The 108,346-nt window shown below is 46.0% G+C and overlaps 1 protein-coding gene, 1 long non-coding RNA gene and 1 other non-coding gene across 11 annotated transcripts; all 3 read left to right on the top strand.

Moving 5' to 3' along the window:
• Positions 1-33,797: 33,797 nt before the first annotated feature.
• LOC120361892 (U4 spliceosomal RNA) lies at positions 33,798-33,943 on the top strand. The gene has a single exon (XR_005577938.1). It is a non-coding gene; the product is annotated as a U4 spliceosomal RNA (small nuclear RNA).
• Positions 33,944-36,881: 2,938 nt separating this feature from the next.
• ZFP90 (ZFP90 zinc finger protein) lies at positions 36,882-65,976 on the top strand. 9 transcript variants are annotated; one of them, XM_074401560.1, is made up of 5 exons: positions 36,882-36,938; positions 37,367-37,434; positions 56,214-56,340; positions 56,689-56,784; positions 61,819-65,976. In XM_074401560.1, exons 2-5 carry the CDS (start codon positions 37,402-37,404, stop codon positions 63,510-63,512), a joined length of 1,950 nt encoding a protein of 649 aa, XP_074257661.1. In that variant the 5' UTR covers positions 36,882-36,938; positions 37,367-37,401; the 3' UTR covers positions 63,513-65,976. The 9 variants fall into 9 exon arrangements, with proteins under 9 accessions (XP_074257661.1, XP_074257669.1, XP_074257665.1 ...); XM_074401568.1 differs by having other exon boundaries at positions 36,907-37,034; XM_074401564.1 differs by having other exon boundaries at positions 36,907-37,045.
• Positions 65,977-66,013: 37 nt separating this feature from the next.
• Positions 66,014-102,509, top strand: LOC141584895 (uncharacterized). The gene is made up of 3 exons (XR_012518178.1): positions 66,014-66,075; positions 79,990-80,183; positions 80,303-102,509. It is a non-coding gene; the product is annotated as an uncharacterized LOC141584895 (long non-coding RNA).
• Positions 102,510-108,346: the final 5,837 nt, after the last annotated feature.

Below are 108,346 nucleotides of genomic sequence, written 5' to 3'. Positions count from 1 at the left end.
AAGAGATGGTTCTTGAATCTCACACAAGAAAGAATTCAAGGCAAGTCTATAGAGTAAAGCGAAAGCAAGTTTTTAAGAAAGCAAATAATGGTCTGGTGTGGTGGCTCACGCCTGTAATCGTAGCACTTTGAGAAGCCGAGGCTGGTGGAACACCTGAGGTCAGGAGTTCGAGATCACCCTGACCAATATGGCAAAACCTCATCTCTACTAAAAATACAATAATTAGCCAGGCATGGGGGTACATGCCTGTAATCCCAGCTCCTCAGGAGGCTGAGACATGAGAATTACTTGAACCCAGGAGGCATAGGTTGTAGTGAGCCAAGATCACACCCTTGCACTCCATCAAAAATAAATAAATAAATAAAGTCAAGTAATAAAGTAATGGCTACTCCATAGAGCAGCCCTGAGGGCTGCTGGTTGCCCATTTTTATGGTTATTTTTTGATGATATGCTAAACAAGGGGTGGATTATTCATACCTTCCCTTTTTACATCATATAGGGTAACTTCCTGATGTTGCCGTGGCATTTGTCAACTGTTATGGCGCTGTTGGGATGTAGCAGTGAGGACAACCAGAGGCCACTCTCATTGCCATCTTGGTTTTGGTGGGTTTTGGCTAACTTCTTTACTGCAATCTGTTTTATCAGCAAGGTCCTTATGACCTGTATCTTGTGCTGACCTCCTATCTCACCCTATGTCTTAGAATAGCTTAACCATCTGGGAATTTAGCCCAGTAGGCCCCAGCCTCATTTTACCCAGCCCCTACTCAAGATGGAGTTGCTCTGGTTCAAACGCCTCTGACAAGACCACATCATTCTGTAAGCCAAGAGCCTCTCACACCAACACAGGGGCCCCGGTCGATGGCAAGAGTGTCTAGATTCCATGTGGAACCCTCCTCACTCTAACAGAGCCTCACTGCCCTTGGATACTGACCACAAACCCATTTATAACCACCGGGGTGGTTCTCTGGCCAGGGGAGTAGAAACTAGAAGGAGACATGGGCCAGGAGCCAGCGTCTGTGGCCCCAAGCACCCTCTACTCTGCGGCCAATAACCCTGGGGATCCTTTAATTTAGGAACCCTGGAGGCCCATGAACTTGAGGATCTGCAGCCCAAGGGATGTGTGGCTCAGGGTATTCTCAACACTGGGGACCCATAGTCCCCAACCCCTGCTGGCCCTGGGGACCTGTGACCCCCGGCCAGTTTCTGGTATGTTGGCTTTTCTAATCAACCCCCTTTGATGGGTACCAGTTGTGTGCACTGCTGCTGAGACACAGTGCAGCCTCCCCCATGTTGGATCCTGTTTCTGGGGACTAGTCCCAGCTGTCCCCATTTCCCCTAGGTATGCTGCATCGTAATGGATGTAATTTGTCACTTCTGCCAGGAGACTCCAAGGATCGTGAACATCATCCTCCACGTCAGCTGTCCCTCCTTCCTTCTCCCCCTATTGGCTTCCTGTCTTCCTCAAACATAGCCAGCCATTATTTCTCTCTTCCCTTATCCAGGGCCTGCCAAACCAGATGGGGCTGAGCCCATAGCCTGCTGGCTCCCTGCCGGAGCCATCCCTCTGTAGGTCTCTTCCCCAGCCCTCTGGGGGAAGTAGTGTAGTGTTGTGGTTACACCAACAGGCACAAGAGACAGGTTCCTAGGTTCAATAGGTCTCTGCCTCTTACCTGCTGCGTGGCCCTGGGCAAGTTGCTTAACCCCTCTGTGTGCCATCTGTACAATAAGGACAATCCTAATACTACCGCACATTGTTATTGACAGGATTAAATGGGACTACAGTATTTATGGAAAATGCTTAGCATTGGGCTGGCGTGCAGTAAGTAGCCAAGGAAGGTCAGCTGACAATAGTGCTGAACCGCCTGCCTCTGGATCTCCCAGAACACCCATCATCCATATGTAAGAATCTGTCCTAAGAGGGAAGCCAGGAATCTTGCCCAAGCCCAGGTGACCCCTGTCCACAACCTGCCCCCAGTCCTGCCCCCAGCCCTTCGCCCCTACAGAGGAAATGTGGCCCACAAAGGAAGGATGCTGAAACTCTCTCCCCAAAACTTTATGGGATGTGCCTGGAAGTGCTCCCCGCCCAGCCCTGCTAACAGCCTCACCCATGCCCATGCCCTGCCCAACTGCCTCCCAGGGCCCAAGGGAGGAGTGTGAGGCTGCTTAATGAGAGGGCGCAGGTCCTGCCTGAGCAGAACATCCCAGGGGCAGCTTGGAGAAGGCCAGCCTTCTTCTATCTATAGTTCAACTCCTCTGCCATTATGGTCCATCTGTCATTTGGGAGATCTCTTATTATGTTTTCTCTATGTTCTCATCATGTTGATCGGTGGGAAAACAAATGAAAGGGAAAATCATGGGTGCTGTGGTTAGGAAAAACTACCAAGGGGAAGAGTGGGCTTTGTGTGTTCTCTGCCTCGATGGCATGTCTGGGGTGTCTCAGGGCATCAGAACCAGAAACAGCTTTTCCTGGGCATATTATAAGGGTATCATGGGGCAGTACATTCATTGCTATAGGAATAGACTGAAGCTTGAATCCTGGCTTTGCCATTGGCTCTCTGGGTGCCCTTGAGCTGTTCATACCTCTCCAGACCTCAGCCGCCTTGCCTTTAAAGTGAGAATAATGGGGCTGGATGGGGTGACTCATGCCTGTAATCCCAGGACTTTTGGAGACCGAGGTGTGTGGATCACCTGAGACCAGGACTTTGTGGCCAGCCTGAGCAACATGGCAAAACTCCATCTCTACCAAAACAAAAAACCAAAATAAAACAAAACAATAACAAAAAATTAGGCAAGGGTGGTGGTGCATGCCTATAGTCCCAGCTACCCAGGGGGCTGAGGTGGGAGGATCACTTGAACCCAGGAGTTGGAGGCTGCAGTGAGCTATGGTCACGCCGCTGCACTCCAGCCTGGATGATAGAGCAAGACTCATCTCAAAATGAATAAAGAATAAAATAAAATGAGAAGAATGGGCTGGCTCAGCCTCCTGGTGGGCTGAGATGCAGAGTCCCATGGTGCTGACAGAGGATAGCTGAGCAGCAGGATTGGGAGAGGCTGAGGCCAAGTCTGGCCTGCCCTTTGCACCCAAGCCCCATCCTCATGCTTCTTGGGGCCCAGGGAAGAGCTGCTCCTCCCTCCATTTCTGTTCAGCAGTGACCACTGGTCTGGGAGGCAGGAGAGCCCAGAATGACAAGACCAAGATGAGAAAAGCAATGGTGTCTGAAATGGGGTACCCTGCAGCCTCCCATGGAGGCCGCCCTGAAGCCAGTTAACAGGAGACGTAGGGAGGGACCGCTGACGTGGGTCAATGTGGTCACCGTGGGTCACCAAGATGCATGCCTAGATCTTGCACATTTTAGGAGGGTGGCCTGACATTTTAAACTGGGAGGAACAAAGGGCTCCGTGTCTTTGTGGTCTGTGGTCTGTGGTCTGTGCACATGGCAAGGCTGTGGTGGGTGGGACTCGTGGGCCTAGCTCTTGGCTCTCATCTGACCCCCTGTAGGCCAGCCTGCCTTCAGGGTGCCCATTCTTCACCCCAGAGATCTGGCTTGACTCCCCTCAAGCCGGGTGGGCAGGGCGGAGCAGACACTAGGGGTAGGCGAGTAGCCAAGGTCATGCCCAGAAGCCATGGCTAGGTCAAGGTCACTCAGCCCTGGTCAATACTCAGGTCCTCAGGCCATAGGGATGGAAGCATCTTTGGAGATGGGCAAGGTGGGAAGGGGGTGCAGAGAGGGACAGGCTGAGGAGTGTAGGTGGGAGGAATGGGTGGGTGCAGGTGCACTGTGGTTATACTGGAGCCCGACACCTGGGTTCAAGCCCCAGTCTGGTCAGCGTCCAGGTATGGTATAACCTTGGGCAGGATGCTTAACCTCTGTTTCTCCATCTGTTCATCTGTAAAATGGGGATAATAATGGTCAGTTGTGCCAAGGATCATTGAGAGCGGTAAGTGAGTTACATGTGAAATACTTAACTCCATGTTTGCCACGTTGCCCAGGCTGGCCTCAAATTCTTGGGCTCAAGCGATCCACATGCATCAGCCTCCCAAAGTTCTGGGATTATAGGTATGAACCCCAGAACCATACCTGGCACCTCCCAGCTCCTTGTAGCCCAGCCTTAGCTGGCCCCTCTCTGTGCCTCAGTGAGTAGATGAAGGACAGTCAGTCACCTGCAACCCCACCGCAAAGGACAGGGAAGGGAGTCCCAGACTGGCAGTAAGACAGTGCAGGATGTCAGCTGCTGTGGCTCTGCCTGTTTAGGTGGTGGGCACTTGTAGGATTCAAGCCCCCCTCGCCTTCTACTGACATCTCTGCCCACTTTCCTCTGCTCAGGAAGGAGCTCTGGCCAAGTTCTCAGCCTTCCCCATGACCTTGCCCTCAGGGTCCTTGTCGATGTGCACCGTGTCTGGTGCCCTGCTGTGTTGGTTGGGACCCCAAGTGACCCTCTGGCACTTTGGCTGTTTTTCTGAATGTCCCTGGTGAGGGGGTACCTGGACATCCACAGAGCCACACACAGTGCCCTCGACACAGCTCTTGGCACCTGTGTTCATCTGCAGACTTAGGACTGTGCCTCTGCTCCAAGCAGAGTTGGATTCCAGTCCTGGCAGCATCACTGCCCAGAGGACTGGGGCCTCCAGCAAGTAACTCGGCTTCTCTGAGGCCTCTCCTCACTGACTGTGTGGGGATGACAATTCCTACCTCAAGGGTCATTTGAGGGTTATTTGGGAGAACAAGTGGGGAGACCCAGCATGGAGTCTGGTGTGCAGTAGGTGCTCAGCTCCTCCCACAGGCCTCAGTGACTCACTGGGGCATCAACGGGCCCTGAGACTAGTTTATAGCATGGCCTGCCAGTTTCACTTCCTTAATTTTGTACCAGTTCACCCCCGCTTTACCAACTCCATCACCTCTGTCCTAGTTCAGGCCTCTCCAGGCTGTCCTGGCATCTCCACCCCACTCTCCATACTTACAGCTGGTTGTTGACAGGAAAGCCTTTCCCTAGAAGGGAGACAAAGGTTGCTTCTCAATGGGGCAGGTGGAATTTAAGTTTTGTTTTGTTTTGAGGCAGAGTCTTGCTCTGCCGCCCAGGCTGGAGTGCAGTGGTGCAATTTTGGGTCACTGCAACCTCTGCCTCCTGGGTTTAAGCAATTTTCTGCCTCAGCCTCCCAAGTAGCTGGAATTATAGGTGCCTGCCACCATACCCAGCTAATTTTTGCATTTTTAGTAGAGATGAGGATTCACCTTCTTGGGCAGGCTGGTCTTGAACTTCTGACCTTGTGATTCATCCACCTCAGCCTCCCAAAGTACTAGGATTACAGGCGTGAACCACCATGCCTGGCCCGGAATTTAGGTTTTAACTCCCTTTGTAAGACCTACCCCGACATTCAGATTTCAAGTCAAGCCGGTTATCCCAGTAGGAAATAACCGGGACTCCCTCCCAAGAACTGGGGTTTGTAAGTCCTGAGGACACAAGTCATAGGTTAGCAGCCTCCCCTCCCCTGCAGTCTCTAGAACAGCACTGGAGACAGAGATGCTCAGTAATAGCTCTGCCTCGCCCTGTCTTTCCCAGGCACTTCACCAGCCTCTTCAGTTGCCATCAGTAGGCTCTATTAACAGGGGATGTTTTACATTAGCGCTAATGAGGGGTGATGCCCAGAGCGGGGTTCCCCAGATGCTGGGACATGGACTCCTCTCAGATTATTAGATGATTGAGGGGCAGTTGCCCCAGAAACAAATAATCTCCTTAGATAACTGTCTTAGAAGTGATTGCTCTTGGGGACAGAAGGAGGATACTGGTAGAGGGAGAGACTTCTTTTCTCTCTGCAGATGTTTGAGAGACGTCTGGATTCTGAGATGTGTAATCAATTACCCCATTGAAAGTTTTAGCACTGAAAATCTTGCATTCCAGGAAACCACTCAGACCCAGGCAAAGCAAGATGATTGGGCTACCCTATGAGGAGTTGCCTAGGTGATTCTAGTGTGGGGACCCAGCTGCCCACACGGAGGCAGAAGGAGCAGGGGACTAGATAATAGAGTGGGCTGCTGTTGACTGGGAGGGGTTGGTGGCAGCAACTCAGGGTGATCACGACAGTAGCTAAAGGCAAGCCATTTCTGGGGCTTTGACTTTGAAAAGCCCTGACATCTGCTAACAAGCCCTGTCAGGACTGATCTGTCGGCCCCAGGCAGAGAGAATGCCTTCTGGAAGCCAGAAAGGGGCCTCAGGGTGGTGGCTAGAGAGGCTGAGCATGCTGATCCCAGCAGCCACCTCAGTTGCAGGCAGCGGAGGCAGCGTGGTGGCTGGAGAAATGGCAGATGTGTCTGACACTCAGGTAAGGCCCCTGGAATGTCCCAGACACTGCTGGGAGGTTCGCCTGCATGGGGTGCTAAACACAGCCTGGCCCTAGTGGGGACTGCTGCCTCTGGAACTGGGCACAGAGGTTAAAGCAGAACATTCAACCAATTTTCAAAAAATTGGAGAAATAGATTTTTTTTTAGTGAAGAAAAAATTTACTCCACTTACTAAGAAGAATCCTCAAGGGAGAAGAACATTGTCTCCAAGGCACCAACTTCCTCAAAAAGAAAATTCAGAAGAGCCTCTTCCCTCTAAGCCCTGTTGTAATGGGAAGCTCATAATTTACATATTATCCTAGACATGGGGGCTCATAATTTACATATTATCATAGACATACCAAAGAAAGGGAACACTATGACTGATATAAGACTTAGCGGCAACCGGTCGGGCGCAGTGGGTCATGCCTGCAATCCCACTACTTTGGGAGGCTGAGGTAGGTGGATCACCTGAGGTCAGGAATTCAAGACCAGCTTGGCCAACATGGTGAAACCCTGTCTCTAATAAAAATACAAAAATTAGACAGGTGTGCTGGTGGGTGCCTGTAAACCCAGCTACTCAGGAGGCTGAGGCAGGGAATTGCTTGAGTCTGGGAGGCGGAGGTTGCAGTGAGACGAATCTGTGCCACTGCACTCCAACCTGGGCAACAGAGCGAGACTCCATTAAAAAAAAAAAAAAAAAAAAGACTTAGTAGCAATCAAGGAGAGATTATCTGGGCATTTCTGAATATTAAATTTGGGAAAAAGTCCCTCTAAGCCTTAGTGTCTCCTTATGCAAGTTAGGATTGATTTGTCATAAATCATAAGCATATAAAAGAAAAGTGTCTGGCACACCTCACTGCTATGTGAGGGCACCTGGGGGCTCATTCTGGCTGCTGAGAGAAAGGCTGGCAGAGGTGCCGGTGGGGCAGTGGGGTGGCTTTTCCCACCTCTGATGACAGGTTTTGTGGGGACCTGACTTTGCCAGATGTGACCCTAGAGGGCAGGGACTAGCTGTGCCTTGTCCACTTGTGCAGGGCCTGTGCCTGTGCCTGGCATGAATAGATGTCCCATGAATGCTTCTAGAATCTTACTGAATGATTCCTGCAGCCCTGTGCAGTGAAACACTTAAGTGACAGGCATCCACAGTTCTGTTAGTAATGGCTTTCTTCCTGGCCACCTTACAGTGAGGCCTGTGGAAGAAGACACATGCCACTCTGGGCCCTGGACCCCTCATCCAGCCAGCTCCATGGATCCCAGGGCTGTCTCAATCTATCCAGAGCCCCAAAGCCACCTGCGGGCAAGCATGTCTGTTTCTCCCTCCCTTTGGTTCCTTCTCTCTGCTCATCCTGGTGGAGCACTCATTGGCCGGTCAGTGTCCTTGGTGCTGGGGACACAGCAAGTCCACGAGACAGGCAAGGACCCTGCTTGGAAAGCTGCGTATTGAGGTGCACAGAGAGAGAAGTTGGTCTTTGCTTCTCAGAGAGAGAAGGTGAGGGGACTCAATTGCAAGTTACCCAGGGATGTGAACATTCACTTCCGGGATCTTCTGCTGTCCATTCCCACTTCCATTGGTCCAGTCTTCCACATTTGATTTGGGTGTCTGTCCCTCCCCCATGCAGCTCAGGGACTTTTCCCCCTCTCCCAGCTGCACAGACAGGCCTTGATAGACTGACACTCATCGGCAAGCCCCAGCCACCTGGCCACTGTGGTTGACTAAGGGAAGGGCGCCAGACCTAATTTGGACCAATCAGACTCACAGGACTTTTGATGGGACCCTGGGAAGATGCTTTCTTATTTATTTATTTAGAGACAGAGTCTCACTGTGTTGCCCAGGCTGCAGTGCAGCGGCACGATCTCGGCTCACTGCAATCTCCGCCTCCTAGGTTCAAGCAATTCTCCTGCCTCAGCCTCCCGAGTATCTGGGATTATAGGAGCCCGCCACCACATCTAGCTAATTTGTGTATGTTTAGTAGAGAAGGGGTTTTGCCATGTTAGCCAGGCGGGTCTCGAACTCCTGACCTTAAGCGATGCACCAGCCTCAGCTTCTCAAAGTGCTGGGATTACAGGTGTGAGCCATCAGACCCAGCAAGGGAAGATGCTTTCTTGATCATCTGTAGAATCCACCTGGAGAAGGAACTCCTGGCTCTCCTGGGCAGTCAAAGGGTGAACCAGGGTTTGGAGCACCTTTGACCCCTTTGCTGTGTTGGGCACGGCAGGCCTGGGGATAAAGCCCATAGCCCAAGGCAGGCAGGTGGAAAGAATTCCAGGGCAGCATCAACAGTGCCCTGCCTGAACCTCAGCTGGGGCTTCAAGACTCTTTGGTTCCATGGGATACCCCATTTCCTTTACCTTGTGCTATTTTGGGTCGAGCGTTCTGTAAGCTGCAACTGAGAAGATGCTGGCTGTTCTCACTAAAGAGGAATTTCCTTTCAGGTCACAGGGTCAGGACTGAGGCAACCGGGGTTTGGGAGAAGGAGGACCAGGCAGTTGATTGGTGACTCCCATTCAGGAACCAATATCCTTGTGCCCAGGGGCTGTGGGAAGGGGGATCTCAATGCAGGCAGAGGAGCAGCAGGTCTGGAGCAGAGAGGGACGATCATGTCCAGGGCCCTCGCTCCCAGCGCAGCTGGAGGCTCTCTTCATAGAATTCCACCTGCCTGTTAAATGCAGAATCCAGTCCACTTAAAGAAATCAGAGCAGCTGCCACGTCAAAGCAGAAAAGATGTGTGGAGGTGGGCGGAGAGGAGGTGGGTAATTATGCAGGAAAAATAGTTTTCTTGATATTCTTCTGGAAATATGCGTGGAACAGAGGGAACAGCGGGAGAGATGACAGGCAAGGAGAAAATATGAATAGAAGGCATGCATGGTGTCTCTCCAAAGGTAGACAGAGGCAGTGCTGCTTTAACTACAGCATCCTTTTGTGGGGAGCACCTGGGACTCCATGAGACACTTCTGCAGGTACTCAATGTGGGACTTTATCCACGGGTCCACTACAGGATTTGCTGAGAATGATTGAGCCTTTCTTCACTCTGTAATCCTAGCACTTAAGGAGACAGAGTGGGAGGATCACTTGAGGCCAGGAGTTCAATACTCGCCTAGGCAACAAAGTGAGAGCCGGTCTCTACAAAAAAAAAAAAAAAAAAAAATTTAGTCAGAAAAAAATGAATAGGAAAGGGCAAGGGATAAAAGACTACACATTGGGTACAGTGTAGACTGCTTGGGTGACGGGTGCATCAAAATCTCAGAAATCACCACTAAAGAACTGATCCCATAACCAACACCATTTGTTCCCCCAAAACCTATGGAAATTTTAGAAGAAAAGAGCCAGGTGTGGTGGCATGCGTCTGTGGTCCCATCTACTCTGGAGGCTGAGGTGGGAGGATCGCTTAAGCCCAGGAGTTCAAGGCTACAGTGAGCAATGATCATGCCACTGTACTCCAGCCTGCATCACAGAGCAGGACTCTGTTGACAGAGAGCACGCCAGGATCTCCCCAGGCCACCTCCATGCCCCCTTAGGAATTGGTGCACAGAACCCATGTACTCTGCATGCCCAAGTAGCGGAGAGGCACCCCAAACTCTGAGAAGCAGCTCCGAGGTTGTGAACATTGAATGCAGATAATTATCCAGCTGTGAGGAAGCTGAACATTTCTTAGGACTATTTCAGCATAATTATAAATATTTGAGAATATTAAACTCCCAGGTTACATATTGAGGGTATTGTTTGAGTAGCAGTTGGCTGCAGGGCTGGAAACACAAACATCTTTTCATTCCTCCCTCCTGGTGTACTCAGGATATGTTATGGGGTTCAAAAGAAAAAGCTGCAGTTGAAAAAAAAAAAAAAAAAAAAAAAGCACCAACAACCTGGAAGCAAAGTCAGTTGCTTCTAAATAGTTTTAAATCAAAGAGGAGGAATGTGACCACTTTAGTTAATTGTGCTGGGTTTGTGATGCATTTTCTTTATGGTTTAGGAAAGCAATTACCACGAAACAACCTACTTGTGCCTCCGATGTGATAAAATGTTTCCTCTAATAGGGCCGACAAGCCCAGCAGTAGGCCTTTACAAGCACTCAGTGCTTCAGGAGGCATTTTCACATGTGGGGCTCCTTGGGGTGCAGTAAGAGCCCATGACTCACTCCCTAGGAACCTGTCATGGTGCAGGAGTTTTTTTGGTTGTTTTTTTTTTTTTTTTTTTTTTTGAGATGGATTTTTGCTCTTGCCGAACAGGCTGGAGTACAAAAGTGCGATCTCGGCTCACTGCAACCTCCACCTCCCGAGTTCAAGCGATTCTCCTGCCTTAGCCTCCTGTGTAGCTGGGATTACAGGTGCCTGCAACCACACCTGGCTAATTTTTGTATTTTTAGTAGACACAGAGGATTTTGCCATGTTAGCCAGGCTGGTCTCGAACTCCTGACCTCAGGTGATCCACCTGCCTCTGCCTCCCAAAGTTCTGGGATTGAGGCATGAGCCACTGCCCAACGGGGTTCTTAACAGGAGATGGGTCTTTCTAAGCAGAAGCTGGTGTCTGGTCTGTGAGTGGAGGCTCTGCTGCCCTGGTTCTGTCCAGAGTCCCATGTGGTGAGCCTAGGGTCCTGTCCGGACTCCCACCCTCACACACTCTTGGTCACCCCATCTTGTCCTCCCACCCACTGAAGTCTCATATCTTCTCACCCACTCCCCATGTGCTGTCCTCCATACCCTGGAAAGCAGGGACCATCTGTTACAGACACAGCCTCTCCTTTCATCTCCTGCTTTGCAGGTGTCCCCTGCTGGCCACAGCTTCCCCACATCCCCTGGGAGTTGCTGTCCCTTCTCCAGACCCCTCAATATCCCTGGAAATCATTGCTCAATGGGTGCCTTTGAACAATCCTAGCCCCCTCTCATCCCCTCCCTGCTGCCCCAGTTTTTGAGGCTCCCGTTTGCTGTTCTCTCTTCCCAGCCCTTGCTCTGGGGCTTGGCTCATCTTTTCTCTCTCCACCTTTTTTCCCCAGACTGGAGTGCAATGGTGCAATCTTGGCTCACTGCAACCTCTGCCTCCCAGGCTTGAACCATCCTTCTGCCTCAGCTTCCCAAGTAGGTGGGACCACAGGTGTGCACCATGTTGCTTCATGCCTGGCTCATTTTTTGTAGAGACGGAGTCTCACTATGTTGCCCAGGCTAGTCTTGAACTCCTGGGCTCCAGCCGTCTGCCAGCTTCGGCCTCTGAAAGTGTTGGGAGTATAGGCATGAGCCACTGTGCCCAGTCTTTCCTGCCCACCACTCCTCGCCGCTTTTTTTTTTTTTTTTTTAAGAGACAGACTCTCACTCTGTGACTCAAGCTGGGGCACAGTGGAATGATCATGGCTTACTGCAGCGTTGAACTCCTGGCCTCCAGCAGTCCTCCCACCTTAACCCCCCAAAGCACTGGGATTACAAGCAGACACCCAGCCCCTTTCTCAATTCAAGGACCTCCCTTCATCTTGGGTAACTGTGATGGGTAAGAACGGCCCATGTCACTGTCCAGGTCACCAGCTTCCTTGGTCCCTCTCCATTCCCTGCCACATCCAAGCTGCCATGTCCAGCCCTGTACAGTCTTGGCCTTTAGGATGACACCTCTGCACACCTAGCACCCTGTGTCTCCCTCACCTTTGGCCACCACAAGAGGCCTCTAGTCTGCAGCCCCAAGGATTTTTTTGTCCCTCCATTTCTGGCTGGACCCTGTGGCCATCCCATTGCCTCCCTCTCAGGCTCCTGAACCCCATGGTCTCCATCCATCCGTCGTCCATGATGCTGCCGTCTAAGGGCTCTGCCTGGTGGGGATTTGCCACCTGGTGACCCCACCAACAGATCCTGGTGGGAATCCCTGCCCTACAGTCTCTGGCTCCCCAACTCCCAGCCCTAGCCTCCATCTCCAGTTCCTAGGTCACAGTGAGACGCCAGTGTAGACGAGTAAATGTGCAAAACCAGAACTTCATTTCCCACCCCAAACACCCATCCCTCTCCCCCCAGATGCTGGCAGCTGGCAGGGGGCGTCCTCCGATACCCTCCGGAGAGCGGCCCGGATTGGCTCTGCAGGTTTGCGGTGGGCGGTGAAAGTATCTGCTGACAAATCACCCAACGTCGGTTTGGAAGCCCAAGGTCCCATACAAACGTGGGACGAAAAAAGACCTGTCACGAATGCTGCGTTACGTGTTCAGCTGCCCGCGCCGAGCGCCGCTCCAGTTCACTATCCTTTGATAGGGGAGAGGGAGGAGGCTCGGGAACCAAGAGGACGAAACCAGATGGACCACTCGGATACGAAGTTCTCCGGCCCGGACGCCACGGGCCGCGGCGTCGAGGGAGCGCGGGCCCCGGGCGCCCCCTGGAGGTTGCACGGGCCTCGGCCGCGCAGCGCAGACCGAGGAGGGCGCTGGTGTTATTAAGAACTCCAGCTGGTCAACTGAAAACACACCTCCCCAAAAAACCGTCAAAGGGCAGGGACAGAAGCATTTGAAATGAAAAGGGCCAGGCGCGGTGGCTCACTCCTGTAATCCCAGCACTTTGGGAGGCCGAGGTGGGTGGATCACCTGAGGTCGAGAGTTTCAGACCAGCCTGGAAACATGGTGAAAGCCCGTCTGTACTAAAAATACAAAAATCAGCTGGGCATGGTGGCAGGCGCCTGTAATCCCAGCTACTCGGGAGGCTGAGGCAGGAGAATCGCTTGAACCCAAGAGGCAGAGGTTGCAGTGAGCTGAGATGTCGCCATTGCACTCCAGCCTGGGTGACAAGAGCAAAACTGTCTAAATAAATAAATAAATAAATAAAAAGGAAAAGAAAAAGAAACGAAAGTGTTTAATAAAACGTCAAGCTGATATTCACATGGACAGGATCTGTTGCAAGCCCTGGCACAGGACAGACAGCTCCTTTAATCTCATAAATAATGCTACTAGAGAGGGGCAGATTATTCCTGTTCTACAGATGAGTGAACTGAGGCACAGAGAGGCTAAGTGACTAGGTCAAGGCCACACAGTAAGTAGCAGGGCCAGAAGCCCAACCAACAGCCTGACACCAAGTTCTACGGCCTTACTCACTACATGAGACCAATTCTTAACATAATGAAAAACTTACACTGGCTAAAAACCAAAGTGTAAATGGAAACAATTCATTCAATAAACAGAGGGAATCCAGGACGGAGGATTCTGCACCTACCGATGGGCCAAGCCGGAGCCTGGGTATGTTTCCATCTGTGCTCCCTTCCAAAGTCCAGGGTCGTGCTGTCTTACCAGACCTTGGAGGTACTTGGAGTTTGAAGCAAGCTTCCCTTCTGTGAATCCCCTTGTCTGTTGGCCTGGGGTAGGAGGGCCAGGCTGTAGCATCCTTTCCTCCAGAGACAGAAGCATAGAGGGGAGGTTAGCGGGAGGTCACCCCAGGAAGGTAAGCCCCATCCTCCCCCAGTGCCTGCCACCCTCCTCCTTGCTTTGCCAAAGGGCCATTTTCTGCCCCACTGGTCTGGCCTCATCATTTCCCTTGTAGATCATACAACTCACTCTCTAAAAGCCACTTGTGTTTCATATGGTGGTGAACTGCTCTGTAGTTCCTGCTGAAAATCTGTTGATTCCCAGGTTCTCCTGGGTTCAGCTGGGCTCTTTTGAGTCCTGCTTAGGCCACCTTAAGAAGGGCTGCAGGCTGGGAGTGGTGGCTCATGCCTGTAATCCCAGCACTTTGGGAGGCCGAGGTGGGAGGATCACTTGAGACCAAGAGTTGAGATGAGCCTGGACAACTTGGCAAAACCTCATCTCTACTACAAATACAGACATTAGCCAGGCGCAGTCATGAGCGGCTGAAGTCCCAGTTACTCAGGAGGCACGAGAATTGCTGGATTCTGTCAGGCAGAGGTTGCAGTAAGCAGAGATGGCACCACTACACTCCAGCCTGGGTGACAGAGTGTGACCCTATCTCAGAAAAAAATAAAATAAAATTTAAAATAAGCAAATAAAAATCAGCTGTACATGTTGGTACGTGCCTGTGGTCCCAGATACTTGGGAGGCTGAGGTGGGAGGATCGCTTGAACCCAGGAAGTTGAGGCTGCAGTGAGCTGTGTTAGCACCACTACACTCCAGCCTGAGGGACAGAGCAAGACTTATCTCAAAAAAAATTTTTTTTAAAGAAGGGCTGAGCTTGCTTTCAAGATGAGTGCAACAAACTGGGACAGAGCCTGGACCAGAGGCAGTAGAGAGTGCGGCTCACAGCACTCTCCCAGAGTCACGTGGTCCCTCTCTTCTTTCAATTCCTGCACCAGCTGCTAGTCTCCTCATCGAGGGAGTTCCTCTTTCATGTTCCTGAGCCAGCCCATCTAGTTTTCTGCCAAGGCACATGATACATCTCTGGATTGGCTGCCTTGGGTCCTGGTTCCCTCAGGGTCTATCAGCAAGGCCAAGAAGGGAAGGCACTAAGGTGGCCGGCTCGAGACTGTCCCTTCAGCGGGTACTGTGGGTGAGGCACTGCACCATTAGACAGTCCACTGCAATCTTCAGACTCTTCTTCCTGTTTATTCATACTTGTGTTTCATTTGTTGACCTTTGTTATGGTTGCCTAGAGGTCGTTAAGGGTACTTAAAAATGTCTTAGGTACCCACCCTTGTTCACAGTAGAGGCTGGCTACCCAGAAACCTGGCAAGAGAGAATCATTCATAGTTAAACAGGAAATCATCTCTTCCTCCTTCTTTAGTCTCACCTTTCATTTAGAAAAAAAGTAGGGAGCCCATACTTAATAAACACCATCCATTAGATTAGATCAACGGGCTCCAAACAGTGCATTTCTTCTAGAAACAGTATCTCCTGGTCTCACAGGAGAGCATGTGGTCAGGAGGAAATTGAATAAAGCCTTTTAATCAGCTGCAGTAGTATTTGAATCATTTAATTTAGAAACTGACAACCACAAATTACTTTATTTTTCTGGGCAATTTTAGCCAACCAGGAGAGCTAAGCCAGTCCAGCTCATGCTTAATAAATCCCCTTCTTGCCTAATGGTGCCTAGTTTGGGGAAGAGGTTTTTTGAGGCTTTTCGAAAATAATCAAAAACAAGCTGGGCGCAATGGCTCGCGCCTATAATCCCAGCACTTTGAGAGGCTAAGGCGGGTGGATCACCTGAGGTCAGGAGTTCGAGATAAGCCTGACCAATGTGGTGGAACACTGTCTCTACTAAAAGCACAAAAATTAGCTGGGCATGGTGGTACGTGCCTATAGTCTCAGGTATGAGGGAGGCTGAGGCTGGAGAATTGCTTGAACCCGTGAGGTGGATCTTGCCAAGATCGCACCACTGCACTTCAGCCTGGGTGACAGAGTAAGACTCTATCTCACACACACACACAAAAACAAGGCTGGGCACGGTGGCTATGCCTGTAATCCCAGCACTTTGGGAGGCCGAGGCAGTGGATCACAAAGTCAGGAGTTCAAGACCAGCCTGGCCAAGATGGTGAAACCCGATCTCTACTAAAAATATAAAAATTAGCTGGGCGCGGTGGCAGGTGCCTGTAATCCCAGCTACTTGGAAGGCTGAGGCAGGAGAATTGCTTGAAGCCAGGTGGCAGAGGTTGCAGTGAGCCGAGATCACGCCACTGCACGATCAATAGAGTCTGGGCAATAGAGTGAGACTCCATCTCAAAAAAAAAAAATTAAAAACAATCTCTCACACCATGTGTGCCTGACATGAATTATTTTACACACTCCTTTCTCATCTCTCTGTGGCTATAGCGTGAACCCTTGGGGTGGAGCGAGGCAGGACATGTGGCAGGGAGCTGTTGTCTCTGATGCTTGTGCTTTTTATTCCTGGCTCCAAGTTCTCATGGTACAAAAACAAGTCAAATTAAATTAGACACCAGACATACACTGTCTCATGGCAGCTCACCCACTGCCTCCTCAGACTTCTCAACACCTGCTGAAACTCATTCAGTGGAAAAAAATGAAAGAGGACCTTCAAAAAATAACACCCATTGGGCACCCTAGATGTGGCCTCTATCGGAGTCACATTAACTCACCTGTGAAGTCTTGTTAAAGGGCAAAATGCAAGACTCTTCCTTCAGAAATAGTCCAGTGTCAGCCGGGCACAGTGGCTCATGCCTGTAATCCCAGCACTTTGGGAGGCTGAGGCGGGCAGATCACTTGAGGTCAGGAGTTCGAGACCAGCCTAGCCAACATGGTGAAACCCCATCTCTACTAAAAATACAAAAATTAGCCAGACATGGTGGTGCGTGCCCATAATTCCTGCTACTTGGGAGGCTGAGGCAGGAGAATCGATTGAACCTGGGAGATGGAGGTTGCAGTGAGCCGAGATTACACCACTGCACTCCAGTCTGGGTGACAAAGCAAGACTCTGTCTCAAAAAAAAAAAAAAAGAAAGAAAGAGTCTAATGTCAAATAGTCCAATGTCAGCTGCATCTAAGCCACTGGCAGACATATCTTCTGACCTCCAGGCACATGTGGCTGGGCTCAGAAAAACCCATGGGACTTCAATGCACCCCTACTGCAAGCAACAGCCATGTGACTACACTAGACAGGTGCTACTAGGCTGGCCTGCCCGTTTTCATCCATCTATTCCAAGGGAATGAAATGGCAGGAAGGAGGCAGGGGACACAAGCCAGGGCCTGTGGGCTTCTTGGGGGCCTGTTGCATGCTTGAAGGTACAGTACTCATAAGTAAGTGGCATTAATAAAGGAAGGATCCAGTTCATACAAGAAATTTTAAATTTTTCATGAAATCTAGGTTTTTGGAATTTCTGTCTTGGTCAGGGATGTGTTGATGTGAAACTAGAACCATCCACAGCCAAGTTTGCAAAGGGAAGGGTGTCCCTGCAGAGATCCTGGGGAATCTCTGGGAGGGAACCAGAGTTAAGAGCCTTGCCAGGCCTCCTGGGAACTGTCTAGTTGCAGGTAGCATCCCTCTGGCTCTGGGCCTCGAGCTGCTCACTTGTCTCCTGGCCTTGGACACCCTCTTCCCTACAGATAGACTCTTGGTTCTTACTCCCCACACGACTTTAGCTCACTCAAACAAGGCTCTGGGTTTATCAATTTTGGTGATGACACTTGGCCCAGTGTTCATGGGGTCTTCAAGAGACAGAGTAGCTGGGTGTAGTGCATGCCTGTAGTCCCAGGTAACCCAGGAGGCCGAGGCAAGAGAATAAATTGAGGCTAAGAGTTTGAGATCAACCTGGGCAACATAATGAGAAATCTTCTCCAAAAGAGAGAGAGTAGGCCAGGCATGGTGGCTCACCCCTATAATCCCAGCACTTTGGGAGGCCAAGGTGGGTAGATCACCTGAAGTCAGGAGTTTGAGACCAGCCTGGCCAACATGATGAAACCCTGTCACTACTAAAAATATAAAAATTAGCCTGGCATGGTGGCGTGTGACTATGAGTAGTCCCAGCTACTCAGGAGGCTGAAGCAAGAGAATCTCTTGAACCTGGGATATGGAGGCTGCAGTGAGCTGAGATTGCACCATTGCACTCTAGCCTCTGGGCAACAGAGCAAGACTCCCTCTAAAAAAAATAACAACCCACACAGAGAGAGAGAGAGGAGAGAAAGAGAGAGAGAGAGAGAGAGAGAGAGAGTGATTAATGCATCCTTGTCGAAGTCCTGGTTGCCATAGTGCCACTGTTCTAGAAGCATCTATCAAAAGAATCTCCCAGAGGGCATCTAAGCAACTGCCTATACTTAAGAATGGAGATGTGACTGAGATAATCTGAGGGGGACTGCTGTCTTAGTCCATTTGGACTGCTATAACAAAATACCATAAACTGGTAAGCTTAAATGCAACAAAAATTGATTTCTTACAGTTCTGAAGGCTAGGAAGTCCACAATCATGGTATCAGCAGTCAGTGTCTGGTGAGGGTCTGCTTTCCAGTTCATAGACGGCACCTTCTCATTGTGTCTTCATGTGGTGAAGGGGCGAGCTAGCTCTCTGTGACTTTTTTTTATAAGGGCACTAATCCCCAGTATGAGAGCTTCACCTCTATGACCTAATCACTGCCCAAAGACGCCCACCTCCTAATACAATCACACTGGTGAATTGTGGAGTGTTGGGAACAAATGCTCAGCGCCACAGAGAAGAATCAGGGTCCGGGCACAGTGGCTTAAGCCTGTAATCCCAGCACTTTGGGAGGCCCAGGCAGGTGGATCACAAGGTCAAGGGATCGAGACCATCCTGGTCAACATGGTGAAACCCCGTCTCTACTAAAAATACGAAAAATTAGCTGGGCATGGTGGCGCGTGCCTGTAATCCCAGCTACTCAGGAGGCTGAGGCAGGAGAATTGCCTGAACCCAGGAGGCCGAGGTTGCAGTGAGCCGAGATTGCGCCATTGCACTCCAGCCTGGGTAACGAGAGAAACTCCATCTCAAAAAAAAAGAAGAATCAGCACTGAGACAAAGGGTCTCTCAGCAAGGCAAATTTACTTTCTGCAGAAAGCGTACTTCTTGCAATGGAGCAATGGCAAGAGCACCTTGAACAAAGGAGGGAAGGAGTTTTTACTTCTAACGCAGCTCATCCCTGCTGCTATGTCCTGTATCCATTGGCTGGAGTTGGACTGAGCAATCTAAGCTGAACCTGGTTGGCTAAATTGAAATAGCAGGAATTCTGTTGTACCCACAGAGAGTGCAGTTTTGGGGGAAGGAGCTGCTGCGATGGAAAGGGTAATCTATAGAGTGGGTGACAGATGTGGAATGTGATCTCCATAGATAAGGACTGGCAGGAAGTTTGTTTACCAGGGCAGGGGATACAGAGAGTAAGGAAGTCTGGCCTTGAAAGCCGGGAGCAAAGAGCCAAGACACTGAGCAAATTAACCCTTTAAGAGGAACTCTTTTTATACATAATATGGAGGGACATAAACATTCAGTCCATAGCAACTGCTGAAGCCTGCTACTAAAGCCCTTTGACACCCTCTATTGGCACCACCACTGCCTGCATCCAAACCCAAACCCCAGGCCTGACTTTTCTAATCAACCTTGACCCTGTCACTTACTCCTTGGACCCCTCCTTGGACCCATTTCTTAATTTCTGATCCTCAGCATAGAACATGGAGAACAAAAGCCCTTTTCTCTTAGGGTTGTTGTGAAAATTAAATGAAATAAGAGCTTGAGAGCATAAAGCAGAAAATAATAAAGATAATAGACTGTTTGACCTAGATGCAATTGGAGATCATAGAAAATGTAGGGGAAGGTAGACTGGAGATGTGATCTTGTTCTAGAAAGATGCATACATTTTGAATTGACACAAGAATAAAGTACATTTCAGGCCAGTTACAGTGGCTCACATTTGTAAACCCTACACTTTGAGAGGCAGAGATGGGAGGATCATATGAGACCAGTTGTTCAAGACCAGCCTGGACAACAAAGCGAGATCCCATCTCTACAAAAAAACTTTTAAAAAAATTATCCAGGTGTGGTGTTGCACACCCATCTACTCAAGAGGCTGAGGCCGGAGGATCAGCTGAGCCAGGAGTTTGAGGCTACAGTGAACTATGATTGCACCACTGCACTCCAGCCTGGGTGACAGAGGGAGACCCCCATCTCTTAAAAAAACAAACAAATTAGCTGGGCGTGGTGGTGCCCCCGGTAGTCCCAGCTTCTCAAGAGGCTGAGGTGGGAAGATCCCTTGAGCCTAGGAGGTTGAGGTTGCAGTGAGCTGTGATCGTGCCACTTCACTCAGCCTGGGTCACAGAGAGAGGCCCTGTCTCAAAAACAAACAAACAAACAAAAGAATAAAGAACATTTATTTAAATAAAGATATTAAATGATCCTAACAAGAAAAAATAAAGAAATTAAATGAGATAATATATGTGTAGTCCTACAAATATGACTTATAAAATGTAACTATAAGGCCGGGCACGGTGGCTCACGCCTGTAATCCCAGCAATTTGGGAGGCCGAGGCGGGTGGATCACGAGGCCAAGAGATTGAGACCATCCTGGTCAACATGGTGAAACCCCGTCTCTACTAAAAATACAAAACATTAGCTGGGCATGGTGGCGCGTGCCTGTAATCCCAGCTACTCAGGAGGCTGAGGCAGGAGAATTGCTTGAACCCAGGAGGCGGAGGTTGCGGTGAGCCGAGATCGTGCCATTGCACTCCAGCCTGGGTAACAAGAGCGAAACTCTGTCTCAAAAAATAAAAATGTAACTATAAAACAATTTCTATTTGTCTCCCTTTGTCCTTTAAACTGATCCTATGGAGTTACTTTTCCCTTTGTCCCTCAGTGGAATTTAGGCTACGTCCCCTGACAACCCCTTCTTTACCCCTTGGCCCAGGAATAACTTTCAGCTTCTTTCTGCCGACATCTTTTTGTTCCTCTCAGGACGCTTTTGTTTTTCGAGACAGACTCTTGCTCTCTTGTCCAGGCTGGAGTGTAGTGGCACAGCCTCGGCTCACTGCAACCTCTGCTTCTGGGTTCAAGTGATTCTCCTGCGCCTCCCTGGTAGCTGGGGTTATAGGTGCCCACCACCATGCCTGGCTAAATTTTGTATTTTTAGTAGAGACAGGGTTTCACCATGTTGGCCAGGCTGGTCTCAAGCTCCTGACCGCAAGTGATCTGCCTGCCTCAGCCCCTCAAAGTTCTGAGATGAAAGGCATGAGCCATGCTGCCTGGCCAGGACGCTTTCTTGATCAGGCTCTGAGACGACTCCATGCTGCTCTCCTATGGCAGCGGCTGCCTCTCATCCACTAGAAAACTTCACTCATCCTCTGGCCTCGTGACCTCCTGGCATGCAGGCAGATCCCAATGCGGCTCCCCTCCTTGCTGCACTGCCAAGTCATCTGGCCCCCATCTCCCGCCACTGAGATTCCTCTGGCATGAGTCACTCCATTTCACTGTGTCCATGAAGCTCTAAAGACATGGATTGAGCTTTCCAAGTGGTTCCACAGAAGCCCTTGGCTCTAAGATTGAGATGAGGGATGAGCATCTCTCACTACCACCCTGGGGAGGAGAGATTGATAGCACCAGGTCTCCCAATATGCCTGCAGAGCCCAGCACACTGCCAATGCCCAGTAAATGCAGCCAACCCGGCTTCTGATCTTGCCTCCTAGGACCCAGGCAGAGGTTCTGTGGCCACTGGGCCTTGACTCCCCCTGCCTTCTGGCACAGTTATGAGAGGTGAGACTGGGATTCAAAAAAACCCCAAAAAGCTGGGATTCCACTCCATGCCAGAATGTACCTTCCTTCCTTTCTTTCTCTCTCTCTCTTTTTTTTTCTTTTTTCTGAGGCAAAGTCTCAGTCTTGTTGACCAGGCCGGAGTGCAATGACACGGTCTCGGCTCACTGCAACCTCCTACTCCCAGATTCAAGCGATTCTCTTGCCTCAGCCTCCTGAGTAGCTGGGATTACAGGCACCCACCACTATGCCTGGCTAATTTTTTGTATTTTTAATAGAGATGGGGTTTCACCATGTTGGCCATAGTGGTCTCAAACTCCTGATCTCAGGTGATCCACCTGCCTCGGCCTCTTAAAGTGCTGAAATTACAGGTGTGAGCCATCACGACCAGCCAGAATGTGCCTTTCTGATCTCCTCCAACTATCTCCAGGGAGACTAATACTCCCCCGGCTACATTGTGAGAATTGGGGGTGGGCAGAGGGGAGAAGGGTACTCCAGCCAGCCCTGAGAATGCGGCAGGTATGGCAGTGTCCCAAGCAGGCACCGAACAATTCCTACACTGGCTACCCTGCTAGATATTTTGTCCCTTTAAAGATTTACTCATCAATTACACTGAGAGAGGCCACTTGCTCCGTGTGACCAAAGGGGCTATAGAAGTGCCAGGTCAGGAGGCAGAATGAAATTCATACCCAGGAAACAGAGGAGGAGAAGGTTGGAGAGGAAGGCAGTGGGTGGGCTGGGGGCAGGGAGGACCCTGAAGTCAGTTGCCTTGGGTAGAAACCCGGAATCTGAAGGTAGCCCAGACACCCTGTCCCTTGGGGGAGGGGTCTGGATCTGTTCTCCTAGTGGCCCAGGAGGAGACAGGTGGTCTGGGAAGGCAAGGCCAGTGCCCTAGGAACAGCCACACCAGCAAGCTTATCTCAGATGATTAAATGGCAGCAGATAAATTTAACTAAACGTGAGTAATGGGGACACAAAGGGGAAGTGAAGAGAAATAGAATATTTTAGCAACATAAGGAAATGAGAAGAAAATGACTTTGCAATGAAATGTCAAACTTCTGTGCCTGGAGGAGATGTAATCTGGTCATTGCAGGCCCAGGAGAGCGGGGAAGTCTGTAGTTATTTCAAGCAAATTTTAATTCACTTTAATTTAATAACATATGACCAAATACCTTTGAGACAGTGACAAGGGACAGAACTGGAAATCAGACAGTGCCAGCCCCGTGAACTAAGGTGTTTCTTGTTTGATTTTTGGAAGGAGAAGCTGTACTTATATTCATTCATTCATTAACTCATTCATTCAGGGTGTGAATGTTAAAGGCTCAGGATTAATAAAATATATAACTCAGCTTCCCCCAGCTCACAGGAAATCATGGCCAGCTGGGAAGACTGACAAGTGAACAGAAAGTTGCAATGAAGGGGCTGGGTGCAATGGCTTACACCTGTAATCCCAATACTTTGGGAGGCCAGTGTGAGAGGATACCGTGAGGCCAGTTCAAGACCAACCTGAGCAATAAGCAAGATCCCATCTCTACAAAAAATACAAAAATTAACCAGGCGTGGTGGAACAGGCCTGTAGTCCTAGCTACTTGAAGGCTGAGGCAGGAGGACTGCTTGAGCCCAGGAATTCAAGGCTGCAGTGATTTCACCACTGCACCACAGCCTGAGCAACAGAGTAAGGCCCTGTCTCAAAAAAAAAAAAAAAAAAGTTGCAATGTTAGGCCACATCCTAGGCCTAATATACTCAGTATTCAGTAGAAGTTTGTGGAATAAATACAGGATTGAAAGGGTGGTTTGTGGAAGGTGCCAGAAAAGGTGAACATCTAGCTGGGCCTTTTTTTTTTTTTTTGAAATGGAGTCTTGCTATGTCGTCCAGGCTGGAGTGCTGTGGCGCAATCTCGTTCCCTACAACCTCAGCCTCCTGGATTCAAGTGATTCTGTTGCCTCTGCTTCCCAAGTAACTGAGATTACGGGCTCCTGCCACCATGCCCAGCTAATTTTTATATTTTTGGTAGAGATGGGGTTTCACCATGTTGCCCAGACTGGTCTCAAACTCCTGACCTCAGATGATCCGACTGCCTCAGCTTCCCAAAGTGCTGGGATTACAGGCATAAGCAACCGTGCTTGGTCTTCTAGCAGGGTCTTGAAGGATGAATAAGTTCACCAGGAAGGCAAGTAAGTCCAGAGCACATGCAGGAACTGCATATGACAAGGAGAAAAGGATCATATGTGACAAGGGGATGCTGGTTACATTTGTTGGGCTGGGGAAGATTGGCCAGGGAATGGGGACAGGGTGAGAAGAGGAAAAAGGCAAAGAGGGGCCCTGATGAGCAGTGACACTCAGGAAGGCAGACTCTGAAAAGAAGTCCTCCCCCACCCCTCATGCCATCACTGAGATCCCTACCCCAGCCCAGCCCCGTGCCTTCTCATTCTTCAAGGCTCCAGCATAAGTTCCTCCAGAAAGCCTTTCTGCCCAGCTCAGGCTGCAATTGGTCCCATCCTCCTTCTCCCATGTGGTGCTCCCCGCACACTGCGCCACCAACCTTGTGACTGCCCATCTCCAGTCCCCTATTGGGTTGGCTTGTCTGTATGCTTGCCTGTCTCTCAACTGAGGCTGCATGCCCAGTTCTGCTGATGCTGACCCACCCCACACACTAGTGGCTCCCTGGACTCTGGCCAGGCTGCGCTGCCTATGGGATTCCATTGCACAGACGCACAAGGTCGGTAGGGAAAAGTGGCTCCCAAAGCTAGACACTGAATCAAGGGTTGCTAAGTGTGGGGTGGGTGGGGTGGGGGTGTTGGGGAGTGTTGACCGAGGGAAGGATATTTTATTCCACATCATGTAAGATTTTTGCACTCATGGCCAGGAGCAGTGTCTCACACCTGTAATCCCAAGGCACGGGGATCACCTGAGGTCAGGAGTTCGAGATTAGCCTGGCCAACATGGTGAAATGCTGTCTCTACTAAAAATACAAAAATTATCCAGGCCTGGTGGTGCACCCCTGTAGCCCAGCTACTCTGGAGGCTGAGGCAAAAAAATCACTTGAACCCTGGAGGCGGAGGTTGCAGTGAGCTGAGATTGTGCCACTGTACTTCAGCCTGAGTGACAGAGTCTCTGGGTGCAGTGGCATGAACCTCTGCCTCCCGGGTTCGAGCGATTCTCCTGCCTCAGCCTTCTGAGTAGCTGGGATTACAGGCATCTGCCACCATATTCAGCTAATTTTTGCATTTTTAGTAGAGACAGGGTTTCACCATGTTGGCCAGGTTGGTCTCAAACTCCTGACCTCAGATGATTCACCCACCTCAGCCTCCCAAAGTGCTGGGATTATAGGAGTGAGCCACCACGCCCAGCCAAACTTTTACACTCTAGAGAGGGACTTTGGAAGTGCCCTGGGTGACAGCCCTTCTGAAGTCCCCAGGAACCCTGGTTGGAAGGGATGGGTAGTTAGAGCTGTTGTGTCTGAGTGACAAAGCCAGAGAAGCCTGGCCCCAGGCGGAGAAACTGAAATGGCTGGAGTGGTGGGGCGGGTGGCCAGGCTCAGGATAGTGAGAAGCAATATAGGGACCGGGTAAGAGAGCCGCCGTCTCTGGACGGAGCTGCCTGTGAAATAAATACACCGCCCGAGGGAAAGGAAAGAACTGCAGGTTCCATAAGTGTCCGCTGGAGGGCTACAGAGGCTACATGAGATGGGTCGCCATGGTAACCGCGGAGCTGCGGCTGCGTTGTCCCCAGACTGTGGCGGGGAGGTAGGGAGAATGCTCCAGTGGCGTCCCAGATCCTGGGGTGGGGCGGGGGATAAGCGGGGATGGGAGTGTTGAGGGGATGGGGGTATGGGTGTGGAAGGGTAGGGTGACCATCAGCCCCATTCAGGCCGTGAGCCCAGGCCAAGGTCCAGGCGGAGATGAAGGACCCAGCTGACTTTCACCCTCGTGTTTTCTCACCTCTGCGCAGGTCACACCTTCACTGGTTGAACCGGGCTTAGCAGTTGTGGTAGAAAAAAATTAAAAAGGTGTTTGGATCAGCCAAAACAGCTCCTGCACTGTACAGATGAAGTAGCAACCCAGACAGGGAAAGGCACTTGGAGATCACACAACAGCAGACCTGGAAACAGAGCTGAAAAGAAAGTGGAACACAATGGAAGAAAGCAATGCAAATGAGCAAAGCCCAGTCAAGCAATATAATTATTTATATATTTATTGAGCTCTGTCTCCAGGCTGGAGTGCAGTGGCACAATCTTGGCTCACTGCAACCTCTGCCTCCCGGGTTCACACGATTCTTGTGCCTCAGCCTCTCAAGTAGCTGGGACTGCAGGTGCATGTCATGAGGTCCGGCTAATTTTTGTATTTTTAGTAGAGATGGGGTTTCACCATGTTGGCTGGGCCGGTCTCAAACTTTTGGCCTCAAGCCATCGCCTGCCTCCGCCTCCCAAGGTGCTGGAATTACAGTCATGAGCCACAGCACCTGGCCCAATCTTGCTTAATTTCTAGTCCCTCATTCTTTCTCTGCCCTCCTTCTTTACTCTTGGCTCATTTTGTCCACTGTCTCTTTTCTTTTTCTTTTCTTTTTTCTTTTTTGTTTGAGACAGAGCTTGCTTTGTTGCCCAGGCTGGAGTGCAGTGGCACGATCTCGAAAAAACACTAGGCAAGGCTAATTTTGTATTTTTAGTAGAGATGGGGTTTCACCATGTTGGCCAGGCTGGTTTCAAACTCCCGATCTCAGGTGATCCACCCACCTTGGCCTCTCTAAATGCTGAGATTACAGGTGTAAGCCACCATGCCCGGCCTTGTCCACTTTCTTGTCTCTAAGCAGAGCCCTCTGCTTGGCTGCAAAAACCCTCAGATGCCATCCGTATCTTGAATTGCTGCGTGGAATCAGACCCCTCCCCACAACCAGCCACATCTTAGGGTCATTGAATAAACTTGTCTCAGGTGCACAGAGGTATCTGGGGAAAGCCTCACATGGGTGGACATTCTTCATTAATTCAAGCCCATGAGGAAAGCCTGGGATGAAAAGAGACCAGACCACAGTGTGAGGGCAAAGATGGGATGCTAGGGTACTCCTGGGGCCCATCCATCAACTGACAAAGGGACAAGTGACTGGCCTGAGGAGGGCCTCTCTGAGAGAGCCAGGTGGCTGAACTGGAACCCAGTGCCAGGTCTCCTGGCTGTTGGCCCTTGTTAACTGCAGAGACTACATCACCTTGAGGTGACACCACTTGCCTCTGGCCTGAGTCACCCCAGTTGAGATGAATCAAGAGTGTGTGGAAGGTTGGGCGCAGTGGCTCATGCCTGTAATCCCAGCACTTTGGGAGGCGGAGGCAGGAGGATCGCTTGAGCCCAGGAGTTCAAGACCAGCCTGGCTACATAATGAGACCCCATTTCTATATAAATGAAAATACATGAAAAATAAAAAAGTTTGTAGAGCCCTTCAGATTGGCCCAGGGTTGCAGGAGAACACCAGAGGAACTCAGACAGCTTGGCCTACTAGGTGCTCAGTGAACTTTTGTTGAACTGAAAGTCATTTTCTGGGACTTGTGGAGGTGTCAATAACTTGACCAAGATCAGACCTATCAGACATCACCACAGGGTGTCTGTGATGAAGCCCTAAATGCTCACAACTCACTGAGGGGGTCCGGGAAACTGAGTGCCCGTTTTTTTTTGTTGTTGTTGCTGTTGTCCCCGACATGTATCTGAATAAGAAACTTTAATTAGACTGAACTAACAACAAACTGTGATACAGTTTTCCATACAAGGAAATTTTATTCCATACAATAGCACAGTCTTCAGCAATAAAATGGAATCAATTATTAATACACATGATGACTTGGGTGGATTTAAAGGGTATTATTCTGAGTAAAAAGTAAATACAATCTGGGCTGGGCTTGGTGGCTCACGCCTATAATCCCAGAACTTTGGGAGGCCAAGGCAGATGGATCATGAGGTCAAGAGATTGAGACCATCCTGGCCAACATGGTGAAACCTTGTCTCTACTAAAAATACAAAAATTAGCTGGGCATGGTGGTGCATGCCTGTAATCCCAGCTACTTCGGAGGCTGAGGCAGGAGAATTGCTTGAACCCAGGAGGCAGAGGTTGCAGTTTGCCAAGATTGCACACTCCAGCCTGATGACAGAGTGAGACTCCATCTCAAAAAAACAACAACAACAAAAACCACAGTAAATACAATCTCAAACGCTCATATGCTGCATGATTTCACTTATATAACATTTAAAAGTAATAGAGATTTTAAAAGTATAGAGATGGAGAATAAATTAGTGATTGTCATGGATTAGACAAGGAGCTAGAGAGGGCATCACCATAAGAGAGTAGCCCAAAGGGAGTTTCTTTGTGGTAATAGGAGTTTTGTATCTTAAATTTATGATGGTTCTATGAATGTACACATATAAGATGCCATAGAATTATACACAAAGACATAAAAAATATATGCAAAGCAGGTAAAAATCTAAGTAAGGTCTCTAGATAAATACATTGTGCTAATATCAATTTCCTGATTTTGAGAATGTACTAGAGTTAGGTAAGGTGTCACCATCGAGGGAAACTGGGTGATGGGTACCTGGAACCTCTTCGTTCTACTTTTCCAACTTCTTGTGCATCTATCATTAACTCAAAATTAAAAGTTTAACAAAAACTGTACCAGCTTTATTCTGTTTTGAATATTTTGAGTTTGGGGGTGGTTAGTGTCATGGAATATTATCCAGGACTCTTTGGTTGCTGGAGTCAGAGAATCCATTTTACTTATTTATTGACTTTATTTATTTGAGACAGAGTCTCACTCTGTTGCCCAGGCTGGAGTGCAGTGGCGTGATCTTGGCCGACTGCAGCCTCCACCTCCCGAAGCTATTCCCCTGCCTCAACCTCCTGAGTAGCTGGGATTACAGGTGCACACCACGACACTCGGCTAATTTTTTGTATTTTTAGTAGAGATGGGGTTTCACCATGTTGGTCAGGCTGGTCTGGAACTCCTGACCTCAGGTGATCCACCCACCTTGGCCTCCCACAGTGCTGGGATTAACAGGTGTGAGCCATCACGCCTGGCCAGAGAACCAATTTTAAACTGGCGTGGGACAAAACAGGAAGAAATTATTGGTGCATATAATTAAACTGAAACGAGCAGGGCTAGCTAACTTGGGACTGGCACAAAGAAAATTTCTCTCTCTCTCTCCCTCTCTCTCTCTGCCTCTTCCTTTCCCGTCCCTCCTCCCATCCCCTTTCTCATCCCTCATCTCTTCCTCCCCTCCCTCTCTCTCAGCCTGCACTCTGGACTCCTGTCTGTGTTGGCTTCCAGTCCTCACCGCTCTGCTATAATCTAGGGGGAAAGACTTCCTTCTACAGAGTATCTACATAAGACATCGAGAGGGAAGCATCTAATTGGCCTGCTGGGTCACATGGAGACTGTGATTGACCACATCACCAGAACTTCATAGAGTAGGGAGAAGAACTGCCCCCAAAGGAAGAGAGTGCTATTACTGAGAGATGAAGGAAGGGATGCTGGCTGGGTGGGTGGGGCAGGGGAGAGATCCCCATGACAATGTATAAAGTAGGTAAACGTACATGTTGATTCATAGAAAACTGATTCCTAAATCTACTGGGTCTCATAAGCAAACAATTTGCTAGTGCAGTTCAGCTTCTCGTGTGGTGGCCTGCACACTTGGTGCTGGACTCTGAACCTGTTTCCCCAGGTGTCAGATGGGGATGAGACTATCTACCTCACAGGTTGTTAAATTCAGTTGAGATGATGTATAAGAAGTGCTTCGCCCGGGCCCCAGCAGGTAGTGCTGCTACGCGGTTGACTTTAGAACAGTAGTGCGCCGCAGAAGACGGCAGGTGGCGCTCGAACTCAGCAGTTTTGAGATGGACACCCGGGAGGGTCGAGACAAAGCAGGCGCCTGGTGTCAGTAAAGGAAGGGTACCCGGGTGCTGGTTCACGCTTTCCCCGGATCGAAAGCAGGTGGACCTGCATCTCGGCCTCAGACCCCGCAGAGGAGGTCAGAAGCCACCCAGGCCCCACTTGTCGGCCTTGTTTTCCAGTCAGGGGACCCGGGTTGCCTATTGCTCCGGGAATCGCAAGTCCTCCAGCTTAACAGTAGCGGATTTGGCTACTTTCGCGGGATCCCATCTCTTCTCACGGTTTTCGTGGAAACCAAAGGGTGGGGCACTTTAATGAACGTTTTAAGTTACTGGAACTTGGATATTCTTGTGTTATGGGGGAGGCCCCAGACAGAAGGCTGAACGGACACCGGGCAGAGTGAGGAACTGGAGGTCCAGTGCACGTGGGTGTTAAAGTTTTGTTTTCTTTTGTTTTTATTTTTATTTTTTCAGAGACACGGTCTCACTCTGTCACCCAAGCTGGAGTACCCTGGCGCGACCATAGCTCACTGCAGCCTCGATTTCCTGGGCTCCAGAGATCCTCCTGCCTCAGCCGCACAAGTAGCTGGGAATACATGCGTGCGCCACCACGCCTGGCTAATTTTTGTTTCTGTTTTTGTTTTTTGTAGAGATAGGATGGGGTCTCACTATGCTGCCCAGATTGGTCTCGAACTCTTGGGCTCAAGCCATCCCCCCCGCCTCGGCCTCTCAAACTGTGGGGATTACAGGCGTGAGCCACCAAACCCGGTCATTCGTGGTTTTTTGTTTTTAATTTTTGTAGGTACATAGTAGGTGTACATATTTATGGGGTCCATGAGATGTTTTGATACAAACATACAACGCGAAATAAGCACATCATGGAGAATGGGGACCTCGTGGATGTGAAAGATAGAGCAGGCGATAAGGAAGGCAACTGAACGTTATCAACGGGTCCTTCATGCTCTCCCAGGCTGGGATGCGAGTAGGTCCTGCTGAGTGCCTCATCCTCCGCCCTCCAAGCCCAGGAGCGCCCTCCTGCCCACCGGGGCGCGGGGTCTGAAGAGGCTTTGGGGCACCACTCAGGCACCTGGAGACCTCTGCCAGTCTCTCTGGTCCCGCCTCTGTGTTGCTGGTTTCCAGTGGATGTGCTAGTTGGTCTTTTCCGCCTCTGAACTCCGAGTAGTTAGCGGAACTCAAGACCATTGTCACGGAGACAGCGCGCCAAACTACGTGGCTTCTGACTGGCTGGGAGGCACGCCCTCCCCTCCCCGCCCTCCCCGCCCCCCTCCCCTCCCCGCCCCCCCTCCCCTCCCCGCCCCCCCTCCCCTCCCCGCCCCCCCCTCCCCTCCCCGCCCGCCGCTTGGCTGCGAATGCAGAGGTGGGGACCGGCGGGAGAAAATGGCTGCCGGCTCTCAGCACCTGGGGAGTTCTGTGCCTTGCAACCCGACGACAACGGCCGGAACGGAGTCCAGCTGCCCCTGACCCACTGCGGCAGGTGCTGGGCGAGGCAGGGCTGCACTTCCCATGCGACTAGTCTGCCGCTTCGCTCCCGGCGTCCCGCGCCCCCAGCTCTGAGCGCGAACCTGGAGCGGAGAGGAGGGGGCGGTGCCTCGAACCCGGTACGGCAGTCGAGGGGTGCGCCTCGCTGCTCTGGCACTCACTGCCGACCAGCCCCCATTCCTCAGAGGCTCGGCTCCTTCCCCAGTGCTCAGGGCGTAGAGCCTGGGCGGGGCCCCCTTCACAGCAGCAGTCGGCAGACTTGCACGAGTCAGACCCCACTTCTGGTGCACCCCTGACCCTTGGTGCGCAGGGTTGAGGGCTTAGGGGTGGCCCTGGTTGGGGTGGCGTTTTGGAACTGTGAGCAAGAGCCGATGAATTCTCCCGAGTGTGTGTTTTCGTGTGTCTCCGTCTATGCAGAAATCTGAGCCAACCACTAGAGCTCTGTGAATGGGGAGAGCTTCATCCTCCAAAATATCCAGTTGGTCCCCTCTCCCATAGCAACTCCAGGTTTTATAAATACTAATCCTTGAGACCAGGCGCGGTGGCTCACGCCTGTAATCCCAGCACGCTGGGAGGAGAGGCGAGCGAATCGCTTGAGCCCGAGTTGGAGACTAGCCTGGGCAACATGGCGAAAACCCGTCTCTATGAAAAATATAAAAATTAGCCGGGCATGGTGGCGGCGGCGTCTGTAGTCCCAGCTACTTGGGAGGCTGAGGTGGGAGGAGAATCGCTTGAACCCGGGAGACAGAACGCGGGAGGCCCAGGATACAGGGAGCAGAGATCACACCATTGCACTCCAGCCTGGGCAACAGAGCGAGACTCCATCTCAAAAACAACAAAACCCAAAAAAACTGTCAATAGGCTAATTTTCCCAGCAATATTCAGGTGACACGATATTGGATTTTGTAGGGCAGTTTCAGCATAACGTGGGGATAAAGGATTCAAGAGCCCTGGTAGGAAAAAAGTTCAGTTGACTGGCTATGAGGTCTTCATAAAGGAGGAAGAGAAACAAATGCTGACATTCAGAGAAAGTAAGAGACCAAGAGGCCGTAGGGACCTTTGTGACATAGAGTCAGCCTACTGAAGTCCGTCTTTATCCTCCAAAACAATATAATAACCTTAGAACCTTTAATCTCTCATCAGCAGCACCTTGATTTTTTTCTGTTGACTTGGATTTTAGTTTTATCTTTTTTTTTTTTTAAACCACAAGACATAATCAATTGTTTTATACAGTTATTTTTAATTTAGATTTACACACACTTTCCATATGGAACCATTTTCCTTCCGTTTGAAAGACCCTCAACTTTAATGAGTCTCTGTTGATGACATTCTGTTTTTTGTTTTTCCAAAAATGCCTCTATTTAATCCTCATTCATGAAGATACAATTCCAACTATCTTCCATTGTGGCCATCTTCTAATTTTGCTTTTGTTGTTGTTGTTGTCATTGTTGGTGTTATTCTGAGACAGAGTCTTGCTCTGTTGCCCAGGCTGGAGTGCAATGGTGCAATCTTGGGTTGCCGCAACCTCCACCTCCCAGGTTCAAGCCATCCTCTGCCTCAGCCTCCTGAGTAGCTGGGAGCCACCATGCCTGGCTAGCCATCTTCTAATTTTCATTACTTCAAAGGTAATCTGTTTTTTCTATTTTTTTTTTTTTTTTCTTTTTAAGACAGTCTTGCTCTGTCACACAGGCTGGTGTGCAGTGGTGTGATCTCAGGTAACTGCAACCTCTGCCTCTCAGGTTCCAGCGATTCTCCTGCCTCAGCCTCCTGAGTAGCTGGGACTACAGGAACACGCCACCACACCTGGATAATTTTTTGTATTTTTAGCAGAGACAGAGTTTCACCATGTTAGCCAGGATGGTCTTGATTTCCTGACCTCATGATCCATCCACCTCAGCCACACAAAGTGTTGCGATTACAGGCATGACCCACTGTTCCCAGTCCTCTCTAGGTTTTTAAAGATCTTCTTGGGTGTTCTACAGTTTCACTAGGATATGTCTCAGTGTAAATTTATTTTTGTTTATCTGGCTTGGAGTGTCAGGATTCCAGAATCTTTAAATTTATATCTTTTGTCAGTTCTGGAAATTTTCAGCCTTTATCTTTTCAAATATTGCCTCAATTTTCTTCTTCTTCTGGAATCCAGATTAGATGTGTTATAACTCTCTGCTTTTTTTTTTAAACTTTTTTTCATTTCTATTTGTGGATAATTTCCTAGATTAACCTTCTATTCACTAATTTTCTCTTTGGCTGCATCTAATCTATTGTTAACCTTGTGCATTATATTTTTAACTTAAAGATTTTCATTTTTAACATTCTATTTGATTCTTAAGATTTTAGAGTCTTGTTCTTTATTAATATGTCCATATGAATAAAGTTTGGTTTATTCATATGGACATAGGAATAAATTTAGTTTATTGAAATAGATTTTTGAAACATATTAGACATGGTATTAAAAATTTTGTGTCAGACAACTCTGTATATTTGAGGTTGTTATAAATATTATTATACTATTTTTTTTCCTGTCATTCATGGTTCCATGTTTTCTATATGTGCTTTGTGTTTGTGATTCATGACTATGAGCTCCTATTTCTTGGGATTATATGTGGGGAAGTCCTTTGAAGCTTGAACTGAAGGTAAGGATTCTCCCAGACTGGATTTATGTTTGATTCTTCCAGATGCCTGGAAGCACTGTTAGCCAAGAACCAATTTAAACTACATTCTCAGCTTGCAGGTTTTTGGACCACTCAGGGACTGTGAATACAGGCTGTAATTCCGCATAGGAACCAGCCTGTGGTTACAAATTCTCAGGGAAGACATCCACCCCGACTAGCCCCCCACTCATTGTTAAAAGTTTGAAAAAGGTAATTGACTTTGCAGTCTCTACCATGGGAATATTCATTCATGGAGTCCCAATTTTTACTGCAGTGTGGGGAGTTGTCTCCTATTAGATGCTCTACTTTGTATGGGGTCTGGGTTTTATCACCTGGCTCTCATGCCTACAGGACTATGAAAAACAAAGCTCTTAGTTTCATGCAGTGGCAGTATCGTAACCAGTGAGGTTTATCTGAGGTGCAATTATTGCTAATTGAAAACTTTTCTTAATACGCTGCCATAATGACTTGAAATATACTCGGCATTGGCAATTTAATTTTTGACAGTCTCTACAGAGACTGAAGAAAAAAAGAAAAAAGAAAAAGCCTAAGTTTGCCTCATTTGGCAAATGATTCCCAGATGAAGGCTAGTGTTCTGTGTTCTGCTTACTACTCTAAGTTATTCATTTTGTTTTGTTTTTGGCCTTTCTGTATTCCTTACCAATTTTCTAGCTCATCAATACATTTTAAAAGATTTTTAAAATATTTTATCCAGCATTAAAGTTGCTGAGCCATAATCCCAGAAGCAGAAGTGCATCTGGTGAGTTCCTTAGGGGAAACCAATAGATACCTGACTTGGAAGACCCAGCTCTGCTTCAGCTTTCTTCCTCCAACTGGGTATGAGCTCCTCTCACACCCAGTTAATTCTGCAGCCTCTTACTATTGTGAACTGCACACCCCTCCCCTGGGGGCTAAAGCCCAGTTATTTTCTAGTGCATCCACTTTCTACACAAACAGCGGAAATTCAGGTTGCTTTCCTTACAAACAGCATTGTTCTCTTTCCCTTTCTCTGAGAGGTAATAGGGCAGTTTTTAAAACCTCCCCCTCTCCTGGGTAGGCTTAATGTTTGAGTGCCTCCCTTTCTCACATTCATCTTGCAGGTGGGAGTGGGAGTGAACACTGTCCTCTGCACTAGGTGGAAGGCTTGCTTTTCCGAGGAATTCTTTTCTTTCTTTTGAGAGAGGGTCTTGCTCTGTCCCCCAGGCTGGAGGGCAGTGGCACAATCTCAGCACACTGCATCCTCAACCTCCCCTAGCTCAAGCTGATCCTCCCACCTCAGCCTCCCCAGTAGCTGGGGACTACAGGCATGCCATCATGCCTGGGTTTTTTTGGTTTGTTTGTTTGTTTGTTTGTTTTTTAGAAACAAGGTCTCGCTATGTTGCCCAGGATGGTCTGGAACTCCTGGGCTCAAGTGATCCTCCCTCCTCAGCCTCCCAAAATGTTGGAATGACAAGTGTGACCCACCGTGCCTGGGTAGGGATTTTTCCTTTTCTTTCTGATCATACTCTTATATAGCCTGGGAAAGAGGGGTGGGATTGAGGCAATGGTTAATAATAACAGGGCAGATTCAGAATTCAGCACCTCATCCTCTTTGATAAGACCTGAGAATTTCTCACCCCAAATGTTTTCATCTTTCCTTAGAATGCAGAACTTAATCCTCAACTCACTCTGAGTCCTGGTTACCTATTCTGAGACAACAGGAAAAATTCCTCTTATTCTCTCATAGTAATAAGTGACTCTACTGCTGTTACTAAGCCAGTGGTTCTCATCATACTCAGAGTAAAATCTATACCCCTCATCACGACCTCCAAAGCCTAGCTCCATCAAACCCCAGTCTACCATCCCTACCACTGCTCTGCTCACTCTCTTATCCCTCACTCTGCTAAGATACATTAGGTATCTGTTTCTAAGCACACCAAACTTGTTCCCATCTGAGAGCTTTTTCACCTCCAGTTCCTTCAGCCTGTAATTTGTTCCCCCTTATGCACCTGCAGTTGCTTTTTTTCTCTTTTTTTGAGACAGAGTCTCCATCTGTCTCCCAGGCTGGAGTGCAGTGGTGTGATCCCAGCTCACTGCAACCTCTGCCTACCACGTTCAAGCGATTTTCCTGTTACAGCCTCCCAAGTAGCTGTGACTACAGGAGCAGGCCACAACACCAGGCTAATTTTTGTATTTTTAGTAGAGACAGGGTTTCTCCATGTTGGCCAGCCTGGTCTCGAACTCCCGACTTCAGGTGATCCACCCGCCTCGGCCTCCCAAAGTGCTAGGATTACAGGCATGAGCCACCATGCCAGGCCCACAGTTGCCTTCTTAAGTCGCAACTGCTAAGTCACTTGCCTCAGGCCTCCCAGACTACAGAGCAGTGATAGAAAGCATTCATTAATTTTTGTATTTACTTTTTTGAGACAGAGTCTTGCTTTGTCACCCAGGCTGGAGTGCTGCAGTGCAATCACATCCCACCTCAACCTCTGCTCCGGGTTCAAACGATCCTCCCACCTCAGCCCCCCAAGTAGCTGCGACTACAGGTGCCCACTACTGCAATCAGTTAACGTTTGTATTTTTTGTAGAGGCAGGGTTTTGCCATGTTGCCCAAGCTGGTGTTTAACTCCTGGGTTCCTCTCTCCTCAGCCTCCCAAAGTGCTGGGATTATAGGCATGAGCCACCGCACCCGGCATAAAGCATTTATTTTTGAATGTTCGTATCTTTGATAAAGCAGTGTGACATCAGGAACATTTTGTTGCCGTCATTTTCTACCATGTTGGTATGCAATGCTCTAATGTTAAGAAATCAAACCTAAATCTAGGAAATGTAGACTGAATATCTGTCATATATAAGCCATAATTACGTAAACCTAATAGCTGTATCTAAAAGTTGACCTATCTTTGTGTTGAAAATTTCCATCATTGTTGGCTTGTCCCAAACACAAAATCCTGCGCAAGGGGCTACCAAATAATGAAATAACGCGGCAGTAGCACAGTCTGCCTTTGCACATTGTTAGGAGGCCACGGATTTATTCGAAGTTTCTCTTTTCTCTGAAATGAGAAATGGAAATTACCTTTTGATGAAGATGCAAGTGCCCCGCCCTCTGACGCCGGTCACTCCCTTGCTGTGTCACTCTTACAGCCGAAGTCAGGACCATTATCTTGTGGATATGTTTGCGTTTTTATAGTCAGCCTTGTCCAAAGGGGTCATACGCTCGCTCCCCGAAAGCAGGGTCTTTCCCACTTCCCCGGCTAGCAACAAACCCATTGCACAGAGGAGGCGCACAGTGACTGTTTGTGGAATACATGGACACACGCACACTCCAGCCTCACCGGCCACCTCGCTCGGCCTTCGCAGGGGTCCCTAACGCGCCTTCGAAGGCCGACTCTGCGAGGGGGGGGGGTGCGCGCGGGGTCCTCTGGGAAGTGTAGTTCGCGCGCCCGAGGCGGCCCCGGGATTGCGGGAGCGAGGCACCGCGTGCGCAGGCGCACTTCCGGCTTTGCCCTGCCGCTGCGGCCATTGTCCGGCCCCGGTGCGACTGAGGCCCCTTCAGGCAGCCCTTCCCGCAGATCAGATTTGGAGATAACCGAGCCTGCGGGGGGCGGGAGGAGCTGGCTCGAGGCTCTGGGTGGGCCAGAGGTCGTGAAATCCGGAGTCCCCCCCTCCCCCGAGAGGCGGTGATTCCGAGTGCGCGGGTCGGGGCGGCACCCCTCCTAGGTTTGGCGGGTGTCAGCCGGGCCTCGCCCACCACCCTGCAAAGGGGACTGGGCGTGGCCGGAGGGGGGTGTCCGGGAGGCCGCCGCGCCTTTAGTTTCGGGGATGGGGAGCGGCAGGCCCGGGCGGGGTCAGCAGTCCTCGCCTGCGTCTCCGCTAGAGATGTGGCTTAGGGGCGGAGGCGGGGCGAGGTGGGGTGGGGTTGGTGTTGCAGCCGCGTGAGTGGGCCCTGTCCTCTCTCCCCAGCTCCTGCCCCGGAGCCTGGCCCTGGCGAGGCAGGAATGGCCCCGAGGCCTCCGACGGCCGCGCCCCAGGTGAGCAACGCGTTCCTAACTGCCTGGGCATCCCATCTATCCATCCCATCCCCGGGGGTGTTTGGAGCAGTCATTGTTCTCCGCCTGGCAGCTCCCTTGCTTGGCTGGATCGCCCTCTCGGAGCCTCCTAGCCTTGCAAAACCCCAATCTTCGGGGAACGGGATTCCCAAGGGGCAGGCTGCGCTGTGGGGTCCGGGGGGCCAGTGTGGTGCGATCTTGTGAGAGGAGTTGAGATTGGATGCGTTAGAAGTATCTGTTTTGAGAATCCGGAGTGCTACACCAGTTTTTTGAACTCAACAATATGAAATGGAGAGGGTGGGGTGACAGGATGGAACACTGTAGAGGAGGAAGTGACTGTCGGCGAGTGAGGAGAGGAGCCCCAGCTTGTGACTCAGGGCCCTTAGAGAGTCTGTAAGGGGCTGTAGAAGCTTGGTCAGAACATGTCTAGGAAGAAGCTGGAGATGGGCTTTCTTCAGCAAGGAGGCAAAAACAAAACAAAATAAAAACCAAAAACAAAACCAGGGCTGATTCTCCCAGAGCTTTTTGTGTCCTTTTCTGCTTTAACAAAAATGTAATTGAGCACACCACCAACCCCCAGAAGTCCAGCCTTCACCTTAATTAATATGAGGCTGATTCGGGAACCCATTTATTCTTGTGGCAGAAGGGGCCATTTTCTAGAAGCATCACAACTCGAGGTTGATTTACATTGATTTACATATTGGTGAAAATACATCAAGATCCAGATGGTATCCGAATATTTGAATCTACACTCTTTAAGATTAAGGAAAAATGACCGATTGTAGCTGCTAGGTGTGTGAGACATCAAGATCAATCCAAATAAAAATACCAGGTTGCTAGGTACAGTGGCTCACACCTGTAATTCTGGCACTTTGGGAAGCTGAGGCAATAGGATTGTTTAAGCCCAGGAATTGGAGACTCTGTCTCAAAAAACAAAAACAACAAAAAAAACTACCAACTTAGTAATGTCCTTTAAAAGCAGTTTACAGTAAATTAAGCATACTATACATCATGGTTTTTTGTTTTTGTTTTTAAGATAAGGTCTCTCTTTGTCACCCAGGCTGGAGTACAGTGGCATGATCTTGGCACACTGTAACCTCTGCCACCTGGGCTCAAGCAATCTCCTGCCTCAGCCTCCTGAATAGCTGGGACTACAGGTACACGCCACCATGCCCAGCTAATTTTTGTATTTTTTGTTTATTTTATTTTTTGAGACACAGTCTCATTCTGTTGTCCAGGTTGAAGTGCAGTGGCATGATCTCAGCTCACTGCAACCTGTACCTCCTGGGTTCAAGTGATTCTCCTACCTCAGCCTCCCTAGTAACTGAGATTATAGGCACACCCACCACACCCGGCTAATTTTGTATTTTAGTAGAGTCATAGTTTTACCATGTTGGCCAGGCTGGTCTCCAACTCCTGACCTCAAGTGATCTGCCCACCTAGGCTTCCCAAAGTGCTGGGATTACAGTTGTGAGCCACCACACCCGGCCTAATTTTTGTATTTTTTGTAAAGATCGGATTTCACCAGGCTGGTCTTGAACTCCTGAGCTCAAATGATCTGCTCGCTTCAGTGTCCCAAAGTTTTGGGATGACAGGCGTGAGCTACCACCACACTGGGCTGCCTTTATATATGAATTTCTTTTTTTTTTTTTTTTGAGACGGAGTTTCGCTCTTGTTACCCAGGCTCGAGTGCAATGGCACGATCTCGGCTCACCGCAACCTCTGCCTCCTGAGTTCAGGCAATTCTCCTGCCTCAGCCTCCTGAGTAGCTGGGATTATAGGCACGCGCCACCATGCCCAGCTAATTTTTTTTGTATTTTTAGTAGAGACGGGGTTTCACCGTGTTGACCAGGATGGTCTCGATCTCTTGACCTCGTGATCCACCCGCCTCGGCCTCCCAAAGTGCTGGGATTACAGGCTTGAGCCACCGCGCCCGGCTGAATTTCTTATTATATGTTTCTGTTTTATAGGGATGAGCCTTAAGGAGTAAGACACCTTGCATTACTAAAACAAGACAGTTACTTGATCTGAGGAGAGCCACAGCATATCATGATTATTATCTCCTTTAAAGTGTCTTCCATAGGCTGTGAGAATTAGATGATTTAACACCTCATCAGGGATTCTGGTCTTTTCCATAGTGGGAGGATACCTTTTTAGTGGCAAAAGTGGATTCATGTCTGAGCAGCGAATTTTAAGGACCACTCTAAACTTTACTTTTCAAAGTATGTTCCCTGAGCACTCTGGCTCAGTTGCTTTCTCATGGAATGGCCTGATGTCCATGTGGGTTTTTTAACTCAGGGTGCAGATGATAACCAGAGATGAAGGACAGAACAAACACTGGTCCTAAATGGGGCTTTTAAGGTAGAAATTTCCCTTTAGCAGTGATTCCCCTTTTCTGAGCATCGCCCTCAGGAGAATACAAAGATGAATAATGAGTCCTGTGACTACTTAACTGGAAAGTTAATTTAGTGGGAGCAGACAGTCTCCTGCACAAGTAGAGCACAAGAGCTGGTGCCAAGTATTGTTGAGGAGGTCCAGAGGCTGCTGGGAGTTAAGAGAGGAGCCAGGACATTCTGCCAGTGGGAAGGAGTCAGTCGAGTTGTCATTTTTTAATAGGAGCAGAAACTAAGCAGGTGAAAACAAAAGGGGACTGTAATCCCAGCAATTTGGGAGGCCGAGCCAGGTGGATTACTTGAGGTCAGGAGTTTGAGACCAGGCTGGCCAACATGGTGAAAACCTGTCTCTACTAAAAATACAAAAATTAGCTGACCATGATGACAGGCGCCTGTAATCCCTACTTGGGAGGCTGAGGCAGGAGAATCGCTTGAATCTGGGAGGCAGAGGTTGCAGTGAACCGAGATCCGGTTACTGCACTCCAGCCTGGGCAACAGAGTGAGACTCCATCTCAAAAAACAAAACAAAACGGGAGAGGGTAGAGCTGATTGACTTGGTGGGTCAGGGGAGTTGGGAGGCAAGAAGATGGGTGCGTGCGTGTTCATTAAAGCATTGTTTTGTGTAACATCGGCTGTGGGCTGCTGGCAGTAGGTAGAGGAGAATGGAAGGAGTTTGGACTTTTTTCTTTTTGGCCTTATAACTCATTCATCCATTCATCATTCATTCATCTACTCATTCACTTGATAGTCATTGAGCCCTATGATGTGTCAGGCACTTTTCTAGGCAGTTGGGATACTTTAGTGAACAAAATGAGAAAGGACTCTGCTCTCAAGGAGCTTACATTCTACAGAGAGCAGACAGAAGAACTCAGTAAATAAGTAAATTTTATGGTATCCTAGGAGGCAGTAGTATCTCAAGAGGTAAAAAAAGGTAGAGAAACATAAGGAGGATTGAGTGGGGAGGTGGGGGCCTTGTAGTAGGGGTGCAATTTAAAATGATGTGGTCAGGGCAAGCCTTCTCCTTATTGAGATGGTGACATCTGAGTGGACTTGAAGGAGATGAGGCAGTTGATGTCTAAGAGAAGAATGCTCTGGGCAGAGGGAACAGTCTTAGCAGCAGGATGTGTGTCTGGTGTATTCAAGGAGCAGCAAAGAGGCCAGTAGCTTGAGCTGATGATTTTGGGTAGGGAACTAATACGACTTCTTAGATTTAAAGATTGCCATGAATGATGAATCCTAGGAGAAAAAGGTTGATATTATGTTTGATAATATAGTTTCTTTGGAGAGGTGTCTTGATGAGTGGGACCTTTTTCCTGAGCATAGTTAACAGATACCTGAACTGGCTCCACCTGAAGTGGGACGGGACTGGAAGCAGAGATGGAGGAGCCAGCATACCCATTTAGAATGTTTATATAGATATAGTTATGTATCTATAGGATCATTAGTAGCTGTATCTATGTAAACATTACGCATTTTCATTTGCCTTTTATTTTTTTTGAGATAGAGTCAGCCAGGCGGGGTGGCTCACGACTGTAATCCCAGCACTTTGGGAGGCCAAGGCAGGTAGATCACCTTAGGTTAGGAGTTCAAGACCAGCCTGCCAACATGGTGAAACCCCGTCTCTTTAAAAAAAAAAACTGAGTGCCAAGTGTCCACTTTGTTCTAAAACAACAACAACAACAACAACAACAAACCAAGAGAAATGGAGTCTTGTTCTGTCACCAGGCTGGAGTGCAGTGGTGCGACCTCAGCTCACCACAACCTCCAGTTCCCTGTTTCAAGCAATTCTCCTGCCTCAGCCTCCCGAGTAGCTAGGATTACAGGTATGTACCACCACACCTAGCTAATTTTTTGTATTTTTACTAGAGATGGGGTTTCACTGGTCTCAAAGTTCTGACCTCAAGTGATCCACCTGCCTTGGCCTCCCAAAGTGCTGGGATTACAGGTGTGAGCCACCGCACCAGCTTGCCTTTTCTTCATCACACGTGTACTACATTTTTAGTTAGGAAACAAAAAAGGCATTTGCCATTCTTAAAGTTGAAGCCACCAGAACAGTAAGAAATGAGGGAAGTTTTAAGCCGGGTGTGGTGGCACACACACGTATAGTCCCAGCTACTTGGGAGGCTGAGGTAGGAGGATCACTTAAGCTTAGGAGTTTGAGGCTACAGTGAGCTATGATTGCACCACTGCACTCCAGCCTGGCAGCAAAGAGAGATCCCATCTCAAAAAATAAATAAATAGAAAGAAAAGAGAAATGAGGGACATTTTATAAGAAAGATGCTACATGTGGAGACCAGATGTCTTCATGTTAGAGAAGATATTTAATAGAGAAATGGGGAAGAGGGGTCAGGGCCTGGTCTCTGTTGACTCCAGATCCCAAAACCTCTGTGGTTAGATCATCAGGGTGAACAGACCCAGCAAAACCGGGCTTAGGTCACCCAAACTCGGGCAAGATGCTCCTGGGCCACCAGGGGAAGCCAGGCCACTTGGTAAATCAGGTCAGGATGTTTGTGGTCAAGGATATCTGAGTTCCCTCTGTCCAGAGTTTCCCCTTCTCAGCTTCGGCCTGAGCTGACAAAAGGTGGTCAAAAAAAACACCTCAGCTCAGATTGCACCTTCCCCTGGGTAAGGTTAGGTACCCCTCCTGTGTGTGCCCATAGCACCTGTGCACACCTATTATAGTACTGTTCTTATGTGGAATGGAGTGGTGCATTTACCCAGCCTTCTCTGTACCAGCCTTTGAGCTCCTGTAGAGTATGGCAATTTGACTCCTCCCTTCAACCCCTTGCCCAGACCAAACATGAGGTAACATGAACATTCATAACCACTTAAGCCCAAGCATCAATTTTATGCTTTCTGCTCCTAATGTAGCACAAATTATATTTTCCAGTCATAATGACCCCATTTTATTTTCTGTTAAAATGATTTTGTGAAACAACATGATTCACATTGAACAGTTTTAAGAAAATTTGTCTTTAGGATGTCAAAACCTGTTCCCCTAAGAACTGTTTCAAAAGTAAGATGATTTTCCTTACTTTTCTGTGTTGTATTACTTTAATTTATTTTTAAAATTTCTATTTTATTTTATTTATTTATTTTTTTGAGACAGAGTCTCACTGTCGCCTGGACTGGTGTGCAATGGCACAATCTTGGCTCACTGCAGCCTCTGCCTCCTGGGTTCATACGATTCACCTGCCTCGGCCTCTCTAGTAGCTGGGATTACAGGCACACACCACCATGCCTGGCTAATTTTTTGTATTTTTAGTAGAGATGGGGTTTCACTGTTTTTTTTTTTTTTTTTTTTTTTTTTTTGAGATGGAGGCTCACTCTGCCGCCAGGCTGGAATGCAGTGGCACAACCTCAACTTGCTGTAACCTCTGTCTCCCCGGTTCAAGTGATTCCCCTGCCTCAGCCTCCCGAGCAGCTGGGACTCTAGGCACATGCCACCACGCCCAGTCAATTCCCACACCTAGCCAATTTTTGTATTTTTAGTAGAGACGGAGTTTTACCATGTTGACCAGGATGGTCTCGACCTCTTGACCTCGTGATCCACCCGCCTCGGCCTCCCAAAGTGCTGGGATTACAGGCTTGAGCCACCGCGCCCGGCCACAATTCTTTTGGTTATATACCCAGAAGTGAAATTGCTGTGTCATATGGTAATTCTATGTTTAATTTTTTTTTTTTTTCATTGAGATGGAGTTTCGTTCTTGTTGCCCACTCTGGAGCAATGGCATGATCTTGGCTCACAACCTCCACCTCCTGGGTTTAAGTGATTCTCCTGCCTCAGCCTCCCAAGTAGCTGGGATTACAGGCATGTGCCACCAGGCCCCGCTAATTTTTTTTTGTATTTTTAGTAGAGACAGGGTTTCTCCAGGTTTATCAGGCTGGTCTTGAACTCCCAACCTCAGGTGATCTGCCCACCTCGGCCTCCCAAAGGCATGAGCCACTGGGCCCGGCTTCTGTGTTTAATTTTTTTCAGGAACCACTATACTGTTTTCCAAAGCATCGATACCTTTTTACACTCCTAACGACAGTGCACAAAGGGTTCCAATTTCTCAGCATCCCCAACACTTTGTTATTTTCTGTTTTTTCTTGATAATAGCCATCCTAGTATGTGTGAGGTGGTATCTCATTGTAGTTTTGATTTGCATTGCTCTAATAATTAGTGATTTTGAGCATCTTTGTATATCTTCTTTGGAAAAATGTTTATTCAAGTTCCTTGCCCATTTTGGGATTTATTTATTTATTTTTAGGAGTGTTCTCTATATTCTAGGTATTAATTGCTTAATAATATAAGCTTTTTAATAGAAAAAAAGGCATTTATGATCCCTGTTCCTTAGGACCTCTGTATTTGTTTTGAGGAATTTCCTTTTGTCATGCATGTTTTTCCCCTTAAACATTTTAAATTATAACGTATTTTAAACTTCCTATCGGTTTTATAAAGATTCTTTTCATGTTGCTGTTTAAAATCAGTTTAATGACTGTATTATATTGTTTTGTATGAATGTACCAAAATTTATTTAGCCATTTCTCATAGAACATTTAGGTTGTTTCTGAAATTTTTACTATTATACATAATGCTGGGATAAAATCCCATTTGGTTACAGTACATAAGTTTTTCAAAATACAGTTGATCTCTTTTGTTTGTTTGTTTCTGAGATGGAGTTTTGCTCTTGTTGCCCAGGCTGGAGTGCAATGGTGTGATCTCGGCTCACTGCAACCTCTCTGCCTCCTGGGTTCAAGCGATTCTCCTTCCTCAGCCTCCCAAGTAGCTGGGATTATAGGTGTGTACCACCATGTCTGGCTAGTTTTGATATTTAGTAGAGATGGGGGTTTTACCACGTTAGTCAGGCTGGTCTCCAACTCCTGACATTAAGTGATCCACCTGCCTTAGCCTCCCAAAGTGCTGGGATTACAAGTGTGAGCCACCACATCCAGCCTAGTTGATCATTTTTTTAATACCTGTGTTACTAAGTGAAATAGCCATCAGAGAGAAAGGGCTGTCTTGGACAGGTTTTGGTGTCATGCTTATCCTTAATTTGTAGAAACATTCAGATTGCTTTTCACCTTTTTCTGTCTTCTGAAAGAATTTACCTATAAAACGTTTAGACCCAGGATTTTTATAGATAAGATGGTTTGGCAACAATTTTCTCTATTTCCTCCTCAATTATGAAGGTTTTTGCTTTTTTGTGTCCACATCGGTAGTTTAAAATTTAAAAGTTTTCCACTTTGTTAGGAGTTTTTGCATTTTTTAACACGCTATTGTATATTTCACTGTTTTATTTATCCTCCTATCTCTAAGTTCATCCTTTAAAAATTTTTTCTTACTAGATTTATCAGAGGTTTTTCTATTTGGCTGGTGTGTAAAAAGAACCAGCTTTAGATTTGGCTGTTAATGCCATCATTTTTCTGTTTGCCTCTGCTTTTTATAATCCATGAATTTAATTCACTAACCCACATTTCTTTTTCTTTCTTTTTTTTTTTTTTTTTTTAAAGGACGGGGTTTCACCATGTTGGTCAGGCTGGTCTTGAACTCCCGACCTCAGGTGATCCACCCACCTTGGCCTCCAAAGTGCTTGGATTACAGGTGTGAGACACCGCGCCCAGCCTCACATTTCTTTTTCAAAAACAACTCCTCATTTTCCTTCAGTGAGAATTACCCAAACTCTGTATCCATTCACTCAACAGATGTGTTTGGAATGCTTGCTCTGTACAGGCAGTGGTTCTCTTTTTTTTTTTTTTTGAATCAGAGTCACACTGCTGCCCAGGCTGGAGTGCAGTGGAACAATCTCAGCTCACTGCAACCTCTGCCTCCTGGGTTCAGGCGATTCTTCTGCCTCAGCCTCCTGAGTAGCTGGGACTACAGGTGCACACCACCACACCTGGCTAATTTTTTTGTATTTTTAGCACAGACAGGGGTTTCACTATGTTGGCCAGGTTGGCCTTGAACTCCTGACCTCTTGATCTACCTGCCTCAGCCTCCCAAAGTGCTGGGATTACAGACGTGAGTCACCCGCCCGGCTGAGGCAATGGTTCTTAACCAGGATCACACCTCAGAACCAGTCAGGAAGTGGTACCTGCTTCCTGTGGGGCAGTGACAAGGCTTCAGTGAGGAAATGTGGTGAGAGTGCACCTAAATAACTGAGCTCAGTGCTTGCCAGCAGTGAGTGTTCAAGAAATCTCAGCTGTTGCTCTTTGATAATGAACCACCTGAGGAGCTTTTAAAAGATACTGGGCAGGACCCTCCATGCATGGGCAGTTTAGAAAAGCTGCCAGGTCATTCTGAACACTCTTCCACTTGCAGTGTTGGAGGTACTTGTTATATGTAAATTTTCGGTGCCAAAAAAGAAGTAGCACTCAAATACAAACCTCCTCAGCAAGGCAATTTACTTCTATAGAAGGGGGCGTCTCACAGATGGAGCAATGGCAAGCGCACACCAGGACAAGAGAGGAGAAGGGGTTCTTACTCCTGATGTAGGTAGCCTCTACTGCTGTGTTGTTCCACTGTTGGCTAGGGTTGGACCACACAGTCTAAGCTAATTCCAATTGGCTATTTTAAAGAGAGCAGAGGTACTAGCCAGAGTGCCAGGGTGGGTTGTTTGGTGGGAAGGATGTTTACAGGACAGGTCAGAGCAGACGACCAGGGGTAACTCAGATCAAAGCAGGTGACCAGGAGCGACTCACGTCAAAGCAAGTAACCAGGGGAACCGATGTGAACTACTGATTAGAACTGGCGGGAAAGGTGTTTACTGAAACTAGAGGCAAGGGAATGCAGAGAACTAGGAAGTTAAACTTTAAAATGGAGAATTAAATAATGAAAGAACTGAACATACTGACATACTGATTATTTGAAGAGAAACTTGGAGTTCACTATATCTAACATACTGAAATAAAAAGGAGTTTAAGAAATTCTTGAGGGACAAAAATGTAACTAGATGGCTACAGTTGTGACATGGAGATGGGGACCAAATGCTCTGGGGGATGGGGAGCATGGAGGATGTGGGAAAGCTTCAGGAGGGAATGGAACAGTGAACTGTTTCTACAAGGATGACTAGGAATTTTTCCTATAGAACTGAGAGAAGAAAGTACATTATGGTCACAATAGGATGTATAAAGGCAAAGAGACATGAAAGAGAATGTTGTTACCAGGACAAAGAGTCCATATAGCAGAAGCTTGGGGTGTATGACAGGAGGCAGCGTTTGAGAGAAAGAAGATGACCTGAGGTGGAGACCTAGAACAATGTAGAATAGTGGTGTCCCAAAGAAATACATATCCCATATGTAATTTTAAATTTTTTAGTAGCTACAATGTAAAAAGAAACAGGTAAAATTAATTTTAGTAATACACAGTTAAAACAATATATCCAGATAAATATCAGAATATTATCATCTCTACATGTAATCGATATTTTGAAATTACTAATCAGGTATTTTACGTTATTTTCTTGGTACTAAGTCTTTGAAATCTAGTGTGTATTTTATTTTTATTTTTTTGAGACAGAGTCTCACTCTGTCACCCAGGCTGGAGTGCGGTGGCATGACGTTGGCTCATTCCTGGATTCAAACCATTCTCCTGCCTCAGCCTCCCAAGTATCTGGGATTACAGGCATGCACCACCACGCCCAGCTAATTCTTGTATTTTTGTAGAGACGGGGTTTCTCCATGTTGGCCAGGCTGGTCTCGAACTCCTGACCTTAGGTGATTCACCCACCTTGGCCTCCCAAAGTGCTGGGATTATAGGTATGAGCCACTGTGCCTGGCTCATTATATATTTTACTTAATCACGCATGCCCCTTTGGAGTAGCTACACTGCAAGTGTGGCTTGTAAGTTTGTTTGCTCTTCTTATTTTCCTTCTCCTATTTAAAACCAGCTTGTAACTGGGCAAACATTTAAATCCTTAATTTAAAAGCACAATGAATAGCCACATGTGGCCAGTGGTTGCCATATTAGACTGTGTAGATCTAGGTTGCCATTACCTGGATTAATGCTGTCATTGGCCAGGGAGGACTTCAGCTAGATTTGAAGGATGAAGGCAAGGGACTGAATTCAGGAGACATTTCTGAGGCTTTTGGTGACTGCAAGGCATAAAGGAAAAATAGAGTCAAGGACAAGGTCCAGGTTTCCAGTCTGGAATACTGCAGATGGTGATGCAGTTAGGAATCTCAGTTGTGCAAAGATTGACAGTGATATTTCTTCTCTCTGTACTCCCTTGTTAGTTAACGCTGTCAACTCTCAGCTTATTAAACTATGATCGGTCCGGTATTAGAGGGCACTGACTGGAAACACCACACTCTATTCAGTAAATGTGATGTTTTCTAATTGGGCAAACTCTGTATTTGCAAATGTCCCTTCTGGAAGTGCCCTTTTACCCCATCTGCTCATAAACTATTTCTCTAGTTCAGGGAAGTCATGTTATTGATGAGGTAATTGGATCTCCAGGAGGTGTGAGATCTACTCAAAGATATTATGCATTTATTCATTGTCGAGCTTTTTAGGAGCCCATGGAATTGAGTCTTCTCAGCTTAGTGTATGCTGTTCCTAGTTCCTTGCTTTGGGCTCCATCATTTGGCCAAGATCCTTGTTTGTCAGCATAAGAAAAGGGAACATGTGATACTTCTTAATAACTTAGTTTTTAAAAGGGTTTGATGATGAAGTCCTGTTATATTTGGAAGAAGGATGAGCTGTCTGCAAGGTGTTACTGAATCATTTATTAGAGTTCGAGGTATGACTACAGCATGAGGATGCCCTGAGGTTGATCTGACTCGGAGCGACTAACTTCCACCGGGCATCTCAGAGTATGTTTTACCTGTTTAGCAAACTTTTGATTGTGTTTTTTTTTTTGTTGTTTTTTTTTTGAGGCGGAGTTTTGCTCTTGTTACCCAGGCTGGAGTACACTGAGGTGATCTTGGCTCACTGCAACCTCTGCCTCCGGGTTCAAGTGATTCTCCTGCTTCAGCCTCCCAAGTAACTGCAATTACAGGTGCCCACCGCCACACCCGCTAATTTTTGTATTTTTAGTAGAGACAAGGTTTTGTCATGTTGGCCAGGCTAGTCTTGAACTCCTCACGTCAGGTGATCCGCCCACCTCAGCCTCCTAAAGTGCTGGGATTACAGGTGTAAGCCATAGTGCCTGGCCTGATTGTCTTTTATGTACCAAACTGGTTCTGGCCTCTGGAGATTTGAAGGTGCATGAGCCAAGGTTGTGACCCTCTAGGAGCACAGTTTGGTAGGAGTGATCACTAGGCAACAGTAGTGTCTTATGAGCTGTGCTAGAGAGAGGCCCAGGGAGGAGAGCTGCTGGGATGGGAGGGGGACACAGCCCAGACCTGGGTACGAATAGAGCCCCAGAGCAGAGAATTTGACCAAATCTTGGTGAAGAGTGAAGAGTAAGTCTTAGGCAGGCTGAGGAAGAAAGGCTGAGCTCTTGAAGCAATGCGTGCAGAGGTGAAAGAGCATTCTGGTTACAGGAGCACTCTTTTGCATGGCCAAATGTTAGTGTCTGAGGGAGAAGCCAGAGTGGGTCTGTGGGGTACTAGGCCATGAAGGGCTCTAAAGCTCACACTGAGGAATCTAAGTTTTTTTTTTTTTTTTTTTTTTTTGAGATGGGAGTTTCGCTCGTTACCCAGGCTGGAGTGCAATGGCGCGATCTCGGCTCACCGCAACCTCCGCCTCCTGGGCTCAGGCAATTCTCCTGCCTCAGCCTCCTAAGTAGCTGGGATTACAGGCACGCGCCACCAAGCCCAGCTAGTTTTTTGTATTTTTAGTAGAGACGGGGTTTCACCATGTTGACCTGGATGGTCTCGATCTCTTGACCTCATGATCCACCCACCTCGGCCTCCCAAAGTGCTGGGATTACAGGTTTGAGCCACCGCGCCCGGCAGGAATCTAAGTTTTAATCAAGACAAATATTTATTAAATATTTGTGGGTGAGGCACAGTGGCTAACACCTGTCATCCCAGCACTTTGAGAGGCCGAGGCAGGTTAATTGCTTGAGCCCGTAAGTTCAAGACCAGCAGTGAAGAGTGTGTGTGTGTGTGTGTGTGTGTGTGTGCACGCACACCTATGCGTGCGCGTGCGTGCGTGTTTTTTTTTTGTTTTTTTTGTTTTTTTGAGACGGAGTTTCGCTCTTGTTACCCAGGCTGGAGTGCAATGGCGCGATCTCGGCTCACCACAACGTCCGCCTCCTGGGTTCAGGCAATTCTCCTGCCTCAGCCTCCTGAGTAGCTGGGATTACAGGCACGCGCCACCATGCCCAGCTAATTTTTTGTATTTTTAGTAGAGACGAGGTTTCACCATGTTGACCAGGATGGTCTCGATCTCTCGACCTCGTGATCCACCCGCCTCGGCCTCCCAAAGTGCTGGCATTACAGGCTTGAGCCACCGTGCCCGGCAGGAATCTAAGTTTTAATCAAGACAAATATTTATTAAATATTTGTGGGTGAGGCACAGTGGCTAACACCTGTCATCCCAGCACTTTGAGAGGCCGAGGCAGGTTAATTGCTTGAGCCCGTAAGTTCAAGACCAGCAGTGAAGGGTGTGTGTGTGTGTGTGTGTGTGTGCACGCACACCTATGCGTGCGCGTGCGTGCATGTTTTGAGATGGAGTCTTGCTCTGTCGCCTAGGCTGGAGTGCAGTGGTGGGATCTCGGCTCACTGCAACCTACACCTCCTGGGTTCAAGTGATTCTCCTGCCTCAGCTTCCTGAGTAGCTGGGATTATAGGCATCTGTCACCACACCTGGCTAATTTTTATATTTTTAGTAGAGATGGGATTTCGCCATGTTGGCCACACTGGTCTCCAACTCCTGACCTCAGGTGATTAATCTGCCCACCTCAGTCTCCCAAAGTGCTACAGGTGTGAGCATTTGTGAACATGACCAAATTTGTGTTTTGAAGTGACTCTGATAGTGCCCAGAGAAAAAAAGGTGTTGTCATCAAGAGTTAAAAACGGAGGCCGGTGGTTTCCCTGTCAAGGCAACATAGAGAAACGCTATCTCTACAAAAATTTTAAAAATTAGCCAGGTATGGTAGTGCACACCTGTGGTCCCAGCTGCTTAGAAGGTTGAAACGAGAAGATTGCTCGAGCCTCGAAGGTCAAGGCTTTAGTGAGCTATGATTGTGCTATTGCACTCAAGCCCGGGCAACAGAGCAAGACCTTGTCTCAAAAGAAAAATGTATTAAATATTTGTGGAGTACCTACTACATGCCAGGTCTGTTCTAGGCAATGGAGATTCAACAGTAAAGAAAATAAGTAGTATTCCTGCTCTCTTGGGGTTTACGTTCTGCTGTGGGATACAGACTATAAACAGACATAGGCTATGTCAGGTGGCAAAGGCTATGAAAAAAATGACAGTGAGAATGTTGAATGGGGCGCTATTTTATGTAGGATGGTGAGGGAAGGTTGCTCTGATGAGGCGACATTTGAACAAAAGAGCTGAAGCCAGTGAGGGGAACCACAGGCATACATGCAGGAAGAGGCTGTCAAGTCGAGGGAACAGGCAGAACACAGGCACTGAGGAGGAAATAGGTTTAGTGTCTTCCAGCAATTAGAAGGAGGGCAGGGTGGGTGCAGGGGAGAGCTGCAGGCAGGGGAGGAGGCTTGAGGTGACATCGGGGAACTAGCTGGTACCCAGATTGTGAGGGGCCTATAGACAGCTATAAAGACTTTGGCTTAACTTGGAATGAATCAGGGTGTCATTGGAGTTCTTGAAACAAAGGTAACTTGATCTGGCAGATTCTTTTTTTTGTTTTGTTTTGTTTTTCTTTAGTACAGGGTCTTGCCCTGTCACCCAGGCTAGAAAGCAGTGGCATCATCATGGTTCACTGTAGCCTCGAACTCCCAGGCTCAAGCAATCCTCCTGTCTCAGCCCTCCAAGTAGCTGGGACCACAGACGCAAGCCACCATGCCCAGCTAATTTTAAAAAATTGTTGGGCCACGCGCGGTGGCTCAAGCCTGTAATCCCAGCACTTTGGGAGGCTGAGGCGGGTGGATCATGAGGTCAAGAGATCGAGACCATCCCGGTCAACATGGTGAAACCCCGTCTCTACTAAAAATGCAAAAAATTAGCTGGGCATGGTGGTGCGTGCCTGTAATCCCAGCTACTCAGGAGGCTGAGGCAGGAGAATTGCCTGAACCCAGGAGACAGAGGTTGCGGTGAGCCAAGATCGCACCATTGCACTCCAGCCTGGGTAATAAGAGCGAAACTCCATCTCAAAAAAAAAAAAGAAAAAAATTGTTGTTTGTTAAGAGATGGTGTCTCATTATGTTGCCCAGGCTGGTCTGGAACTCCTGGCCTTCAATGAAGAACTCCTGCCTCCCACCTCAGCCTCTCAAAGTGCTGGGATAACAGGTGTGAGCCACCGCGCCCAGCAGTCTGGCAGGTTTTAACAAGATCTCTCTGGTTGTCATATGGAAAATGTACTTGGGTGGTGGGGCAAGAGTGAGAGGAAAGATGAACTAGGAGTTTGTAGTAATAGTCTAGGTAAGAGATGATGACACCAACTATGGTGAGGGTGACAGGAATAGGGAAACTGGGAGGCAGTGAAGGGTGTGTGCATGTTTTGAGACTGAGTCTCGCTTTGTTGCCTAGTCTGGAGTGCAGTGGTGCGATCTCGGCTCACTGCAACCTACACCTCCCAGGTTCAAGTGATTCTCCTGCCTCAGCCTCCTGAGTAGCTGGGATTACAGGCACTTGTCACCACACCTGGCTAATTTTTATGTTTTTAGTAGAGATGGGATATCGCCATGTTGGCCACACTGGTCTCCAACTCCTGACCTCAGGTGATCCATCTGTCCGCCTCAGTCTCCCAAAGTGCTGGGATCACAGGCATGAGCCACTGGACCCGGCAGCAGTGAAGCATTTGTGAACATGATCAAATTTGTGTTTTGAAGTGACTCTGATAGTTCCCAGGGAAAAAAAGGGGTTGGAATCAAGAGTTAAAGAACAGAGGCCGGTGGTTGTCTTGTTAAGGCAAGAAATGATGAGTGACTTGGAGCAGAGGTTTGCTTGCTGGTTAGCACATTCTGCATCATGAGTGCAGACTCTTTGGGAAAGCAGAATGAAACTAGGAGGCTGTCCAGGCTCAGAGGCTTACACTTGTAATATCAGGGCTTTAGAAAGCCGAGGTGAGAAGATCACTTGAGCCCAGGAGTTTGAGACCAGCCTGGGCAACATAGTGAGACCCTATCTCTTAAACAAAACAAAAGAAACCAGGAGGCCCTGTGTTAAATATGAGGAACCAGTTAAGCAAAGGAGTCCTAGTTGGGTGATGACTATTACTAAACCGAAGAGACAGTATGTCTAGAGGGCAGAGTAGGCAATGGGAAGAAGATTTTACTTCTCACCACTTACCTCAAAATGGCTGGTCCAGCCCCTTTGTCTTTCCTAGCCATGCTTCTCCCAAGACCAGCCTCCCTTCGCAAGCTACCCAATCCCTGGATTGGATTCCCACATTTTCTTCTTCCATGCAAATGGCACTTACCTCTTAGGACCTGGTACAGAGCCTACCTTGAAGTGTTCCCTCCCTCCCCCGCTCTTTCCTGCTTTGAGTGCCTGCAGCACCTCACCTTACTGTGTATCGTCTCGTATTGTGCTCTAATAAATAACACTTTTAAAATAAACTGAACCGTATTCAAGGACTGCAGTGTTTTTCTTTTGCATTTTTAGTTAGCCACAGTATATATAGTAAAGCCAGCCACCTCATAAATACCTAGTCGGTCAGATCTCTAACCTTGGTCAGAAAAATGGCCCCTGTTTCAACCCTGCCCTGTTCCTGCAGGAGCACAGCCAAGTATTGAGCAGGAATATGGGGCAGAGGAGCCAGTATGGTGTTAGGATATGGTCATGCACCTCACTCAGTACAGGGGCCACACTTGCCTTCTTTAATAATCAAATTTTATCCATCTCCTTAAGGCTCACCTCATTCAGGAAACATGTCTAGTGTGAGTCAGGCACTTGTTGGGCAATGGTATTGTAGAATTTTTAAAAAACAACCAGAAGTATTATCCCTGTCCTCATAATGTAAGTATTATACCTGCCCTCATAATGTGTATCGTCTAACTAGGAAAACATGCATTAAATAGATAGGTTTTAAATAGAGTAGATTTGTTTGAATAATGTAGGTGTGCAGAGTGGTTTAAAGCACTTGATAGGGAGGCTGACTCTCCAGTGGGAGATCAGAAGACTTCACTGCAGATCTGCTAACCAGCACCTTAAGTATGAAATGGAATTAGCTATGGGAAATGGGAGGAGAGAATGATACCCTTGAGGAATTTGAGTGAATCCAGTTCAGCTATAGCTAAGCAAACAGGAGAAGAGTACAGAATAAAGCTGAAGCCTCCATGAAAACTTCCCTCCCTGCTCCAGCTAACTCAGCTCTGCTTTCAATGTCTTTTTGCACTAATTGTCTTTACCATACTTTATTATATACTCTGAGACAGAAGTCTAACCAGGAATTAGCCAGATGTGGTGGCAAATGCCGATGGTCCCAGCTACTCTGGAGGCTAAGGTAGGAGGATTACTTAAAACTCAGGCAATTGAGGCTACACTGAGCCACAAATGTGCCACTGCACTCCACAAAAGGACATAGCTCAAGGAAGCCATGGTCACAGGTGACTCATGGTTTAACAAGGCCAAGTGATGCTAGGCAATCAGCCCACAAGCATCAGAACTGACAATTGGGAGGCATGGGGCACGTCAGCCAGCCACGTGTCCATGGGATGGTGGAAGAAGTGATTGGAGTAGGGTAAGACGCCGTGAAAGGCCTTTGACTTAGCCATCCTAATTCTAGCTAGCAAGTCTGGAGAAATGCTAGCATGTTCACCCAAAGAATATTTATTACAGTAATGTTTATAATAGCAGAATACTGGAAAGAATCTCAGTACCTGTTAACATGGATTGGTTCATTGATTTAGCAAGTATTTTTTAAGCACCCGCTATGTGCCGGGCATTGTTCTGGGTACCAGGAATGTAACTGATCAAGACAGATAAAGTCTCTGTCCCATGGAGCTTACAGTGGGGAGACAAACAATAAGGTAATAAGCTCATCTCCAATTGTTGCTAAAAGCACAAGTATCCTTTCTATCGGAATCTGTTACATTCTTGAGTTCAGGTTAAAAGAATTAGGCAGTGAGATAACTGGACTAGCAGGAAAATTAAACAGGTAATGTGATGGATAGTGGAGGTGCTAAGACAGCCTTTCCAAGGAGGCCATGCTTGAGATGATGCCAGAATAACTGGTAACTAGTTGTTAACCATGTAGAGATGCAGGAGGCTAGGGAATCACAAAAGGATTGGGATGGGAACAAGTTTGATGTAGTCAAGGAATATCAAGATCAGCATGTGACAGTCTAGTGAGCCATGAGGGAATTGCATTTTACTTTCTTTTTTTGAGACAGGGTCTCACTCCATCATCCAGGCTGGAGTACAATGGCAAGATCATGGCTCACTGCAACCTCCACCTCCTGGGCTCAAAGTGATCCTTCCAGCTTAGCCTCCTGAGTAGCTGGGACTGTAGGCACACACCACTACACCAGACTAATTTTTTGATCTTTTGTAGAGATGGGGTTTTACTGTGTTGCTGAGGCTGGTTTCAAACTCGTGGGCTCCTGTAACAAAGGAAGTGAATGGGTTCAAATGATCTGCCGGCCTTGACCTCTCAAAGTGTTGGGATTACAGGAGTGAACCACCATGCCCTGCCGCATTTTATTCCTAATATAGTGAAGTGCTGTTGGTTTTAAGCAGTGGGTACCTGTGGTACAGCTGTACTATAGAGTACTATGAAGCAGTTCAATAAGAAGAAATTATTCCACTATGCAAAGATCTCCAGGATACATAGCTAAATGCAAAAAGCAAGTTGTAAAACAATATGTATGGTATTCCATAAAACAGGATTCTGTGTTGAGGTGTGAGTATGATTGGGTGGGTGAGGTGTTAAAAAACATGGACAAGGGACTTTGTGATTACACCAAACTATTAAGAGTGGTTATTTCTGGAAAGTAAAGTGGGATTGGTTATGGAGTGAAGGAGAGTTACCACTTTTTATTGCCTACGGTATTTGGATTTTGTAACAAAGAAAGTGGGCAACAAGGAATTGATGTTGTATAAAAAGGCTTGGCTTTGAAGGAAACTAAGAAGATAGCTAGGTAGGGATACAGGTTTGCAGGACAAATTGCCCATAGCTTTCCTGCCTGACATACTAGATTCTTTAAACAATTATGTAAACAGTGAGTTTATATGACTCAACATTGCCTCCTCAGTCTAACAAATGTGTGATTGCCACTTCTAATAGAGCCTACAGTATGTTCCCAGCATTGCCATGGAACATTTGTGGGGCTGATCCCCAGTTGAGCAGGAATGTGATCTTACAGGAATCAGTGACATTCAAAGATGTGTCTGTGGACTTCACCCAGGAAGAATGGTACCACGTCGACCCTGCTCAGAGGAGCTTATACAGGGATGTGATGCTGGAGAACTATAGCCACCTGGTTTCTCTTGGTAAGGACCACTTCTCTGAGTGTCTTTCCTGCTGTTGGGTCTTTCCTTCCTTGGTTGCTGTTGTGGTGGTGCCCAGAGTATAGGTAACTGTGAGCAGGGTGCTCAGGGATCAGAGCTTGTTAATCTCATGGGGACCCAGCTTTATGGGGTTTTGAGCCTACTCTTTAGGTAAAAGGCCTTTATTTTACAAAACTGGAAATAGGCAATTTGATTGCATGACTCCTTAAGTTGCACCTTTTTTTTCCTTCAGAGTTCCTGAGGATCAAGGACTAGTACTGACTTGTCCTTAGGAGGGTTCTTTGTCCACTTGCACAAACAACCAAATCTTGTGTATTTACCCATGAGCAGGATATCAAGTTTCCAAGCCAGAGGTGATCTTCAAATTGGAGCAAGGAGAAGAGCCATGGATATCAGAGGGAGAAATCCAAAGACCTTTCTGTCCAGGTAAATGAGTGAGAGTCAGGTGTTAGGAATGAATGCAGATAATGGCACAACTTAGGGAGGCGAAGGTACCCTCCTGCAACTGGCTTGGGATCTCCTAGATCTGCATAAGAGGCTGAAGCCATCGCCCGGCTGACACCTTGTAGGTCTCTCCTCTTCAAAAAGGTGTTCCAGCTCTTGCTGGTTTATTGTTCCTCTGGTGGCCTCTGATTCCCTTTGTTAATTAGAGATCCCTTCTGTTACTCATTCGGAATTGAACTCTCGTATCTCTTCCTTGTATTGAACTCCCCCATCTCTTCCTTGTTTAGTCTTGCTGCTTTCACTGTCAGAAGCCCCAGACTTGTAGGAAACACCCACAGCTTCCTTCATTCTCCCTCTCTTCATAACCTGCCTTCAGACCCCATGCCTCACCACCATCTTCCTTCCATCTCATGTGCATGCTGAATTGACTCATTACCTCCCTCCATGGTTCCTGTAGTGTCCTCCTCTCCCAGTTCCTTGCTTGTTAAGTGCTTCTTAGCTTTAGGTCTTTAGCTTTTCTTGCTTTTTCCCCTAAGTGACTCTGCCTTAAGGAACCTGCCTAGCCTCGTTTTTCTGTTACCTCCTTAACAGGGTGCCTGCCTCCTGCTAGTTGCAGCTCTTTATTCTATGCAGTAGACTCAGAAGTCTTCCTTATTTGTGTGATGATTACTTTGTTTCCTTCTCAGAAGTCACATAGTTCATATGTATACCTAAAATCTAAATTCATCACCTTTCATCCCCCACCGGAATAATTTGCTACCTTGCCTATTTCCCATTTCTATCCTTGCCTATTAGAATCCAGTGGATTCTTAATTGCTCCGGCTGGATACCGTAATTAGTTTAGTCTTTTATTTCAACCCAGGCTATTTTCTTCCTATGAGAAGTAGCTTAGATTTTCTTGCCTTTTAACTTCTACTAGTGGCACTGTAAACCAGGGCCCCAATTTTTAAATTATTTATTTATTTGTTTATTTTATTGAGACAGGATCTCACTCTGTCACCCAGGCTGGAGTGCAGTGGCATGGTCTTGGCTCACTGTACCCTCTGCCTCCCAGGCTCACGCAATCCTCCCAGCTCAGCCTCCCAAGTAACTGTTTATGGTGGCTATAGGCATGTGCCACCATACACAGCTAATTTTTTGTATTTTTGGTGGAGACGAGTTTTCCCTATGTTGCCCAGGCTGGTCTCAAACACCTGAGCTCAAGCCATCCACCCACCTTAGCCTCCCAAAGTGCTGAGATTACAAGCATGAGCCACTGCACCAGCCTTATTTTTTATTTTGAGATAGGGGCTTGCCCTATCACCTGGGGTGGAGTGCAGTGGCTCAATCACAGCTCACTGCAGCCTTGACCTCCTGGGCTCAATTGATCCTCCTCCCTCTGCTTCCCAGAGTATTGGGGTTATAGGTATGAGCCCCTGCTGAGATCCCAGATTTAGATTGCTGTAATTCCCAATTGGAATAGCTCACTCTGTTTTTTCTTTTTATAAATCAAATGGATTTTTAAAATTATAGCTTTATTGTGATATAATTCACATACCATGAGATTCACCCCTTTAAAGTGTGTAGGTCAGTGGTTTTTTCATATATTCAGAGAGTAGTATTATATAGTTGTAACACTATCTAATTTCAGAATATTTTCCTCACCCCAGTAAGAAACTTCATACCCATTAACAGTTACTCCCCATTCCCTACTCCTCTCAGTACCTGGTAACCATTAATCTAATTTCTATTTCTATGGATTTTTTTTATATCCTGCATAGTTTGCATAAGTGGAATCATATAATATGGCACTGGCTTCTTTCACTTAGCATCATGTTTTCAAGGTTAATCATGTTGTAGCATGTATCAATACATCATTTTTTTTTAACCATTGAGTAATATTCCATTGTATGGATATACCACATTTTGTTTAATTATTCATCAGTTGCTGGACCACACTGGATTTTATTTATTTATTTATTTGTTTATTTATTCGAGACAGACTCTCACTCTGTCAGTTGCTGAACCACACCAGATTTTACTTATTTATTTATTTATTTATTTATTTATTTTTTGAGACGGAGTTTCGCTCTTGTTACCCAGGCTGGAGTGCAATGGCGCGATCTTGGCTCACCGCAACCTCCGCCTCCTGGGCTCAGGCAATTCTCTTGCCTCAGCCTCCTAAGTAGCTGGGATTACAGGCACGCGCCACCACGCCCAGCTAGTTTTTTGTATTTTTAGTAGAGACGGGGTTTCACTATGTTGACCAGGATGGTCTCGATCTCTCGACCTCGTGATCCCCCCCGCCTCGGCCTCCCAAAGTGCTGGGATTACAGGCTTGAGCCACCACGCCCAGCCTATTTTTTTTGCGACAGATTCTTACTCTGTCTGCCAGGTTCCAATGCAGTGATATGATCTTGGCTGACTGTAACCCTCACCTCCTGGGTTCAAGCAGTTCTCATGCCTCAGCCCCCCGAGTAGCTGGGACTACAGGCATGTACCAACACGCCTGGCCAGTTTTTGTATTTTTAGTAGAGATGGGGTTTCTAGTAAAACCCCTGTTGGCCAGGCTGGTCTCAAACTCCTGACCTAATATGATCCACCCGCCTTAGCTGCCCAAAGTGCTGGGATTACACGCCTGGGACACCACGCCCAGCCACTGGGTTTTAATTCTTTATCTTCTCTATTTTATTTTATTTTTTTGAGATGGAGTCTCGTTCTATTGCCCAGGCTGGAGTGTAGTGGTATGATCTTGGCTCACTGCAACCTCTACCTCCCAGGTTCAAGCAATTCTCCTGCCTCAGCTTCCCAAGTAGCTAGGACTATAGGTACATGCTGCCATACCCAGCTATTTTTTTGTAGTTAGTAGAGATGGGATTTCACCGTGTTGCCCAGGTTGGTCACGAACTCCTGAGCTCAGGCAATTCACCCACCTTGGCCTCCCAAAGTGCTGGAATTACAGGCATGAGCCACCATGCCCAGCCTAATGCTTTATTTTCTTAAAACTTCTGAAAAACCCTTGCTATTACTCTCTGTACTTTACTATAGGCAATAGAAACTTTCTTGATTTAGAAGTTCCATATCAGCCTGGCATGGTGGCTCATGCCTGTAATCCCAGCACTTTGGGAGGCCGAGGTGGGCAGATCACCTAAGGTCAGGAGTTCGAGAGCAGCCTGACCAACATGGAGAAACCCTGTCTCTACTAAAAATACAAAATTAGGCGGGTATGGTGACATATGCCTGTAATTCCCGCTATTCGGGAGGTTAAGGCAGGAGAATCACTTGAATCTGAGAGGTGGAGGTTGCAGTGAGCCAAGATTGCATGATTGCACTCCAGCCTGGGCAACAAGAGTCAAACTCTGTCTCAAAAAAAAAAAAAAAAAAGTTCCCTATCATCCAGTATTATATTTCTATTCCTGCTAAAACAGATCCCCTTAGGTTGAACTTCTCTTAGTATTCTCTGTAAGTAGCATATCTTTTCCCTCATTAGGCAATATATTCTGCCTATCCAAAGCCATTTGTTATTTGAGTTCAAGGTCTGTCTAATCCATGAGACCTGATATATACTAATATATTTTTTCTTCCTTCCCTGACAACAAATATCATTTATAGCATCTACACTATAAAAACTCAGATTTAATAATATACCGTCTGATGGTTTTACCCTTTTTTAGTTGCCAAAAGGTTGTCTTGTTTCTATTCAACCTCCTATTTATGAGCTGGCTGGGAAGAGAACTTTTCTCATTTATTCATTTTAACAAGCATTTTTTGCAAGTCCCACTTAGAAGGATTCTTAAAAAAATACAAGGCATTCTCTGCCCTCAGGAGTTGAGTCAGTTCTCATTGTAGGATAAGGAATTTGGAGGTTTAGGGCCTTATTGTTGTGATTTCCCACTCAACATTTTATTATGAAAATTTTCAAATAGAAAAGTCGAAAAAAAATTTACAGTCAATACCACATACCTGTCACCAAGAATATCACATGTTGTTGTTGTTAACATATTATTTGCTTTGTTAACATGTTGTTTTAATGACTTTTTCATGTATTTCTTCAACTAGCTATCTATCAATCCATCTTACTTTTTTGATGCATTTCCAAGTAAGTTGCAGGCATAATTACATTTCACCCCTACACTTTTAGCATGTATGTTATGTCATTAACTAGAATTTAATACTTATTTTAGTTTTTTTTTTTAAAGTTACATACAGTGAAATGTACAACTCCTATATGTACCATCCAGTTCATTTTAACAGATCCATTCACTTGTCTAACCCAAATTCCTGTTGATATGGAACATTTCTATCACTCTAAAAAGCTCTCTGCCCTTAGTTTTTAAAAGTTACCATTCTTAAACCCTAAAAATTAATCAATTCACTTGTACCAGTGTTCTGAAGTAAAAGGGGACTTAGAGATCAATTTATTAGGCAGCTTGAAATAAATCCTTTTTGGTCAAGGGAGGTAATTAGTATAAAACGAGAGTTCAAACAGATGGAAAACATAGTACCAGTTGTAAAGGCAAAGATGATTTCCCTCCTGATCAAGGACCTCCTTGATCTCCAAGGGTTATACTTTACAAACTGAGAAAATGGAGTATTTAAAATAATCTTTTTAGTTATATCACTGGGTACAGATTTTCTCTGCAGCAAATGCAGAGGAATGAAACCTGGAACCGACAGTAAAGAAATTATGAAATGTATTAGGAAGACAGATTTTGTGGTGGTTTATAAAAGGATAAGAGGCATGGAGAGTTATAGGATCCTAAGATGGACTATGATCCTGTTCCATTTGTATCTGTGCCTAACACAGTCCTGCTCACTTACTTTTTTATTTTCTAACCAGCCCTCCTAGATGGGCTTTCCTCATTCTCTGGACTTACCACCCACATACTCTGGATCTGCAGTCTTCAGTATAATTTATTCACTCTTCCCTTTCTCCATTTTGGGTCTTCTTCCCAGGATACAGGACTGATTTGAAAACAGAGTTATGTGTAACTTATATTCTTTCTTCATTCCTACTGTAGCAGTTTGTTTCAACAGGAAGGAATAGGGGACTTTTGCGCTTTGGATTTCTTTCAGACTGGAAGACCAGGCCTGAATTCAAATCATCACATCTGCAGCAGGATGTATCCAAAGTATCCCACTGCACAGATGATCTCTCACGTGCTGCATTAGAAGACTCCTGGGATGTTAGCAGCCAGTTAGACAGGCAACAAGAAAACTGGAAGAGACATCTGGGATCAGAGGCATCCACCCAGAAGAAAATAGTCACACCACAAGAAAGTTTTGAGCAAAATAAATGTGGTGAAAACTCTAGATTGAACACCAATTTGGTTACACAACTGAACATTCCTGCAAGAATAAGGCCTAGTGAATGTGAGACCCTTGGAAGCAATTTGGGACAAAATGCAGACTTACTTAATCAGAATAATATTCCTGCAAAAAAGAAACCCTATAAGTGTGATAAATGTAGAAAAGCCTTTATTCATAGATCATCACTTACTAAACATGAGAAAACTCATAAAGGAGAGGGAGCTTTCCCTAATGGAACAGATCAGGGAATTTTTCCTGGAAAGAAACACCACGAATGTACTGACTGTGGGAAAACCTTTCTCTGGAAGACACAGCTTACTGAACATCAGAGAATTCACACTGGGGAGAAGCCATTTGAATGCAATGTGTGTGGAAAGGCCTTCAGGCATAGCTCATCTCTTGGTCAGCATGAGAATGCTCATACCGGAGAGAAACCCTATCAGTGTAGTCTCTGTGGGAAAGCCTTCCAGCGCAGCTCCTCCCTTGTTCAACACCAGCGAATTCACACTGGAGAGAAACCCTATCGATGTAATCTATGTGGAAGGTCCTTTAGGCATGGCACATCCCTCACTCAACATGAGGTCACACATAGTGGAGAGAAGCCCTTCCAGTGTAAGGAATGTGGGAAAGCCTTTAGTCGATGTTCTTCCCTTGTCCAACATGAGAGGACTCATACTGGAGAGAAACCTTTTGAATGTAGCATATGCGGGAGGGCTTTTGGTCAGAGCCCATCCCTTTATAAACATATGAGGATTCATAAGAGAGGCAAACCTTACCAAAGCAATAACTACAGCATAGATTTCAAGCACAACTCATCTCTCACTCAAGATGAAAGCACTCTTACTGAAGTGAAATCCTACCATTGTGATGACTGTGGGGAAGACTTTAGTCACATTACAGACTTTACTGACCATCAGAGGATCCATACTGGAGAGAATCCCTATGATTGTGACCAGGTTTTTAATCAGCAAGCTATTTCTCATCCTGGAGAGAAACCCTATCAGTGTAATGTATGTGGAAAAGCTTTCAAAAGGAGTACAAGTTTCATAGAACATCACAGAATTCATACTGGAGAGAAACCCTATGAATGTAATGAGTGTGGAGAAGCCTTTAGTCGACGCTCATCACTTACTCAACATGAGAGAACCCACACTGGAGAGAAACCCTATGAATGTATTGACTGTGGGAAAGCCTTTAGTCAAAGTTCATCCCTCATTCAGCATGAGAGAACTCATACCGGAGAGAAGCCCTATGAATGTAATGAATGTGGGAGAGCTTTCCGAAAGAAAACCAACCTGCATGATCATCAGAGAATTCATACTGGAGAAAAACCCTATTCTTGTAAGGAATGTGGGAAAAACTTCAGCCGAAGTTCAGCTCTTACTAAACACCAGAGAATTCACACTCGAAATAAACTCTAGGAACCTTGAAGTTAAGGAATTTTCAGAATGCTTTAGCTAACGTGTTGTTCTGATTCAGGATCAGAGGATTCTTAAAGAGAGAGAGCTTTGGAATGTAATGAATTATGTGTGTGTTTGTATGTTGTATGTGGAGAAAACTGCCAGTAGACAGATTTTTTTTTATATAAATAAAAGCTCAGATCTGATAACAGACTGGTGTGAAAACATCTACATATATGTAGCTGGTTGGAAATTAAATGTCTATATATTGGACTTTATAAAGCTTTTGAATATATGTATGCAGGAGATCATCAAGTTTCAGCATCTTGACTTATAACCCCCAATGTTAACAGCTTTAAAAAAAAATAAATTCCTGCAGTAATGACCAAAAATCATTTTAAAAATTGCTTGACAACTGCACCCAACTGCAGCTCTTACATTAACTTCGCCGTGGAAACCCGTTCCACCTCCAGGAAGTCACCATTCAAAGAATTAGATCAGCTAGCCGAACCACTTCATTGTACAGATGAAGAGACTGAAAGCCAAAGATGTGAAGTGGTTTCCACAGTATGATACAGCCTATAGGGGTAAAGCTGGGTTAAGAATACAGGTTTCCTGGATTTGCGGCCCTATAGCTTTGTCAGAGAAAAGGTATTTTAGAACTCAGAGGGCTTTAAAATAAATTTTAAGATATATCAGATACCCAAACATTTAATGAGCACCTATGGGTTGGACGCTTTGGGAATTCCTAAAAGCATAAGTGGCAGCAAGATGTATGCAAATTTATCACAAACTGTTTAAAGCAACTTCTTGGAGGCTTACAAAACACAATTTAACAGAAACTGTAGATGGTTGAACTACTAGTGACTTTTTTTTCCTTTTCCCAGTTACACTTATTATACTTTCAGCTAATAATATGCCAGTTTCACAGAACTATTAAGTCCTCTTATTGTGCTTTTTATGGCATGCCCATGAAAAAGCACTAGCTTAAGCCTACAATATCAGATCAATGGCAAAACAGCGTAAAACTAAGAGGAGAATTTTCCCCTGTTAATTTTATTGTGGAAAAGTCTAAGTCTAATTGCCCATTGCCATAAATTTTGTCTTTTACTCAGTTTAGAGTAACACCATATACTGACTCATTTTGTGTGCAAAGAAAATATTTCACCATTAAAAAAATTAACTTGGCTAGGTATGGTGGCTCACACATGTAATCCTAGCATTTTGGGTGACTAAGGCACGCAGACTGAGCCCAGGGGTCCAAGACCAGCCTGGACAACATGGTGAAACCCTACCTCTTAAAAAAAAATCCAAAAATTAGTGGGACATCGTGTAGCTGTAGTCCCAGCTACTTAGGAGGCTGAGGTGGGAGGATCGCTGGAACCCAGGAGTGGAGACTGCAGTGAGCTGAGGTCACAATACTGCACTCTAGCCTGAGCAACAGAGCAAGACCCTGACACACACAAGTCAACTAAAATTTAGTTCTGTAATACCTTTCCATCAGCTAAGCTTCAGTGGCTCACTCCATCCTGTAATGCCTCCCATGTACTATCCTAAAGGAATTTTGGGAACATTCATTGGTCTGTTGACATTGACCATGCAGACAAATTTGGGCACAACTGGACACTTGATCCCTTTTACACAAAAGCTGTCTCCCAAAGATAGGTAATTTTTCCCAGCCCTAAATATTAATTGTGGGGCAAGATGATATTAGTGGTATTAATGGTGAACCTTTCCTACAGGCTTCTTTGTCTTTCTCTCGTCCTGGATGACATTAGGCAGCACCAAAGCATTCTTCATTCTTTGCAGGGAAAAAAAATGTGCATGGGGGCTGAAACGTAATATGTATAGCTCTATTAGTCTGTCCTCTGTGATGCAAAATGGAATATTCCATAGCAGATCTGCCCTTCTGAGATGCAGACCATCCAAAAACCCTTGTTTTTGGTACTCCATGATTAGGTCACACACTGTGCCAAGGGCATGTTTGTATTGTCTGATACATAGCTTGACAATGGGTAATTCTACTCAGACCCTCCCTACTGATTGGCTAGGATGCCTGTCAGGAACTCATTTTGATACTGGTTGTTTGGGGGTCCCCATAGTGAACTGCTTTCAGGAATGGCATGAATTGTAACCAATTGAGTGCTGCCCCCACTGTTAATGGAAGTTTATAAAAACTTAGTTCCAGAAGATCCAAAGGAGACCACTGGTTTGAGTTTGGAGCCTGGCCTAGATCCAACCACCACCCCGTGAACTATAGAGCATCATCATTGACAGGGAGGGAGCTTAGGGTGTATGTGTGGCTCATTGACAACGTTTTCTTTTCTTTTTTTTTTCCCCCACCTAGATTTCAGGGGACAGAAGGTTTTCTTAGTCCCAACAGCCATGCACCATGCACTTATGGATACCCAGCCTTTTAGGGCTACGTGAAATGCATCCTTGTAACATCATTGTATTATTTCAATAAATAGCCTTCTGAGTTGAATGGGAGTCAGTTTGTCTTTTTCAATTTTCAGAACTTGGCTAAGATTAAAGAGTGATGCACCAAGAAGGAAGAATTAACTGCTAAACTCATCACAGCCAGGTGAGTTAATAATAGCTACCATTTACTGAATGCTTACTAATTTAAAGACATTCTGCTAAGTGTTTCACATCTGTCATTTAATTCAATCCTTATAACTCCTGGATAGCGGTGTTGTGGTAGCTCTTGTCTTTGTCTGCCCAGCATTTTCCCCCTTTTCCTCTTGCAACAGTCTGACTGTAGGAACCCGTCAGGATGTCCCTGGAGCTCACTGATAGTTCTAGGGGCAGGCATGAGACCTAGTTCAGCTAATCAGAGTCCTTTGCCAGAATTTTTTCAAAGTAGAGCTGGAAGGAGCTCTACTTTGCTCTTTTGTGTTGCTAGGCCAAAAGGATAAAGGCCTAGAGCTTCCTGGAACCCAGTTTCTTATCAGAGATGGGAAGTAGGAGAGGACAAGGTTGATATGATGGTGTTCTTGTTTCTGTTCCCTGATGTCCTTGGACCTGGCCTAATTTCTGAAGCTCTCTTTGGAATTTAGGGAGCTCCCCATCAGTCCAAATTTATCCTTTTGCTCAAGCTAATTTTTATATTTCTTTGCTTGCATTAAAGAAACCTAAAATATGTATGATATACTTGTATCTGCCAGAGCATCTAGCACGCCTCCCTGGAAGATATGAAAAGACTTCTGCACTTTTAGGCATATTGATGGTGGTGATGCTTGGTTTTTTTATAGCTGCAATAGGCTTTTCATTTTTCAGTATTCTGACTTCAAGATTGAGCACCTTTTAAAAATGCTAAGGTGGTTAATTCCTGCTTGTCTGTTAAAATGCAAATGGTGCTTCAGTAAAGGTTTTGCTGACTCTCCTATTTCAATTACATTGGTCTCCCTTTTAAAATGTTTCATAGATTACTGTCAGTGTCCTCCATGTTACCACAGTTTGCAGTTGTGATTATTTGTTTTTTTTCTACACTAGATGATGATATCCAGGAAGGCAAGAGTCCATGTCTGTTTTGGTAGCTCTTTTTATTACCCTGCTAATTAATGCCAAGCATATGGTAGGTACTTAATACAGTGTTTTAAGTGAGCAATTGAGTGGAGATTGACTGATAGACAACGAAGACTGGCCAGTAAATAAAAAGATGCTCAATCTGGAAGTCAGAATATTGCAAAATAAAACAGTGTAATACTGTTTTATACCGAGTAGGCTGGCCAAAGTTGAGAAATATGGCAGAGGAGTATTAGAACTTCTATACACTGCTGGCAAGAGGGTAATTGGTATAATCATTTTGGGGATTAATTTGGCAATATCCAGTAAGATCAAAGCTAAGCATATCTCATGTCTCAGCAGTTCCACTTGGAGATATATATCCTAGACTAGAAATTCTCCCATGTGGGCAAAAGAGACATACGAAGATGTTTATTGAGGCAGTGTTTTAAAGAGTAAAAACATGAACACAGCAGAAATATTGGGGAGTGAATAGGTTAACAGTAAGTCGTGACATATTCTTTTTGAGACGGTCTTACCGTGTCACCCAGGCTGGAGTGCAGTGGTACGATTTTGGCTCACTGCAGCCTCTACCTCACAAGTTCAAGGAATTCTCATGCTTCAGCCTCCTGAGTAGCTGAGACCACAGTTGGATGTGCTGGACCATATCCAACTAATTTTTATATTTTTAGTAGAGATGGGGTTTCGCCATGTTGGCCAGGCTGGTGTCGAACTCCCAGCCTCAAGTGATCCACCACCTTGGCCTCCCAAATTGCTGGAATTACAGGTGTGAACCACCATGGCTGGTCAATCATGGCATATTCTTATAATTTAACATATAGTTTTTAAATGAAGGAATCAGAGCATCTGGCAAAACAATAAACAAGAAAAGCCTAGTGCTGTCTATTCCACTCTATCCACGCAGCTCAATGCGGCTGAAGAAAAGCAACTATGACAGTTAGTCATATTATACAAGCATAATTTCTTGTATGCTAACCTCCAGCATTTGTTTTCCTAGTCCAGTCATTGTCCCACTGTTTTAGGTTGCTATTTTATGACTTCTCTCTTTAACCCCCACAACACTTCACTCATTCCTCACTCAGCTGGTAACCTTGTTTCCTAGAACAGTTAAAAGGATTTAGAAGAGGCCAGGTGCAGTGGCTTACACCTGTAATCTCAAGACTTTGGGAGGCCAAGGCAGGTGAATTGCTTGAGCCCAGGAGTTCAAGACCAGCCTGGGCAACATGGCAAAACTCTGTTTCTTGTAAAAAAAAAAAAAAAAATATATATATATATATATATATATATATATATATATATATATCTCCAATCTCATAACCTGGTCTCAAAAAAAATTATTTTAAATAAGGAATTGGAAAATAATTCCTCTTCTCTGTGCATGTTATTCTTGCATTCTTTCTGTTGCTATGGTTGACACTTTGTTCTCTTATCTGAGACCAAATCCTCTAGTATATTAGATCCCATCCTTAAACTACGGCATCATTCCTACAGTTGTTCTCTTTCCTGTATCTTTTTTTAATCTACTGGATCTTTCCCATTAGCATAATAACATGTATTTTTCTCATCTCAAATATATGTATATATATGTTCTATATTCCCCTCTACCTACCTACGACTCCATTTTTTGCATCAGTTAATGGCAAGATTCCTCAGTAGAGGTGTGGAATATTCATTGTCTCTAATTCCTCTTCTTCCATTTACTCTTGCACCCTCTCCAATCACATCTTTGCATCTGCTCTCGTCAAGGTCCCTGATGGATTCCATGTGGCTAAATCCAGTGGTCCTTTTCAGTCCTATTGATTCAGGGCAGATGAGTCCATACAGGTGCTTGGCTTCTCCCAGGAAAGAATCCAAGGGCAAGCCAGTGGTATTAGCAAGTTTTATTGAACTGGAATTGCTTCTTGTGAAGCACATCCAACTCCTAAGCAGTGCACCCCAAGTGAGCATTTGTGGACAGTTGGCTAGCTACATTTATACCTATTTTTAATTACATGCTAATAGAGGGGAGGGTTATGCAGAAATCTCTAGAAAAGGGGTGGTAATTTTTGGTCATTGTCATAGAAAGGGGTGGTAACTTTTTGGTCATTGCCATGGTATTTGTTAATGTCATGGTGCAGGTAGGAGTGTCTTATGCTAATGAGCAATGAGAGAAGCTAGAAGTTGCTTTCAGCACTGTCCGCTGGTTCCCATGGTTTCTTCACTTTATCCTGTTGAGACTGGGAAGTAAGTTCTGCGGTATCCTATTTCACTTTACTGGTCTTTTCAACATTATTTGATAACATTAGTTGATCACTTCCTCACACCCATTTTTTTCACTTGGCTTCCAGGTTATACTTACTAGATTTTCTTATCCTTTATTGATAGCTACTTCTCCCAAGTGATCTTTCTTTGCTCTAGAGATAGGAATTCCCCAGGACCCAGTTCTGTGGAAGGGCTATGTATGCAAAGCAACCCTCAAATGCTGAAGGAGCTGAGAAACCAAAGAATGAGGCAGACAAATCCAGTTTGTCTATTTGGGTAATTTTTTAGGAGGAACTTAGAGACAGAAGTGTGGTCTTGGGTAGCCAAAAGATAGATTTTTGCACCACACACCATCAGAACCAGGGCTTGTATCTTGGGGGAAAGTATATGCTGTGAAAGGAAAGTATATGCTGAGGGGATGCTGCAGGTGTCACAGCCTATGATTTCTGCAACAGCATCAAGGGTTGTTTTGAGGGAAAGAAAATAGGTGTTTCCACATAAACAATAGTACATCAACTAGACATTTAGAGGCATTCCCAGAATAAGGGTTAGTCAGAAGTCACATGGTGGATTAACATTTAAGTCATTCTTCTCCAAACTGGTCTTTATTAAACTCATTTGAAAGGCAAATAATAATAAAATACGTATTTGTTGTATGTGCCTTTCTGAATGTTTAAACTCATTTACAATTAAAGTTGGCTTTTTCTTATTTGATCCTTCCTTCCACATAACCACCTGCTTGGTTTCCTTCAGGGTATAAGACTGGATGACAGGGCCGGGCGCGGTGGCTCAAGCCTGTAATCCCAGCACTTTGGGAGGCCGAGGCGGGTGGATCACGAGGTCGAGAGATCGAGACCATCCTGGTCAACATGGTGAAACCCCGTCTCTACTAAAAATACAAAAAACTAGCTGGGCGTGGTGGCGCGTGCCTGTAATCCCAGCTACTCAGGAGGCTGAGGCAGGAGAATTGCCTGAGCCCAGGAGGCGGAGGTTGCGGTGAGCCGAGATCGCGCCATTGCACTCCAGCCTGGGTAACAAGAGCGAAACTCCATCTCAAAAAAAAAAAAAAAAAAAAAAAAAAAAAGACTCGATGACTTGTAAACCAGCCATGTGAAGGATTTAGGGGAAGGAATAATGAGCATTGATGCTCCCAAGGGTGAGAAGCTGATCCAAGCCCAAGAAAGAAGGGAGGGACCCAGCATGGTAGCTCACGCCTGTAATCCCAGCACTTTGGGAGGCCAAGGTGGGAGGATCACTTGAGGCCAGGAGTCGATACCAGCCTGAGCAACATAGTGAGACTCATCTCAACAAAAATAAATAATTTTTAGAAATAAAAAATAAAAGAAAAATTTTAAAAAGTAAAGAAGGTCTTGGCACTATCAGAATCAAGCAAAGCATTGCCACTCCCCAGAAATGCCTTTTAAGACACCAATTAAAAAGAAGGGAGGGAAGGGGAGCAAAGGGCCTTCTGCAGATGAGGAGCGTAAGTGACTATTTGCAGGAGTTGGTGGCAGGATATTACTAATTTTTGCTAATAACTTTTAGTAAAACTCTAGTAATTTTGGAAAAACATACTTTTTTTAACAAACATTTTTTTTTAACATGGGGGTCTCTGATGCAGTGGTGTGATCATAGCTCACTGAAGCCTCAAACTCCTGGTTCAAATGATCCTCTGTCCTTAGTCTCCCAAGTAGCCAGGACTACAAGTGCATGCCACCATGACCAGCTGACAAACATTTATTTATTTATTTATTTATTTATTTATTTATTTATTTATTTATTTTGCCATTTAGAATGGTAGCAAACACATATTTTAATGGATAAAGGCGCCAAGAAATCTGGACCTGAATTATAATGGTATTTTATTATGCTGTTAACAGGGAAGTATTACTGTAGTAATTAATGGAGTTTTGTTTTACTGTGTGCATTAAAGAACTGGCAATTTGCAATTTCAAAGTTAGAGTTCTCATAGGATCTTGACAGGGACTTTTCTGTTGGCTTGGAGTTGCTGATAAAGCTCCTAAGGTGAAAACAAAATGTTGTATTACTCTACTTTCTAAAGGGTGCCACAAAGACTGGACACATGGTCCCACAGGACTCGCTAGATGTAAGATCCACACAGCCACTTGATCCTTGGCCCCTATAAATATAAAAACATCTAAGGACATTCTGATCCAGAGGAGAGGGGCCTCATGCTCCTGGGCTGAAGCTCCTATCCTGCCTCTACAGGCATGGGGGACTCAGGCACCAAGAATGAGATATTGGGGGATCTGAAAGCATGGGAGCTTGGCGTCTCCATCTCCAGCAAAACCACAGGCCCACTTCAGAGCTGTCACCTGGAGTTCTTGGGAGAACTTGATGTTTGTTCCTTAAAATGTGTTTCCTGGCGCCGGGCGCGGTGGCTCAAGCCTGTAATCCCAGCACTTTGGGAGGCCGAGGCGGGTGGATCACGAGGTCGAGAGTTCGAGACCATCCTGGTCGACATGGTGAAACCCCAACTCTACTAAAAATACAAAAAAAATCAGCTGGGCATGGTGGCGTGTGCCTGTAATCCCAGCTACTCAGGAGGCTGAGGCAGGAGAATTGCCTGAACCCAGGAGGCGGAGGTTGCGGTGAGCCGAGATCGCGCCATTGCACTCCAGCCTGCAGCCTGGGTAACGAGAGCGAAACTCCGCCTCAAAAAAAAAAAAAAAAAAAATGTGTTTCCTGAAGTGTGGAGGTGGAAGGTGGTGAAAGATCGAACAGGTGTTTTGGAGTAGCCCCTAGCAGCAGAGTGAAAGACCTCTAAAGGTCTGCATTTGTGTTATTCTTGAGCAGAAAAGGATAGGACCACTCCCATCTGTTTTCCTTGACATCAGAGATCACAAGTCAGGATTTCAGTTGTTCCTGGATAGGGTGTCCTTATAATTGATTGTCCAAACAGGGACCCTGAGAGTGAAGGGGGAGCTAACCAGACGGGAAGCTCGGACTGTGCTGTTAAAACCCAGATGTATGTTCACCCTGTACCTGGAGCTCCCAGGAAGGAGGACCAGTGGGCAGGAGCCACAAGGCTCTTCTCCACCTTCCTCACCCTTCAATTGTCAATGTAACCTCAACCACTGGAAGGAGCAGAATAGGTTTGAAGCTTCTTCAAAGCCCCATTTCCAGAGAATTTTCATTATTTGACCTGTATGGTGGTTTCCTATAAGACTCTACTCACAAGACTTGTCTTTATTTGACCTGACTTGGAGCCTGCCCAGTGCAAAAAGCCTTTTCCCCAGGGGTATCACTTGAAAATTATCAGGGCAATTGTTTAACATCATTGCTACTTGAGGCAGTGGGTAACAATGCAAACAACAGGCTAACCAAAAAACTTAAAAGGAAAAGCTGGGTAAAAAGATGTCCACAAGGAGCTCTGAAAAGCTCCAGCGTATTCCTTGAAGTCTAGAAGGCAATGCACATGCATAGGGCTGTGCAAGGGCTCTGGAAAGACCCAGAAAGTCGCTAAGCTATCACTTATAGCTGACCTTAAGGCTCTATGCAAGCAGGAAGCAACACCTAAGGCAGGGTAGTAGACTGCCTAGCTGAGTGTGGAAAGTGTGCCCCCAAAGACACTAGAGCCCTTTGCTCTTTCGAAAAGACCAGGAGACTTGGTGGTTCTAGGCATTTAAGGAACTCTCTGTCTAATCATTAGCTGACCACTAGCTAACTGAGCAGAGATTTCAGGGGCCACATGACAAAGAACACACAGTTTAAGAATTTGGTCAGAAAAGTCACCAAATAAACGGCAGCAACAACAGCCAGCAACAAGAAACTCTAGGAAGGGGAGGGGAATCTGATTTCCAGAGTTGCCACTTTATAATATTTTAAGTGTTCAACAAAAAATTATAAGGCATGCAACACAACAGGAATGTATGGCCCACCCACAGCGGGGAGAAAATCAATAGAAACTTCCTGAGGAAGCCTAGACAAGGCTTTAACTCAGCTCTTTTAAGTATGTTTAAAGGGCCAGGTGCAGTGGCTCATGCCTGTAATCCCAGTACTTTGGGAGGCCTAGGCAGGTGGATCACCTGAGGTCAGGAGTTTGAGACCAGCCTGGCCAACATAGTGATAGCTGTCAAATGGCAGATATCAATTCTACCTTACCAGTAAATACATCAAGTGTAAATGGATTAAGCATTTCAGTCAAAAGGAATAGATTGGGCCAGGTGCAGTGGCTCATGCACCATGTAATCCCAATACTTTGGGAGACCAAAGCAAGCATATCACTTAGGAGTTTGAGACCAGCCTGGCCAACAGCAAAACCCCATCTCTATTAAAAATATAAAAACTAGCTGGGTGTGGTGGCAGCCATCTGTAATCCCAGCTACTCGGGAGGATTGCTGGGATAGATTAGCAGCATGGTTTTTCTTTGTTGTGTTGTTTTGTTTTGAGATGGAGTCTCACTCTGTCACCAGGCTGGAATGCAGTGGTGCAAACTTGGCTCACTGAAACCTCTGCCTCCCAGGTTTAAGCAATTCTTGTGCCTCAGCCTCCTAAGTAGCTGAGATTACAGGTGCCCACAACCACACCTGGCTAATTTTTGTGTTTTTAGTAGAGACAGGATTTCACCATATTGGCCAGACTGGTCTCAAACTCTTGGCCTCAAGTGATCCACCTGTCTTGGCCTCCCAGAGTGCTTATGGCTTGTATACAGCCGTAAGCCACTTCCCCCCACCAGCAGAACAGATTTAAAACCATGATTCAACTATATGCTGCCTGCAAGAGACACAAATTCAAAGGTACAAACAAGCTGAAAGTAAAAGGACAGGAAGAAATTTATACCACACAAATAGAAACCAAGAGACAGCTGTGGTGACTATACCAATGTCAGAAAAAAAAAAAATAGACTTCAAGAAAAAAATTGGGCTGGGTGTGGTGGCTCATTCCTGTAATCCCAACAATTTGGGAGGCCAGAGCAGGAGGATTTCTTGAGGTCGAGAGTTCCAGATTAGCCTGAGCAACACAGTGAGATCCCATCTCTTAAAAAAATTTTTTTAAATTACTTGAGTGTGGTGATGTGTGCCTGTAGTCCCAGGTACTCAGGAGGCTGAGTTGGGAAGAGTGTTTGAGCCCAGGAGTTTGAGGTTGCAATGAGCTATGATTGCACCACTGCACTTCATCCTGGGCAACACAGCAAGATGCTGTCTCTAAAAAACAAAAGAAAACAAACATGTCCATACAGATCTGTACATGAATGTTCCTAGCAAATTTTTTTTGCAATAGTCAAAAACTGGAAACAACTCAAAGGTGCATCAGCAGGTGAACGGATAAACAAATCATGGTGTATCCATACAATGGAATACTACACAATAATAAGAATGAACTATTAATACATATAACATGCATGAATTTTAAAATAATTATGCTGAATGAAAGAAGACCCAAAAGGTTGCATACTACATGATTTCATCTGTACAAAATTCTAGAAAATGCACCTTTATTGACAAAAAGCCAATCAGCAGTTGCCTAGAGCTAGGAGCAGAAGGAGAGAGAGATTGGCTGCAGAGGGACACAAGAAAATTCTGGGGGGTGACAGAAATGCTTTATAACTTGATTGTGGTGATTGTTCATGAGTATTCACATCTGTCAAACCTCACTGAATTGTATATACATATATTATTTTTTCTGAGGCAGAACCTTGGCTGTGTCACCCAGGCTGGAGGGCAGTGGCATAATGTCCACTTACCACAACCTCCACCCTCTGGGTTCAAGTGATTCTTGTGCCTCAGCCTCCCCAGTAGCTAGGATTACAGGTGTGCACCAACATGCCCAGCTAATTTTTGTATTTGTAGTAGAAACAGGGTTTCACCATGTTGGCAGGCTGGTCTTGAACCCCTAGCCTCAAGTGATCTGCCCACCTCAGCCCCCCAAAGTGCTGGGATTACAGGTGTTAGCCACCATGCCCAGCCTGAATTGTATATTTTATTTTATTTTATTTTATTTTTGAGATGGAGTTTCTCTCTTGTTGCCCAGGCTGGAGTGCAGGGGCGCAATCTCAGCCCAGCAAGGAAGCTGGACAGAGAGAGAAAGGGAGCACCCATTTGCCACTCCTTTTTTTTTTTTTTTTTTTTTTTTTTTTGAGACGGAGTTTCGCTCTTGTTACCCAGGCTGGAGTGCAATGGCGCTATCTCGGCTCACCGCAACCTCCGCCTCCTGGGCTCATTGCCACTCCTTTTACAAGGGTGCTCACTTGTGCCCCCTCCTTCATTACTGTCCAGATGTTGCCAGGTCACAGGCATTTCCTGCCCCAAGGATTTGACTCTGGGATGGGACTGGGGGATGGAGGCAACTCCACTGACCCAAGGACTCAGCAACCCAATAGGACAATGGTGAGTTTCTCAAGAAGACTGCAGCTCTGGGGCCTTTCCATGGGACAAGAATGGCCTCCAGGCTGGGGAGCCTGATGAGCCACAGCACTGTCTAAAGGGGGTGCCCTGCAGGACTCATTGAACCACCATCCACCACTGAGGTCCTTATAGGGGCCAGCAGGAAACCAGGCAGTGACCTCTGTATCACAATCCCCTCATCAGCACCTGGAGACCAGGGAGCACAGAGAGGGAATAGAAGTAAAAAGCTGGAGTTGCCCAGCACTTTGGGAGGCCGAGGTGGGCAGGTCACTTGAGGTCAGGAGTTCAAGAACCAGCCTGGCCATCCTAGTGAATCCCCATCTCTACTAAAAATAAAAAAAAAAATAGCTGGGTGTGGCTCAGCTACTCAAGAGGCTGAGACATGAGAATAGCTTAAACCTGGGAGGCAGAGGTTGCAGTGAGCTGAGATCGAACCACTGCACTCCAACCTGGGCAACAGAGTGAGACTCTGTCTCAAAAAGAAAAAGAAAAGCTGGAGTTGGTCAAAAGGGGACAGAGAGAGTGGGGAATCAAGAGGAGGAGCAAATAGTGATGAGAAAACAAGGGACAGATTTAGGAGTGGGGGAGAGGTAGAGGAGGGATGACATAGGGGCAGAAAAATGCCCCAGGGGACCCCTCCTGGGAGCTCAGGGGTGCTTGTTTAAGGGGATCCTGCAGCTGTTGGAAGGGAAATTTTTGGTTCTTTTTCACTTTCTATTCATTTTATAATTTCACCACACAATTTTGGGGAGGGAAGCGGGATGGAAGGACCCATCCCTAACTTTGCCCAACCCATCTGGACACTACCTACTATCAGATTACTGGGACGTGTTACCTCAAGTAGAAATGTTGGGTGGACAACCCCATCCCCATGCCAGGCATCCTCTCCACTCATCCACCAGTCTCCTGCTGCTCTTCGTTTTTTTTGAGACAGTCACTCTGTTCCCCAGGCTGGAGTGCAATGGCATGATCTCGGCTCAATGCAACCTCCACCTCCTGGTTTCAAGCAATTCTTGTGCCTCAACCTCCCCAGTAGCTGGGACTACAGGTGCCTGCCACCACACCTGGCTTATTATTATTATTATTATTATTTTGAGACAGAGTCTTGCTCTGTCACCAGGATGGAGTGCAGTGGCGCGATCTCGGCTCACTGCAACATCCGCTTCCAGAGTTCAAGCGATTCTCCCACCCCAGCCTCCTGAGTAGCTGGGACTACAGATGCACGCCACCACACCCAGCTAATTTTTGTATTTTTAGTAGAGACAGGGTTTCACCATGTTGGTCAGGATGGTCTCAATCTCTTGACCTAGTGATCTGCCTGCCTAGGCCTCCCAAAGTGCTGGGATTACAGGTGTGAGCCACTGTGCCCACGCCTAAATTCATTATTTAAACATCACCGAATTCCTGAGAGGTTTGGTTGTTGTGCATTATGGTAGTTCTCAAAATTGAGCATTTATCAGAATCAGTTGGAGAGCTGGTTAAAACACAGACACCAAGGTGGATGTGATGGCGCATGCCTGAGATCCCAGCACTTTGGGAGGCCAAGGCATGAGAATCTCTGGAAGCCAAGAGTTCAAGACCAGCCTGGACAACAAAGCAAGACCCCAGTCTCAGCAATAAATAAATAAATATAATAAAAAACACAGGCTCCAGCCTATTTTCTGATCCAGCATGTCTGGGCTGGCTACTGAGCATGTGCAATTCTGAAAAGTTCCCACATGATGCTGATACTACTGGCCCAGGGACCACATTTTGAGAACCACTGATACAGATAATAAAAAATGCCACTTCTGGGTGGGCACACTGGCTCATGCCTGTAATCCAAGCACTATGGGAGACTGAGGTAGGATTGAGGCCAGGCGTTCAAGACCAGCCTGGGAAACATGGCGAAACCCTGTCTCTATAAAAAGAATACAAAAATTAGGTGAGCATGGTGGCATCTGGCTGTAGTTCCCGCTGCCCAGGAGGCTGAGGTGGGAGGATAGCCCTAAAGTTTGAGGCTGCATGACACTGTGATCACACCACTGCACTTTAGCCTGGGCGACAGAGTGAGACTCTGTCTCAATAAAAACGAAACACACAGCTACTTTTGCGAGATGCTGTGTTTTGCTGCTGTGTTGTTTTGGATTTAACATGCCCTTCGGTTTACTCAAAGTCTTAGCCAGTTTTTCCAGCCATATCTTTTCCTCAAATATGTCCAGACAGTATTTCATGGAGGATGTAGATAAAAATATTAACACGGATAAGATGAAAATGATGAAGCCTTGTGCTTTTCATTTTTCCACACATTTTTCTGCATGACATTTTCTTACATAGTCTTGTATGACTATGTAAGCTAAAAAAAAAAAAAAAAAAAAAAAAACAAATAAAAGTTTGCAGGGAGGCAGAGGCAGTGCCCCGCTGGTGCTGAGAGCAGTCATAGTAAGGCTGTAGATGGAACCCCCAGGAAGGCTGCTTTTCCCTGGGGTTTCGCCCACACAGTTAAGGACAGAGTGAGTCTCTGATGATGGTTGGCAAGCCCAAGTCTGGGGCCTTCAAAGAAACATGGTGCAGCAGTGGGCCTGAGAGGTACAGGAGAGAGGGGGTGGCCTACCAAGAGTTGGGCGAATGGCCTTCCTCCGACCCAGGAGAAGACTGAGTACCTGGCGCTACAACAAGGTGCTCTGCATGAGGCCAGAGGCTTGGAGTGGGAGAAGGTGATTGCAAGTGGTAGCTAACTGGCATTCTCTGAAAGTCAGATTGAATCACCAGATTCTGTTTATTTCAAGTAGGACTTTCAATGCAGTTTTTAAAAGCCACCACTTAATTTCTCAGGAGAATGGCAGCTCTCTCTTTTGTCATCAAAATAAATGTTCAGCCAAGTGTTAAATTAGGACTTACCGGTGTGTTACTTCTGCCGGTGGATTATAGTGAAAGGGTGTTTATTCACTTCAGCTGTCATTTCTCTCCCGGAGAAGTAGTCAGCTGTTCACATTTACTTTTATTTCTAAATGATCTTAAACCATTCCATTCTCCACATTAAGGATCTTATTTTCAATAACACATTTGTAAGTACATTAGGTTTGCTAGTTGTAGTTTTCATTTTTCAATTCAATAGTATTGGTTGTCATCTTTCTCTCTCCCTGCACACTGAGGTCTTAGTTCAGGGTCTTGCACTTAGTAGGTGTTCAATAAACATTTATAAACAGACAATCTCAATGTTGCTGAATACTTACTTACTCCTTGCTCTCTGAGTGACCTGGGACAAATTTCTTTCTTTTTTTTAGAGACAAGATCTCACTCTTGTCACCCAGGCTGGCGTGCAGTGGCGTAATCACAGCTCACTGCAGCCGTGACCTCCCCAGGTTAAAGTGATTCTCCTTTACATCACTTTAAAGGCATTGCCACCACTCCTGGCTAATTTTTTATTTTTTATGGAGATGGTGGGAGGTGGTCTCACTATATTGCCCAGATTGGTCTCGAACTCCTGGGCTCAAGCTATCCTCCTGCCTCAGCCCCCTGAATAGCTGGAACTATAGGTGTGACATGCTATGTCCAGCAAATTTCTTAAGCTCTCTGTACTTAAGTTTTCTCAACTGTAAAATGGCCATATTAATAGAACCTACCCTGTAGGGCTGTTGTAGATTAAATGAGTTAATATGTTGCACTATGTGTGGCCCATGGTCAGCACTATAGATGTGTCCTGCTATTATTTTGTTATCGTCATCACAGAAACACGTGCACTGTGGTGGGCCGGGCATTGGACCTGGAGTCAGAGGTGCAACTCTAGGCCCGGTTCGGTGGCTCACACCTGTAATCCCAGCACTTTGGGAGGCCAAGGCGGGTGAATCACTTGAGGTCAGGAGTCTGAGACCAGCTTGGCCAACATGGTGAAACCCCGTCTCTACTAAAAATACAAAATTAGCCAGGCGTAGTGGTGTGCTCCTGTAATCCTAGCTATTCAGGAGGCTGAGGCAGGAGAATTGCTTGAACCCAGGGGCAGAGGTTGCAGCAAGCACCACTGCACTCCAGCCTGGGCAAAGTGAGACTCCATCTCCAAAAAAAAAAAAAAAAGAAGAAGGTGCAACTCTAGCTGTGCAGTCTTTGCTGGTTAAAACATAGGCCCCAGGCCAGGTGAGGTGGCTCACACTTGGGATCCCACCACTTTGGGAGGTCAAGGGAGGAGGATCACTTGAGGCCAGGAGTTTCAGACCAGCCTGAGCAATCTGTATTGCCTTTCTGAGCCTGAGTTTGTCTGTAAAATTGGAGCTACCATAATCTCACCTGTTAAAGCTGATGTGAGGATTAAGTGAGTTAATAGCTATATAGCACCTGCACCTGCTCAGCTCATAGTAGTTGCTTTTTACAACGTGCTAATCCAGGGCGATTGTGGGGGCGCTGGCCTGCCGGAAGCTTTCCCAGGAGCCCTCCAGGAGCGAGAGCTGCAGGAACCCTCCCACCTCCCTGCAAGGCGCCGCGTGCTTGCCTGCTGGCCACCGTGGGGCGGTGACGCACCGCGAAGGACGCCCAGGACTCCGGAGCTCGGAGCTGCCCGGCCGCGCGGAGCCTGCGAGAGGTGAGCTTGTCCGGCTTCCTCTCCTTGTCTTCCTTCTTTTCTCCCTTCCCTCCTTTAAACGGTGCTGGGATTTCTCCTTCTCTGATGAGATACCTGCCCTCCGCGGCGTCCATCCACAGGTTCTGCACGCGAGAGGGATGGATTTGGGGCACCCGGCGACAGCAGGGATCGGGGCCAGCGTCAGAATTAAGAGACCTGGCCGAGCGCGGTGGCTCAAGCCTGTAATCCTAACGCTTGGGGAGGCCAAAGCGGGTGGATCACCTGAGGTCAGGAGTTCGAGACCAGCCTGGTTAACGTGGCGAAACCCCGTCTTTACCAAAAATAAAAAAATTAGCTGGGCGTGGTGGCGGGTGGCTGTAATCCCAGCTACTTTGGAAGCTGAGGCAGGAGAATCGCCACTTCACTCCAACCTAGGCGAAAGAGCAAAACTCCATTTCTAAATAAATAAATAAAATAACGAGGCCCGCAAATCCACACATCCAAGGCATCGGTGGGGGATGCAGAAGCAGCCAGCATCTCCATGAGCAAAACGTTCGTTTTTCCACACGACTAATTATTTTGAAAAATTTCATACCCACAGAAATGCTTGAAAATCTCACAATCAACAAACATCTTTATTTCTTCCATTTGGATTCACAAATATCAACACATTTTGCATACACATTTCATTTTCATTTTTATTGAACCATTTGAGTTACTTGCAGACATCCTGACACTTCACCCCTGGATACTTAAGCCTGTATCTCTCTGTAGGCAGCCGCAATGCCATTATCACATCTAAAAAGCTCAATGTTGATATAATGCTATTATCTCACCTATACATACCCAAATGTCCCCAGTTGTCTCATTAATATCCTGCATAGCTGTGGTTTTCTTTGTGATCCAGGATCTGATAAATGTTCACATCATTTTTTCTTTCATGACATTTTTGGAGTCAGGCAGTTATCTTGTAGAAGGTCCCATAATCTGAATTTGTCCTGTTTATTATTTGTGGTTATATTCAGGCACATTGCTTTTGGTAACAATATTGCATAGGTCTTGTTATCTATTTCCCACTATATCATACCAGAAGGCCCACTGTGTAGGTTTGTACTACTTTGTGACACTAAGTTTGATCACTGGGTTATCTGTCACAGTCCTTCCTTCTATCCAACCACCCCCTCCCCCCCCCCAAAAATAACTAAATTTGACATTGCAAGAAACAGCCAGCTATATCCAAGATGTGGGACAAATAGCCCAACAAACCCAGGGTGACCCAGGCCTCCCTGCTGCCTTTCAAAAAACCTGGGCACGTTCCTGACACAGGAACTTTGAACTTGCTATTCCTGACACCTGGAATGTGCTTCCCCATGAAGAGCATGGTTTCCTCCCTAACCTTCAAGTCTTTTCTTAAATATCAGCTTTTCAGCAAGACCTTCATTAGCTAGCCTAGCCCCCAATATGGTTTGACTGTATCCCCACCCAAATCTCAGCTTGAATTGTTATGTGTTACAGGAGGGACCCAGTGGGAAATAATTGAATCATAGGGGCAGTTTCTCCCATACTGTTCTTGTGGTAGTAAATAATTTTCATGCCATCTGATGGTTTTATAAGGGGTTTCCTTTTTTGCTTGGCTTTCATTCTCCCTCTTGCGTGCCACCATGTAAGACGTGCCTTTCATCTTCCACCATGAGTATGAGGCCTCCCCAGCCACGTGGAACTGTGAGTCCATGAAACCTCTTTTTCTTTATAAATTACCCAGATTCGGGTATATGTTTATCAGCATCGTGAAAACAGACTAAAATACCCTCTTACCCTGCTCTACTTTTTCCTCATTGCAATTATCACCTTCTGACATGTCATATAATTGACTTACTATATTTGCTGTCTATCTCCCTCTGGTAGTATGTAAACTCTGTCAGCATAGGGATTTACTCTGTTGTATTCGCTGCTGTATTCACTTACAGAATTGCTTTTCACTGGGCTGGACCCTTCCCCATTTTGAGGTCTCAGTTCAAATGCAAGTCTTCCCTGACAACCGCTTATAACACAACAACTTTCTATTTGTTCACTCCATTTTCGTGTATCTTATTTACTGTTTGTTTACTGTCTAATGTCTTTGTATTTTTTGTTTGTTTGTTTGTTTGTTTTGAGATTGGGTCTCTGTCACCCAATCAGGAGTGTAGCGATGCAATCATGGCTCACCGCAGCCTCCACTTCCAAGGCTCAAGTGATCCTCCCACCTCAGCCTCCCAAGAAGCTGGGTCTACAGGCATAAGACACCAAGCCTGGGCTGTCTAATGTCTTATCTCACTGTTCCCACCCCTCATGAAGACAAGGGCTTTGCCTGCTTTGTTCACTGCTATATCCCCAGTACTAGCATATAGTAGGTGCTCAATAAGAATTTGCCGAATGAATGAATGACTTTATAGGGATATGTAACAGTTTAAAACATGCCATTCAACTCACTTCTCTGGGCCTCTTGATATAACAGTTTAGTTCCTACCTGGCAGAGTTGATGAGGATTAAAAGAGTTAAGTGAAAGAAGTGATGAAGCCTAGAGTCATAGCATATATTAATATTTTTAAAGAGTGTTTTGATTCTCCCACTAACAGGCTAGACCTGGGGGCATTCACAGGGCTCTGCGATCTGAGAGCCCTTTGTCTCCAGAAAGGGCAGAAGGCTGGCAGGAGGGGTGAGCAATCCACCAGTACTGTCATTTTGGGTAATAACTGAACATTTTTTTTTTTTCTCTCCAGACAGAGTCTCACTTTGTCACCCAGGCTGGAGTGCAGTGGTGAGATCTCAGCTCACTATAGCCTTTGCCTCCCAGGTTCAAGCAATTCTCCTGCCTCAGCCTCCTGAGTAGCTGGGATTACAGGTGCCCACCACATGCCTGGCTAATTTTTATATTTTTAGTAGAGATGGGGTTTCACCATGTTGGGCAGGATAGTCTCGAGCTCCTGACCTCAGGTGATCCGCCCTCCTTGGCCTCCCAAAATGTTTGGATTACAGGCATGAACCGCCACGCCCGATCATAACTGAACATTTTCTTCCCAGGCTGGTTGGGCTGGTTTTCATGCCCCTTCCCACAAGCAAAACCTTACTTTGCCAGGAATGGTAGCTTTCTGAAGACACTGCAGGTTAACTGTGAATTTAATGGGGACATTTTAGGCAGAGAGCCGAACTTGATTCAGGGGCCTGGATTCTTGGGATCTTGGACAAGGAACCTGTTTTCTCCATCCCGCTCTGTCTCTCTCTCTCTGAGTGTATATGCGTATGCGTCAGTTGGTGGGGAGGAGGGAGACTTCAGTGGAGAGGACTGAATTACTCAGCTCGGTTTGTAGTCCACTCTTATATTGGTTCATACAAGGATCCTCTCTGGTTTCATTAATTCACTCTTTCATTTCTTTTCATTCTCAGCCCTCCTTTGGTCACCCTCCTTCCCCACTCTGTTTGGTAAATATCTTTGAGTTTGTATATAACTTTATCAAATGTGTAGTGTTGTTTTGTATATGATTTTAATTTTTTAATGAAAAGAATTATAAAAATTCTTGCTATAGATCAGATTCTGTTTCTTACTCTGGTAACTGGCCTTCAAGATGGCCCTCCAGCAGATCTCCTGATATTCACATCTTTGAATAGTTGCCTCTGTTATGGACTGAATGTTTGGGTCCCTGCAAAATTCATATTTTGAAGTCCTAACCCTCAAATATGGTAGTATTTAGACAAGGGGACTTTGGAAGGAAATTAGATTTAGAAGAGATCATGAGGTGGTGCTCCCATGATGAAATTAGTGCTTTTTTCTTCTTCTTCTTCTTTTTTTATTTTTTATTTTACTAGAAACGGAGTCTCACTATGTTGCCCAGGCTGGTCTCAAATTCCTGGGCTCAAGTGATTCTCCCAACCTCAGCTTCCCAAAGTGCTGTGATTACAGATGTAAGCCACCTCGCCTAGCCAGGTCTAGCATCTTTATAAGAGGAAGAGAGTCAGAGTTCACTCTCTCCACATGTGTGCACCAGGAAAGGTCATGTGAGCACACAGCAAGATGACAGCTACATACAGGCCAACAAGAGAAGAGGCCTCAGAATGAAACCAAACTTGCTAGCACCTTCATCTTGAACTTCTCAGCCCCCAGAACTACAAGAAATAAATTTCTGCTGTTTAAGCCACCCAGTCTATGATATTTTGTTGTGTTGTGGAAGCCCAAGCAGGCTAAGATACCTTCCCACATTGAAGAGAGCTGACCCTGTTCAGACAGTGGGATACTTCAGGGAAAGCAGTGTGTGATTTCCAAGGGTAAGTGATGAAAGACATTGTAACAACCTCCTTGCTCTCTCTTGGATCACCCATTCTAGGGGAAGCCAACTGTCATGCTTTTTTTTTTTTGAGATGGAGTCTTGCTCTGTCACCCAGCCTGGAATTAAGTGGCGTGATCTTGACTCCCTGCAACCTCTGCCTCCTGGGTTCAAGCAATTCTCCTGCCTCAGCCACCTGAGTAACTGGGATTACAGGCATGTGCCAGTATGCCTGGCTAATTATTTTTGTATTTTTAGTAGAAATGGGGTTTCATCATGTTGGCCAGGCTGTTCTTGAACTCCTGACCTCAAGTGATCCACCCACCTTGGATTCCCAAAGTGCTGGGATTACAGGTGTGAACCACCATGCCCGGGGCAGGGAGAACTGTAAATAAAAACAACAGTGAGTTCAGGTGCCCAGCCTCCAATTGTCATGTTGTGAGGACACTCAAGTAGCCCTATGCAGAGGTCTAAGAGGAACTAGGCCTTCTGCAAATAGCTAGCACCACTTTGCCAGCCATGTAAGTGAACCATCTTGAAAGTGATTCTCCAGCCCCAGTAAAGCCTTCAGATGACTGCAGCCCCAGCAATATCTCAACCACAACCTTGTCAGAGACCCCAAGCTAAACCACCCAGTCAAGCCACTTACAAATTTCTGATCCATAGAAACTATGTGAGATAATGAATGTCTATTTTTGAACCATTTCATTTTGGGATTGTTCATTATGCAGGAACAGATAACTGTTACATTTGCTTTTTTCATTTGGCTTATAGATCTATCCTAGTTTCTGTGTGTTTGTTTAGTTCAGAAGTCATCAGAGTTTTACTATAAAGGGCTAGATAGACAGTAGATATTTGAGGCTAAAATTCGAATTTCATATGATGTTCATGGTCACAAGATATCCTTTTGATTTTTTCCAACCGGATTCTAGTGATCTATTATACAGCATAGTGATAGTTAATAATAAATATATTTCATAAAAGCTAAAAGAACAGATTTTAAATGTTCTCGTCACAAAGAAACAGTAAGTATATGAGGTGATAAATATGGTTAATTAGCCTGATTTGATCATTCAATAATGTATATACATACTGAAACATCATATTATGCCCCATAGATATACACAATTATTATTTGTCAGTTAAAAATAAACCTTGACTGGCCGTGGTGGTTCACACCTGTAATCCCAGCACTTTGGGAGGTTGAGGCAGGAGGATCACGAGGTCAAGAGATGGAGACCAGCCTGGCTGACTTGGTGAACCCCCATCTCTACTAAAAATACCAAAATTAGCTGGACATGGTGGCGGACACCTGTAATCCCAGATACTTGGGAGCTGAGGCAGGAGAATCGCTTGAACCCGGGAGGCAGAGGTTGCAGTGAGCCAATATTGTGCCCTGCACTTCAGCCTGGGCAACAGAATGAGACTCCATCTCAAAAAACAATAGCAACAACAAAAAACTTAATTGCCCTGCACAGTAGCTCACTCCTATAATCCCAACACTTTGGGAGGCCGAGGCTGGCGAATCACTTGAGTTCAAGACCAGCCTAGCCAATTTGGCAAAACACTGTCTCTACTAAAAATACAAAAATTAGCTGTCCGTGGTGGCATGCACCTGTAATTTCAGCTACTTGGGAGGCTGAGGCAGGAGAATCACTTGAATCTGGGAGGTGGAGGTTGCAGTGAGCTGAGATAGCATCACTGCACTCCAGTCTGGGCGACAGAGTAAGACTGTCTCAAAGAAAAAAAAAAAAAGAAAGAAATGAAAATGTGTGTCTACATAAAAACTTGTACATTAAAGTTTATAGCAGTACTATTCATAATAGTCCCAAAATAAGGGAAAAAAAGGCACAAATTTCTATCAACTGATGAATGGATACATAAAATGTGGCATACCCCTACATTGGAACATTATCCAATTCTAAAAAGGAATTAAATGTTTATGTATGCTACAAAATGGACAAGACTTGCAAGCATTATCGTAAATGAAAGAAGTCAGTCAAAAGACAACACATTATATGATTTCATTTCTATGAAATGTCCAGAATAAGCACATCTATAGAGATAGAAAGTAGATGAGTGCTTGCCTGGGGATCAGGGGCCTGAGAAGACTGGAGGGTGATAGCTCCTGAGTAGGGTTTTGGCTGGGCACAGTGGCTCAGGCCTGAAACTCTAGCATTTTGGGAAGCTGAGGCAGAGAAGATCCCTTGAAGCCAGGAGTTCAAGACCACTCTAGGCAACAAAGTGAGACTCCATCTCTACAAAATAAAATTAAATAAAAGAGTATAGTTTTGTTTTTAGTTTTAGGTTTTTTTTGTTTTTGTTTTTGTTTTTGTTTTAAGTTTTCTTGCTCTGTCGCCCAGGTTAGAGTACAGGGGTAGGATCATGGCTTACCGCAGCCTCAAACTCCTGGGCTCAAACAAGTGATCCTCCTGCCTCAGCCTCATGAGTAGCTGGGACTACAGGCTTGTTCCAACATACCCAGCTAAAGGGTTTTTTTGTTGTTTTTTTTTTGTCGGTGGGGAGGGGGTTCTTGTTTTTAATGTTGCCTGCATTAGTCTTCAACTCCCAGACTTAAGCAATCCTCCCTCATCCCTGAGACTACAGGCAGGAGCCACTGCTCCTGGCAAGAGTACAGGTTTCTTCTTGGGATGATGAAAATGTTCTAAAATTGATTGTGATCATGGTTGTGCAACTCTGTGAATAGACCAAAACCTGCTGAAGCACACATTTAAAATGGGTGAATTGTGTGGTATGTGAATTACACCTCCATAAAGATATTTAAAGAAACAAAGGAAGGCGTGCCATAGTTTGTTCATCACTGACAGCACTGTAGTTGCTTAGCCTTTTACAAAGCACCTTTCCTAGAGTTGTTACAACCAGCCGGGCATTAACCCCTTACACAGCTGAGCAAGACAAGGCTCAAAGCAGGAACTAATTTGCCCGAAGTCACAGGTGACCAATGTGAGGTGTGAGCAGAATGCAAGTGTTTGGACTCCATGTCCAGTGCTCAGCCAAGCACAGACCTTCCAAGAATGACATCCAGAGACAGGTTAATCACACCCTCAAAGCTCCAGGGCAGAAAAGATGACAGGAGGGGACCACTCCTTCTACCTGTCCCTCCCTGCTGCCTCTGACACATCCACCAGCCATTCTGATGTCAGTTTTCTCCTTGTTGCCCCATGCTCCCCACCTTCCTTTTCTCTCCCTTCCTTCCTTCCTTCCCAGCACTGCTGAGCAAAGTAATCACTCTCTGTGTCTTGCTTAACAGTGCTGGAAAGGAAAGGATGAAAAGGACTGGGAGCCTTTTCCAGAAATTCAGTCCACATGACATATATGAGAAAGGGCTCAGAGAGGGTGAGGAATCATCCAATGCCACACAGCTGGCAATTAGACCTTGATTTCCTGGATATTTTTGAGAATGAAAGGAGAGGGTTTTGGGCTAGAGTAGGGCTTGAAGTGGGCAAAATACTATCCCATTTCTAATTATTTTCCCTCTCCACAGCTTCCCCCAACTTTCATATATCCAAAGCCACTACTGTAAAGGTGGCTGGGGTAGAAAATCTCTTAAAATTATTTGCAGAAAACTACAGAAAAAGAAAATATCTTAGGCCAGGCGTGATGGCTCATGCCTGTAATCCTAGCACTTTGGGAGGCCGAAGCAGGTGGATCACCTGAGGTTGAGAGTTCAAGACCAACCTGACCAACACAGAGAAACCCCGACTCTTCTAAGAATACAAAATTAGCCTCGCATGGTGGTGCGTGCCTGTAATCCCAGCTATTCAGGAGGCTGAGGCAGGAGAATTGCTTGAACCTGGGAGGCAGTGGTTGCGGTGAGCCAAGATTGCACCATTGCACTCCTGCCTGGGCAACAAGAAGGAAACTCTGTCTCAAAAAAAAAAAGTCTTAGGCCGGGCGCGGTGGCTCAAGCCTGTAATCCCAGCACTTTGGGAGGCCGAGGCGGGTGGATCACAAGGTCAAGAGATCAAGACCATCTTGGTCAACAAGGTGAAACCCCGTCTCTACTAAAAAAATACAAAAAATTAGCTGTGCATGGTGGTGCGTGCCTATAATCCCAGCTACTCAGGAGGCTGAGACAGGAGAATTACCTGAACCCAGGAGGCAGAGGTTGCGGTGAGCCAAGATCATGCCATTGCACTCCAGCCTGGGTAACAAGAGCGAAAACTCCATCTCAAAAAAAAAAAGTCTTTATATCTGGTCTTAAACTCCTGACATCAGGTGATCCACCCCACTCAGCCTTCCAGAGTGCTGGGATTATAGACATGAGCACCGCACCCGGCCATTGCTTTTAGATACATGTTTAGGAGTGAAATTTCTGGGTTGAATAGTAATTGTGTTAAACGTTTTGAGGCTACAGCTGTTTTTCACATTCCAGGAGCTAAAAGTAGTTTTTACATTTTTAAATGGTGGGGGGTTGGGGGGGAAGAAAAGGGGAATAATATTTTGTGACACTTAAAAATTACATAGAATTCAAATATCAGTGTACACCAAGCTTCATCGAATGGTTACATTCATTTGTTGGTGGATATCTATGGAAGCTTTTGCACCACAATGGCAGAGCTGGGTAGTGTGACAGAGACCATATGTCCTGCAAAGCCCAAAATATGTACTATCTGACCTTTAATAGAAAAGGCTTAACAGGCTGGGTGCAGTGGCTCATGCCTGTAATCCCAGCACTTTGGGAGGCCAAGGCGGGTAGATCACCTGAGGTCAGTAGTTCATGGCCAACATGGTGAAAACCCATCTCTATTAAAAATACAAAAATTAGCTGGGCATGGTGCCAAGTGCCTGTAATCCCAGCTACTCAGGAGGCTGAGGCAGGAGAATCACTTGAACCCGGGAGGCGGAGGTTGCAGTGAGCCAAGATCACGCCACTGCATTCCAGCCTGGCGACAGAGCCAGACTCTGTCTAAAAAAAAAAAAAAAAAGAAAGAAAGAAAGAAAGAAAGACAAGAAAGGCTTACCAACCCTGAACTATATTTTGGTATTATTAATTTTTATTTGCCACTTGCTAGGGGCAGCTTGGGCATGCACTGTCTCCAGGTCGGGTGGTAACAGGTCACAGGTCACCAGCCCTTCTCTGCAGGTTCCAGTCTGGTAGAAATGAGAGCTGGCCCAGCATGGTGACTTATGCCTGTAATCCCAGCACTTTGGGAGGCCAAAGTGGGTAGATTGCTTGAGCCCAGGAGTTGGAGACCAGCCTGGGGAACATAGCGAAACCCCATCTCTACAAAAATAAAACAAAATTAGCAGGCGTGGTCGTGTGCACCTGTAGTCCCAGTTCACACCTCATGCTGGGGAGGCTGAGGCAGGAGGATAGTTTGAGCCTGAGAGACAGAGGTTGCAGTGAGCTGAGACTATGCCACTGAACTCCAGCCTGGGCGTGAGAACAAGACCCTATCTCAAAAATATTCAAAAAACAAACATACAAAAAAACGAAGAAATGAGAGCTCACAACTGGCCCCATATTCGGCACTGAGAAACTGAGTCCTGTGGGGGCTGCTCAGGCTCATACGAACTTGAGGGGAAGTGAGAGCTTAGCTTCTACTCCTAGGCAGCCTCCTCTCCCCCAGTTAAGAAGACCTGGCCATGAATAATTCATGACTGGCATTTGCAGAACTCTCCTTCTTGTCAGAGCACTTTTATCATCATTAATTAGTCAGAACCTGGCTCCATTGTTGCCCAATAAAACAAAAACAGAAGTGGCTTTGATGCCCTGGGAACTTCCATCTCTACATCAAGACTTTGACCTGCAGATTCCTCCTCTCTGCCCATTGTCCTATCACCTCTCAAAGCCGGAAAGCCTATTGTTTTAGCCCAAAATTCAGGCTTCCCACAGGAAATAAGGTAGTCTCAAGCTTGAAGCCCTGACCCTTATAGCTGGTGTTTCCTCTCTGCCCTCATTGTCCTTGTCTGAAAGATTACGGCAATGATGCCTGTCTCTGGGGTTATTATGAAGATTATTGTTGTGAGTTTATGTTTATAAAAGTGTCCTAAGCTGAGCGTGGTGGCTCTTGCCTGTAATCCTAACACTTTGGGAGGCCAAGGTGGGAGTATCCCTTGAGCCCAGGAGTTCAAGACCAGTTACATAGTGAAACCTCATCTTTACAAAAAATAAAAAAAAAATTGCCGGGTGCGGTGGCTCAAGCCTGTAATCCCAGCACTTTGGGAGGCCGAGGTGGGTGGATCACGAGGTCAAGAGATCGAGACCATCCTGGTCAACAAGGTGAAACCCCGTCTCTACTAAAAATACAAAAAATCAGCTGGGCATGGTTGTGCATGCCTATAATCCCAGCTACTCAGGAGGCTGAGACAGGAGAATTGCCTGAACCCAGGAGGCAGAGGTTGCGGTGAGCCGAGATCACACCATTGCACTCCAGCCTGGGTAACAAGAGCAAAACTCCATCTCAAAAAATAAAAATAAAAAAATTAGCTGGGTGTGGTGGCTCCTACCTGTGGTCCCAGCTACTGAGGAGGCTGAGGCGGGAGGATCACTTGAACCCAGGAGACTGAGGCTGCAGTGAGCTGTGATCGCACCACTGCACTCCAGCCTAGGTACACAGTGAGACTCTGTTTCAAAAAAAAAAAAAGAAAACAAACAAAAAAAAGTGTTCTGAAGAGAACTGTCAAACACAGCTTATGGGAATATGAAATGGTGTAGATGGTTTGTAAATCAATCTGGCAGTTCTCCACATGGTTGAAGATACAGTTACCATACAACCCAGCAATGCCACTCCTAGGTATCTACCCAAGAGAAAAGAAACAGGTGTCCACACAGAAACTTGTACACAAACGTTCATAGCAGCATTATTCATAATAACCAAAAAGCAGAAACAACTCATATGCCCCTCAACTAATGAATGGACAAATATTAATAAAACATGTAGATCTATACAATGGAATATTATTTGGCCATAAAAAGGAATGAAACACTGATCCATGCTACAATGTGGATGAACCTTAGAAACATTAAGAAAAAGAAGCCAGTTGGGTATGGTGGCTTATGCCTGTAATCATAGCAAGACCTCATCTTAAAAAAAAAAAAAAAAAAAAAAAAAAAAAAAAAAAACAGAATAAAAAAGAGAAGCCAAACACAAAAGGCCACATATTATATGATTCTTACTTATAGGAAATGTCCAGAATAGGCAAATCCATAGAGACAGAATATAGATTAGTGGTCCTCTTGGGCTGAGAAGAGAATGGAAAGTGACTATTGACACAAAGTTTTTTGGGGGGATGATGAAATTTTTTAAATTAGCTTTTATGTTTTAATTAAAAATGTAGTAAATGTGGGTCTGATACAGGAATAAATACACAAATTACTGGGAAAAAATAGAAATACATAAATATGCCCAATTACATATGACTTCAGTAGGTTATATAGGCAACATCACAAAGCAATGGAGAAAGATGAACATTCAGTAAACTGACTGGAGAAAAAAAAACATATATATGGCTGGGTGCAGTGGCTCACGCCTGCAATCCCAGCACTTTGAGACGCTGAGGCAGGTAGATAACCTGAGGACCGGAATTTGAGACCAGCCTGGCCAACATAGTGAAACCCTGTCTCTACTAAAAATACAAAAAATTAGCTGGGCATGGTGCCGGGTGCCTGCAATCCCAGCTACTAGGGAAGCTGAGGCAGGAGAATCGCTTGAACCCAGGAGGTAGAGGTTGCAGTGAGCTGAGATTGCGCCATTGCACTCCAGCCTGGGCAACAAGAGCAAAACTCTGTCTCAAAAATAAATGTATATAGGTATATGTGTGTATATATATGTATGTATATATTCTTATTTCTTCCCTCAACAATAAAATCACATAAAAATATTAAAGAGTAAAATGTACATGGAAACAGAAGGGGAGGAATATATGTAATATTTTAGTTGTTAAGTTGGTGGGTACCTTTTTTATCCTTTATATATTTTGATTATCCTAGGTTTTTACAATAAATGTGTGTGTGTGTGTGTTTTATACCTTATTTTGTCTTCTTTTCAGTAGAAACAGGGTCTTGCTATATTGTCCAGGCTGGTCTTGAACTCCTGAGCTCCTCCCACCATGGCTTACCAAAGTGCTGGGATTACAGGCATGAGCCACCACACCTGACATCCTAACTTTGCAAAATATATATGTATACATTTGCACAGGAAAAAAGAATGGAAGGAACCTAAATTGAGGGACATTTCACAAAATAATGGACCCATATCAATGTCAAGGTCAAGAAAGACAAAGGAAGGCTGACAAACTATTTCAGTTTAAAGAAGAGCTATGACAATTAAATGCAATGCAGAATCCTGGATTAGATTCTGAACTGGGAAAAACATATATACACTGGTAATTGATTAAATACAGGCTATAGATAGATAATAGTATTGTTGGGATGTTAACTGTCCCGAGTTTGATAATTATACTGTGGTTATGCATGAAAATGTCTTTGTTTTTAGGACTACGCACTGGAATATTTAGGACATGATGTCTCCAGTGTATCTCAAATGGTTCAGAAAAATACATATATATACTTATATACACAGATAGATCCATATGTATGTAAATGTTTATATATTGTCTTAGTCTGTTTTCATACTGCTATGAAGAACTGCCCAAGACTGGGTAACTTATAAAGGAAAGAGATCTAATTGGATCACAGATCGGCATGGCTGGGGAGGCCTCAGGAAATTTACAATTATAGCTGATGGTGAAGGAGAAGCAAAGCACCTTCTTCACAAGGTGGCAGGAAGGAGAGGTGCCAAGTGAATGGGGAAAAGCCCCTTATAAAACTGTCACATCTCTTGAGAATTCACTCACTATCATGAGAACAGCATGGGGGCAACCGCCTCCATGATTCAATTACCTCCACATGGTCGCTCCCTTGACACCTGGGGATGATGAGCATTACAGGGATTACAATTCAAGGTGAGATTTGGGTGAGGACACAAAGCCTAAGCTTATATCACGTATAGAGAGAAAATTAAAAAGCAAATGGTGAACAACTGGTTAATGCAGGTAGAGTTTCTGGAGTTTCTTGTACTATTCTTGCAATTTTGGTTTCCATTTAAAATAATATCACAATTACAAATTATCAAAAAAAAGAAAGATACACAAATTTTCAATCTTTGCCGGGTGCAGTGGCTCACACCTGTAATCCCAGCACCTTGGGAGGCTGAGGTGGGTGGATCATGAGGTCAGGGGTTAGACCAGCCTGTTCAACATGGTGAAACCCCGTCTCTACTTAAAAATACAAAAATTAGCCCGGCGTGGTGGTGCGTCTGTAATCCCAGCTACTTGGGAGGCTAAGGCAGAAGAATTGCTTGAACCTGGGAGGCAGAGATTGCGGTGAGCTGAGAGTGCACCATTGCACTCCAGCCTGAACGACAGAGCGAGACTCTGTCTCAAAAAGAAAAAAAAAAAAGTAATAAAATTGTGGTACCATTTCCTGAAAGAAAAAAATGTATGGAGAGACATATCTTCCTTGGTGATGTGCGAGGCCTGGGACTAGCTAGCTTGGATTTAAGTGCTGTCATGCTATTTACTAAATGTATCACACTGGACAAGTTACTTACATCTGTCCCTCATTTCCTCACCTCCCCGGTGCAATGAGGATAGCAATGTCTACTCATGGGGTCTTCATAGGAGACATTAAAGTGTAAAAGATTTGTGACAGTGTAAAAGATTTGGCACATCCTAGGGGCATGTAAATATCAGCCATGATCATATCTGCTTGGTGGGATTATGAGTGAAACAGTCTATGCATTTTCCAAGCACCATGAAGTGAGCACACAGCACTTCTGAAATCAGAGCAACAACAAAACATCAAATAAAAATGTCATTGGCATTATTTTAGTGGAGGGGGAGAGCCCTTTCCAGTGGCTCAGTTTTTCCCTCTTGGGCCTCCCTGTCTCTTCCCTCTCTCCACCCCTTCTTCCTCCACCTCTTCCCCCTCTCGTCCTTCACCCCAGACCCATCCCCTCTGCCCACCAGATTGCATTCCTGGCTTTTTTTCCCCCAAAGAACTATAATTAAGCTCTTACTAGGTAATTGCCAACTCATGGTTCCCCATCTGAAATCACACTCCTGCCTGGCCTGTTTTTCTTCTTCTCCACCTGGGGAAGCAGAGACGGGAATCAGCAGAGCCCAGGATGCACCTTGTATGTAAGAATGCTATGATCTCTATTTGCCATATATTTGTTCTGTGTGAGCCAGGAAGTGTGCTAAGCCCCTTCCACACTTTTCCTCCTCTGATCACAACAACCGGAGTGGAAACTGAAGCTCAAGAGCAACTCAACTAGACACCTCACAGATAGTTGGTGGAGCTGGGATTTAAATCCAGTTTGATATGGCCTCAAAGCTGGGAGATGATACTCCTGCTTCCTCAACTGGCAAGTCTATTCTAAACTCCCCAAGCCCAGGCACCTATGCTCTGGTAGTAGTTTAATATCAAAACTGGCCACTCTGACCCCTCACTGTATCTTCATCTTTCATAATAAGACTTTGCAGCCTCTCCTCTCTAAATGGTGGCATGTTTCTCCAACCCTAGAATCTGGGCTGGCCTTGCTTTGGCCAACATAATGATGGTGTCCACGCTTGGGCTTTGCACACTTCTGCTCTTCTCTTGAGAAACTCCCTCTGCTGTGAAAACAAGCCTGGGCTAGATTGCTGGAGTATCGTGGCCCAGTCACCTCTGTTGCCCAGATAACAGGCAGCCAACAGCCAGACATGTGAGTGAGGCCATCCTAGACCTGCCAGCAACCAACCGACCTGGGACCTGGCGGCTGCCTGTTGATTCATGTGTGAGCTCCATGGAGGTGGGCCAAGCCTGCTGAAATCAGTAGAACAGCCCAGCTGACCCACAGACTCTTGAGCAATCATTTTAAGCCACTGGGTTTTGGGGGCAGTTTATTATATAGGAGCAGCTAACAAATCCAGTCCCTTAAAGAGACTAGGTGAAAGGCTGTTGGGAAGATCTCTAGTGGGAAGGAAAGAAGCAACTTAGCAAACATTTACTTAATGCTTACCATGCACTAAGCATTTTTATTTAATCCTCACAACCTTATGAAGTAGGGACTTCATTTTTTTTTGAAATGGAGTCTTGGTCTGTCGCCCAGGCTGGAGTGCAGTGGCACTATCTTGGCTCACTGCAACCTCTGCCTTCCGGGTTCAAACTATTCTCCCTGCCTCAGGGATTATAGGCGACCACTACCACACCCTGCTACTTTTTTGTATTTTTAATAGAGACGGGGTTTTGCCATGTTGGCCAGGCTGGTCTTGAACTCCTGACCTCAGGTGATCTGCCCACCTTGGCCTCCCAAAGTGCTAGGATTACAGGCATGAGCCACCAACCTGGTTGAGGTAGGGACTTCTATTGTCCCCATCCTACAGATGAGGACACTGTGGTAGAGTGATAATTCGCTTAGGATCTCACAGCTAGTTAGTAAATAGCAGCCGCTTAAGAAAGTGAGATACGGGAAGCAGAGTCCAGAAAGATGCCTTGTGAACCTACTGGGAGTAAAATACAGGCATTAGGAAACCGAATGATGAGGGAGGCGTGGGGGCTCACACCTGTAATCCCAGCACTTTGGGAGGCTGAGGCAGGTGGATTACCTGAGGGCAGTAGTTCAAGACCAGCCTGGACAATATGATGGAACTCTGTCTCTACTGAAAATACAAAAAATTAGCCAGGCGTGGTGACGGGCACCTGTAATCCCAGTTACTTGGGAGATCGAGGTAGGAGAATCACTTGAACCCAGGAGGCGGTGGTTGCAGTAAACCAAGATTGAGCCATTCCAGCCTGGGCAACAGAGCAAGATTCTGCCTCAAAAAAAAAAAGAGAGAGAGAAACCAAGCAATGGAGGTGCCTCTCAACTGGACAGCCAGTCAGAGGGGAGGGTGGCACTTTGGGAATATGGGCTCTTTTTAAAGAGATAGTCTTGCTATGTTGCCAGGCTGGTCTCGAACTCCTGGGCCCAAGCAATTCCCCTGCCTCAGCCTCCCAAAGTGCTAGGATTACAAGTGTGAGCCACTGCGCCTGGCTGAGAATATGGGTTCTTTAAAGGGACAGAATTATAACAATAATAATTCAATCTACAAGTCTTACAAATTTCATCTTATTTATGTTTATTTAATTAACATCTGTTAAATATTTATTACATAAATAAATATTTGTTAAGTATGTATTAGGGGCCTGCCATGCCCGGGCACTCTGCCAGACACTGGAGGCACAGTGATGTAAGAGACAGAAGCTGTGTATTATGGAGTGTTCAGTCTTGTGGGAGATAGAAATAGCAAAGAGGAGGCTGGGTGCAGTGGCTCATACTTGTAATGCCAGTGCTTTGGGAGTCCATGGCAAGAGGATCGTTTAAAGCCAGGAGTTTGAGACCAGCCTAGGCAACACAGTGATAGCCTGTCTCTACAAAAAATTAAGGCTGGGCACCGTGGTGTGTGCCTGTAGTCCCAGCTACTCGGGAGGCTGAGGCAGGTGGATCACTTGAGCCAGGAGTTTGAGACCAGCCTGAGCAAAATGGCAAAACCTGTTATAAAAACATACAAAAATGGCCAGGCACGGTGGCTCAAGCCTGTAATCCCAGCACTTTGGGAGGCCAAGGCAGGTGGATCACGAGGTTGAGAGATTGAGACCATCCTGGTCAACATGGCGAAACCCCGTCTCTACTAAAAATACAAAAAATTAGCTAGGCATGGTGGCACGTGCCTGTAATCCCAGCTACTCAGGAGGCTAAGGCAGGAGAATTGCCTGAACCCAGGAGGCAGAGGTTGCGGTGAGCCGAGATCGCGCCATTGCACTCCATCCTGGGTAACAAGAGCGAAACTCTGTCTCAAAAAAAAAAAAAAAAAAAAAACCATACAAAAATTAGCCATGTGTGGTGGTGCACACCTGTGGTCCCAGCTACTCAGGAGAGTGAGGTGGGAGGATCACTTGAACCCAGGATGTTGAGGCTGCGGTGAGCTGTGACCACACCACTGCACTCCAGCCTGGGTAAAAGAGCAAGACCCTGTCTCAAAATAAAATAAAATAAAACAGGAAAACAATTAAAGATGTAAGTACAGATTGCGGTGTTTGCTGGGAATGAAATACACAGAGTTGAGATCAAGAGTAATGGAGTGGGGGATGAGATTGAATGGGAAGGAGATTTTTTAAAATTGATACCTGAAGAGTGAAGAGCTGCCCAAGAGAAGCAGAGCAGAACAAATGTTTTTCCCTAATGGGCCAGTTAGTAAATATCTTCGGCTTTGTGGGCCGTACAGTCTTTGTCTCTTGTAGCTTACTTTTGCTGTCACATTTAGAAAGCAGCGATAGACCATACATGAATGAATAAGTGAGGCTGTGTTCCAATAAAACTTTGTTTATGGATACAGTACTAAAATTTCAATTTCATATGATCTTCATGTATCTGAAATATTGGTCTATTACTATTTTTCTAATTACTTAAAAATGTAAAAACTGGCTGGCTGTGGTGGCTCACAACTGTAATTCCAAAACTCTGGGAGGCCAAAGTAGGAGGATTGCATGAGGCCAGGAGTTTGAGACCTGCCTGGGCCAACATAGCAAGACCCCACCTTAAAAAAAATAGGTGTGGTGGCATGTGCCTGTAGTCCCTACTCAGGAGGCTGAGGCAGGAGAATCCCCTGAATCCAGGAGTTCAAGGTTATAGTGAGCCATGATCACTCCACTGTACTCCAGCCTGGGCAACGCAGCAAGACCCTATCTCAAACAATACAAAACAAACAAAAAATGTAAAAACCACTTGTAGGTCATGGGCAGTATGAAAACAGACAGCAGATAAGATTTGGTGCACAAGCTATGGTTTGCAAACTCCTGAGCTGCAGAGTAAGAAGGGACCAGGCAGAGGGAACAGCAAGCACACAGGCCCTGAGAGTGAAATAACTGAGACCAATTGAGGAGCAAAATAGAGAATATGAGCCGGGCACGGTGGCTCATGCCTGTAATCCCAGCATTTTGGGAGGCTAAGGCGGTGGATCACCTGAGGTCAGGGGTTCAAGACCAGCCTGGCCAACATAGTGAAACTCCATCTCTACTAAAAACACACACAAAAATTATCCCAGCTACCCAGGAGGCTCAGGCAGGAGAATCACTGGAACCCGGGGGGCAGAGGCTGCACTGAGCCAAGACTGCACCACTGTACTCCAGCCTGGGCGACAGAGCAAGACTCCAACTTAAAAAAAAAAAAAAATAGAGGGAATGTATTATTTCTATGAGAAATGGAAAGCCACTGAAAGATTTTATGCTGGGGAGTGACAAGATCTGATTTTCCATTTTTAAGAAATTGTTCTGGCATTTGCGAGAAGGATAGGCTGTAAGGCAGCAGGGCAGAGCAAAGTGGAGCAGAGACTGCTGCAATAATCCAAGTAAGAAATGGCGGTGTCTTGGGCCAAGGTGGTCAGAAATAGCTGGATTCTGGCCAGGCGAGGTGGCTTATGCCTGTAATCCCAGCACTTCGGGAGGCCCAGGCTGACTGATCCCTTGAGGTCAGGAGTTTGAGACCAGCCTGGCCAACATGGTGAAAACCTGTCTCTCCAAAAAATAAAAAAGTTAGCTGGGTGTGGTGGTGCACACCTGTAATCCCAGCAACTTGAGTTGAGGCAGGAGAATCGCTTGAACCTGGGAGGACAGTGAACCGGAGGCCGAGATTGTGCCACTGCACTCCAGCCTGGTGATAGAGTGAGACTCCGGAAAAAAAGAAAGAAAGAGAAAGAGAGAGAGAGAGAAAGAGAAATGACAGATATACTAGAAAGGAAAGTACCAACTTGAGCCACATACTTATTTTGTTGTTGTTGTTATTAGGATTTTTTTTTCTTTTCTCAAATACCTTTTTTTTTTTTTATACATGGGGCTATGACCTCACTTTTATAAAATCATGTATTATTAGTATTGTGTGTGTTTTAAAACATAATATATGTGGTCTTCTAAGTCACAAGGCTTGACACTGGTCAGCTGAAGAGGTTTCTGGGGAAGCGTTGGAGTATATGTGTGCATGTTGTTGGGAGGCTGAGGCGAATGGATCATCTGAGTGTAAGAGTTGAAGACCAGCCTGGCCAGCATGGAGAAGCCCCATATCTACTAAAAATACAAAATTAGCTGAGCGTGGTGGCGCATACATGTAATCCCAGCTACTCAGGAGGCTAAGGCAGGAGAATCGCTTGAACCCAGGAGGTGAAGGTTGCAGTGAGCTGAGATTGTGCCATTGCACTTCAGCCTGAGCAACAAAAGCAAAACTTGGTCTCAAAAACAAAACAAAACAGACACACACACACACACACAAAATATGTATCATTTTTAATCCTCACAAAAACCCTGTGAGGTAGGATGCTGTTAGCTCTCCTTTACAGGTGAAGAAGCTGAGGCTCAGAGAGAGTTGGAAGCACTTGCTCAGGGTCATAGCCAGTACTTTACCACTCTAGCATGCCTTCCCCAGGCACCTGGAAGAAATAACCCAGGGGGCATCATGATTAATTGGATTGGGACAGGAGGAGGGGGAGAGGAGAGGATCAAAAATGACCAGAACACCTCAAGCCTAACCAAATGGAAAATAATCAGCAGGTCAGGAGGGAGTGCTGGGTTGATAGGGGAATGTTTAAGCCAAAGGAGTGAATACCTAATGGCAAAATTTGGTGCATCGTATTGGGGTTTAAAGGAAAGTCTGTAAGTGCTCTCCTTGTTGGCTGACCTTGCCAGTGAGCACCTGAAGCCTGCTAGCAACTGAACAATTGGGGAAAAAAAATCAACCCCATACTTCCTGGCAAATGGTATGTTCCCTTTGAGTACTTGGGTTTCTTTCTACATCAGCAGATTGTACTATCTGTGGCTCTGACTACACGGCCTGATTGATTGACCAGGCTTAAAAGGCCTGTTCTTGAATTTGAAATCTCAGGCTTCCAGTCCCTATAGGTCATCAACAAAGACCAAAAGGCCTGGCATGTACCCGAGGTTATTATTCACCGGAGAAGACGCTATAAACCACAGGAACGTAAGCCCAGCAAGCAGGAGTGGCTGCCCAGCTCACTAGGCATGCTGTGTCCTCACTCCTCCATCCAGCATGATTCATGATTAAATCTTCAGACAGGAGGCAAACTAGAATTTTGTGTAAACTGGCATTGGAGAGACACTTTGAGTACAGCTTAATTTCAAAGTTCTTGAACTCCAGAATTTGACATACTTGTGACATTTCAAGTATGAGCTGTCCCTCACTACCCCTTACTGGGACTATACCCTGGGGAGAAATGACCCAAAGGAAAAATAAAATTGTTGGATCACTTGCTAAACTCTAGGTTTGGAAAACTGTGCCATTGTACAGGCCCCATCTATGTTAAATATATCATTGTGGGGGTGGGGGGGAAGACCATCTGTAGGCAAAAGACATACAGAATTCATACATAAAGAAGAAATTTAAATGGCATTTATTCATATTACAGGGTCACCATCCTGCACAACTCCAGGGAGCAGCACTCACATTGGATCCTATTCACAGAAGTATACATTTTGATGGTTTGTAAGATAAGATACTCAACCTCTCATAATAAGAGAAATGTTGGCCGGGCGCAGTGGCTCAAGCCTGTAATCCCAGCACTTTGGGAGGCTGAGGCAGGCAGATTATGAGGTCAGGAGTTCGAGACCAGCCTGGGCAACATGGTGAAACCCCATCTCTACTAAAAATACAAAAATTAGCTGGGTGTGGTGGCATGGGCCTGTAGTCCCAGCTACTCAGGTGGCTGAGGCAGGAGAATTGCTTGAACCTGGGAGGCAGAGGTTGCAGTGAGCTGAGATTGCACCACTGCACTGCAGCCTGGTGACAGAGCAAGACTCCGTCTCACAAAACAGACAAACAAAACCTAATACCTGCTGGACACAGTGGCTCATGCCTGTAATCCTAGCACTTCAGGAAGCCAAGGCAGGAGGGTCACTTGAGTCCAGGAGTTTAAGACCAGCCCAGGCAATACAGTGAGACACCCATCTCTAAAATAAAATTTTTTTTTTTTTTTTTTTTGGAGACAGAGTCTCACTCTTGTTGCCCAGGCTGGAGTGCAATAGTGCGATCTTGGCTAATTGCAACCTCCGCCTTCCAGGTTCAAGGGATTTCTTCTGCCTCAGCCTCCTGAGTAGCTGGGATTACAGGTATGCGCCACCATGCCCAGCTAATTGTTGTAACTTTGGTAGAGAAGAGGTTTCCCCATGTTGGCCAGGCTGGTCTCGAACTCCTGACCTTCCACCTGCCTCGGCTTCCCAATGTGCTGAGATTTACAGGCATAAGCCACTGCACCCAGCCCTTACAAAGCTTTCTTTCCCTAATTCAGGATGACACTCTCTCCTTCATTTCCACTACCTGACTGCTTTCTCTTCCTGAGTCTCCTGTGTTGGTTTCTTCTCATCTGCTCAGCCTCTTAAAGTTGATATGCATCAGGGCTCAGTCCTTAAACACTTGCTTTATCTAAACTCCCTCCCTCAGTTATCTCATGCAGTTTTGTGAATTTTTTTTTTTTTTTTTTGAGACAGGGTTTCACTCCTGTGGCCCAAGCTGGAGTACAGTGGTGGCTTTTGGCTGCCTATTATCTCAGCAACAGGGGTGACTGGGCCACAGAGCTCCCGCCCTCTAGCCTGGGCTTGTTTTCACAGAAGAGGCAGTCTCCTGAGAGAAGAACAGAAGTGTGCAAGGCCCGGGTGTAAACACCATCATTTCTGATGCATAGTGTTGGCCAAAGCAAGGCCAGCTCAGATTCTAGGACTGGGGAAACAGATGCCATGATTTAGCTAGGAGAGGCTACAAAGTCTTATTATAAAGGATGAGGATACAATGAGGGGTAAGGGTGGCCAGTTTTGATATTAAGCTACTATCAAAGCATGGGTGCCTGGGCTTGGGGAGTTTCTTTTTTTTTTCTTGAGATGGATTCTCACTCTGTCCCCAGGCTGGAGTGCAGTGGCTCAATCTCGGCTCACTGCAACCTCTGCCTCCTGGGTTCAGGTGATTCTTCTGCCTCAGTTTCCTGAGTAGCTGGGATTACAGCCGCCTACCAACATGCCCAGCTAATTTTTTTTTTTTTTTTTTTTTTTTTTTAGTAGAGACAAGGTTTGACCGGTTGGCCAAGTTTGTCTTGAACTTCTGACCACAGGTGATCTGCCCACCTTGGCCCCCCAAAGTGCTGGGATTACAGGTGTGAGCCACTGCGCCTGGCCTCATGGATTTAATTACTGTAAGATTATTCCTGAATTTATATCTCTAGCCTAGACCTCTCTCCTTTATTCCAAATTTATATATCTGATTGCCAATCAACATCTCCACATGGACATCTGAGAGCATCTCAAACTTAACATGCCCACAGACTGACCTGGATTTGTCCTGAAGCCTAAACTGTGATTTTTTTTTTTTTTATCTTGTCCAAATTCCTATCTAAGGGGTCTGGGGAGTCGTGCCCTACAAATAATAAATTCTCATCAGGTGAGTTTTCTTTAACCCTGTATGGTGTGACTAACTTTCCAACCTGACTCTGTCGTAACATTAGGAGACAAGGAAGAAAATCAAAATATTTTACACAAAAACATGTTTCTTTGCCATATTTTAAAATGGCCCTACAAAGCTATTCTTTTTTTTTTTTTTTTTTTTTTTTTGAGACAGAAGTTTGCTCTTGTTACCCAGGCTGGAGTGCAATGGCGTGATCTCGGCTCACCGCAACCTCCGCCTCCTGGGTTCAGGCAATTCTGCCTAAGCCTTCTGAGTAGCTGGGATTACAGGCACGCACCACCAGGCCCAGCTAATTTTTTGTATTTTTAGTAGAGATGGGGTTTCACCATGTTGACCAGGATGGTCTCAATCTCTTGACCTCGTGATCCACCAGCCTCAGCCTCCCAAAGTGCTGGGATTACAGGCTTGAGCCACCACGCCCAGCCCAAAGCTATTCTTTATAGGGGAAATTTTGCATGTGTAAAGAATCTCTCTCTCTCTCTTTTTTTTTTTTTCTTCCTTTTGATACAGAGTCTCACTCTGTCACCCAGCATGGAGTGTAGTAGCTCGATCTGGGCTCACTGCAACATCCCAAAGTGCTGGGATTACAGGTGTGAGCCACCGTGCCCGGCTAAGAATCTCTATTAACATAGCTAGATCTGCTGGGCATAGTGGCTCATGCCTGTAATCCTAACACTTTGGGAAGCTGAGGCCAGTGGATCACCTGAGGTCAGGAGTTCAAGACCAGCCGGGCCAACATGGTGATACTCCATCTCTACTAAAAATACAAAATTAGCCAGCCATGGTGCACATGCCTGTAATCCCAGCTACTTGAGAGGCTGCTAGGAGAATCCCTTGAACCTGAATGGCAGAGGTTACAGGGAGCCAAGATCGTGTCATGCACTCCAGCCTGTGCAACAAGAGTGAAACTCCTCAAAACAAAACAAAACAAAAAAACGTTTACTTGGAGTGAAACATGAAGTCTTGGAGTGTTTTGAGTGGAGGAGTGATGTGATTTGACTTAACCTTTAAAATGATCACACTGGCTGGGCATAGTGGCTCACACTCTAATGCTCCCTCTTTCACATATAAGAACCTCTGTGGGCTGGGCGTGGTGCCTCATACCTGTAATCCCAGCACTTTGTGAAGCTGGGTGGGAGGATCACTTGAGCCCAGGAGTTTGAGATGTGCCTGGGCAATATGGCAAAACCCGGTCTCTATAAAAAACAAAAATTAGCTGGGCGTGTGTGGCATGTGCCTGTGGTCCCGGCTACTAAGCAGGCTGAAAGAACTATTGTGATTATATTGAGCAAACCCTGATAACCCTAGATAATCTCTTCATCTCAAGATCCTTAACTTTTTTTTTTTTTTTTTTTTTTTTGAGATGGACTTTCGCTCTTGTTACCCAGGCTGGAGTGCAATGGGGCAATCTTGGCTCACTGCAACCTCCGCCTCCTGGGTTCAGGCAATTCTCCTGCCTCAGCCTCCTGAGTAGCTGGGATTACAGGCACGTGCCACCATGCCCAGCTAATTTTTTGTATTTTTAGTAGAGACGGGGTTTCACCATGTTGACCGGGATGGTCCTGATCTCTTGACCTCGTGATCCACCCGCCTCAGCCTCCCAAAGTGCTGGGATTACAGGCTTGAGCCACCGTGCCCGGCTTTTTTTTTTTTTTTTTTTTTTTGAAACAGAGTCTTGCTCTGTCATCCAGGATGGAATGCAGTGGTGCCATCTCTGCTCACTGCAACCTCTGCCCCCTAGGGTTCAAGTGATTCTCTCGAGTCAGCCTCCTGAGTAGCTGGAACTACAGGCATGAACCACCATATCTGGCTAATTTTTGTATTTTTAGTAGACATGGGGTTTTGCCATGTTGGCCAGGCTGGTCTCCAACTCCTAACCACCCGCCTTGGCCTCCCAAAGTGCTGGGATTACAGGCATGAGCCACCAAGCCGGGCCTAAAATCCTTAACTTATTCACACCAGCAAAATCCCTTTTGCCATGCAAAGCAACATACTCACAGGTTTCAAGGATTAGAATGTGGACATCTTTGGGAGCCATTATCCTGCCTACCCCAGATATTTACCCAGAAACTAATGAAACTTAAGCTTCAGGGTCCCAGTGGCACAAGCCCCTCATTAAGACCCAGAAGAGAACCCTGGCAATGTGTTCACATGGTTGTATACATTTTTGAAAATTTGCAAAGTTAAGACATTTAGGACGAGTGCAGTGGCTCACACCTCTAATCCCAGCACTTTGGGAAGCTGAGGCAGGAGGATCTCTTGAGCTCAGGAGCAGGGGAAGATAGGAGTCCCAGCTCAAGAAGAGAAAGAGAGAGAGAGACTCACCTTCCTTGAATTTTTTGTTCTATTTGGGCCCCAAATAGATGGGCTGATGCTCATTCACATTGGAGAAGGCCAAATTCTGTACTCAGTCTCCTGATTCAAATGCTAGTGTCCCCGAGAGACACCCTCCAAGTCACACCCAGAAATCTTTCACCAGCGATCTGGTCATTCCTTAGCCCAGTGAAGTTGATATATAACATTAACCATCACACACCTAGATCTCAAAAGATCTTGCAGCTTCTGCCCTTGCCCTTTGGAAGTCCTTCCACTGCTGTATAAAGAAGCACAAGGCTGGGCACAGAGGATCACACCTATAATGGCAGCACTTTCAGAGGCTAAATTGAGAGGATGGCTTGAGCCCAGGAGTTCGAGACCGTCTTGGGCAACATAGCAAGCCCCTGTTTCTACAAAAAAAAGCCAGGCATGGTGGCATGCACCTGTAGTCTCAGTTACCCAGGAGGCTGAGACAGGGGGATGGCTTGAGCCTGAGACACAGAGGTTATAGTGAGCCCTAACTGGGCTACTACACTGCAGCTTGGGTAACAGAGCGAGACTATCTCAAAAGTAAGAGACCCCATCACACACACACGCACACACACACACACACACACACACACCCCCAAGTCAGTTAGAGAGGCCTAGCTAAGAACCAGCACCCATCACCAGACATGTGAATGAGGCTATGCTAAGCTATCTAGCCCTAGTCCAGCCACAAGATGACTGCAGCTGCTTGAGGGATTCAAGGTAAAACTAGCAGAACCACCCAGCTGATCACAGCCTAAATTGCTGACCCACAGAATTATAAGTAAAGAGACTGTTGATTGTTTTAAGGACTAAATTTTGGAGTGGTTTGTTATACAGTAATATTTAACTAATACAGAGCATATACATACAAATGCACCTTTTATTTATTTCTTTAAAGACCAGTTCTGCTCTGTCACCCAGGCTGGAGTGCAACGGTGCAATCCTTGCTCACTGCAACCTTCACCTCCCAGGTTCAAGCAATTATCTTGCTTCAGCCTCCCAAGTAGCTGGGTTTACAGGCACCCACTACCAAACCTAGCTAATTTTTTTGTATTTTTGGTAGATACTGGGTTTCGTCATGTTGGCCAGGCTGGTCTCAAACTCCTGACCTAAGGTGATCCACCTGCCTCAGCCTCCCAAAGTGCTGGGATTATGGGAGCAAACCACCATGCCTGGCCTCTTTTCCTTTCTCTTTTTTTTAATGAGGTCTCACTATGTTGCCCAGGCTAGCTTCCAACTTCTGAGCTCAGGCTATCTTCCTGCCCCAGACTCCCCAGTAGCTGGAACAAAAGCATGCATCATTATATGCAGCCATTTCTTTTTTTTGAAGTGAGAATCTTATGAAATAAAATTTATCAGAATTCCTGAGTTTAAGTCTCTTTCTGGGCAGGCACAGTGGCTCACCATGCCCCACCAGCAAGAGATTTAAACACAGGAATTCAGCCATGCATGCTGCCATGCCTGGTAATTTTTTGGTATTTTTTGTAGAGACAGGGTCCCGCCATGTTGCCTACACTGGTCTAGAACTCCTGGGCTCAAGCAGTCCGCCCACCTTGGCCTCCCAAAGTGTTGGGAATATAGGTGTGAGCCACCACTCCTAACCCCTCATTTTTCAATTAATTTTTTAATTGCATTTTAGGTTTTGGGGTACATGTGAAGAACATGCAAGACTGTTGCATAGATACACACATGGCAGTGTGATTTGCTGCCTTCCTCCCCATCACTTATGTCTGGCATTTCTCCCCATGCTATCTCTCCCCAACTCCCCATCCCCCACTGTCCCTCCCCTATTTCTCCCTGACAGACCCCAGTGTGTGATGCTCCCCTCCCTGTGTCCATGTGTTTTCATTGTTCAACACCCGCCTATGAGCAAGAACATGCGGTGTTTAATTTTCTGCTCTTGTGTCAGTTTGCTGAGAATGATAGTTTCCAGGTTCATCCATGTCCCTACAAAGGACATGAACTCATCGTTTTTGATGGCTGCATAGTATTCCATGGTGTATATGTGCCACATTTTCCCTGTCCAGTCTATCATCGATGGGCATTTGGGTTGGTTCGAGGTCTTTGCTATTGTAAAGAGTGCTGCAATGAACATTCATGTGCATGTGTCCTTATAATCCTTTGGCTATATACCCAGTAATGGGATTGCTGGGTCAAATGGAATTTCTATTTCTAGGTCCTTGTGGAATTGCCACACTGTCTTCCACAATGGTTGAATTAATTTACACTCCCACCAACAGTGTAAAAATGTTCCTATTTCTCCACATCCTCTCCAGCATCTGTTGTCTCCAGATTTTTTAATGATCGCCATTCTAACTGGCATGAGGTGGTATCTCAATGTAGTTTTGATTTTCATTTCTCTAATGACCAGTGATGATGAGCGTTTTTTCATATGTTTGTTGACCTTATGTATGTCTTCTTTTGTAAAGTGTCTGTTCATATTCTTTGCCCACTTTTGAACAGGCTTGTTTGTTTTTTTCTTGTAAATCTGTTTTAGTTCTTTGTAGATTCTGGATATCAGCCCTTTGTCAGATGGGTAGATTGCAAAAATGTTTTCCATTCTGTCGGTTGCCAATTCACTCTAATGACTGTTTCTTTTGCTGTGCAGAAGCTGTGGAGTTTGATTAGGTCCCATTTGCCTATTTTGGCTTTTGTTGCCAATGCTTTTGGTGTTTTGGTCATGAAGTCCTTGCCTATGCCTATGGCCTGAATGGTTCTGATCCCTCATTTTTTCACTATAAAAAAAAATTTACTCTGGGAGGCCTAGGTGGGTGGATCATGAGGTCAGCAGTTCAAGACCAGACTGACCAACATGGTGAAACCCCATCTCTACTAAAAATACAAAAAAATTAGCCAAGCATGGTAGCATGCACCTGTAATCCCAGCAACTCAGGAGGCTGATGAAGGAGAATCACTTAAATCCAGGAGGCGGAGGTTGCAGTGAGCCAAGATCGAGCCATTGCACTCCAGACTGGGCAACACAGCGAGACTTTGTCTCAAAAACAAAAGTAAAAACAAAACAAAAAATTTTTAAAAT

This window comes from Saimiri boliviensis, chromosome 1 (genome assembly GCF_048565385.1).
Source record: "Saimiri boliviensis isolate mSaiBol1 chromosome 1, mSaiBol1.pri, whole genome shotgun sequence".
In the NCBI taxonomy this organism is placed as follows: Eukaryota; Metazoa; Chordata; class Mammalia; order Primates; family Cebidae; genus Saimiri; species Saimiri boliviensis.
The sequence above is the reverse complement of the archived record's forward strand: the minus strand, read 5'-3'. Positions and strand labels throughout refer to the sequence as shown.

Coding starts and splice junctions, on each gene's coding strand:
- ZFP90 (XM_074401560.1), top strand. CDS start 37,402: ATGGCCCCGAGGCCTCCGACGGCCGCGCCCCAG. Junction 37,435..56,213: donor CTCCGACGGCCGCGCCCCAG/GTGAGCAACGCG, acceptor GTGATCTTACAG/GAATCAGTGACATTCAAAGA. Junction 56,785..61,818: donor CCAAAGACCTTTCTGTCCAG/GTAAATGAGTGA, acceptor TTGTTTCAACAG/GAAGGAATAGGGGACTTTTG.